General features: G+C 42.0%; 7 protein-coding genes across 12 annotated transcripts; 4 read left to right on the forward strand and 3 right to left on the reverse strand.

Moving 5' to 3' along the window:
* Positions 1–4,155: 4,155 nt before the first annotated feature.
* LOC310860254 (signal recognition particle 9 kDa protein-like) lies at positions 4,156–4,416 on the reverse strand (the record flags this gene model as incomplete). Its single annotated transcript, XM_083767066.1, has 1 exon — positions 4,156–4,416. One exon carries the CDS (start codon positions 4,414–4,416, stop codon positions 4,156–4,158), a length of 261 nt encoding a protein of 86 aa, XP_083623192.1.
* Positions 4,417–4,950: 534 nt separating this feature from the next.
* LOC310859901 (solute carrier family 25 member 32-like) lies at positions 4,951–5,904 on the forward strand (the record flags this gene model as incomplete). The annotated part of the gene is made up of 1 exon (XM_083766667.1): positions 4,951–5,904. The coding sequence occupies one exon, from the start codon at positions 4,951–4,953 to the stop codon at positions 5,902–5,904; it is 954 nt and encodes a 317-aa protein (XP_083622793.1).
* Positions 5,905–6,264: 360 nt separating this feature from the next.
* tubgcp5 (tubulin gamma complex component 5) lies at positions 6,265–23,118 on the reverse strand. 4 transcript variants are annotated; one of them, XR_014569375.1, is made up of 23 exons: positions 22,622–23,118; positions 22,462–22,515; positions 21,463–21,571; positions 20,961–21,057; positions 20,488–20,567; positions 19,746–19,881; positions 19,056–19,173; positions 18,271–18,360; positions 17,749–17,842; positions 16,936–17,182; positions 16,350–16,552; positions 16,075–16,190; positions 14,973–15,256; positions 13,593–13,791; positions 13,027–13,215; positions 12,718–12,900; positions 12,409–12,493; positions 12,044–12,164; positions 9,498–9,649; positions 8,974–9,099; positions 8,046–8,129; positions 6,809–6,909; positions 6,265–6,632 (listed from the first exon to the last, which is right to left on the reverse strand). XR_014569375.1 is itself a non-coding variant. In XM_083767260.1 (23 exons), the coding sequence occupies exons 1-23, from the start codon at positions 22,753–22,755 to the stop codon at positions 6,586–6,588; spliced, it is 3,048 nt and encodes a 1,015-aa protein (XP_083623386.1). In that variant the 5' UTR covers positions 22,756–23,118; the 3' UTR covers positions 6,265–6,585. The 4 variants fall into 4 exon arrangements, 3 of the variants coding, with proteins under 3 accessions (XP_083623386.1, XP_083623385.1, XP_083623384.1); XM_083767260.1 differs by having other exon boundaries at positions 8,046–8,134; positions 16,942–17,182; XM_083767259.1 differs by having other exon boundaries at positions 8,046–8,134.
* Positions 23,119–23,319: 201 nt separating this feature from the next.
* Positions 23,320–31,873, forward strand: chst7 (carbohydrate (N-acetylglucosamine 6-O) sulfotransferase 7). Its single transcript, XM_083767583.1, has 4 exons — positions 23,320–23,370; positions 24,145–25,113; positions 25,409–25,749; positions 27,912–31,873. Exons 1-3 carry the CDS (start codon positions 23,335–23,337, stop codon positions 25,715–25,717), a joined length of 1,314 nt encoding a protein of 437 aa, XP_083623709.1. The 5' UTR covers positions 23,320–23,334; the 3' UTR covers positions 25,718–25,749; positions 27,912–31,873.
* Positions 31,874–33,304: 1,431 nt separating this feature from the next.
* Positions 33,305–82,488, reverse strand: slc9a7 (solute carrier family 9 member 7). 2 transcript variants are annotated; one of them, XM_083766537.1, is made up of 17 exons: positions 82,162–82,488; positions 76,857–77,059; positions 76,237–76,314; positions 71,105–71,181; positions 70,325–70,437; positions 68,418–68,523; positions 62,835–62,976; positions 62,082–62,187; positions 61,712–61,800; positions 59,748–59,861; positions 58,913–59,024; positions 58,013–58,166; positions 48,510–48,575; positions 44,605–44,668; positions 42,259–42,341; positions 40,080–40,185; positions 33,305–35,937 (listed from the first exon to the last, which is right to left on the reverse strand). In XM_083766537.1, the coding sequence occupies exons 1-17, from the start codon at positions 82,448–82,450 to the stop codon at positions 35,683–35,685; spliced, it is 2,157 nt and encodes a 718-aa protein (XP_083622663.1). In that variant the 5' UTR covers positions 82,451–82,488; the 3' UTR covers positions 33,305–35,682. The 2 variants fall into 2 exon arrangements, with proteins under 2 accessions (XP_083622663.1, XP_083622664.1); XM_083766538.1 differs by lacking the exon at positions 48,510–48,575.
* Positions 82,489–86,348: 3,860 nt separating this feature from the next.
* Positions 86,349–92,657, forward strand: rp2 (RP2 activator of ARL3 GTPase). Its single transcript, XM_083766381.1, has 5 exons — positions 86,349–86,653; positions 88,194–88,862; positions 90,965–91,079; positions 91,189–91,274; positions 91,362–92,657. The coding sequence occupies exons 1-5, from the start codon at positions 86,480–86,482 to the stop codon at positions 91,443–91,445; spliced, it is 1,128 nt and encodes a 375-aa protein (XP_083622507.1). The 5' UTR covers positions 86,349–86,479; the 3' UTR covers positions 91,446–92,657.
* Positions 92,658–94,596: 1,939 nt separating this feature from the next.
* Positions 94,597–109,653, forward strand: jade3 (jade family PHD finger 3). 2 transcript variants are annotated; one of them, XM_083767579.1, is made up of 13 exons: positions 94,597–94,778; positions 97,346–97,412; positions 99,946–100,005; positions 100,109–100,188; positions 100,858–101,015; positions 101,535–101,725; positions 102,292–102,503; positions 103,073–103,240; positions 103,618–103,734; positions 103,884–104,078; positions 104,533–104,811; positions 105,240–105,357; positions 106,500–109,653. In XM_083767579.1, the coding sequence occupies exons 3-13, from the start codon at positions 99,957–99,959 to the stop codon at positions 107,372–107,374; spliced, it is 2,442 nt and encodes an 813-aa protein (XP_083623705.1). In that variant the 5' UTR covers positions 94,597–94,778; positions 97,346–97,412; positions 99,946–99,956; the 3' UTR covers positions 107,375–109,653. The 2 variants fall into 2 exon arrangements, with proteins under 2 accessions (XP_083623705.1, XP_083623706.1); XM_083767580.1 differs by lacking the exon at positions 97,346–97,412.
* Positions 109,654–117,812: the final 8,159 nt, after the last annotated feature.

Below are 117,812 nucleotides of genomic sequence, written 5' to 3' on the forward strand. Positions count from 1 at the left end.
TGTGTGTGTGTGTGTGTGTGTGTGTGTGTGTGTGTGTGCGCGAGAGAGATCAATATAATATTATAATTATAATATTATAATAATAATCAGTTGAATGATATGCATGCGGACATCCATGATCCTCCGACTGTAAATGATAATGTGAAAAATCTAATTAATTATACATCATTTGGAAGTCCCTGACATGAGAAAAACTGGATTAAACTGATATGAACTAAATTATATGATACTGACATGATACTGACATGATACTGGCCATGATACTGACATGATACTGACATGATACTGACCATGATACTGACATGATACTGACATGATACTGTCATGATACTGACATGATACTGACCATGATACTGACATGATACTGACCATGATACTGACATGATACTGACATGATACTGGCCATGATACTGACCATGATACTGACATGATACTGGCCATGATACTGACATGATACTGACCATGATACTGACATGATACTGACATGATACTGGCCATGATACTGACCATGATACTGACATGATACTGACATGATACTGGCCATGATACTGACATGATACTGACATGATACTACCATGATACTGACATGATACTGACATGATACTGACCATGATACTGACCATGATACTAACATGACACTGACATGATACTGACCATGATACTGACATGATACTGACCATGATACTGACATGATACTGACCATGATACTGACATGATAAAAAAAAAATATATATATATATATAAATAATAATATTTATATTAATATAAATAATAATAAAAAAATAAAAATAAAAAAATAAATAATAATAAATAAATAAAATTATAAATAAATAAATAAATCATTGTGCCAACTAGTAGGCTAGGCATACTTTAATTTAATTAATTAATAACTTTCACAACTATTTATTTATTTATTATTTTATTTATTTATTATTTTATTTATTTATTATTTTATTTATTTACTTATTTTTATTTTCAGTATCATGTCAGTATCATGGCCAGTATCATGTCAGTATCATGGTCAGTATCATGTCAGTATCATGGCCAGTATCATGTCAGTATCATGGTCAGTATCATGTCAGTATCATGGTCAGTATCATGTCAGTATCATGGTCAGTATCATGTCAGTATCATGGTCAGTATCATGTCAGTATCATGGTCAGTATCATGTCAGTGTCATGGTCAGTATCATATCATTTAGTTCATATCAGTTTAATCCAGTTTTTCTCATGTCAGGGACTTCCAAATGATGTATAATTAATTAGATTTTTCACATTATCATTTACAGTCGGAGGATCATGGATGTCCGCATGCATATCATTCAACTGATATAATATTATATTGATCTCTCTCGCGCGCACACACACACACGGGGGGGGGATTGTGTTTTATCTATCTATAAACATAGGCTATCTACTGTCTTTCAACTTTTGCTATGAGGTTCATCGATAGGCCTACATGAACGCAATAAACCAATTGCGCATCTGCTTAAACTGCCTGTTTTCTCTCAGCTCAAGCCAGCTTGAGTGACAGGTACCTTGTACACGCCCACTTTCTCAAAAAAAAGCAGCTTTGAAATGAGTTCAGCTTTGCTTTCATTTCCAGCTTTGGCCGGTCGGAACGGGGCTTAAGGCCTACATATAGGACCATAGAGTGGTCCAGCGGAAAAGGGAGGATTAGCAGCCAGTCCCCAACTTTCAATATTATCATTGGGCAACAGTAGTGAACAATCTAGCAGAATGGGTGGAAATTGGAACAAGACCCCAACTCAACATGGTTGGATCTTGTACCACAGGGATGTAACTCTATATTACTACCAAATCTACCCTTCATAACTGATGCTAAATTGGTACCAGGTATTGGGGCTAATTTTATTGTGAACAACACCCTGAATACATGGTATAACATAAAGAGGGCATTCTCAATGTCGAAGAAATATTCTTTTTATGCACTGATTGTTAACAACCCCAATTTTATCCCCTCATGCAATGACCCGGGTTCAAGGAATGGCATACAGTAGGAATTCAGGTGATAAATGATCTATACCAGCATGGTACCTTGAAATCTTTTGGACAACTACAGGAACAATATGGGCTACCCTGGTTACATTTTTCTTTAGATATTTACAAATTTGAAGTTATCTAAATTCCATACCCCAGTATAAAGAAGGACATATTGAGAGACTTGTTCACCAGGTCTGCCGGCTGAAGAAGAAAAAAACAAGTTATATATATCAATTTCCATAAGGAACGTTAATACCAACATCAGCAGGCAGTCGTGGGAACGGGACTTACAAATTGCAATTAATGACCATCAATGGAAAAAAATATGTTAAATAGTAAAAAGATATGTTGCAAGTGCAACTACAAGCCCCAGGAAATTCAATTCAAGATTATACATAAAGTACAAACTACACCATATCAAAGGAGCAAATATGATAAAGACTGCCCTGGTACATGGTACAACGTGGGCACATATGTGCACCTAATGTGGCTCTGTCCAGAAATCCAAAAATGTTGGGTGGAAGTTAAGAACAAAATCTCTATTACAGGGCTAAGGATCGAACTAGATCCCCTACAATGTATCTTGGGTTTACACCCAACGACACCTGAATTAAATAGATTTAAGAGAATCCTGAGTATCCTACTGTGCTAGGTTGTCAATACTACAATGTTGGATTGAGGATGTTATTCCATCTGTATCAAGTTGGCTCCATAATGTTCTACAACTGCTCCCACTAGAACGGCTCACACATGTTCTCCAAGGAGACATGGATGGATTTTTCTTGGTTTGGGGCCCAGTTGTGGAATACATGGGAGGAGAATACGTAGAAATATTATCAAGAGGTTTTGCAAATTAAGGAACCATTCCTGTTAAGTACAAAGGTTTTATGATTTCAAAGTAGTAAGAAGATGATGTATGGACGTATGTATGTATGTATGTATAATGTATGTAGGTATGTCTGTGTTAGTCTGTCTATGTACAGTATATGTGAGTCATGTATCAGTTTGTGCAAAAATGAAAAATAAAATGATTGAAAGAAAGGACCATAGAGTGGAGAGACTGCATGGAGACAGCGATGGCCTTTTTGCAGAACCCTTTACTCTGTATTCACGAAACCATAGATTTATTTCTGTGTTACTGAAAGGTCCAGCTGCAGGCAAGTTCCCTGGCAGTGAAAACTTTGGCTGCCGCCTACCGGTATCCTGATACTTGGCAGAATCCATGATGCTGTTGATTGTGCCAAGAGCCCCTGCCTTGTAGCACAATAGCCCAAACTCCCAAAGCATTAAAGCTCTATTTTATACTTCCAATTATTAGAAAATAGCCGATCTACAAGCTCAAGATATCAAACTGTGATCGATGAGAAAATACAGAAGATTACTCAGACTTCATGGCATGCAGTGACGTCAGTCAACTATGAGGTATCTATGACGTATGACTACAAATGTGGACAATGTTTTCAGTCTACTCTGACCCCCACAGACCTCCAATAAAGTTAATAAAAAAATATAAAGCATATGGGTCTGTCTGTACGTTTTTATTTATTTATGTATTTGTTTAGTCTGGCTTTCAGACATGAGTCATGTGTCATGAATCATGTGGGAGCCAAGTCTATGGACTTTAGTGTTTGGCTCCAGACATGTCATGTGGCAGCCAAGTCTATGGACTTGTAATATTTGCTTTAAGAAGGTCCCTCGTTTTGTGTGATTTAAAAATGTAATAAAGGCATTTTTATAAAAGGATTGGAGGAGTTGGGTCTGTATCAAGGAAGCAGCTACGCATTGCACTGCTTTTTGCACCAAAGATTCCTTGGACCCCATACATTTCTCCATCCAGTGTCCTATCCCCAAATGCCCTACAGTTGCCACAGTTATAAAAATGTAATTTTTTGTGAACACAATGAGTGTTCATTGATAATGAATAATCATGTGTCACCAAAGAAATTACATTTTGGGGGCAGAAGAAACAAACACAAAAATCAAATCCCTGACTGAATCAGCATAGATTGCTTTGTGTTCTGAGCTGTTCTCCCATCCAACATTCTGTATCCCGATTCCTTGTCGCTCTGATCTCATCTCCAATCCAACGTTTTTGTCTCAGTTTTAAATCTCAGTCTAGTATAGGTGTTGTAGAGAAGACTCCCGGAACCTTTCAGTCCGTCTCCATGTCACCTTGGTGCGTCTCCTTGGACACCATGAGCCTCATAAGTTTGCTGTGGAGTTTCTCGATCTTCTTTACATCCTGTGCCTGGTCGGTCTTGTATTGTAAACACACAGCATCGTCGGTTACTTTGATGCAAAGGTTTCCGTCGCAGTGTCTGTACTTCATAACCACTCTGACCTTCATAGGATCTGCCAAATACAGTTTTTCTGCTGCACGAGAGAACTCCTCCCAGGTCTGATAGTAAGGCATGGTCTCGATTAAACAGAAATATATTTTATATACTGTTTAAAAACACTGCTTCAACCTGTTACTAATGTCAGAACACAACATCAGCAGGAGCGTACACCTATTTAACTAAGTCAATGGTAGTCTGATGCATGAATCTTTGCCCAAATATGGAGTCATACGTCAGATATGTCATAGATGACAGTGACATCATATACTTTCTGGTGGAGATACAGTATGCACTCCGCTGTGTGAATCTAGTCTTATTATTTTATCAGTTTGTTTGTTTTTTGTTGTTTGATTGTGGTGCTTTTATACTCAACCATAATTTATCTGTTACCCATTGTATTTCATTTTCACCAGGTCTTTAACATTTTTACTGCATCCATGCTGCCCACCGAACATGCAAAGGTTGTTAGTTTTGCGGTGTTTAATGTGACGGCAGTAGCTGACTTTCTTAAAGGAATATTACCATGTGTGCTACTGAATAATATTGTTCACTAGTCTACCGGGTTTCCCCACAGCTAACCTCTTAGCTTCCTAACTCCTCAGCTGAACATGAACTCTTCTCCTACAGGACCTTCAGGTCCCCAGGGGTCCAATCTCTTCCCAGCAGGTCCTATCCAAATGCTGAGCCATGTGAGGTTGGAGAACCTGGCTGGAGGTCTCAGTGGAGGAGTGGTGTCAACAATGATGCTACATCCTCTGGATTTGGTCAAACTCAGATTTGCTGCAAGCGACGGGCTGGAATTAAGACCCAAGTACAATGGCATTTTTCACTGTTTGAAGAGTGTCTGGCAACAGAAGGGACTAAGAGGACTCTACCAGGGGGTGACCCCGAGCATTTGTGCTGCTGGAACATCATGGGGACTCTACCTTTTCTTTTATAACGCAATCAAAGCATATACACAAGAAGGACGTCAAACAGAGCTGAGTGCCACAGAGCACCTAGTGTCTGCAGTTGAAGCAGGTATGCTGACTGCTACTATAACCAACCCAATCTGGGTAATAAAGACCCGATTGGTGCTTCAGTACAATCCTGACCCATCCAGTAAACAGTACAATGGCATCGTTGATACTCTGGTAAAGGTGTACCGCCACGAGGGAGTGCCAGGTCTATACCGGGGGTATGTCCCTGCTCTGTTTGGAACCTTTCAAGGAGCATTGCAGTTAATGACCTATGAGGAGCTAAAGAGAGAATACAACAAATACAACAACATGCCTTCAGACCACAAGCTGAGTCCATTGGAATGTATCACAATGGCTGCATTATCTAAAATATGCGCTATGGCTGCAACATACCCATACCAGGTGGTGCAGGTTCGTCTACAGGACCAGCACATTGCATACAGTGGGGTTATCGATGTCATCAGAAGGACATGGAGGAATGAGGGCGCTAGAGGGTTCTACAAAGGTGTCATCCCCAACATTATCTCTGTCATTCCAGCCTGTTGTATCACCTTCATAGTATATGAGAAGGTAACTCAATTCCTGCTGGGCCAATTCAAATGAGGAAAAGAACATTTGTTCCTTAACTTCCTTGCACGCCACCTCAGTGATAAAACGTTCAGTACTTTCATGGGAGATTTGGGTACGACACAAAAGTTACACAGTGTAGCTTCAATCTTTTGTTTGCATTGTAATAGTTTTCTTCCTTACAATATTTGGTAGCATTAGCAGGATCCCTATTCATTTTTTTTCAGTCCTATCTAAATTAACAAAGCCACTTAATTAATTAATTAATTTACAGTAGATGCTCTTCTGTTTAAACTATCTACCATCAATTCTTGCTTTACAAAATAATGATGGACTAGCAACAGTCTACGAAGGACAACACTGAAAAATAGCATAGGCCTTCAGCATTGTGCAAGATTTATTGTGCTTACTATGTACATACACATAATGACAATCAACATGGCATCATCGTAGAAAAACTAATTTACAAGTAGTAGTTGCAAAAGCTGCAAGCCATTCATTGTGCAATGCTCTGAATGGCCACAAGGGGCCACACATGAGTTAGGCCTTCATAAGACAGATCATTCTCCCACCACCATGCTGTCCATGTCAGTGACATCATGATCAGTCTCACATGTTGACGGGTCAAGCTGCTAGGGAGTCACAGGAGCAGGGATGAGACGGAGCTGCACAGCCGAGTCGCCGGACCACACCTTCCTTGTACACGTGTGCCTGCGCTCAGCACTGCTCAAAACCTGCCATGAGGGACAAGGCCAACGACTCCACTGCGAATGACAAGAGGACAAGAGAGAATACGGTTAACTATTTTCAACCTGGTGTCCCCATTTTGGGTATGACATTAGAAGGTAACATTTTTAAATAGGGCTTAAAGCTGCAGTCCAATATAATTGTGCAATTATATATTATACAATCATAAGTACTGTACTGGTGTTGCACTTACAGTGGGGGAATGAGCCACGGCACACCGCCTTGTTCAGAATGGTCACGAGAAACATATGGCAATTCTTGAAGTCCGATTCCATCTTATCGATGGACTCGATTCTGGAATGTAAATGTAAAAACAAAATCACACTTGTGTGAAGTGAGGGAACCTCTTATCATCGTACATCTTCATACATTATCTCATCCCGGCCAATCACAATTTGCGTCCTCACCTTCGTCATCAATGTTTGTGTTACACAAGCACTCAAAATGATCCATTCATTGTCAATGGCATTTAATGTTTGTGTTAGGACAAAATCTGACTTACACACACCAAAAGCTGGACATATGAAATCACACCCGTGTGACTGTGAAGTGAGGGGCGCTGTTATCATCATACATCATCTCATTCTGACAAATCACAATTTGTGTTCTCACTTTTCCGTCTTCACTTTTTTCTGCCCTCACTTTTATTTATCTTCAATATTTGCTTTGCTCAGCCAATCAAATCATCGCTATGGGGTGATCAGCCAATAATAAACTGGGCATGAGATTGTACAGCCTTTGGACCAGATGTATTACTGTCTTAACCCATTCTGACCGGGCACCCATTTTGGTGTCAGCATCATGTTATGCTTTAGCTATTGAAAAATAGCAGATCTACAAGCTCATATCGCGCCACCGAGTGGCGCGATACGAGCTTGTAGGTCTGCTATTTTTGAAAAAATCGAAGAACGACTGATATTTTTAGAATCTGATCTCAGGTCAGAATGGGTTCATCAGACCAGTGTGTGTCCGGCGGAAACCTCGTATGAATTTGATCTCAGGTCAGAATGGGTTAAAATGCATCATTAAGAAGCAGGTGTAACAATTGGGATATTCTGGGCCAATACCAATTAAATAATAATAATTTGGTCGATACCGATTTTTTGTTTTGTTGTGTTTTTGTTGTCCCCTCCCCCCTTTTGTTCCAGGGAAACAAATTAATCATAAAGATTACAGATTAACATCGGCCACTGGTATCAGTGAATGGCATCTTATTTGCAGATACACCGATACCAGTCAACAAGGCGAGCATCTGCTCATACAGATACTAATGTTCGGCATCCCTATTGAAAAACAATAAAAAGGTGTGTCTGTCTGTGTGTGTGTGTGTGTGTGTGTGTGTGTGTGTGTGTGTGTGTATATATATATATATAATTATTATAAATATGGTCATATTTTCTCTTGGCAGTCTGTAAGGAGAAACAACACACCTCCATGCTCCAAAGCCAGCCTGCCATCGGTCCGAGAAGATGAGGACTAGATTGAGAACCTTCATTATCGCCTCCTTCACAAAACTGACCTGGGGAAAACAACAGCAGCAGCAGCTCAGCAGATAATATAAATGACCTCATATAAATGAAGGCTAAACTCATTGAAGCCTGAATCATATTTAATCACAGGACTGTGTTGCTTGTCGGAAATAGCCAAACTACAAGCTAATAACCCATCGTATCTTGTGAGATTGTAGGTCTGCTAAATTTGCCAGTCTTTGAAAATTTTTAAAAAATTTGAAAAAGTGGCTGATGGGCAAGTTAGTATATTGCTGTATTTATCTATTTATTGTCTTTTGTTTATTGATCTATGATGGCCGGTTGTAAATGTCATTAGTATTGTAATGTTAGTACACATGTTCTTCTTATCACATGCTGTAACTATTTATTTATTTGGATCACAATGGAAATAAGTCCTCAGACTTTTTGTGCAACCCTGATAATTCTGTACTGCTCTCCTATGAATTGTATCATGAATATATCAAATAAATCAAATCAAATATTTCAGTTTGCAACGGAGCACAAATTAGGCATAACAGTTTCACCTACTGACATGATGGAAAAATATGCGTTATTCTGTAGCTTGTTTGCATTTCCATTTTTTTGTATGGCTTTGTATGAAAATATACTATACAAAGAAGCAAATGGAAATAATGAACTTTCTTCATTCCATGTAACCAGTATCTATGAGGTCACTAGTTCTGATTTAACTTTGTTGTACAATGGTGTCAGAAATAGCAGGTGCTGAGATTGTGAGCTTGACAGATTGGCTATTTATTTTATTTTTTAAATTTTTTGGATATATTAACCCAAAATAGAGATGCCAGGTTGAACTTGAAAGTGGTTAACTCTGTAGGTGAAGGCCTACCTTCTCTCGCAGAAGGCAACGGTCATGAATGGTCGACAGGTATCTGTAGTGGATCTTTATCAGCTGGTCCAGGTCCTTAGCTTCCTGGACTTGATGCTGAAACTCTAATCCTGTACTGTGGAGAATCTTCCAAGACATAGTGTAGACACACAGACATGCAAAAGATAAGATAACATTTTACTCGCCTATTAAGTGGCTGTGGCAGATGAGGAACATACTACATATGGCTGCTGTACGATAGCATGAAAACATTTAGTGAGTAAAGTAAAAGAAAGAAAACGTTAAAGTAAGTAAATTAAAATAGCTCTATGCTCATATAGTAATAAATTGTAGTTTGTTCAGTAACAGGGCTGGGTATCTGTCTCTCCAGCTCTTTAGTAAAAACAGTAAATGCATTTTCATCTCGGAACACCAATTTTATGTTATCAGGAGAGAGAACTCATAAACAGGTGAAATTAAAAGTGATGAAACAGAAGAAAATGAGCAGACGTTTCATAATAATGAATGACTCATGTCATGCTCACCCTGGTCATGATGTAGTTGTGCAGACTGTTGACAAAGTGCATCAGTTTGACCCGTAGAAGGCACATTCTGTGGATCTGTTGTTTGATGGGTTCTTTTGGGGCCAACTCCTCAGGTGCATTTCCCTCTGATTTCTTTGTGGCTACGGTCAAATCTATGGGACACAGTCATTAATAATCACAATGTTAAATCAGAAATAGTACCAGGTTAATTAACACTACGCTCTGTACATTTTATTTCCATTGGTTTCCTCACCCGATGAGAACTACGAAAACTACTACCACCAAACCACTGAACAATAAAGATGGCTGCAGTCAGTTCACGCAGTATCAATTCCGGTGTGCCATCAGCTTCAAATAACTTTATTGACAGGGTCAACCAGCAGGTGTCTGCAAGTAGGGAGACTAACTCCAACCATATTACTTAAAGTATTTGTGCTACTGTAGCTAATATATATTTTATTTATTTAACCTTTATTTAACCAGTAAAATCACATTGAGACTGCGTCTCTTTTACAAGTGGGAACTGGCCATGAGGCAGAAATAAAAATTACACTTCAATACCACATCATCAATGTTACATTTTGAACCAGCAAATACAACATCCATAATACACCTTAAAGTACCTATGCATAAATACAACAAGTCACCTGTCCTACTATTTTCTTTTAGTAGCAGGGCAAAATACACCATATACACATTACAATATACACAATCTCCACGATCTGAGCAGATATAATAAATATATAGGCATGAACATAGGCTAGTACATATCCAAACATGTGCAATTGTTGGATTGTACATCAAAGATGATCCTTTTGAAAGTTCTCAAGGGAACTTTCAAAGCCAATTTTAGTCTGGACTGTAGATCATTCCACGACCAAGGGCCAAAGACGGCCAGACATTTTTTACCCCCCTCAGATTTGAATGCTGGTACTACACACCGCAGCCAAGCATTTGACCTGAGGTTTAGGCCGTTTTGGACCAGATCGAATTTAGATGAAATATAAGACGGCAGGTCACCCAGAATGGCTTTATAAATGAAAATATGCCAATGCTGAAGCCTGCAAGCTGCTAATGAGAACCAACCGACTGCAGCATACAACGTGCAATGATGTGTTCTGAAAGGTGCATTTGTTATGAATCGCAATGCAGCATGGTATAGGGGATCCAATTTGGTCAAGGATGAGGAGCAGGCAAACCTATAATGGTATCACCATAATCCAATTGGGACAGAAAGAGACCAATGAAGTTTTTTACGAGCTGAACAAGCAAAACAAGCCTTCAATCTGTAGAAGAAACCCAGAGTGAATTTAAGATTTTTGCACAAAGAATCAATATGAAATTTGAAATTAAGGTGTTTATCCAACCAAAAACCAAGGTATTTGTATCGTTCCACCCACTCAATGGGAGTTCCATCTAGAGTGGAGATACTCATTTGAGCTGAAATAGCTCGTGGAGTGAACAACATAGCTTTAGTTTTGGTGCCATTTAGCAATAGTTTGCTCTTTATTAATTCGTGCTGCAGGGAGACGAAATCAATGGACAGATTTGCAACAGCCACCTCGAGAGTCGGCGCACAGGTGTACAGAACCGTATCGTCTGCATACATGTGGTACCTAGAGTGCTTTGATTGACTACAGATGTTATTCACATACAAAAGAAAGAGTAGGGTACCTAATATCGAACCCTGTGGGACACCTTTTTCCAAAGTTGCAGGATCAGACAAAATGTCGCCTATTTTGACACACTGTGTCCGACCCAGCAAGTAACATTTAAACCAGCCTATCGCATTTTGACCCATGCCTAAATTAGACAGGGTATCAAGCAAAATAGGGTGGTCCACGGTGTCAAAAGCCTTGCATAAGTCGATAAACAGGGCAGCACAGACATAGGACTTGTCCCAGGCAGCCTTGATGTCGTCCAATACAACAAGGCCTGCTGTGACTGTGCTATGCTTGGATCTGAAGCCTGACTGCATGGGATTTAAGATTATATGCAAATCAAGAAAATGATTTACCTGAGATGATACTTGGGCTTCAAGAATTTTTGCTAAGGCAGAGAGATTTGAAATTGGCCTATAGTTATTTACATCCAGAGGGTCACCCGCCTTTAGGAGAGGAGAAACATAAGCTTGTTTCCACTCCACAGGTAAGTTTTGAGAAATTAGTGAAAGATTGAAAATGTCAGTTATGGGTTTAGCAATAACTGCTGCGGCTAATCTCAGAACATAAGGGTCAAGGCCATCCGGACCTGGGGACTTTTTTGGGTCCAATGATGATAAGGCACGGAAAACATCCGATAGGTATTAATATACTAACTCTACCATGCTGATTAGTTAAAGGGGCTGTAAGTGATATGTCTTGTTAAAATAAGTGTCGGTTAGCTTTAGATTGTTCTCTCTCCTGATTGAATGAAAGTGGTAATCCATTGAAAATGAAATTTCTGTTCCTAAAATGTCTCAAACAGCACCATTAAAATAACACTGTATTTATTATATTAAAGTGCCCTATTTAGCACTAAAAGGAGAGATTGTACAGGTACTGTACCGCTGAATCGCAGTGTGTCCAGACTATATTTGGCCCATTTGATCTGTAACAGGAGAAGGAAGACTTGATTGTAGATCCTCTGACACTCTGAGCTGATCACAATGTCCACAGGCCAGGGTACCTGGTGAGCAAAAAGTATTTACTTTATTTGAGTGACCATTTTTCAATTCTACTCCACTACATGGAGTTATTATTCTTTTTTACTCCTTAACAATTATTTGAAAACTTTGCAAGTAACAGTTTTTAATATTGTGGTGTTGCTACTTTTACTTAAGTAAGAAATATGAGTATGAGTAGTATATGAGTACTTCTTCCACTACTGTACACTGTAAGGGTCTACACACCAACACATTGATCTGGCTTACCTTGTAACTAAGAGTGAGCACATCTAGATTATTCACAGGGTGCTTTTTCCTGGCAGGATCAATGGTCTCCAAGAAGATTGATAACCTATAAAAAACAATGACATTGTTTATAAGAAAAGAATATAACAAAGAAAACATTATCCGTTTCTTTCATAGATCAACCACTTAAACACTATATTCTTTGTTGTTAAATCGCAAAATGTTTTTCTATTTTCACCAAATGTTCACAGATTATGACATGTCCAGAATCGGGATGCTAGGGTCCATATGGTTAAAAGGGAAAAGCTGCAAAAGTAACATGTGCAGTACCGGCTACTGTCCTCTGGGCGGCGCTGTCCCACTGCCTCCTGCAGCTGGACGTTTAGAAGAGACAGTTGTTGCCAGCTCTCCTTCTCCAGCACCTTGTCGAAGATGGCCGTGTAGAAGTCGTACATGGTGTCCCCAGCCTCCAGGAGAAAGTAGTTCCTCATGGCTTGGAGATATTCCAGCAGCCTGCATGGGGAAAAGCAATGAACAGCACACCCTATGTCAGGTCAACTGCAAAAGAAAAAAAACAGCCATACTGTTCGATGAGGCCAATCTACACCGAGTCTGACGTTAGGGATACAATAGGCTTACTTATAGTCTTTCTTCAGAGTCTTCATGAGGTTCCCGCAGCACTCGATGTATCTCTTCTGGATGTGTGGGTAGAGACAGGATCGCAGGGTCAGCTCAAACGTCTGGCAGGTGACCGACTGAGACGAGCGGTCCACGATGAAGTCCCCTCCAGAGAACCTCTCATGGAAGTCGCTCTGTTCCAGATACAGCCTGAGAATGACAGACCTAATCAGCATGACCTCACCACAACCAAAAATGTTATTTTCGAGTAGATAAAGTCGGCATCGTCGCATTGGAGCAGTATTATTATTAGCAGTAATATTTATATTATTATTAATATTAGATTAGAAATGTATTCCTTTGTTCCAAATATCCACAAACGCGACATAACTGATCTTCTGGACACTTATGTATTACGTACATATCCATAGACTTTCTACCTGGAAATGCCACCCTACACGTTTGTTTACAAACATTCTGGTTTAGTCCTAAAACATTTAGGAAATTTAAATATTGCAATTGTCAAGGCTCAAATTGGCAACATCTATATTTCTAAAATTGGATCTTTCAATGTGCTCTGTGTTCACCTGGCAAAGTTAATGGCCAGCAGTGGATCATGGATGTCATCCATTTGCAAATGCTGCACCACGATGGACTGCATCTTTATGAGGCTTCTCCTTGTGGCCTGCTGCTCAGTCACTGTGTCCGTGGGCGATTCCTCCCCATGACAGAGGCGTGACTGCACTGATTCCAGAAACAGTGTGTACAAACTCTTTCTCTCTGCATCTGCAACATATGTAGCATACAGTGTCCTTTACCAATGACAGCCGATTCCTTCTGGTATACAAATTGTAATGCAAAGTATAATATCAGGTAACCAGCCAGTAATGTGAGTTGCCTACATACATACACAAAAAGCAAAGCCAGTTTTCCAATGGCTTCTTCCCACAGGACTTTTTACGCGTGTCTGCTTTCTATTTGTGCCTGTTTAGCTCAGGCGGTAGAGCACTCTCAAGGTCCTGGGTACGGCCAACTCAGCGTATGAGTATCACGGCTTGGCTAACTGATGGTAAGTGTTGCAGCTCTCCACTTCCAGCAATCCATCTCCCTGGGGTCTAGCCCATTGAAAACACCATCGTACTCGGTCGATAGCGACAATAAGCCACTATGACCTACTTACTTACTTAGGGTTATCGATTCTTGCAGAAAACAAGGTTTGTGGTAAATGTGGTCTAAAGCCCCGACCGACTATGTCAGGATAGTTAGGAGACATCATTGTTGAAAAACGTGCTCCTGTACACTATACACTACACAGGAAACAGCTGACATTCGCATACTGATGGAAACTGACAATTCTATAATGTTATACGCCTTATAAAAATTAGACTGGCTCTGAAATCAATGCAGTGCTTTGAGTTGTTGAACACACTATTATGTGTATTTGTCTGCAACAATCCCATTGACATAAAAATGTGACTAACAACCAGCCTGTGCATATGTCCTAGGTCATGTCCTAGGTCAACCTTTCTGTTACCACAGACCTCAGCACATTTGAGCGAGTGGCTATGGCCGTTTTTAGCCCAAGGAGTGTTTTATGTGCAAAACTAAAGCTTGGAATGGATTCAGAATCATGAAAACCCTCTAGTTTGACATGTCACATGCTACTTAAAGCATAATGACATTTTGAAAACATTGCTCAATGCTGACAGCCAGTCAGCAAGTGGATTATTTTAGTAATAGTTTAGATTAGTAATAGTTTAGGCCAATAAAAACAAAAAAGAAACCTGTTGGCTGCTGGACTAATACCAGCGACAAGGTACTTGACTTTTCTTCTTTTTTCTTTGCTCTACCTCTCACACCACTCACGGATTACACCAGTGTCATGGATTATACCAGTGCCAGTCTAACAATTTGACGTCCTCACAAGTATAGTAATACAAATGTATGAGTGCCTGGCGAACACTGACCTCTGGAGGAGCCAGTCTCCGACTGTTGGACGTCCTTGCGGTCCAGGTTCTTGAGCAGCTGCATGGACTTTCCGGCCATGATGATCTGCTTGAGGACAGGCTTGAGGAAGGACACCATGGTGAGCTGCTTCCTGCTGCTGCTGCTGCTGGAGCCCTGGTCGCCTCCGGAGCTGCCGCTGGCCGCGTCATTCAGCTTGTCCTCACTCTCCACCGTCTCAGACACGCTGTACAGCGTGTAGGTGGCGTACCAGAAGTCCCGGTGGTTCACCGCAACGTCCTTGTTCCTGAGGCAGGGGAAACGGGATGCAGAGAAGTCAGGCGGGAACAGATGCCCTGGGTCATGGGTGTTCAACAGGGGGTTCTCAGAGTTACTACACATCTTTGTGTGTTTGGAGCAGACCGAGTACAGAGCCAAAAATCAAGTGGTTAAAGTCTGAAAATACACATTAACATGAAGCCAACATATTAATAGAAAATATGATTTGTAAATAAACAAACAAAAATCACACCCGTTTGAAGTGGGTGGTGCAACTCCGTGTGTGTGGGGGGGAATCCCACAGGAACGCACCCAGGGTGCCGGCCCAATTCGGGCGAGCCGCCCCGCGTCCGAAACGGTTGAGAAATGACAGAGTTACCGTGGCGTAAGCTCCCTCTACTGTACTGTACTGTACTGGCACACCCGAAATCACCATATATACAGTTAATATGTGTGTGTGTGTGTGTGTGTGTGTGTGTGTGTGTGTGTGTTAGGTTGCGCACAGGTGGTGAAAAACAACCATGCTGTTTTTGTGCTCAGACGCACCCATCCACCCACCCACCCAGCCAGCCAGCCAGCCAGCCACCCCCACACACACATAGCTCCGTAAGGGAGTGGTTACACCACAGAAAAACTATTTGCACAAAAGTTATGATAGTCTCTCTCAGTTAAGGGGTCCTTGGCCTGAAAAACGTTGATGCAGATGATCTAGTCTAGATTTAGTCTTCAACCACATGAACACTAACGTCTCTATTCTGGGCAGGCAAAAGTAGACACAAATGTGGCAAATGTAGATGAACATTTAGAAAAACTAGGCAACAACGATTAATACTCCGTTCACAGTACCTCTGAATGATAAACTCTTTGGCAGGGTCAAATAGGTGGCCATGGACAATCCATTCATCCACAATCTCCAAGTACGGTCGGACTGTCTCTGTCCATAAGGAAAACAACAAAGCCACCTACAAAAAAGGAGAGATCTTTAATGATTTAATGTAAATTAATTGATATACAAGAAAAGAAAATATATTGTCTCTGTCGGGTGGAAACCTCATATGTCCAAAACTTGCTTCTCGATTACATGATGATTCATGAACTGTCAGCACTCAGCTCAAACTCACCGACTGCTCTGACGCCTCCCCAACGCTGTCGTACTCAATGATAGCCTTATAGAGGGTGTTGAGCAGGTGGGAGGCCCGTACAACGTTGGGGGTCTCGGGGGGCACCTCAGCTACCCCCGTGCAGAACACTTTGTGCAGCACTTTGATCTGTGCCAGGTGGGGGCTGAGACGCTCCAGAACGGCAGAAAGTGTTACCGTCTCATCTACAGAAGAGGACAGATCAGAAAACAAAACTTATTGCTGTGTATCACAAATGTACCACATACAAATCGAAATGCGACAGCTTGTCGCATTTCTAGAAATGATGGCAATCATGTAAAAAGAAAAATGTCCTCAGTATTTAGAACAAGTAACAGTGGAAACACATTTCTTGATAATTAATAAATAATAAATAATTAAATAGCAATGATTTCCACAGTGATCTTGTGAGATAGTAATAATTCATTATGAATTTATGCATTTTCTTTGGCTAGACTTTTAAGTCTATAAATATAAACATTTTTCTGTATTTACTTTTACATTTCAAACGTTGACTAAAGATTCTCTCGACAGCTGGTACGGAAAACGTAGCAAAATGACACCTTGCCTTTACATATGAGTTCTTTCTCTATTGCGGTCAGCTCCTCTTTGAAGCTGGCAAAGTACTTATAGAGCGCCCAAACGAAGGCCTGGTAGGTCCTGAATGGAGGCTCTGAGCCCTTCTTGGAGGTGGATGCAGAGCCCGGAGGACATGGCTCACAGCTGTACCCCGTCACCTCGTCTATGAACCTCTGCAGCCGGAACACGGCCTGGCCGTACACAGCTATATGCTCCAGCACAGAGTGCAGACAGCTCTACAGCACACAGAAACAGGGGTCCTGGTCAGCCATGTTATCTTCTCAAGCCTGATTCATACTTTGTTTGCATTGGAAATAGACCATCTAGAAGCTCAAGCTTGGACGCAACACATTGTGTGAGTTTGTAGATTGACTATTTTCGGTGCACGACACCGTTGTGCGACAGTTCTTTTCAATGACACCCAGTCTGATGTACCAGTATATTAGCCCACGGTCATAACTTTTAGGTCATACCTTAGATTCAAACCCGAGTCTCCCGCGTAATCGGTTCAAATGTCTACTGTAGAGCTAATACAGAAAGCCCATTTACAGAAGATATACTGCAAGTATTTACTTTTGAACTGCATGCAACAGCACTTGATAACCAGTAGGTGTTCTACCCAACCACAGGATATACATTTGTCAATAGACGAGCAGGTAGACCAACTACAACCACTGTGGTTGTGTTAGTTATATTGTATTAAATAATTACATACTTTATCATACAGCTTGGTTAAAAAAAGAAATCACTGCAAGAAGCTAGATTCACGACATTCATGACAAAACAATAACTTGAAACTTACACTCGTCAGATGAGTTACCACCACATTGTTCCTGACTGACACTTGCCCGTCATGATGCTGAAATATGAAGTGTTTCTTCACGCCAGAGAGAAGCCTGCAATAAATGTATATTTACACATACATAACATTACCAACAATGTCTTGTTGTCGAGTTAAAAAAGAGCTGAATGAAAAATAGCTGGTTGCTTGAGCATTTCCGGGAACTGTGCAAGCAGTGAAGTTTATTGGTGTGTGCCAAAAACAATTTGTAAAATTATTTTGTCCTCAATTAACTTTGGGATGTGCAACCTTCCAGTATTTTGGAAATGTCTTGTTGTCTTTTACACATAGTCAGAAATGGGATAGACACAGACTTCATCATCCAAATTATACCAGGACCAAGGCTGCACAGATTCTGTATTATAAAAACAACTCCAAAGCATTCTGTAAAATCATTAATTCTTAAGAGACAGTGAAGGACAATGTTCCTTTGACAATATGCACAATTCTACGATCACTTGCTAGTACATCAGCCCCTCTTACCACAGTGTCTCTCTAATCACTTGGGTCTCGGTGACAAAGGCCTTTTCTTCTGGCAAATACAATGGGTCAGTGTTGTACAAGTGTTGGTCCCTGAGGAAAAACAAAAAGGAAAGAAATCAAGGCCATAGAAAAGTTCCCCCATTCAGTGATGACATTTCAACAGATTCCATTCAAAGATCATAGTGCGTCACACCGTTTTACATTTCTTTGAAATACTTGGAGTCATGGACAACAGTGTTCCTTTTAATCCTGCGAAAATAACAGAGCTACACACTCACAACACATCACATTATCAGCGTGTAGATTTATTTTTTATATAATTTGATGCTCATATTAACCGTAGGAAATCTGAAGTTATTTTTTATTAGCATATGCATACCACACATTCCATAGGGCATACCAGACCATATGGGCATAGGACATCAACTTGCGACAGGAGCAGTTCCTATTGAAATATTCTTTATTTATGAAAGAATACTAGTATAATGGTTTATGGCATATTTGTCTTATTAGCCAGGGATCGGTCAAGTAAGTGGTTTCTCTACTCAAGGACTTCCATTGTATTTTGATGCAGACTGCCATATGAAAATGTTTAAGATTTAATGTTTTTGTTAAAATGATTAATTTTTTTAAGATGTTTTGAACATCTTAGCTCTATTTTCCAATAGCTGTTCAAAAAAAAGAAAAGGGTTCAACTGGTTAAACTGATTTTGATGCTGTATTAACCCATTTTTCTGGGGACCCCGTTGAAAACCATGATAATGGAAGGTACTTGGAAGGTTTACCAAATATTTAGTAAATTGGAGTGTAGATGGAGACTGTGGGGGAAGCGGGGAGAATGAGCCACCCAGTATGGCGTCACCACATGCTGTTCAAGCCAGGCCCGGGCATCTGGTTCACCCACTGCAAGCACAACAACCACTGGAATTATTGACACAGTCTCAAAAGCAGCTTCAGTGCCGACACACCCACAACCACATGCAATCATCAAAACAGTAAGACACACACACCCCTTTCCTGTCCTGTATCATTGTTAGCGGCAGTGGTGGACAGTAACTAAGTAACATTTTGAATATCTGTACTTTATTTGTACAGATATTATTTGATCGCCAATACATTCCAAAGTAGAAGAATACTGTATGTACTTTTGACTACACTACTAGGAAGGAGAAAAGTACTGAATTAACCACTTAAGCCCCATTTCAAATCTAATGAAAATATAAAATAAAATAAATCTAAAAGCTTTTTCTTTTTTTTTACTATTATTGATTTATTTTTATTTTTTCTGTAAAATCTTTGAGGGGCAGGAAATAGTACAGAATGCATTACTATTAAAAATAAAATGCACAAAATTTTACCTTTGAATAGTTAAGTATGTTTTTGTACAAATTTGACTGGGCAACTTTTACTTTGACCAGGAGAATCTATACTAAGTGCTGTGTGCACCACTGGCTCTGGTCATGTCATGTCAGCACCTGTCCAGTTGACTGGGACGGTCTTGTTGGCATTGTCCTGGTCCTCCAATGGCGTCCTGTCCACCTGGATGCCAGAATCCTCCCTGCTGATTGGCTGCTGACTGTCCTCGTCCTCGCTCTCCTCCTCTGACCACTCCTGAAGAAACATAAAGGACCATTCAACGTCCAACTGGAACCTTGCAGGTCTGTAACTGAGAGTGTACAAATGAGGGTCCATTTGGTTCCATTTGTACACTCTAAGAGTTCTATAAACAGGTTATAATGCATTTCTACTTGAACTTATATAAAATGCTTTATAATGTTGTTAATGAGAATTGTTCTAAAGCATTACAAGTACTTTTAACTTTAATTAAACAGTATTATAAGTAGATCGTTTTCTGGTTCCACTGAAAGATATGCCATTATTTTTTCCCATAGAGATTTACAAAAATATTTATATGAATTATTTTAAGCCTAGAATCAAGCCATCCAGGATCCTGGTGATTCATGACCATGAAACTTTTGATTCTTTTTGGTAAATGGCCGATTTTTCAGTGGAACCAGAAAAAACACACCCACTGCTATGCCCTATAATGTACGTTTTATAAAAGTGGTAACACTTCATAGAAAGTATTACCAATATTTCTACTGGTGGACTGAGTTTAACTGGCTTTTTTCAGGGAATGTAGCGCTGAACACTATCTAGTCTTTGAAGTAGAAAAGTTCAACACTGTAGCATAATTAGTAATAGAATTTTACTCACAGGGGTGTCTGGATATGGTCCGATTTCGACATCCTCGCCATCCATCAAATACTTAGCCCAGTCGAAGTTATCTTCTCTTTCTGCACAGGCAAACGTATAGATGATTGTGGTTAAATGAAAAAACTGGAACACTGTTCCTAGGGTGCATGAACCATTGGTACAGTGGTTCTCAAATGTCAAAGACCCTACAAATTGATAAGAGTGTGTGCCAGGGACTGCCATGCAAGATTTGCGTTTAAAATGTACTATTCCAAAACTTTTAATTTGTCAATAATAGAAGATATACAAGCTCACAAGAAGAGTTGTGAGCTTGTTGATAGATTTTCTTTTATATCCAAAGTATAAAATAGGTTTAAAGACAAGTGGCTAATTTTATGACAATTTCGCTGGCGACACCCTGGGACATCCTCAAGGACTTCTGGGGGTCGCTGGACCCCACTTTGAGAACCACTGGTCTTGTAGACTCAACTCACCAGCCTCCTTTAGCCTGGGTCTCTCTGTGAAGTTGGCGTTTGAAGGCGACTCGGATAAGAACAGCAACAGTGCCAGTATACTGTGATGTACATCCGTCTGAAATAAAAAATCACACCTGTGTGAACCGAGTGGTGCAACTCCCCTCTCTAGCTTTACCCCGTGTTCCAATTTCACGCATGTGCACACCACTCGTGCTCATGACCACTGATACAAACAGGTAGGTACACAAACAGGTAGGTACACGGACATTGCTGGTTGTAGGAGTGGTTGCACCACTCAAAAAGACAAAAATACTGAAACACAGACAGAGTGCATAATATTAACATAATAGCTATTGTTCTAATTGTTTATTAGTTGTACATTTTAGCTGATGGTCTTTATATGAGGAAAGTTAGGAAACGTGACACCATCTTTAGAACAGTATATGAAATACTTATCTGTTCCTAATATGTTAGTGCCATGTCATAGTTGCATTATGTTCTATAAATTGCCATCCAGCACCTTATTTCCATCTGTATTGGGTAAAGGGGAGTCCAGAAACTCTTCAGTCAGTCTCATCCAGCTCGCAGCTTTATTTAGATCGGAGTGAACCATTAGCTTTTCGTGTATCCTATGGGGATGTAGAAAATAAGAATTAGGGCAGCACAGAATTTAACAAATGCTATTTACAAACTGCAGTTGTATTCTGATATAATAAGAATTTAAGAAAGATCATTGCTGGCTCCAGCTTGAAGGAGTTGTTCACCCAAAAAATGAACATGAAGATTTATTTTTTATTTTTTGAGCCATTCCTGATGACTGGGTCATCATTCAATAAGATACTCAATGGAGACTCTTTGAGTCTCCTGCTGCTACTACATCTTGATCATGGATCCATGATCAAGATGTACTTCACAATGTCTAGGAAACACAGAATGGGGGGACTTCTTTTTATTATTTCCACAAAAAAGCTCTAAGGTATATTAATGACATAGTAAAATGTTGAAAATAAATGGAATTCCCCTTTAAGTATTTTTGTATGCATATGACTTTCACTCTACAACATTTCAAAGAGAAATATGCTGTACTTTTACTCAAAAAACACATTATGAAAACACTATAGCCATATATTGCGAAAACAGCAGATCTACAATCCAGTAGGTCTACTATTTTCAAAAGAAAATCTACAAAATCCAGAAAGTCTGAGTATTGATATTAAAAAATAAAATGTACTGTGTAATTTGTACTTTTGGATACTTACATATTTTTAAAGCAATTACTATTGCTAATTTCATTTATATATAATTTTTTTGCAGTACTTTGTTGTCACCAACATTGTTGAAATGGGAGGCAAATGCAGCTCCTTTGCAATATTCACACCTCATTAATTTTGTTCTCGTCTGGTGTGACTCTTTCGTATGCCATGGACTGTAAATGCAAAACAGCCTTTACACCGGACGAAGGGAGGGGGGGGGGGGGGTACTTGTGTACTGTAGTATGATGATCATGTCAACAACTCACCCACTAATGCTGCGTTGAACCTTATGACTGTCCACGTCGAGGTAACGATGGAACCTGACAACACAATAATATATTAACAACGTGTATTATTGAAGTAACGTTAGCAAGCCCACCTTCATTGTGTATACAGTATGTCTGACTCTAACTAATTAGTAATTACCTGAAATTGGACGAAGCATATTTCATCGCCGATTGGAAATTGAGGTCCTCTTCATCTTCGATCCCAGACATGCATTTGATCAGTTTTTTAATTTCTTTCTCCGTCTCCTTTTCAAAGTTGGTCCAGTGTGCCATGTTGATGGATGAATGGTATACCGTTAGCCAACTTAGCTTAGCCTCACCAACCGCAGGCTAACCTAATACTGATTATTACAATATTTATGTTGAGAAATATTATAACCACCGCGTTGGCAAACCACAAACAAGGCAATGATGCGTTATTATGTGATGCCTGCATCTGTTCTGCATCCATTGCACTTCAGAGATTTGATCATCACATCGCAACTGTCAAGCGCGGTTGTTGTTGTAGCGTTCCAAAAAAACAGATCTGCAAACAAACAACGCGGCGCTTCTCAGCGCAGTGTTGGCTTGTAGATCTGTTCTTTTTGGACAGCGCCGACAGCGGCAGGGCAAGGGCAGAGCAAAGCAAAACGTAAACTTCCGGGTATGGTAAGTGCGCATGCGTGAGCCGTGAGAGCTTGGCTGTTGGCTCTGGTCCACTCCTGAGTAGACTGTAATATATCAATGTGTTATTTCAGAAACTATTGTATCATCATCGTCACACATGGCGGTTTAATTCTCAAACCTTTCTCACAGGAGCGACTTTATTTTTCTTTCGAGGGGTTCGAAGATAAAAAACAGTTTCGGGATATTATGGATCTGTGTGTCGAAGGTGCAGATATTCAACTGGTGTGTGACTGATTGTCTACTGTCTATCAATTTAAGCCCATATCTCCGCCTCTGTCTCTTATCTTTGAATTTAAATACTTTTGCAGCCAAATTACGTTATTATTAATTTTATTAAATTACCCAGTGGGGCATTTTATTGCTTCAATGCTTGTTGATAATGGTCCGGGACGCCGGGTCCTAACGTAGCCATGGTTCATGTCTTCATGACTCTTGTTTCAGGGCTAGGTCCTAACCCTAACGTATAATTTGTTTTTTCTTATAGAGGAAGAGAAATTATGTTATGTTGAAGGCCTACCTAATGGACGGGGCGTGGTGAAGTCTCTATCGTGTGTGTGTGTGTGTGTGTGTGTGTGTGTGTGTGTGTGTGTGTGTGTGTGTGTGTGTGTGTGTGTGTGTGTGTGTGTGTGTGTGTGTGTGTGTGTGTGTGTGTGTGTGTGTGTGTGTGTGTGTGTGTGTGTGTGTGTGTGTGTGTGTGTGTGTGTGTGTGTGTGTGTGTGTGTGTGTGTGTGTGTGTGTGTGTGTGTGTGTGTGTGTGTGTGCGCGTGTGTGTGTGTGTGTGTGCGCGCGTGTGTGTGTGTGTGTGTGTCACACTCTCCCTCTCTGTCTGTCTGACTCAGATCTTTGCGGCTGCTGGTGACCACACAACTCTGCTGCTTAGAGCGGCGCCTTGCTTGCAGCCAAAACAGAAAACAACCTCTCGAGCAGGAGAGAGAGAGAGAGAGAGAGAGAGAGAGAGAGGGAAGTAAAAGCTCCGGTGTCCCCTTTCTGTGGAAGGAGATGAAGAGGAGGCTGCAGAAGAAATACTTGGTTTTAATCCTGGGCTACACCGGTTTGCTTCTTTTCATCCCCTATGCGTTGGATTACCGGAATAGACCCGACTATGTTCGACACGGACAGCAGCAGCGGTGCCCTGACCTGGAGAACACGGTGGCTCTGTTGTGGAGCAACACCGGGGGAGACAACAAGTTCAACAACGCCTCCGGCTCGGCGGAGCAGGACTCCGTGGGGCGCCGGGGGAACCAGTCCCGGATCAACATCTACCTGCACGCCACCTGGAGAACCGGCTCCTCGTTCCTAGGGGAGCTGTTCAACCAGCACCCCGACGTCTTCTACCTGTACGAGCCCATGTGGCACATTTGGCAAGCCCTGTACCCCGGGGACGCGGGGAGCCTCCAGGGCGCCGTGCGCGACATGATGAACGCCCTGTACCGCTGCGACTTCTCCGTGCTCAAGCTTTACGCGGGCACCCAGAACATCACCACGGCGTTTATATTCGGCTGGAAAATGAACAAAGTAATATGCTCGGAGCCGCTGTGCAACTCGCACCGGAGGCACGAGATCGGTCTGGTGAAGGAAGAGCAGTGCGGAAAGTGCCAGAGACGAGATATCAGAGAGCTGGAGAGGGAATGTAAGAAGTATCCCGTCATGGTCATTAAGGGCGTGCGCGTGTTGGACATGAGCGTCCTTGTCCCTCTGATGAAGGACCCCGTGATAAACCTCCAGATCGTCCAGCTTTTCAGGGACCCCCGGGCCGTGCACAACTCGCGTCTGAAGTCCAAGCAGGCGCTGGTCAAGGAGAGCATCCAGGTGCTGAGGAGTAAGAAACAAAGCGACAAATACAAGCGTCTGCTGGTGCCGAACAACCGGGTGAACCGCGCGGAGAACTACGTCTCCAGCGCCATGGAGCTGATATGCGACAACTGGCTCAGTGACATGCTGCTGGTGATGAACGCACCTCCATGGGTGAGATTGAGAAGCAAGCTGTGGTGGACTATCTGTAACTAAAGTGCATTTACTGTAATGTACTTTAAGTGGGAGGGTGGAATACTGTAATACATGATGTATTTTGAGCTTGTAGATCTGCTAGTTTTTCGCTCTTAGTGAAAATGTCTGAAGATTTCAGAATTACTAAAGAAAAACTCTAAATTCCAATACAGCAATTATGCATTGATTTGAAAAAGAAAATGTTCTTTTGTTATCTGTTCTTTTGAATACTTGAGTAGCCTATTTATTTGGTGTACACTTTGTCCACCCACAGGTGAGAAGGAATTACATGCGGATCCGCTACGAGGACCTGGTGCTGAGCCCCATGGAGGAACTGCAGAGGCTCTACCACTTCTCCAACCTCTCCAGCTTTCCAGCCCTGGATAAGTTTGTCCTGAACATGACTCACGGCCAGGGCTATTCCTCCGACCGACCCTTCCTCATATCAGCCAGGGATGCCAAGGAGGCCATCTATGCCTGGAGGGAGAGACTCAACGTGGAACAGATCAATCAAGTGGAAGCGTACTGTAGTGAAGTCATGAGACAGCTGGGTTATCAGAAAAACGGCGTGGATGAAACATAAGCATTACATCTCTTGTGATTCAAAGGATGAAGGTAAGAAAAAGACTATGTCTAAGTATATCATACATGGCACAATGTACCCCCAGCCCTTTCAAGATTATTTAAAAATATCCAAGCAACAAGCTCACAACACATCGCATTGTGATGCAATATGAGCTTTTAGAGCTGCTATTTTCAAATAGTTGATACAGTATTCACTTAACTCTTTTGACTGATGACCACCTCAAGAACCCCCAGGGGTCCCAGGGCTGTACCGTACCCCACTTTGAGAACCACCACCACTACTATACTCTACTATACTATTTGCTTAATCTTACCAAACCTGTTTGAACTCATGACATGTGTCTTTTTTTCAACTTAAATTAAAAACAGAAATAGACAAGGACATACAGAAAGCAAAAAGACAAACAATTGAACATTACAGTATGTGTTTACAACTAATTGTAGGAGATCACACACAGACAGGATAATAATAAAATGCAAACAATATGTGAGCGTACGCGTACATACACACACACACACACACACACACACACTCACACGCATACACCCCCACACACTCTCACAGTCATACACACACCCGCACAAAATAATATTGGACAGTAAAGTACCGTATATAAAGAAAATAAATAACATCAGTTACCATCCCATCCATGGGACATGACATGTGTCTTATTCTGTTGTAGAGCAACTAATTACTTAGCAAATCTGCTTCAACAGTTATAAGTTAAATGCAATCCAGTGTATTTGGTCCAATACACCTGTTGAATGAGCTTGATCTTTTTCATTATGGTCGTGATCCAGCTCAGTTTAGATGTCCCTGTTATGAATTTATTAACAATGTTAGTGGACTCTGTTCCTTCCTTATAGATAACGGATCCGCCAGAGCCCACATAACATACGGTAATCTATTTAACAGACCTATCAACCCATGTTATCAGTAAGCTTCCCTGTTGCATTTCCCTCTAAAATCTACTTTAAATGTATTGTTGCATCACACGTTTCCACCAGGTATAAAGCAATGGGTTACATTTGTGTTAATTGCATATAAGAATAAGATCAAACTTATATAGCTAAATATCCAAAACACATCAAATAAGCCTACCGGTAAGGTAATACATGAAATCTACAGTCATATAAAGTGTGCAACAAGTCAAGGTACCAGTGGAGGAAAAATAGTACACGTAAACACAGAGAACAGGCTAGGGTCAAAAGTAGGAGATACCGGTATTACACATTCTTATAAGTGTGTGTGTGTGTGTGTGTGTGTGTGTGTGTGTGTGTGTGTGCGCACGCGCATGTGTGCGTGCACTGCTATCTTTGTGAGAAGCCAATGTATGTGATCTTTTAGTGTTTTAGTGATCTTTAGGGTTAGAATTATAATTATTGTGTCGACCTGTGTAGTGGAACTATGTGGTACTTCTGTAAGAAACTTTGTAGGGACCTCTGATGCCCAATATTGTGGAGCTGGAGCTTCTGACAGAAAATGTCAGGGAAACGTTTCTCCCTGACCAATCCGGTGTTCAATAGAGGGCTCATTGTTTGCTCCTTTCTGGCAGCGTTGGGCTCTTCTCATGGATAACTGGGGGCTGGCACCGAGTCGCTGGGCCTTGGACCATGCTGTGAAAAAGGGGGTCATTGTATATTCCTGTCCATGAAGGGCTCGAGCTCCCAGGGTTACGCTGTCACCGCCAGCCCTCGACAAGCGAACCCTTTACAACCAGGCTGCCTGTATGCCGTCCACCACATGTTGCAGACACAGTGTGGATGCAGTGGGGACCTTTGGGTCCATCCAGCGATGGTGTTCAGAAAGTGCAACTATTACCAAGCCCTATTTTATAATTGATCGTACACCGAAAATATCCAATCAATGTGTTGCATTGTGAGCTTGAAGATCGGCTATTGAATTGTTTTCCCCCCTATAATCGCCTATGTCCAAAACAGGTCGAAAGTGTTTACCTTGTTTACCCTGTTGAAGGTTTGGGAGGCCCAGACGGAGGTCAATCCCATTCTACCAAAAATTGTCTGTGTCCATTAGTTAAACACTAAATCACTGCAGTGCACTGCATTGTAACTTGTAAGTCATTGAAAGTTGTAAGCTAAACTGTACAGTATCGGTCATTATCTAGTCATGGCATGAACTGCTCACATCCTTGGCTGAATCACTTTAAACTAAATACATTTCTGTTTTACAGGGGCCAGACATTCAGGCTGAAATAACAATGAGACAAGTTGGAATCTGGTCCTCAGGGGAATTCACAAGCACACATGTTGGAAGAAGGCCCATTTGTTGCTCCGGGGAGACAGTCGAGGCCAAAGAGGTGCCACTTGAAGAGATGTATTTGCGACAGGCTGCCATCAACAGCTGTAGCATTGCCTGTTAACCAAGACCCTCACTCGGCTACAGAGACAAACCTCACCAAGAAGAAGGCTGCTGCTCCACTGGCCAGGCCCTATCCCTCTGTCCTTTCATCAGCACTAATCCCTTCTCAATCCCCTGGCAGGCCAGGGCCAGAATAAGCCTGAGACTGGTCCTGCCATGGATACTACCTTTAGTACCTTACTGCCAAGATCCAGATTGGAGCACTGGGCCACATCGTGTTTAGCCTCACCTGTGACCTCTGTGCAGACCTCATGTGGCCAGCCAGTGACTAAGCGTGGCAGTAATCTTGAGAACTACTGATACTTACCAGTAGCTGGCTCACTAACAATGCTAATTTAGAGAGCTTTGAAAGAAGAAACTGTTTTGGTGGGAAGAAAGCTGACTGGGGAGCTATACTGTACTACCACCCCAGCCCACCTCAGGAATCCAGACAGCTGCCAGCTCTCCGCTGTTACTGACAAAACGCTCACATTGGTGTGACATTTTCTAATATTCCATGGACGTGCCTGCAAGAGCTGCCTTGTCTCCTTGGCCAACTAGCTTTGTGCAAGCTGTCACATGGCAGGTGATACTGACAAATTGTATGTAGGCTACTGTAGCAGTCTCACAGTAAAGAGAATGGATTATCTTCTAAAATGTTGTGCTGATTTTTATGTGCCACCGGTCAATGTTGTGTTGGAGGGTGAAATGTTATCGCCATTTACTAGATGTTTACTGTTCATTGCTCTGGAATGGATTTTAAAAAATCCATTCCTTGTCCTCTTGACAAGGAAAGGAAGAACAACTTAAATGAACTTCAATAAAGTTAAATGAGTAAATACCATGGTTAAGGATTATATCTGTTATGTATGTTTAAACTGGTCTATGATGACATCTCTGGCTAAAACAAAAGGAAAGACAATTTTGGATGGCTCTTCATTTTAAACCGTTTTAATCAACATGTTCACATGCAAAATATTGCAGGTAAAAGTCGACTAGAAACAAGTCAACTAGAAACAACAGGTGTACATTCTTATTTACAATTAGCTACATCTCATATTTCTCAAGTACAGACTGAAAAGAAGGACAGACAGCCAGCAGCAAGACCTACAGACCAAGAGAGAGCGCAACAGTCTGGAGAGAGGGTGCACAATGCACATGAAGGTTCTGGCATGCTTCATTTATAACTATTCTGTACAAGGAATTACCGTATACATCAAGCTGAAAAGGAACACCTCGCCCATTTTCAACCTGGTCTCCATATAATTGGTCCCCATTAATGCTCTGAAGATGGCACCATTTTTGTCTATTCGCTCTGTCTCAACTTGGCCAAAGTCAAAGTTGTACGATTAGTCACACATGTTACCGCAAAAACCTGCCTATCAATGACATCATCGCTGGAGGAGATTCCAAGCTAAGGGAAGCTACATCCTTTCTTTTCCTGGAAAGTTAAGCATGCTGAAATAGAAGTCATTTTTCTTGTATCAGTGAATAATAATATTGTCGGTAGGCACATTTTCAAACAGTCCACCTCGGAGACAGAGTGTGCAGACAGAAATGGTTCCGTCTCACAGTGAATATTAGTGAGGGCCCATACTGTATATTGAGATGTTAAAAACAGCTAAATGTTCCTTTAAGGAGCCCTGGGGCCCCCAGACTCCTTGCATGCCTCCTCAATTTGAATCTAAAGTGACAAATACTACTCCCTTGCCCTGTAGCCACTATTTGACATGTCCACAGCATTGCCGTCATAAATTGCTCCCATGTCTTCAATAGTAACATTTATATTTTTTTCCTCCGATACATCTTAGACATAAACAGATGCAAGCCCTGTTAGCCTTTTTTCTTATGTTAGTTAATAAAACACAGGTAAATAGTAGGCAAATTTCCCCCGTGGACATTTTCACAGTTTAGTATTTCACATCCAGTAGGTACTGTAAATATCTGCTGTCAGTTATATCATGGGGAATTCTATTTTTAAGCTACACCAAAATTAGCCATATAGCGCAGAATAGCTGGTATGAGCATCACAGAGGCAGACATGATAGTATTAGCATGACTGGGCAGTGATCTGGGCATATGCCCAAATACGGGTTTCTGGACACACAATGGCTCTTTGAGACAAAGTTGTAAATGAGTAGGTTCCAGATACAGGATTTCGTCTACATCAGATTGTGGAAACAGATTTTGTGACAGAGTGCAATGCAGAATGTTGTGTCCCCCCTTTTCTTACTAGAGTGACCCAGAGTCCATACAACTGGCTGGGGCTTGCATAACTAGATGGATTTCACTACTGAAATCCCTATTGACTTCTAACATTTGTGGGGGTTCTCTCTTGTGTGTCTGTCTCATGTTCAAGCCAGACAATTGGGCCTTTCACCCAACCCTGCAACACCGCAATTCACACTTGATCTTAACGTACTGACATATTTGTAGGTTTACTTCCTTGGGAGCCTTTAGTACTGTACAGAATGTTCCAAGGAGAAAATCCAACATACCGGTAACACATCCTTCAGTTCAGTGGTTCTGAAACCCCCATACAAGACCCCCATACAAGATTTGTGAATAATTGAATAACATTCAAAATGTTTCAAATCTTTGCAAGATTATTTAGAAAATAGCATATCTACAAGCTCACTACTGGCTTGTAGATCGGCTAATTTCAAATAGCCAATGAATGTACTGTATATAATATGGTTAAAGTGGTCAAACTGACTTTGATGCCATGTTCAACTCATTTCACTGGAGACCCCTCAAGGGGCCCTGGGGGTGCCCAGACCCCAACTTGAGAACCACTGTTCCAGTTCTATCCAGTTAAAATCTGAAATCCCCTTCCCCTTAAATCCACAGACAGTTCAGCTGAGCTAAAGTGCTTGCATTCCTCTCCTATAGTGCACAGCTGGAACAGATATTATACAGGTCCCAGGAAAGGCCAACATGAGCACCAAATCGCCTGCTAGGCTGCTACAATTTACAGTTGAACAGGAGCTCAAGGGAACAAAAGAAATTAAGACAAAAATGTTCTTAAATGAGCATCGCTCTGTGTACACTAGTATGGCAGACATTCCATTCCTGTGCCTGATGAATTCCAACACAAGCACAAATCGTTTTTAAACGTCTACTTCACCCATTTTAAATGTTTTTCATAAAATTGTTCCTCACTAATGCTCAATATGATGGTATTGTATCATTTCTGTCTATTCACCCAATGTCTCAGAGGACTAGGAGGGCTGTGGACAGTTAAAAAAACCTGCATTTCCAGTAAGAGAATGACTGGAGTTTCAATTAGCTTGGAACCTCTTTAATTGATGGCATTGCCTGGTAGGGAGGTTCCATAGCCCACCAATGAGACAGTGAGTAGATGAAAATGTGTAATTTTATAATGAGCATTAGTGAGGACTAATTACATGGAGATAAGGTTGAAAATGTCTCCTTTAATTTGATACTGATTGGGTATTATACTCGAACATGTATAAATAGCAAACCAGATACATTTCTAATTTTGCAGTAGACAATGTTTGTTTTGGCAAGGGCTGTATATTGTTGCCGTCAGGCAGAAACCTTGTATCTCCATATTTCAACAACTTTGTTTTTTCCTATAAAAGCCCCACTTCATCACACTAGTGTCACATCACATAAAAGTAAAATAAATTGTCTAGCTTGTGCACCTGCCAGTTTTGTTATTTGTTTAAAGTAAAAGTGGTTGTGGAAGTTTTTATACATAACAATTAAAAGTATTAACAAGAGCTTTGTGACTGAATAATAACTACATTGGAATTGGAATGCAGGTTCTTTTTCCCCTCAGTTCCTGAAAAGTTAACGTTTTAGATTTCCATCCGACAGCGACCATATATATACTATAATGTACCCTGTGTGGATTGTCTAAGCTAAGGCAATAGTTCCCAAAAACATTTCAGGTCGAGATCCAAGAGATGTTTGCCCAAACTATCGAAAATAGCAGATCTACAAGCACGTGCCACATTGCGAACTTGTAGATTTTCACTTATTATATATTTTTAATTAATGAAATGTATACATGCGTTTGTTTTGCATTTTATGCAATTATTTTATTTTATAAATAAAAAAATATAAATAACATTTATTTTATATATATAATTATTTTATTCTGATGTAGGAAAACAAAATGGGATTTTTACTCTAGTCGTGACCCATAACAATAAGTCTGTGACCCACAAATGGGTCCCAACCCACTGTTTGGGAAACAGTGGATTAAGGATGTGCCTCAGAGTCAGGAAGCGGTTGGGAGGTCAGCTCAAATTCAATAACTGCTGCTTTCTATAGCTCACAGCAACCTGTGGTGCGGTGCAAATCAATGGCTTGGAAAATAACTGACCTCAGCACACTGTTGTGGAAAGTGTTGGGATGGAAACTAGTGCAGTGGCTGGCATTTCGCTGCTGTCGGGTGGAAGCCTTGTATTGTGCAAAAAAACATGTTAAAATAGCTAAATTAGCGATCTACTGTACAAGCTGTGTTATGAACTTGTAGATATGCTATTCATTACTTTTGTGCACAGCTCATGTAGGGCATGAGCAGGAAAAAAAAAACATACACGGTTGAAAGGTCTGACAGCAATGATTTGTAATCTTTAAAACATTTTGATTTTACATAAAGCATGGGCGAACAACTTTGGCTTTGGTTCCATATATCGTGTTTGATTATGCAGGTTTTTTGATTAAGCAGGAGCAACATTTAGACAATAATGCCCGATTTACACTTTCGTTCCATGTTGTACACTGAAAACAGCCGATCTACAAGCTCACAACATGCAACAACGCGTTGTGAGCTTGTAGATCGGCTATTTTCAGTGTGAAACCAAGTATAAATCACTCTAAATACAGTATGTAGTAATTCAGAAAAATTGCTAAATCTTGGGAGCTGCTGCTGCATACCATTCGTTTTCTTTTTTGTTTTTAGAAGCAGTATGTTAATTTCCATTTGTGCCATTAGGTAGATCACATGTTCCCCTAACTAATTACAGAAGAACAATTTTACAGGGTTATTTATATAATTGTATCCAGGCTATGGGGAAGTTGCTTGAGTCGTGCAATTTGTATGCAGTGACTGGGGATGTTAAGAGAAACATTGCAAGGACACTTTCATTTCCCCATGTTTGCTTAGTCAGAAGAACATATAAACATTACAAAAATAATAATGAATTCACCTTTTCCCTGAACCTTTAAAAGACAGATGTACTAAGACAAACATGACATGTACCGTTTACTTAAAAGTGGCAATGACAATTGTGGCTACACAATTAGCCATAGTAAGCATAAAACAATTGACATGGTTCTGTTTTACACTTGCTTTTAACTAGGTTGTGAAAGTTTCTCAAAGTGGGATTACTTTTCTCGGATGTGCAAACACCTTTAAAAAAAAAAAGAAGAAGAAAAGTGCAAATGTAGAAGACTCCCCAAATCACAGTTATATTTTAAGCACTAGCAAATACAACAGTACACAGGATATATACATTGATTTGGTGTACACGGGATATAGACATTGATTTGGTAATTTGCCAATTGCTTATAACTGAGACAGATTCAATAAGCCCTGTACTGTGTCTACCTACTATGCAATTCACCCAACAAATGGAACTTAAAACATCTGTACTATAGCTGTTGCTAGCTACAACAGGCAGGGAAGCACGTCTGAATTCCCATAAGATGTTAGAAGTCCGTTTTTATTCAATGTGGAGTTTTAATCTTGAGCTTAGGTGAAACGATATATGTGCCGTTTACACGCAAGGCCCTCAGTGCAGTCCAACTGGTGAAAGCATGTGGTCATGTGAACTGCTTTCAGGCTCAATGCATGCATTCATCTGTTAAATATACTTTCAGAGTGGGGTATTGCACTAGTGGACTGGGTTTCAAATTCACATTCAACCATATAGACTTTTAATTGAATGGTTTAGTGGCCTTTAATTTGAAATTTATCTATGCACCTCTCATGAATTCAGACGTACATACATTTGGCAGTTTAAAATAAATCTGAATTGCCTTTAAATGGTCACAGCACTGGACAACAACTGGCTGAGAGCTATGCCAATTTTGTCATCAGCACAGGTGGCCAACTGGCCATGTCACATTATTGCGTGATAAGGTTAGTTTCATAGCATAAATCAAAGACATGCAATAAAGGTTAGAGACGTCCCGTAACATGAACATTATTTGTAATTGTAGAGATGAACGCAGGCAATTCTAAAATCTTACTAAAACAAAAGTGTGCATTGTATTTACATGCTTGCATTCTTTAACCCACATTCATTCATTACAGCTTGTGATGGTAATTAGATGACCAAACATTCACCATCCACCCCCTTCCCTCTTCACGCCTACAGATTCTCCACTACACACATGCATTTGTTTGAATGCAACAGTCTTCAGCACATCCACCCAGCCTTGGTCAGCCTGCTTCCTCAAGGCGTTCGGTACAAGGTGACTAATTCATGGTCTTCACACATACCATGTGTATGGACTGAAGCCTGGCCCATATATTGGCCATTATTTTACTTTTTTTTTAATGACATCCGTATCTGCAAATATGCAGCCAATGTGTCCAGATTTGTACCCACTTTCAACCTGGACTTTTAACATTTTTCTTCAATTTGATGTTCCCAAATTCAAAGTTTTTCAAATTCTTTTCAAGATTCTGTACTAAAATTCTTTGACAAAATATCATTCCAAAAATCTAATCGGTGGTGTAGGACTCTCCAAAATCAGCATCGGACGGAAAAATCTGGTATCAGTCAGGCTCTAGTTTGAAGGTTCTTATACGGGGGTAAGATTTGCGAGGGCTTTCTAATGAGCTTGAAAATGAATAGCCAGCAAGGAGACCTCACCGTGTCACCTCAGCAGTCACCCCATGACAGAATCATCACACACTGTGACAAGCACACTGAACCGCACAGTCTCACATTGCACTTCTTTCGAACAATTTGAGCACACAAAATATGGCATATTCAAAAGTGCAGCGATTGCATGTCCCGTGAAAGGTAGATTGTCACTAAATCCTGCATAACGACTCACCCTCCCGTTTATATAAAGGGGAAGGAGAAAAAAGTAAACAAACATCGGTAAAATCACAGTATAACAGCATGGAGTCTTACGCCTGATTTGTACTTTGTTTGCACGCTGTGTCACGTTCCAAAAATAGGCAATCTACAAGCTCACATGAGCTTGTAGACCGGCTATTTTGAGTGAGCGACACCGAAGCGCAACTTAAGTTTAAATCCCCTTTCCCCCTTCTTGGAGGGGGCTGTAGGTGACGCATGTCTCCTGGATCCTCCGATCCAGCTCCAAGGGTGATGGTCATGAAATGCTTCTTCTGCTTCTCGGGCCCCAAAAGCGCAGAGTCGACCCTCCAGCGCTCGTCCGGTCTCCTCCCGTCTCGTCTCGTCCCCGTATCCGCTCTCAACGAAAGGACCATACTCTCTGCCCGCAGGAGTGAGGTGTGCCCAGGGTCCAAGGCGAGGAGGCTGTTTGTTTCGGTTCGGATCTGGGGAGTTAGTGAAGGCAATGGCGCATGAGTGAGGGGGGGAGGTAAGGGTAGGGGTGTACTGGGCTGGGGGGGTAGGGGGGTTTCATGGTCAGATGTGGTCCTCAATGGGGAAGACGAGGCGTGTGCCGCGGCTTAGCAGATCCTGTTCGCGGGAGTCAAGCTCACGCTCCAGCGCCTCCTCTGAGGTGCTGGCGCTCCTCTTCCCATTGGTGTTCCAGGCCGAGCCCCCTCTGGCTGCGTCAGCCCCGTTGGCTGTGATGGCCGTATCGCCGTACGTCAGTGTCAGGTCGGCGTCGCTGAGGATCAAGTCAGAGTCGTCGTGGTCCTGCAACTGCTCGTGGTTCTGAAATGCACATGACAATGGCTTATATTTCAGCAAATTAACTTTCCATTATCTTGGAGTCCCCATCAATGATGTCATTGGTAGAGACAAGTTTCCCGAACTATCCATACTAGTGCAGTTCTGAGACAGAGTGAGCAGACAGAAATTGTGCTGTCTTATAATGACCATGAGATTATTTTTATTCACTAATAAATTCATTGTTAATCTTATTGACAAAATGGCTTCGTTAAGACCTCCATATTATTATGGTCAATGCCTGTGTGAAAAGTGGGAGCGATTGGTGCAGGCAATGAGGAGATACGCCGGTGTTTCTGACATTCATTCAGACATTGACTGAATTATAGTATGATTTGGAACCCCATCTGAAAATATTTTGTGCCAGGGACAAGATTGAAAAAATTGTCATTTTTTCAAGATCTTTGTTTTGATGCTTTAACAACTAATTGGTTGGGGCTCCCCTGGAACCCCCTCAAGGACCCCTGGGGGTCCCTGGACCCATTTTGAGGACCACTGCCTTAGGGTTCACCCGCTATTGGTTTACAGAAATAAGAGGGAAAGTGGGAGACTTCTGTTTAAGTGTAGCAGGGATGTGAGTGAAACATACAGTATGACGATGCGCTAGTATTAAGACTGATTAGGACTGTAAAGCTGCAGTCAACATGCATACATTCAAACATAATGACCCATGCAGAAGCATGACTACAATCACCCAGAGATTTAAAAGATACTCAAGTATTTGGACATGGGATAAACAGTTTGACGGCCGAACAGGCTTTCACAGCGGGGGAATCGATAGTACTATAGGCAGCTTGTGTCCTCAGGGAAATAGATGAGTTGACTGGATGGGTTTGTGCTAGGTCAACAGCAGGATTATTACTCTGATGAACGGATCACATGGATTAATCCTGATTACATAACCCAGCCACCCCAACATTTATCCCAAAGAAAAAACAGTAAATTCTACATAAATCCATCAGGCCCTGTAATGAGATGAAAAGGCAATGTTTCTTTTTTTTCCTATGATAATGGACGCGGAAACTGAAACATTTTAATGTGTTACACAAGCAAGCATGGGAATTATTCATGATGTTGCCTTTATTTTTATTTATTTTTAAAGATATTTTTTGCGGCTTACGCCTTTTATTGATTTTTGAAGGGACAGACAGTAGGCTGACAGGAAACGGGAGAGAGATGGGGGGATGACATGCAGTAAAGGCCGTGTCGGGTCCGGGAGTCGAACCCGCGGCACACTGCGACTGGATTACCAGTCCGGTGCCCAGACCGTTACGCTACGGCCTGGGCCGATGTTGCCTTTATTAAGAATTTCTCTGAACTAATTCTGGTCGAGACAAATGTTGCGACAAAATTTTTTATTCATCACCGTCCACAAATTTCAATCTCTCCCATTCTCGCAAGTCTCTCCAATTGGTGACCCAGAACATTGGATTGTCCTGATTACATGAACAATCGACTAAATTAGTGGCTTTCCCGGATAACACTCCTACGTTTGGGGCGCCCGCTGGCCTAGTGGTCTAAGCGCATGCCACATATAGGCTCTGGCCTGACAAGACAACGCGTTGCGTGTTCGAGTCTCGTTCATGACAACCTTTGCTGCATGTCTTCCCACTTTCCTTTCTGTCTTCACTAATAACTATCAATAAAGGTAAAAAGCCAAAAACAAATCTCTACAAAAAAAACACTCCTAGTCAAATAGTGGCCCACACAATTGCAGTGAGAGATGACCACAAAATGCGCCCAGAAAACATTTGGAGAGACAGATACAGGGTAGGTAGAGTCAGTGGCCCTTTTCATTCAGAATAAAAGTTAAATCCTATTAAAAGTTGTCATGTAAACACCTACAAAAACTTAAATCGGAATGAAAATGGCCAATCTGATTTAAACTTAGATCTGATGTAACTGATCGGTTTATTCCATTTTTAAATCCTATTGAAACAATTGTGGACTCATGTAAACACTCATTCGGATTCAAGTTCATTTTGGTCTTTCTGTGCATGCTTGTTTCCATGTAATTGGTATGGCTATATTATGCTCTTGTTTTGCGATTAATTATAAGAAACTAGACATGTTTAATTTCACATCTCTGAGAGCAACCTCTCATAGGCTACGGGGTACATCAAATATAATGTAATATGGCATAAAAGTGTTTTTTTATTTAAATTATTATTATTTTGTTTTACCTGAAATGTAGTGGAGTAGAAGTAAAAGTATTGGAAATTGGAAATACTCAAGTAAAGTAGAAATACCTCAAAGTTTTACTTTAGTAGAGTACTAAAGTAAATGTACTTATTTACTTTCCACCACTGGACGTAAACATATCCGCCCCGCCCCCTATCCAATCAGAAGCCTTCCCAGCCCCAAACCTGATGTGGAATGAAATAATGGGATTTAAAAGTATTGTCCATGTAAACACTCATTCGGAATGACCATTTCCCATGTAAACACGCAGCAAAAAACTTACTTCTGAATTAATTAATTCTGACGTTTTCATTCTGAATGAAAAAGCCCTCATGTAACCGCAGCCAGTGTTTCAGAGTTTCAAACTGAATAGGAAAATCTGCCAGCGAGAACCCATGTGTGACCTTCCAGTCAATGGTTGTTTTCTGTGTCAAAGACTTTAGGACATAACTCTTTTTTATCATTGCAGTGAGGTTGAATGAGTCTTTTGTACTACAAGATGGTCATTCATTCATCAGCAGACCCGAAAATACTTATGTTACAATTCTACTGACTGAAATTGTGATATTAAAGAGCATTCGGGCAGAAAACTTGCATCTCCATGAATGCCCAACTTTGCCGTACAATAGTGTCACACAAAAGTAGTGACACAGCTTGTAGAGCTGTTATCTTCTCTATATTTAAAACATTTCGAAACTATTTGTGAAATTGGTTAAGTCTGTCGGTGGGTTTTAGAAATATTTAACCAATGAAAGTATTAACATTAATTGACTAAATAATAACTACATTGGATCCATTGGAACACAGGTTCCCATTTCCTGAAAAGTTACGTTTTTTGACATACAAGGTTTCCACCGGACAATTTTGCAATTATGTAGAAGAGGGCTTGTGGCTAAAACCACTTCCAGGGAAAACAACTTAATTATGTGTCATACAATACAATGTACTGTTATAGTAAAAGAAAAAGAGGCAATATTCTCATAATTTCCCACTATCTTGATCTAACCTCAGCTGTACTGTAGCTTGGATAAACATGCAATGTGACCAATCATTCATTACTTGTGATTCAAAATTCATCTCTGCGTCATCAGCTGAGGCAAAACATTTTCTCTGCGGTTTGTTGTGTCGCTAAACTAGGGCAATGCAATTCTACCTTTCTCTACTTTTGTTCCATTTAGTTTGTGGCTTCTTCTGTATGAAAACTTCTGACACGCACTTCTTGGCAGCCAGGTCGGTCAAAGGCCATTCTCTACATGAAATTATTTGTAGACCGGGGGAAAAAACTAAATGTACAGTAACTAGCTCAGGAGGACAGGGTGTGTACTTTTATTACTATAATTGTGAGCTCCAAATGTCCCCACCAATATGATCAAAATTTGAGAAACACAGACATCGTTAGGACAATTATTGTCCTGGTCCTCACAAGAGAAACGGTTGTTTGATGTTTAAAAATAAAAACAAATCACACCCGTGTGACGTGATGGGAGTCTAATCAATTATTGACCTAGCGCCCCTCAAAAAAAATAAAAAATAATGTTGAGCTTACGCTTACAATTATAGAAAGATTCTGGTTGGATTTAGGATTAGGATGGGGCATTTAACGGTTAGGTTTAGAGGTTAGGGTTGGAGTTACGGTTGACTTATTATTAGTTGCGTGCCAAAGGCATGCATCAAAAAGAACATATCTACAAGCTCACAACGCATCACAGCGTTGTGAGCTTGTTACGTTTGACTTAAAAAAAGAATCACACTCATGTGAAGTGAGGGGCGCTCTTATCATCACACATTCAAATCATCACCTCCTGTGTTACAAACACTCAAAGCTGTGCATAGGAAGAATTTGTAAAAAATGGCATTCATAAAAGATACTGTATATATTAGTTCACAAATAATAGCAATACTAGTAATAGTGTGTGTGTGTGTATGTGTGCGTTTCCAGTACTGACCTCATAGGCCTGGGGGCTGGTCAGACAACGGGCCAGTGCTCCACAGCAGGTAGGCAGGGTGGTGGTGAGGGGTGGGCCGCTGTGCGTCAGGATGGGCTTCATGTAGCTTGGTGAGTGGTGAGTGTTAAGGAGACTAAGCCCCCATTAATGTACAGTGTACTCAAACAACCAGGGTATGGATAAGGAAAGACATGAAAGAAATAGTACATTTATTTAATTGACCAATAATGTTGTTGTTCATAAAACAGAGGGACATGAGCGAGTTAGCCTATGACATGAGAAGGAAACCACTAAAGCCACTAAAAGTCATATTTATAATTAGTTGAACAACAAAAATGATGTAATTTCAACTGTGTTTTGTGTCGATACTTTTTCAGTTTGTCATTCAACAAAGCACAAATTAAAGGGATGGTTCAGAAATGTGTAACTTTAGCTGTATGAAATACTTGCCATATCTACCATATAATGCAACTTTCGTTTGATAGAGGGGTCAAAGTTGAACGAAAGTTGCGCTAATATTTAAAAAATAGGTAAACAACACAAATGACACAAATTTTGTGGATTAATTTACTTTTAATGCGTGGCCCCAGTGCCCCCCATAAAATTACCGGAACTACATAATATTCACCAAAACCAGAGCAGAACTCCCACTACGGGACTCGGGCAATCAATTAATACAGTTGCAACCACTACATTAATGGCAAGTATTTCATACAACTTAAGTTAAAAAATTGTGAACTATCCCTTTAAGTCCTCTAACCTAAGGGCTAGGAGGTTTGCTTGGGGAAACACTAGTATATACAGTACAGTATCATCACCCTTAGCTGGGAACTCACAAAAGCAAAAATGGGAACTTAGCTAAGCAGCACTACCAACTAATCTAAAAAAATGGTGGGCCCTATTGTAAAAAGTGTAATGCTTTATGGTGTCGTCCACTCACTGTTAACAGTTTTTGTATTGAGTTGTACTTGTACTGTAATTCTGCAAACTGTTAATAAATCAATCAATCAAACGCAACTTTAATTTTTTCCCCAATTTATGTATTGAATTTGGCCTCAATACATTTCAGTCAGTAGGTCAATTATTAGGGGATAGCCTAATACAAATGACCAGGTTACTGGGACCATTGCATAGGAATTAAGGCAGTCTGTCAGAAGGTACATATGGTAACGGAACAACAGAAGCAGCAAAACTCAACACAAAGGCATAGAAGCAACTTTATCCCTTCACTCTTTTTGAGGCTGCCTGGGACAAAGTAAACCCAATCCACACCTTAGTGGATAAGCCACAGCCCACGCCTCATCATGGAGAAAATACCCCACAGTGAAACACAGCTGTGTTGAAAGCAGTACAGAGGAAGTGGGTGTAGACAGCAGGTTACAGTACATGTGACTTGCCCTTTGTGTCAACCAAAACACAGCTGGATTTAACATGTGCTATAGAGCCCAGAGGTTCTCAAACGTTTCCATTTCAACCACTCCCAAATGTATCTGGCCACTGACCCCTATCTGAAAATATTTTGTGCCAGGAGGGAGTCAGGACCCCAATACAAGATTTGTGTTAGAATGTTTCCGAAAACATTCCAAAATGTTCAAATTCGAGATTTGTTTTAAGTTTCTGTCAAGATATGTTTTGAAAATAGCAAATGTACAAGCTAAGAATAGGAAGCTTGAGAGTATGTTGGGCACCTGTGACGATATACTCAACACGAACCCCCCCCCCCCCAAATATACTAGAGACTGGAAATAAACAATCAGTGTAAAACCAGGAAATGTTCTGCCCTGATCCTCAGAAAATCCTCCCTTGCTGACAATGGGAAACTGAGATTATCACACAGATGCATGGTGGTTTCTTGATACAAGAACTGGTTTCCCTGGTCCCATAAACGGTTCTTGAAGTGGGGTCCAGGGCCCCCCAGAGGTCCTTGTGGGGGATTGCAGGGGGTCCCCAGCTAAATTATTTACAGTTAGAAACCAAAAGGAGCATTACAAACTGTAACTCAGAGTGTACAAATGAAACCAAATGGACCTGTAAGGGACAAGGGTCCATTTGGTTCAATGTGTACACCCTCTAGCGTTATGGGTCTGTGGCTTAATGCATACCAAACTAAAAAAGGGACCAGCTTGGAATTGATAACATTTGACAACCCCTAGCCGTAAACAAGCCAGAAGAAGGATACTTGTGATCGAAGGTGTACCACAACCTGAACAGCCAGGCACTCTCCTGCTTGGTTTTGCTTTGGCCCTCAGCCTGCGGCCCATCCTGAACAAACAAACACACGCAGACCTATTAAGTCATTATATCAATGTCAATTCAAACAGTTTGTCTACATCAAAACGGTGTTTGACCCAGATGGAAGCCAGAGGAAGCAAGCAGTGTTTTGCAGTACAATGACCCCTGTTGAGTTAAGGGACCACCCAGTGTCGCAGGCGTCACGGTTAACGACTTTCCGGCGGGTAAATATAACAGGGCAGGGAGGAATGATAAGACAAGGTGCTGGCAAGAGTAAAGCCCTCAACCAAGTCCTAAACAACAGTTATTAAGGCCTCTACAGTGGCTTATACCCCCCGCTCCCTTCCTCCCTGCAGCAGTGACGCCTGAACCCAGCTTTAATTCGTAGTGGCTTTCAGTAAAGCAGCCAACTACAGTGGGCCATGGCAGCAGTTCCCAACCTTTCCTTCGATCAGGGCCCATTTGAAAATCTCAAAAGCGTTCTTGAAGTTTTCAGTGCATGTTTTATTTTAATTATCAACCGATCGATTGTGATCCATCTGCCTCGGATGCATGGAACTAACGTTGCACAATACACACAAAAGTATATTTTTTACATAATTATTGAAATACATTATTTAATCTTTGAGCGTTTGGCCAAGTACTTGGTGGGCCACTTGCAATATCTTCACAGCCTGCAGGTTGGGGAATCAGTACACTGGGCCAAGGTTCACCAAGGCAGAAAGAGTATCACACAGAACTCAGCAGGGTCGAGTGAACTGTACTCGACATGCAAACATAAAAACTCTTGAATGATGTGGATCTTGGGATTCGTGTGGGAACAGCGTGGCAGATCGCCCGATTTGCATTGTGTACAAGAGGACAGGAAACGCGGTCCGCCATCGGGCCAGGACAGAAGAGGTGTTAAAGGTGCGTTTAGACTCGGATGGTTAGATCGGCGCGATTACATACAAAGTCAATGCAAAGACGATAATTACGCGAACGGGCGCGGCGCGACCTGTCGTGGTACAAACGGGACGAACAGAGGCGAATATATAAGGTCTAATTCCTCATGGGGGCCGAGGCCCTGTGGCCCTCACGGACTCTATGTCACTGCCCTGATCTATGACATCAATCACCTGACGTATTTATGATACATGACTCCAGATCTGGACAGTGGACATGGTTTCAGCCCAATCAGAGCCCCTTTGACTTCCACTATAAAATTCAAAAAGTGTAAAATATAGTTGAGAAAAAGCCAGCATGGAGGTACTGGCAGAAATTTACCCCTTGTATGGTCTAGCGGTGCGTGGCTCGTCTCAGAGGAGCCATGCCATATAAAAGAATTCCGGAATTTCGGTGGAACATAGCAGCCATCAAGTATATCCTATTAGATGACTGTAATTGAAAGAATTGCTAGGCAGGAGGATAATTATAGTTTATAGAAGAGTAGAGTTTGAAGCTGTTCTGCTTCTAGCAGTCTGACTCAGCTGATTCACTTCCACTTTTCACGACTCACTTGGCTATCATGTACGTCAGTCTAGCCTTGCGGGCTGTGTTCCACGGCCTGAGTAACAGTGGCGTGAAATTCCGTGATTTAAACACTTTGCGTTTAACCTTTGCATCTGGGACTAACAATCAGCAAAAATAAAAGATCTGAAAGCTTACAACTCGCTGTGAGCTTGCATGTAGATCAGTGTTGTTTTTGGCAGCAAATCTTGATTTTAGTTTTAGTCTTACCGGTAGTCTCTTCACATTTTAGTCACATGGAATGTTTTAGTGTTAGTCTAGTTTTAGTCGACTAAATGTTAAATCTGCAGTTGATTTAGTCGACCAAAATGTATTTTGGCGGTGCCTTGATGCCGTCATATTGATGCCGTCATCACTTGCTGAAAATACCTGATCTACAAGCCCACAACGAGTCGCAGCGTGGCGCCATGTAGATCGGCTATTTTCAGTATGCAACCAATTGTAAAATGACTTATACTGGATCTCTTGTCCACTAGTCCTTTCCTAACATTTTAGTCTAGTTTTTATTTGTTGATGAAATTGTCAGTATATACAGTCTTAGTTTTAGTCATCATTTAGTTTCCATGTAGTTTTCGTCAGTGAAAAAAGGTAGTTGCGAACATTTTTCGTCTTAGTTTTAGTCGACGAAATCAACACTGATGTAGATTGGCTATTTTCGCTAAGATACTTATTGTAGGGCGAAAAGAGGAGGGGGGCCTTTTGTAGAGCCCATGGGAATCTAAAGTATAGGATTTAAGTAAGTAAGATTTAAGTAAGTAAGAATGACTGGGGTAGAAGTCCTCACCGATTGCAGGACCTGGAAGTTGTCTCCAGAGGGATGCAGGTCTTGATCTGGGTCAACGCCAACCCTGTGACAGAGGGAAGAGCGATAAGTGGCTCAGCGTGTGAGAGAAAGATGGAAGAGTTGTGCTTCCGGTTTTTGATTTGTGCATCAGTATAGAGCAAAGTGCCAGCTTTGAAAAAAGCAGGATGTTCAAAAATATACATATACAGTAATGCATGTAATAACTCAAAAGCCCTGCATTACATAAAGACAATTGAACATGGATATTATAAGTGTTTCCATCACTTATGTAATTTCACTTTGGAACAAGGTGTCTACGTGTCTACAACATTGAATACCATCTGCTGTACAAAAAACAACAAGCCAATAAAAAAAAAGAGACAACCATTTCCATTGACAGACTTCCTTCCCTCTTGTCTCGGTGTCTTTTCCCTTACAGGTGGATTAAAACAAACATAATCTGCTTTAAATGGTCACACGACACTTTCAATCCTCATAACGTCTGTCGGGTGGAAACCTCATGTCAAAAAACTGTTACTTTTCAGGATTCAAATTAGAAAATAACAATTTGCAGATATACAACTCAAAAGTAACCACTTTGTACTGCGTTTCTAGGTGGAATATCTGCTGCTTTTGATACCTTTGTGTGATGCTCTAGCAGCATGATCATTGATCACGTATAGGCATTCATTCACGAAAAAAAGAACTGAATATGGAGATAGGAGGTTTCTGCCTGACAGCAATGACAAGTTCTTGAATGGCTCATTCTGAGCGATGGTAAGTGGAGTCTAATGTTGAAACAAGTCTGCCTGGACACAAGCCAAATCTACCGTGATTACATTTGAAACCTGAAGCCAAAAGTGGCACTATGGATGCTTTAAATCAGGGGTTCCCAAACCTTTCAGCTCGAGACACAAATGTTTAATTTGGTATCTCCCCAGGACCTAAAACCTACAAAAATACATGATAAATGAATCATTTCAAGTGTTTTTTTCTTCTTTTTTATGTTTGGATAGCCAATCTACAAACTCACAATGTCTTGTGATGTAATGCACTCTGAGCTTATAGATCTGTTATCGTCACTACTTTAGAAATGTTCAACAACACAAATCCATACAAACAAAACCTTTAAGAAGGAATGAATTAAATATTGCCCAATATGTGTTGTCTGCATGGTGTTTACAGTCATCTCTAATCTCTATGCTGTGTGCTCATACAGTCAAACTATTATTATTTGCCTCTGAGATGAAGTGAGGAAAAAGGTATAAAATATATATATACTGACATGATTTTACATTTGTAAAGTAGAAGAACCTCAACGTTGTGCTTAAGTACAGCACTTGAGTAAATGTACTTTCCACCAGGGTTTAATTAGAGACACTGAGGAGCTATACTATGGCCTCTCCCAGAGGATTTCTCCGCATGCCTCACAGAGGTTACAGAAGAGGGGAGAGAAAGGGAAGTGTGGGGCCCCCTTCACAGAACCTCAGGGGGGTTGTGTAGCTGGGGAGGTCAGCGACCTGGGAAAACAAAGACGTTGCAAAGCATGCTGGGGGATGTGCTCAGGAAGGATCTCGAAGGAACGAGCCAAGATTTAAGGCTCAAGGCACGTCGGACTGCAGGGAGAAAGTCACGTCACTGATGAAAGAAGGCTGGGGTGGGTGGCGGGGGGCAGTGCAAAGTTTACTCGCATATGAAAGACACTGTATAATTTGACCACTTGGAACCAAGGGGTCAGTGTATTTTGAGGCATGTCATTATAGGTCAAAAACCCTTCAAAACACTAGTTTTTCAAATATTTTTCAAATATAGCAGATCTACAAAGTAGTCAATGCAAGAGAACCACTGACATACAGTAGACAGTTATATAGACAGGACAGACTGTCAACTTGCAATTACTCGCTAAACTCAGTACAGTCATGGCAACATCCCTTGCTTCTACTATACTGTCAATCTGTCATATTATCCTCATGAGCAACCCTTTTTTATCATCTTGGTCATTTATAGCAGTGATTGTCAAATGTTTTTTAATTTCAAGGACCCCCAGTTTATGTATTAGGCCGGCACACAGACCCACATAACAGTGTACAAATGGACTATTCGGTTCCATCTGTACAGTTACAAACCTGTAGGTTTCCATTTAGTTCTTAACCATCGTCTATCAATAGTTTTTTCTCCATGTGGATGCCCCTTCAAGAGCCGTTGCTAGTGTTGGCTTAATTTAACTTGCAAAAATGGAGAGTTATGGCAAAATATTTGCCCTCTCAAGAGGGAAATTAACAATCGGGATACAGTTCAAAGAAATGTGGGGGCATCATGAATGAGCTCAAGGATTAGTTTCCTGTTTTTTGCTAGCTTCTTGAAAAGCGTCTGGACAACATGTTGATCTACATCTAGTAGTGACTTAAGACTATATATAATAGAGACGTCACGAGAGGAAACACTGAAGCGCAAAAGACATGGTGGCTGAAAGTGGCATTGCACTATGGGCCCAGCACTATGCGTGCCATGCTCCATACGTGAACGCTATGTTCCATACGTAAACGCTATGTTCCATACGTGAACACACGCAATGATATCAACAGCCCGGCGCGTTCACGCATGGACCATAACCAATCCCAGAATGCACTGGTTCCAACCCTGAAGAACGCTTCATGCACTGGGTGAGCAACTCAATGCAAGTAAATGAGAGAAGAAATCCGGTGACGTCTCTATTATATATAAATCTATGAGTAGCGACCGTAGAGGACACTTTTTAATGATTGGCTGCTTCTAGGCCAATGTGGGATACTTACCCATAAAACCCATAGTCTGAACGGCATAAAACCCATACTCTGAACGCCGCAATGTGAAGCCGTGAGCTGAGGCAGAGGCACACAAACTGATTATAGATGTTCATAAACAAGAGCTTGCTGCAGCTGGCAATTATGAGTCATTCTTATGCATGCGTAATATCACCTCACGCTCCTGCCTCCTGCCTGTGCTTTTCAACTGCGTTCGTTCACACTGCTCTGTTGAGCACGCCTCCACAGAGATGCGTTCCTCACATCACTGTGTGAAAACCAGAACAACATTCCCCCTAACGAACACAAAAGGAAAGTGGGCCTGGGCTGTCACACCAATCCTCTACACTGGCCCCCACTCGGTCACCAGGCGGCCTGAAAGAGGACTTGTGATCTGTTATGCTAACTAGTCCACACACTTCTACTGTATGGATGCCCATATCATCTATGTCCGACGGAAACCTTGTCATGTCCAAAACATTTCGGGAAATGGAAACTCGTACGTAGTTCCATAATTTACTCTTAAAACCTCTTAAACACCAGGGGGGATCCAGGGGGAAAATCCGCAACATCGGAGTTGGAACCGGAGACTAATTGGGTCTCCATTGACCCGCTGAGCGCTGTTCGGAGGTTCTGAGCCGCTGGGCTCAAGAGGTTAATAATTTATTGGTTCAATACTCCTAGACACAAAAGTCTTTGCAAATGTAATATTCACACATCTACTTTAATAGCTATACAGGTGTGTTAGACAGTATCAAATTACTATTAATGAAGAAAAATCCTTCACACAGAGAAAGTGTGTCTTTTGATGAAGCTCCAGAGGGACTGTCTGAAACGTCAATGTTTGAATACATTTGGTTCTGCTAGAGCAGAGATTCCGTAGACAAGACAGACAGACGCAGCATTTTTCATAGTAAATGTATACATCTTTGCTGAGACAACCAGAAACCATTTTCCCATATTCCTGATGAGCACAAACTACCCACTTTTTCCAACACCAGAGACGTAGCCATGCAGGCCAGCTGAGAAGCATTGAGAGTCACACCACACAGAAACCACATTCTTTCCCGCCGCCACCATAAACAGCAAACAAAGAGTTGCACCCAAATTCACATACAGCACCTGATGTACGGCCACCTTTCGTGCCGCCTTTGCCGATCCTGCAGTGCAGCCTCGTCGTCCCCAACGCTGTCATGTGACAAAGGCGTACTCTCAGTGGATAATATACAGCACAAGTGGATGAATTGAGTACAATGGACCACAATGGAAACAAGCCTCCTAGGGATTTTTGCGCATAGCTTATTTTTCCCTGAGACCAGAAGGACAACATAATGTATGAGGGGTCCTTGACTTTTCCATTACTTTTTTTTTATTAATATTTTATATATTTATTTTATTTGAAAGTGAAATATCCCTTTAATAAAGTATTTTAATCATTCAATCAAAACCGCCAAAGTAAAATGACACAGAAGTACTCCCGGTCTTAAAGGGATTGTGACATTAAAAAAAAGTTTTGGAATTGTTCTTATTTTTTTTAGGTTTTCTAATCTCAATTGCACACAAAAAACATGAACTTTTAACATTCAGTAGATTTTCTGTGATCTGGGGTTTTCTGGCTCAAACAGGTGCTCTGATTTGCCGGCAGTAAGTGACATCACTTACTGCAAATCCCATATATGTCAATGGGATTTGCCAGCAGATGTCACTGTTTCACTGTGCTGCCTGTTTTCATTGTAGCTCAAAGGCCTTCCAAACCCCAAAGAAAACTTCAGACCACAGAAAATCCACTGAATGTTCAAAGTTCAGGTTTTTTGGGTGTAATTGAGGTCATAAAACCTAAAAGAAAAAAAAAAATGAAAAAAAAATGAAAATGAATGTCATAAAACCTTTAAAGGTATAACTAACTGTTTACAACAGGTCCAAATGTGTTAAGGTCTACACTAGCTTACACATTGGCTGATGACTACAAACCCGCAAATTAGCATTTCACCCTGACTAGAAATAGCTTCTCATACAGACAGAAGTTGTTACAATAGGATTGTGTGTGTCGCCATGCAAAACAGAGCTTTGACTGTCCAGGCTCAACTGTCATTCACGACAGGATGCAGATAGAGATTACACAACTTGCACAAGGCAGCTCTAAGTCCCAAATTCATATTCCTTTTTACCAAATAACAAAACCAAACATCTCTCATTTTAACCCAACTCATGTGAGGAATTAATACAATTAGAATGAACGCCAACACAGATTTGGCCACCAGAAATGTATGGTTATACGATAACTATTAAAATAGTTATTATTTGCGCAAGCAGAGCGCGCAAGTAATAATTTCGCCCAGTCTCTTTCACCGTGACAGCCAACCCGCCATTTGATTTGTATGCAAAAAAACATCAAATCCGTGCCTGTTTTGCTGGGACCAGATTACACAAATTACCATATTTCTTACGTCATCATTGAGAGCTAGTCATACGTATACTATATACATAATCAGTAAAAATAAAATAGCAAATTGTGCCTGATCTGCTGGGATCAGAGTACGTGGTGTGTATATGTATGACTAGCAATCAATGATGACATAAGAAATATGGTCATTTGTGTAATCTGGTCCCAGCAAACCAGGCACAGATTTGCTGTTTTTCTTGCATAAGCATAAAATGGCGGGTTGGCTGTCACGGTTTTTGTCGCAAAGTAACCACAGTATACCGCTAATCAACTTACAACTACATACTCTATATAGTATATGTATACGTATGTCTTACGTCATCATTTAGAGCTAGTCATACGTATGCTATATACATAATCAGTAATATAAAATAGCAAATTGTGCCTGATCTGCTGGGACCAGAGTATGTGGTGTGTATATGTATGACTAGCTCTAAATTATGACGTAAGACATATGGTCATTTATGTGATCTGGTTCCAGCAAACCAGGCACAGATTTGCTGTTTTATTGGCATACGCATAAAATGGTGGGTTGCTGTCGCGGTTTTTGGCACAAAGTAACCACAGTATAGGCCTACCGCTAATCAACTTACAACTACATACTCTATATAGTATATGTATATGTATGCGTATGTCTTACGTCATCATTTAGAGCTAGTCATACGTATACTATATACATAATCAGTAAAATAAAATAGCAAATTGTTCCTGATCTGCTGGGACCAGAGTACGTGGTGTGTATATGTATGACTAGCTCTAAATGATGACGTAAGACATATGGTCATTTATGTGATCTGGTCCCAGCAAACCAGGCACAGATTTGCTGTTTTATTGGCATACGCATAAAATGGCGGATTGCTGTCACGGTTTTTGGCGCAAAGTAACCACAGTATACCGCTAATCAACTTACAACTACATACTCTATATAGTATATGTATATGTATACGTATGTCTTACGTCATCATTTAGAGCTAGTCATATGTATACTATATACATAATCACTATACATTAATATCACTATAATCCAAGATGAAATACATTTAAAACAATTGACAATTTACAATAAATAATAAAATAACTATATTGTATAATATATTTTAAATCAGTTTATATACCTTTTTTTTCATCACATATCAATGATTTATTTTTCTTTGAAAACCTAAAAAGGGATCTAGAATATATCTACATCGATAAAACTGTATTTCTTATATAGATAGAAACTTGAACCATACTTAATAATACTAGGTGTTTATATGCATAAAGTAGGTAGGTAGCAAATAGTTACACCTAATAATTTTACATTTCAAACGTTCCTTCGCAGATATACTGAGATTTGACAGTTTACAGCGGTCGAAAGTACTTGCGCGCTATGCTTGCGCACTAGTTGGCCATTTATGGCCTACTAGTGTGCAACAAGCAAGTATGCACTCGACAGAGTGCAGTTCTAGTTTAAATTGTTCTGGAAAAAGGTCAGTTTTTGTAGTTTTGTTCCCTCAGCCATCATGGCATTTTCTGTGGTGTCTGTACTATATGGGTTTGTTTTTTTGGTGGTGTTATACAGACCTGTGAAGACAATATCCCTTCGGGGACAATAAAGATTATTATTATTGTCTCCACCAGGCCGAAGGCATGGGGAGAGTGTATGTTTTGCACACATTAACAATAATGATAACAGTCGTTATGGTTGTAGGGAGGGGATAGCCTAAGGATGCATAACCCTATTGTAGGGAGGGGAGGGGACAGCCAAAAGGATGCATAACCTAGGGGAGAGGGTAAAGAATAGATTTAATGGTGGAGTGAACACGGTCAGCAGATTAAGCCGTTTAGGAAGGCCACTCCACAGTTAAAAACAGTAATTGTACCGGCCTCGCCCGCGTTAGACCCTCTGTTTAGATGACATGTATGCACTGAGCCTTGGCTCTAGCACGGACACTCTGCAGATGTTCTGGTATGAAAAACATGAGTTGGAACAGCTGGAGGACTGTGTCACTTTTAAAACGTCCCGTAGTGGCTGCAGGAGGAAGGTTTCCTTATACAATGGAGATACACAAGTAATTTACTCATATACACAAACTATCATGGGGGAAAATGGGGACACAAAGCTTGGAATTAAATGTTTTCACGGCTTTGTCCTACCCCTCTGCAGAAGCCCCCCCCCCCCCCCCCTCGCTCCCATCACAAATTTGGGAGGATTTGGGTCTTATGAGGATTAGCAGCAGCAGCTCTTCCCTGCGGCAGTGCGATGGCCTGCTGTAGCGCAGTATGAACCGGCGGGCAGATCCCAACGTTTACCTATGCTGACAGACACAGGGCCAGCTGTGTCCCTGGGCTGACACACACAAGGCTGTCTGTGTGATGAAATTACCTACCTAGGTTCCATTCTGGAGGCTAATCTTTCCGGTGATAAAATGGCCACCAACGTAATCAAAAAAGTCAACCAAAGAACAAGATTCCTTTACAGGATCTCCTCACTGGTCAACAAAAACACCTTGTAGACCTTAACCCTTGGACTACCAATCCCAATTTTTTTGTTTGGGTAACACATTGGCATATTTTTAATTCATCATTTTAACATTAATAGAAAGATCTGATGGTTTGAACAGATCATTCAAATGCACATGGCATCTATAATGTATTCTCTCGTTTTGCCACCAGATGGCGGGAACGCACCATTATGCCGATTTTGACAAAAATAGACGAATCTGGTCAAGTCACTTCCGGTTCAACGATCGATAACATCCGGTAGTATCTTAACCCCGTGTCACTCGTTTGGCTGTCCGGAATGATAAGCTAATGCTAACTTTTTCATAACTAAGTCAAATCAACCCCAAAACATCGCAAAATATCAAATTTTTTAACAGCAACGCACATAGAGACGGCGCACGTGCACGATAGCACACGATCGCGCGGATTTCGGCCGTTTTTTGGTAAATTACAATTTTTGCTTCGTTTAACCCCCGATAACTGACATTGATTGACATTCCGTTAATTCCGTTAACGGTAGGTTTGTATTTTTAGCAATAATCAGTTTTTTGTAGCCCAGGGGTTAACAGGAGCCCTCGTACAAGGTTTCTTTGACTATGCATGCACCTCCTGGTACCACAGCACCTTTTGTAAAAGAGACTTTTTTTTACTGGTTAAATAAAGGTACAAAATAAATAAATAAAAAAGGCCCTTAAAACTAGGCTCCATGGCCCAGGCCGTAGCGTAACGGTCTGGGCACCCGACTGGTAATCCAGTCGCAGTGTGCCGCGGGTTCGACTCCCGGACCCGACACGGCCTTTACTGCATGTCTTCCCCCATCTCTCTCCCGTTTCCTGTCAGCCTACTGTCTGTCCCTTCAAAAATCAATAAAAGGCGTAAGCCGCAAAAAAAAAAAAAAAAATAAATAAATAGGCTCCAGACTTCCCAAAACAAACTGGTCAGGCTCCTACTTGGCCTCACCCCCCGAACCCACCTCACCCCTGTCCACTTTGACAGGCTGGAATGGCTTAGGGTCGACGACAGAGTACAGCATCTTGCAATGGGTCTGGTCCACAAGATTCGATACGCCACCAAGATACCCATGTACCTGTCTTGATACTTCCTTAATGTTAACGAAGTCCACACCCACAACACCAGAGGGAGTGCAACAAACCATGTACAACCCAGATTCGGCATAAACAAGGGACTACATTATTTTCGCTACTATGCCACCAAAATATGGAACGCCCTACCAACAGTCATTAAAACATGCAAATCCCTTGACTCCTTCAAAACCGCTCTCAAAGGGCACCTACGGACGTCTGCACTTCGAAACTGGCCCCCGTAAAGTCTGAAACCCTTCCCACCTTCCACCCTTTTCCCCCTCACTGTATATGTTTCTTTGCTCTTTTTACCTCCTTTATGAGGAATTCCTGTTCTGTTCTTTGACTACCGGTATATAGAAGTGTCTATTTGTAAGTCTCTAAATGTTTTGATGAATTGAACAAGGTGGACCCTCTTGTAAACAAGTGTAATGCTTAATTGGGTCGTCCACTCACAGTTAACAGTCTTTGTATTGAGTTTGTGCTTGAAATGTACTGTAATTCTGCAAACTGTTAATAAATATTTCAATCAATCAATCAATGAATAAAACAACAGAACATCCAGACCCCAGGAACGTGCCCAGGGGGGCGGCCCGGTTCCGGCATGCCGCCCCGCGTCCGAAACGGTTGAGAAATTACAGAGTTACTGTGTGGGGGTCCCTCTACTGTAAAACCTGTACTGTACTGTACTGTACTGTACTGTACTGTACTGTACTGTACTGTACTGGCACACCCAAAATCATCATATATACAGTTAATGTGTGCGTGTGCGTGTTAGGTTGCGCACAGGTGGTGAAAAACAACCATGCTGTTTTCATGCTCATACCCACCCAGCCAGCCAGCCACCCAGCCACACACATAGCTCCGTAAGGGAGTGGTTGCACCACTCAAAAACTAGACCTGTGCCCCAAGGGGGCACAGGTCTCCACCACGGCAGGTCAGGTTGTGGCCTCCTGGTGGCACTATAATAGGCCAATGTGAAAAGGGTGCCAGTTCTTCTTATGCCTTGGATGGCAATTGGATGATTTGAGTGCAAAACATACTCTCTGACAATAAATAAAGCGATTATCAATGAAAATATGCAGAATTCATGGGTGCCTTGTGGCTCAGCCAGTTAGTGCACAGAGACCAGTGAGCGTAATGACCCAGGTTCAATGACCCCTGTCTTGTCTCGCATGGGTATCACATGTCTCTTGCTTGGAAACCGCAGGGCAGAGAGCTCTTGGTTACCGAAGTAAAAAACATGAAATGCCAAATACTAAACACAAAACTGTTTATTTTCACTGTATCTCTAGAGACAACGTTAAAAACTTCCCCCAAAATCTCTATCTCAGTGGCATAGCCATGGGTGGGCCTACCACATAGAAATCTGGCCCACCCAATCGATTTGACTTGTTCTTTTTTGTTTAATAAAGAAAGCATGCAGGCCCACCCACTGCTATATCTCCCTGTCACCGTATTGAAACTACATTATTCAGTCATTGAAGTCTGCTTTCTCGGATAGTCTACCTTCTCGGATAACTGGTGGGGTGAAGCAATAGAAAGGATAAATTCTTCCACTTTATGTGCACGATTGTGCAGTAGATGTGACCGATGCAACCACGCCACATGCAGACCGTAGCCATATATTCTTTTTCTATCCCAAACCACACACGTTTTGGGACACTTATTTTTTAAATGTATCTCTGATGTCCTGACACTACTATATAGATTTTGTATTTATTACTTTTTAATTGTTTTGCTTTTCTTTCTCAGTTTTTAACTTTCTACGTGTATGCTATGTTTTTCATTATGTTATTCTCATTTCTCATGGGAGGGTGGGCTGGGCAACTGATCCCTGGGGGTCTACGGACCCCATTTGAGGAACACTGGTTTAGACTAGTCCCTCTTCATAGTATGCAAGGATCCGGAGCCACACGCACATTGCAATGTCATAAATGACATTGCAATGCACACCACGGATAACAGATCTCATCAGCATCACTGATTAACACCCCAGATATCCCCACACACTCGTTGCCATGGCGACGAGCTCACAGGGAGATTCTAGTGTCTTCCGTTTTTAGGAGGATTGCCAGACTGCTTTTCACTCTGAGGTAGCATTATTACTCATGTTGTTGTTGTCGGGCGTAAACGTCGTATCACCAAATTGTTCAACGTCTTTATGGTTTTTCGTAATTTAATGCCTACGTCAGAAGTCTTCCAAACTCCAAAAGGACCCCTTAGCTGAGAGAGACAATGCCCACTACACACAGTATGCTGCATACAATGGTGCTGTATACTACACTTTTTTGTTTCTTTGCCTTTTGAGAAAGCCTTCCATGTAATCCGATAAGGTTTTCAAAGCTAGCTTGCCATATGTAGCCGATGTCTCAGAGTCTGTTGACAGAGTTGAGCCTATTTGAGACTAAAAATAAAATTGTAAACACAAACATTGAAGACAAAAAGTGAGGACAGAAAAATGAAGATGCAAATTGTGAATGGCCGGAATGACATTTGTGATTTGATTGGCTGAACACGGAAAGTGATGTATATGATGTATGATGATAAGAGCACCCCTCACTTCACACAAGTGTGATTCTTATGTGAACGTTAAAGTGGTTATGTGTGTTTTGGACATACAAGGTTTCCACCCGACATCGAGCTCTTTAGGATGGTCCACTGGCGTAGGGTCCACTGGGCAGTTTAGAGCTTGCCCAGTCTAACTTCGAAGAGAGGGGTGAAAAAACAAGAACAAACTAGAAAAAGTGCCCTTCCGGGCACAGGTCTCCACCAGGTTATCCACAGATCCGTGCAGTTAGAGGTAAAAACACTTTTCGGCCAGTTATAGCGCCACCTTGAGGCTGAGTTGAAATTGTTCATGTGGCATTTCGTCCTCGGCCTAGTGGGAATGTGGGTGCACAATTTCACGGAAATCACGCGATGTGTTCATGATTTGCAGTATTTTGTTTGAAACTGAGCACTCCTGTGAACTTTGGAAGCCAATCTTAACCAATCAGGATGGAGTCTGATAAATCTGAAAGACCCGTTTCGTTGAATGGCTCTAGAGAGACTGTGTACCAATTTGCGTGATGTTTGGACAAAATCTGTAGGTGTACTGTGCAAAAACGTGTTTTGCACAAAGCGGCCTCCTGGTGGCGCTATAACAGGCCGTTCTGGAAAGTTTGGGGCAGAGGTTCATGGTTGGCATCCAGGGAGTGTGTGTGCAAAATATGGCATTGAAAAACTTGTTTTGCACAAAGCGGCCTCCTGGTGGCGCTATAACAGGCCGTTCTGGAAAGTTTGGGGCAGAGGTTCATGGTTGGCATCCAGGGAGTGTGTGTGCAAAATATGGCATCGACCGGGTTAACGGTGGCCGAGATTAGCTGTTCACGGACACACACACGGACACACACACACACGGACACACACACGGACGGACGGAGTGCAAAACATACTCTCCCCACATGCCTTCGGCCTGGTGGAGACAATGATAGCCTACTTTGGCAGCCCTTGTGCACGCACATTTCCGTTAGTAGCAAACCACAGCATGCAAGCCGTCTTTGTTTTCAATGGTCCCCCATTAGCACCTCGGCAAACCCGTTCTCACCTCTCAGCCGGATATGCGCAATGCTAATTTGCCCAGTCAGTCATTCATTTTAATCCACGCTACGTGACAGCTGGCTGTCATACACATTATGAGCCCCTAATCCACTTTATGTAAAGGCTAGTAGGCTACTCTCCATGCAGGTATATACCCATTTTAATGAGTTCTATTAATAGTGATTTATACACACGATAATTATACACAGAATGGCTTTTGTTTTTCACACAAAAGGCAAATCATCTCATTGCCCATAAACAACTAGTGCAGCAGCGTTGACCTGCCTCTGAACTGTTGCATCATCTCTAGTCTGGCTTAAGTAATGATCTGGGTTTCAAGTGCTGCCATGTATGCAATGCTGACTGGAGAAGTAAAAGCAGTTCCCATAGTGACAGATGGAGGGAGCCAATTAGCAAATATAATTGGATACTGTGGGAAACAGCATAGGAGATCTCTTGCCCCATCTTCTGGACACCAGACACCAGAAATGGAATTCATTCCAACCACACCATGACTACAGTGGGTGCATGGCCACACACCATCCATCCAGGCTAGAAGCCCATGAAGAAAATGTTATTAAACAGTGTTAACTTTAACTCCCTCCCTCCCTCCCTGCATCGAGGAAAGAAATGGACGAGGATGGACGGATGGATAGACAGCAAGACAGAGTTCTGTTAATTTTATAGTAGGATAGTAAAACATCCCCTTCCTATCCCATCTCTGCTCTGCTGTCAAATGTAGGAAAAAGTGGAAAAGGTGAGGAGCGACAACGCAAGCGTATTTACGTGAGCGAAGTCCTGTGAAATTGTTGCGCAACACGCGTGTGTTCGTTTCGTGCACGCGCCCGCGACTGACTAGACCTGGATTGTGTTGAGCTTTTTCTTTTTTACGCTACACGAGTCGTGCCCTTCATGAGCAAACGTGGAGCAGCAGACATGTCGTTGATCCAGGTGACAGCGTCTGCATCACACGCTCCTCGTCTGAAATGACCTTTAGAGCGACGTAGGAAACAGATTTTTAGAAGAAAGGTCACCTGATGTGTAGCCATGACAGCATGGGCGTGGTTCCTCCCCCAAACACCCAGACCGTGGAGAAGACAATAAGCAGTGTGGTGGTGAACATCATCTGACGGGCATAGGTCGCAGTGTCCCGGATAGCCAGGGCGAACGCCATTGCGCCACGAAGCCCTGCACAAGTTCACATACATTTACAAATTGAATATAAACATGTTGTATCGTACTTACAATGACAGAGAAAGATGCCATTGTACATGCAATACAATTTCACTCAAGTTGAGTAAAAAAGTCACTATATATTGTCAGGTATGTCACTGTGCACTGCACATACAAGGAAGTTGACACACATAGAAGAAACAAGACTGCGTTCACACTAGCAGATATAAAGGATGCAAAGCTACAAAGTGACGCAGAATATCTGTTGCCGAGTCGTTGTTGAAATGTTGATGAACACGCACGCGTGTTTCAGACGAGAACTATAAAGCATGGGGTTAAAAAGAACATGGAACTGTCTGACGGAAATAATTAGACTTTTTTTGGTTCCATGTTTGCTAGAGGAAAGGCCATTGCGATGTCAAAATCAATAGGGGACATGCTATGGGCTTCATAAAGATACAAAGACAATGAAATGGCAAAACAGCTCCTAGGTTGTTTTTGTTGTTGTGGTTTGAAAAATCGATCAGCCAAACGGCACATCTTTACTTAAGAAGGGTGATTTAAACATATTTATTTGAACGCTGTGCTATGCACCAACGGTTATTATATCTAGAAGCTAACAGCAGGAGGTGCTGTGAGCTTATAGAACAGTTATTTTTGGTGCTACAAAGTATAAATCAGGGGTTGGAAGTAACCCCACTGCTAGCAAGGTTAAAGAACAAGACAAATACACAGCAGATGAGAGTAGCTTTTCGTCCTACCTGCAAACATCATCATGTGTTGGAAATTGCCTTTGATCTTGTTCCTGCGACCCAGGTTGAGGAGGAAGGACAGGGGGTAGATGTTGCACGCTCTCCCAATAAAGATCGCAATCTGTCAGGCAATGCCTAGTCAAGGATAGGAATGCATAATCATGGAGCAATGTGGGGTTTACGTGCGCAAGAGCCTTTTTTGTTATTATTATTTTAACAACATTATACTCAGGGGTGCACCATTATGAAATGATGACCGATATCCGATCTGATTATTTGCTGATACCGATTCTGACCGAGGACCACAATGGAAACAAGCCTAGGCCCTAGAGGCTTCGCCCAAAGCCTGTCAATCAATCAATAAATATACTTTTTTCCCAAGTGTCTGTTTTCACTACTGAATGAGACGAGTACACAAATTAAATGTAGAATTGACCTCACATTATTATTGCGTCATCAATATCTGTGAAAATAATAAGCATCATTTTGAGACCGATCCGATACAGTATTTTACTATTTTTATGGCAGATATTTTCTGATACGCTACCGATTATATCTATACTGATAATTGCATTAACCTAAATGGCCATCCACCATTGGTTCTAAATATCAATTTTGATACAATTTTGGTAAATTGTAGGTAGGGGAATGAAGAGTTTAAGGTGACCTTGGCATAAACAAAAACTCAACTGCAGTCCAGGAGGTCAAAACTATGTAAACTGATATATCAACTATATGACTAGTGACACAAAGAGGAAAAACTAATACCAATACAAAGTATTTCTAATGGTTGAATATGATTTAAATCAAAAACAGAATATGTTCTTGTGCATTAAAAGGATACAAAAGCTCCCAAGATGAAGATGGGGCTGAAAATGTGATTCTGAAAGGTAAACAGCGCCAAGCCCATGTAGGAGAAGATGAAATTTTCAGCCAGGAAGTGCAAGACCTCAAACAGCTGCAGATGAAACGGAACAGAGCAGAAGATTAAACAGAGAATACAGCACATTCAAAACTGTTGTGCAATGTGTAGCGTAATCACACAAATTAACCCTCCAGAGAGAGAGAGCGAGAGACGAGTGTTCCAAGTATAATTTTGTTCAATATTGTCTAGAATGCCAACTTGAAATGAAATGATGCAAATTCAACCAGGGAATTGTTTGCTCACTTCCCTTTCAAGTGTGGCGATTGCAGAGTTATTAGTTCATATTGCACCTCTAAATAAAACACTGCCTGACTCATCTATTCCCTCAGAAGGTTATAAACAGGCTTCAGTGTTGATTTGTTTTTCTTTCCCCTAGCTCCTAAAAAATCATGACATAAGAGATAGGAACAGAAACACAGTCTTGCTTCTCCTTAAACAAAAACAAAATGTATTACTTATATTGGGGCTTTTATGTTGATAAGACATAGACTGACAGCGAAATGGAGAGAGGTGGGGGTGACACGCAACAATGGGGATTCATTGGAGCCTAGATGCACAGGCTGCTACGCCAGTGGCCAGGGCCGCTTCTCCTAGTTGTTTCTGTAAGCACTGAGGTGAACTCACCAAATTAAGATGCTTTCAAAAGGCTGACAGACTTACTGTAATATCAATTTGAAGGTACTTGTAGTTTTTACTTTACTTGAGTAATCCCATTTTTCTTCATACTTTATACTTCTACTCCACTACATCTCAGTTAAGGCAAACATTGTACTTTTTACTCTTTACACTAATTTGAAAACAGTTACTGAATCAAGCTTAAAAACTGTCCGGGATGTTCACAAAAGTCTGAATAGACTAGTCGTAAAGAGTTATTTTAGGGGTGAACTACCCCTTAAATTAACCTTTGAATACAAACCTGTGATACTTAAAGTATAAGTAAAGAAAATCTGAGTACTTCTGCCACCAACCTGTCAGTGTTGTGACTGAGATACACCAGTCACCAATGATCTACACTTCTTTTTTAACTGTAATGGGTACCACCCATATCTGGTGCAGCAGACAGGCTGTCTGTGGGTTAGTGCTTTCTTTGGTTAAACAAGTCCCAACTGTATGGATGTAGTCCACATACAGCTTTGAGGTCAGGTGGAGTAGTGAACCATCTGCCTATTCTGACAGATTCTGGCTACTGGCTTCCTATTCACATCAGAAATAATTTAAAGATTGTATTGTCTGTCTTTAACACACTGAATGGTTTGGCACCTCAGTACCTCTCTGCCCTTTTACATGTTGATAATAATTTGAGGGCATTGTGGTCCATTGAGGTCAGCAGAAAACCAAATCCCAAAGACACGTTTAAAAAAAAGAGGTGACCGAGCCTTTTTGGTAGTAGCCCCCAAATTGTGGAATGAGCTACCCTCCCATATCAAAATGACCCCCACAGGTTAAACCTTTAAATCATGTTGCGAGTCTCACATTTTTTAACACTCTTGCAAATGTGAGAATTACTGATATAAGCAAATAACTACAAAGACATTTGTGGAATCGGCCTCAGGTCTTAATGGGTTAATACAGCTTGCGTTTTGTGGTCTGCCTAGAATTCACTGGCTGGTGACGCATGTTTGTGTTGTATTTTATAGTAATTCACGTTCATTTTAGTATGTTTTGATTATCTTTGGGTTGGTTTATGTTTCTTAGCTTATATAGTGTGTTCATTTTTAGATTACTTGTGCAGCACTTGGATGTGTTTGAAATATATGGTATATAAATAAAATGGATTGGATTGCCTATGGGCACCAGAGCCACGGAAACTGTCCAAGATGTGTGGCCGGACTAAGGGGTGCAGTGGAAACAAGGTGGTAGGTAGACGATAGTCTGACTCCTACCTGCTTGGTGCGTTTGGTGGACTCTTCAGAGAGATTGTTGTAGGTGTAGTGAGCCTGTGTGATCCCACAGAACATAACCGCCACCACACCTGCAAGATGCAAAACAAAGGTTGCATTATCATGATCAAAAACACTGTCACCACACACACACACACACACACACACACACACACACACACACACACACACACACACACACACACACACACACACACACACACACACACACACACACACACACACACACACACACACACACACACACACACACACACACACACACACACACACACACACACACACACACATTACACGTGACAGAACTTTAATCCATGCTCTCTCTCTCTCACTATCTAGCTGCTGAACTGACCGGTGAAACCGCAGGCCTCCGCCATCAGGAATGTGCTCCAGGACATGAGGAAGAAGAGTGCCGTCTCCAGCAGGGGGAAGCAGTGCAACTTGGTGAACTTGGTCACGTGGGAGAAGAGTTAAAGAACAAAGAAGTCTTCCCGTGGTTAGAAACACACAGCATCTAGGTGCTGCCAGACTTACTAAAGAGCCGCGCACGTTCTCGGCTGTGCGCAGCTTCTTTTTCCATCCACCAGCTGTCTAAAAACCCGGAAAAAGAAGCTGCGCACAGCTTCTTCTGTCCGCAGCTGTCGGCCGTTTTGCGCTTAGGTGTGGAAACAGTGTATGAGGGACCAGCAGCAGCAGTTGCCATTGATCATGGAACCACCTGCTATATTAAGTGGATGTGTTCCAGTATGACAAAGATAACTCAGTGGTTCTTAAACCTTTTTTCAAGGACCCCCCAGTTTGTGTGTGCTATCTTGCTAAACAGCAACATTGGAAGATAGCAGATCTGGAAGCTCTCAACGCGCCGCTTTGTGACACACTTAAATGAAGTGCAAATTAAGGTACTTTAAATAATTTATGTCACAGGTCAATGTCATTGACATAGCAGGCTGACTAGATATTACACAAAAACAATTACGTTTTCAGCCCTACAACAGCGACTGGATCTTTGCTAATAAGTATTATTGCACTACTGACAAAAATACAAGTTCACATTCAACGTTCAAAGCAGTGATTTCATGTAAAAGCATGGTTCACAGAAGGATATGAGTGCGGTGACAACGCCGGTGACAGCACCCATGGCGAAGGAGCCGCTGAAAATGCCCAGGAAAATACCCACGGATTTGAAAAAAGCGGCCGCGTCAAACATGTGCGTGTTGGCGCCACTGGGCTGGTACGACATGATAGACCTGAATCGTACAAACAAACAAAAAGCATTCAATAATCAATACCCAATGGGGGACAGTTAACAAAGTACATTTACTTGAGCACTGTACTTTTTGTATCTGTACTTTACTAGTATTTTTTATTTTGGATACTTGGCTTTCACTTCACTACATTTAAAAAGACAAGACGGTACATTTAACTCCACTACATTCCTGGGTAGGGGGGAAAGTATATTACGATTTAACCACTTTTGAGTACTTTGTCCACCACTGTCAAGATTCAATACCATTGATTTGTGAACTACTGTCCAATGTCCAGTAGGGGGCGCCAGAACGCTACTTTTCAAAAGACCCTTTTGTGATAGAATGCTGCTGTCTCACTGCCAGTGATGAACTACTCAGATTATTTACTACTAGTAAAGTACAAAAGCATTTGCAGTACCAAAACAAAAGTACTCACATTTTTCTAAATTTGTCAAACCTTTCCAAAAATAGAAGATCTACAAGCTCACAACACGTGGCACCGTGATGCGTTGATAGCTTGTATATTGGCAATTTCTGAATAGCTAAAGTATAAAATAGTGCGTAAATGGTTAATGAATGTTAATAAAAGTACCTCACAGTTGTACTTAAATACAGATAGTCTAGGACCTGACCAAGATATGTATGCACTTCATTTAGGAGAGAATATCGTAACTGTTCTTGACTAATATGACCCCCGCGAACAACTTGGGAACTGTGAACAATTCTCTATCCGGGGCGAAATACCCGAAAATGACCACGCCCTTTTAAAAATGACCACTACTTCAAACATGGCTCTATCTTCTAAACCGTTGGAGCTACAGATTTTCTGAGGTGCTCAAAATGTTCAGAATGCTCATGTTTGTTGAATCCGTGCCCAAACCAGCAACCCTCCGGATCATCATAGTGCCCAAATCCAATATGGCCGCCAGTCCGCCACCTGAAAAAGGTTTTGTCCAGAACTTTTGAACCAGATCAGCTATGAATGCAAACTTGGTGTCTAAATCATGTTTTTTGACAATTATAAACATTTTGGAATGCTTATCTGTATGACTGGGTGTGGCTGAACGTCTATTTTGCATATTTCAAAGATGGCGACTATCTGACAATTTGTTTTACTTTGTCATTTTTTGCAAACTTGGTGTCTATTTTGTGCTTTCTGAGCATTAGAAACACACGGGAATGCTTATATTCATGATTAAATCCATCTAGAGCACTCTGATTTGCTTATTACAAATACTATATGGGCTATATCAAAAATGTTATGTAACATGAAGTTTCATCCGGATTTGAGTGTAGAGTTGTAGGATTAGGTTAAGATCAAACTGGAGAAAATAAGCAACCTGTGTCTTCTTTTCCTTTGGGCTTTTCCCTTCAGGGGTCGCCACAGCAAATAATCTGCCTCCATCTCACCCTGTCCTTTGCCTCCTCTTCTCTCACACCAACTAACTTCATGTCCTCTTTCACTACATCCATAAATCTTCTCTTTGGTCTTCCTCTAGGCCTCCTGCCTGGCAGTTCTAACCTCAGCATCCCTCTACCAATATACACACTACCCTCCTCTTTATGTGTCCAAACCATCTCAGTCTGACCTCTCTGGCTTTATCTCCAAAACATCTGACATGTACTGTCCCTCTGATGTACTCGTTCCTGATCCTATCCATCCTTGTTACTTCCAGAGAGAACCTCAACATTTTAGTCTCTGCTACCTCCAGCTCTGCTTCCTGTCTTTTCCTCAGTGCGACTGTCTCTAAAACATACATGTGTACAGATGTGCTTTTATTGACACAATAGAATAATAGCATAAGAGCATAATAATAATAGCTTAATAATTTATGCTGAGCATTTGTCAAAGGTATCACATTTTAACAGTGTTTAAATTGGAAATGCGAGTGCACACACACACACACACACACACACGCGCGCGCGTGTACACACACACACCATGCGCTCCGTCACACCATGCGCACCGCCCTTTAGAGTCCTCACGGAGAAGACCTTTTTTTTGTCCTGATCATACAACTTCTATATATCGAGGTGCAAAGGATTCCAGCTTTGCATAATTTTCTGTGTCCAATAGGCCTACATGACTGTTGCAGCCTCAGTTTAGGAGCTTTTACTGGCTGGCATCTACAAGATGGGTCCAGTAATGTTCCCAAGTCTTAGTCATGGAGTCAGTGACCAGCCCAATGTACTGAAATTTGGAATGTAGTGGCCTTTTGACACGCTGGATCAATGTAGCTTGGGTAGGAGGTTCTACAAGGGACTTGCTACAATTTGTTTGACCAACATCAGCCTTCCATGACTATGTGAAAAGGAGTGCAGAATCTCACAGAAACCCTGGTGACTCTCACCTTGGACTTGGAGCCTGAAAAGATCAACTCTGATTTCCATGTCCAGAGATTGCCGTATGGTCATCGTCATATACAGCAAGAGTTGTAGCCATAGCAAAGTAGATGAAGCCATACAGTGGCTTTCTCAGTCACTCTATGACAGGGGTGTTTGTACCTGAGGGGGCTTTAGAATAACCTGACGCTGCCAGATCCAAGAAGCTTGCTACACAAATTTGTTTCACAGCTTATTGGGATCTGGGATCGCAGAAGCAAATTCGATGACGGGGCTGTTCCTTTTTTTCAAGATACTTGGTAGATGATTGGATGGGACCGTCTGTCTATCACCGTGTGGGCGTGCAAACACAACCAATCATATTGACGTGTCTATATAGCTTCACATCCGGTTTCGCACATATCCCGCCCTTAGCTCACGCTGATTGGTTCGGTACGGAACGGATTTGTGTCAGCTCAACTCCCTGAGAGATCCCAGATGAGTGCTGTGTTGGGGAACATGGTTACCCAATACCGCCCCCATCTGGCAGCGTCAGGTTAGCTTTAGAATAGCGGCAATGACATTACATAAGACAAATACACTTGCCTACATATTCTGGCCAATCTTTGGACATGGAAATCGGAGTTGATCTTTTCAGGCTCCAAGGTGAGAGTGACCAGGGTTTATGTGAGATTCCTGCACTCCTTTTCCCATAGTCAGGGAAGGCTGATGTTGGTCAAACAAATGGTCGCAAGTCCATTCCTCCTACCCAATTGTACTCAGCTTGTCTAAAGGCCACATCCCAACGTTTCAGTACATTGGGCTGGTCACTGACTCCATGGCTAAGACTTGGGAACCTTACTGGACTCATTTTGTAGATGCCAGTAAAGCTTGCACCATCCTCCTCCACTGAGGCTGCAACAGTCATGAAAGGCCTAGTGGACAAAAAGAAAATTCTGCAAAGCTGGAATCATTTGCACCTCGATATATAGAAGTTGTATGACCAGGACAAAAAAAAAGTATTTTCCATGAGGAATCAAAAGGACGGAGCGTGTGTGTGTGTGTGTGTGTGTGTGTGTGTGTGTATGTGTGTGTGTGTGTGTGTGTGTGTGTGTGTATGTGTGTGTGTGTAAACAAAGGTCTACTGTTAAAATTTGATACACCTTTGACTAATGCTCAGCATAATTTATCATGATATTATTTTGCTATTCTATTGTTTCTATAAAATTACATTATGTATACAGGTTGTTTCTTTTCTCCATATGGATGAAACGTAACATTTTTTATATAGGCCATACAGTATTTGTAATAAGCAAATAAGAGTGCTCTAGATGGATTTAATCATAAATATGAGCATTCCAATGTGTTTCTAATGCTCAAAAAGCACAAAATAGACACCAAGTTTGCAAAAAATGACAAAGTTTATAAGTAAAACAAATTGTCAGATAGTCGCCTTTGAAATATGCAAAATAGACGTTCAGCCGCACCCAGTCATGAAGATGATCATTCCAAAATGTTTATAATTGTCAAAAAACAAGTTTGCATTCATAGCTGATCTGGTTCAAAAGTTCTGGACAATGCATACTTCTATTAGTCTTCTATTATGTCTATGTATATTTGTATGTGCCTTTTATTTCATATGGTGCAAGCACTCTGGGGGAGGGGAGGGAAAAAAGGGGGAAAAAATGTTCGAAAAATGTTGTATAATATTTTCGTGTGAACATTAATAAAAAAACTTTGATCAAAAGTTCTGGACAAAACCTTTTTCAGGTGGCGGACTGGCGGCCATATTGGATTTGGCCACTATGATGACCCGGAGGGTTGCTGGCTTGGGCACGGATTCAACAAACATGAGCATTCTGAACATTTTGAGCTCCTCAGAAAATCTGTAGCTCCAACGGTTTAGAAGATAGAGCCATGTTTGAAGTAGTGGTCATTTTTAAAAGGGTGTGGTCATTTTCGGGCATTTCGCCCCGGATAGAGAATTGTTCACAGTTCCCAAGTTGTTCGCGGGGGTCATATTAGTCAAGAACAGTTGCGATATTCTCTCCTAAATGAAGTGCATACATATCTTAGTCAGGTCCTCTACTAAGAGTACTTGCGTACATGTAATTTGTAACTTTGTAACTCACTGCTCCGCTCTGTCTCACACCTGGGTGCAGAATTTGAAAAAAAGACGTGAGAGATACATGGAAATACTCCCAAAGACACAGAGGTTTCTCTTTATGAATGTAGAGACTTTATGGTGATGTGTTCGCCAATAGAACAAGTTCAAGTGTATTATCATTTTGTCACACACACATTTATACATGAACAACATGCAACGTTAAAGATGATATAGACAAGTTTTCAGCCAAAACTGAAAATATATATAAATGTATTTTTTGGCCTTTTTTCCCTCCATCCTTCCCTATATTATGATGCTGAGGTGTTCTCCTGCAACAATGCTCTCAATGTCATTGTTGTAACTAAGATATCGATAGAAATTCATATTTAGCCATACGAGCACAATATCCATAGCGTCCCCCCAGCAGCAACAACAATCCCATAGCCTGAAGTGACCTGGCTCGGCCAATAGAATGATAGGGGGAGGGGGGGGGGGGAGCTATTTGAATTCTGTGTACAAACACTGGAAACTTGTCTATATCAGCTTTAGTTGCATGGCAGCATGCAACCTGTGACTTGTGTAGTATACCTCATGGTGGGCATGTACTCTTTGGCCTAACTCACACCTTCGCATCTAGCATACAACATTGTTGGATGCTAGATGTAAACAAAGGGTAAGTGTCATGGCCACCACAATGCATTTCCAATGGAAGTCACATGGTTTGACACAACATTTTTGTTGTCCGGCTTTCGGCTGTGTTTCGACTGCCCCCCTCCCTCTCATACAACAAAAATGTTGTGTCAAACCATGTGACTCCCATTGGAAATTAATTGCGAGCTTGCATCAGTAAACAAGTCTCATGCATCAGCTATACAACAATCTGTTGTGACCGTGTGAGTGAAGCCTTATTAGCCTGCAACACCCGAGCGAGGATACAAGGTTTCTGCTCGAAGGAGACTATAAACTAGTGTGTGTATGAATGGATGAACGATGCAGCACAGCTGGGACTTACGAGGAGAGCACGATGGCAACGGCGTCGTTCAGAACGCTCTCTCCAAACAGCAGAGCGTACAGGTCCACGTCAGCATGGAGTTCATTGAAGATGGCCAGCACTGTCACTGCAAAAAGACAGTACGCACATGGATGTAGAGGACATTAATTTTGCTGCAGCTGTCGGACACCTACTAGTACCAGTCATTCATGTTAGCAAAGATGTTTTTTGTGTCGATTGTGAGAATTTCATTACTTTTGCATGACACGTATAAAACAGGGCATTCATTTATGAAGAAAAAAAACAAATATGAAGAAACAAGGTTTCTGCCTGACAGCAATGATATGAGAAAGGGTGAATATTTTCAAAATAATTCAATAGTATACCGTACAAATGTTTTAGAAAATGTCCAATCTACAATCTTACGACGCGTCACAAGTCACAACACATGTGAGCTTGTAGATCAACTATTTTCTGAATGTTTTGCATCACGGTCATAAAAAGCAACAAAATAGTAGCCCGGGCCTTTGGAGTAGGCTTTTATATATTTTTGCACCGATCTGCACCGGGCCATTATTATTAGGTTACAGTTCCTGTCGAGCATGTCAAGTCTTTTATCTTTTTAAGAGAGAGCATATCACCATCCTGTGCAGCGACTATGTGCGGGCCGACCCGTAGCTGCAGATCCCGTGAATTGAACCGCAGGGCAGGCGAATGGGTTATATGGGATTCCAACGCAATATCGTGGGGCGGCCGAGGCAGGTCAACCAGCCCACAAAAAGAAAGTCCACTTCTCTCTCTCCTATTCTGTCCGAGTCTGTCACTCCCATTCTCCTCCTCCCCTGTCTCTCTCTCCTCCTGGAATCATCTGATCTTGCTCTCGAATGTGTGATGCTTATTTTATCAATTAGGCTGTTCACAGTTGCATCTAATATATCCCTATAATTCAAGAGCTGCCAGTGCACGTGAACTCTAGCTTCACCGGGCATTATAACCCGATGTCCATAATGTTTATAGAGGCATATAAAAACATGATTTATACACCCAATGATAATAGACACTTCACAGAGTATATGCCACTTGGCTGAGTATGGCACGAGTTAAACTACAACTTATTTGTTGACGACAGCGCAGAAACAACTCTTCTCATATGGTCTGATTACAGCGAAAAAACTAATTCTGACACACTGGAAGAAGGAGGAGGCTCCTGCATTTAAGCACTGGTTAAATGAAATGACTAGTACACTTCATCTTGAGAGAATAAGGTATTTCCTGAGAAACAGGGAGAGCCAGTTTGATAAGGTTTGGCTGCCCCATTACCTGAGTAGAAACGATTAATAGACAGGATACCATTGATATGGTTGACTGTACACCATTTTCTTTTCAGATGTTTTCCATGAGCGTTCTATCATCTTATTATAGTATGCAGTGTCACTGAGCAGTATGGGTGGGAGGGTTAAGGGATTTCTTTCTCTTTTTGTCTTGTTTTTCTTTTTTTTTTCCATTTTGTTTCATAAAAAAAAGTTTCATATCATAATGTTTGTAATAATTTATAATCTGTTCAATAAAAACATTTTTGACAAAAAAAAAACTACAACTTATTTTTGGGATGCAGAGGACTTTGGTGTAGCTGTGTCCTATACCTCTGCTTGGATTCACAGTGAGTGGAGTGCCTAAAATAGAAGATCTGCAAGCTCACAATGTGCTGCGGACGCGACACTTTGAGCTTGTAGATCTTCGGCACAGCACAACGGTGTGCATCGCCGGAAATTCAACAAAATATAAATGAGGCTGACTAGTTTGCAAATAACACTGTTTATACGGACGGGGCTATTATTTGGACGAGGCGTTTAATACGCAAATTTGTGTCAGACCCCCAATGGTTAGGGCTACTTGTAAATATACGGTCTACAGTATGTGTACCACACCTGGGTCTGTGGCAGAGATGACTGCGCCAAAGAAGAGGCAATCGGTGTAGTAGAACTTGTCATTCAGCTGCCCTACCAGCTGCATGAGCTTGACCACGCCATACATCAGATTTCTGAGAACAAAGAGAGAGATTGTAAGGTTAGGATTGTCACAAATCCAATCATGACATTTTACTTGATGATTAATTATCATACAAAATAATTGTGAATAACCTTGTGTTCTAGGCTTTTTAACCAAACATATTCCATGGCAGATATATTAAATAACTTAAATATACAAAATCAAGACAATCAACAATGACTGGTATCAACATAAATAAACAAGAATGACACGTGTATCATTAACTGCATCTGTCCCTCTTTTTCCCCCCCATTATTATTATTTTAACGTGCATGTTTCTCACAACATGGCTCCCGGGCTGTTTTCATTCGTTTCCGACATTCTTTTGTTGGTTCAATCACTGTGTGGGTTCAGACTCCCATTGGCTTAGGCGGCGATTCAGAGTATGTGTTCATACTCCCATTGGCTTAGGGACAGCCAATCATGACTAGGTCGCTAAAAGGTTACTAAAAGAAAATGAGCTGCAGGTTTCACCTGGCAAAAATAAAGAATATACTATGGACAAAACAGGCATCCTATTTAATAATGTTGTATTTTAAAAGATTAGTAGATCTTTACAGATGGACCCCCCCCCCCTCTGAAAAGATTTGGTGTTCAAAATAAATTATTACTCCGCCCAAGATAGGGCCCCAAGTGTCATAGACGCAACACTGACTCACCCAATAACAAAACATGAGATGGCAGTCCCGAGGAAAGCATAAGTTATGATGGAGCCCAGATTCCTGAAGAAGTGTCTCTGTAACGAGAAGTGAAGAGCGGGTAAGTATTAAATATGCCACATTATCTGTAATTATATATTCAAAGTCAAATCCCCCGCCCCCCACAAAAAAAAACAACAACTAAAAATGTGTACTTTACTTGAGTATTTCCAATTTCCAGTACTTTTACTCCACTACAATTATTTGAAAACTTTAGTTACTAGTTACTTGGAGATTTGAATTTTTATTAGAAAATAATAAAATATACATTATACAATGCGTCGCGATACGACACATTGTGAGCTTGTAGATCTGCTATTCTTAACGGTACGTAGTACATTGCATTATTGCATTATTTATACTTTTACTTAAGTAAAACATTGGAGTACTTTTTCCACAACTGCTCAAAAGTCAAAACCGGTTTAAAAACATATTAATCCTCAGGCAGCTTGGTACTGGTTATAAAACAAACGCCAAAACACTCTTCTTGTCAGCTCAGTAACTGAAGTCCTCCTACTCCTCTCTCTAGCTGTTGGATTCTCCCAAACAGACAGAAATGCACCTTATCTTGTTTCCATGGGAAATGTGCCTCGCAAACAATCAACTTCCTGCCCACAGAACCCGCTCTGACAGTAAGGCTATATGTTTGGGTACATTGTGGAAACATCAAGACAAAAACAACAGTTGAAACATCTTCAAACCCTCTTCAAACCACTTAAACCACTTCAACCCAGTATACAGTATATATGAAGCTGACCGGGGTCCCTCCTATATACAGGTTTAATGTTTGTTTTAAAACCGCCATTGACAATGAAGAGAAATGAATGTTTGTTTTTAGTTCAATGTTTGTTTTAAAAACACCATTGACAATGAAGAGAAATTAATGTTTGTTTTTAGTTCAAAGTTTGTTTTAAAAACACCATTGACAATGAAGGGAAAAGTTACAAACACAAACATTAAATGCCATTAATCCAAAATAGGGACACTTTGGTTCATGTGGTTTAGTTCTTAAAAACAGATACCAGCTTTTCACATATTAACCTTTGTCGCTTCTTTGCTGGTGTTAATGGTTAGTTGAGGTTCTTATAGCCAAAACAAAGTTTGGAGCCATGGACAGGACAGCTGCATTTAATAGTTTAAGTTAGCATATGCTGACTCTGCTGACTTTCTCAAAACAAAAACGATGGAGGGACTCTTTAAAAAAGCATAGCACACTTCCTTTTTCCTGATTCTCGTTTCCTGAAGCCTCGTGTTTGACTCAGCAAATTACAAGGAATTAAGGAAAGCACCTTAAAGTTATTTTTGGGGGCAACTCATCAGTAAGTCAAGATCAATTCAAGTAGGGCTGCAACTATCGATTATTTTCCTAGCAATAATTATAGCAATTGCTTTTTTTATGAATCAAAATAATCAACAATACAAGCATGTTTTCTTAAGTTTAATTTATACAAAACATGAAACAAATATAATCGTTTTTTAGCCCCATTTTTATAACTTTTCGATTGGATAATGTTTTGAGCTTGTAGAACAAATTGATTGTTTTTGATTAAAATGTATATATTTTTACAAGCGATTAAATGGAATAGTTTGTTGCACACCTACAATCAAGGTCACAGTCTGAATGTTTTCAAAATACCTCAAGAACAGGCAGGCAGATTGTCATATAACCCAGTGAGAATAATCAGTAGGCTAAAAGGAAAGGTAACGCATGTCGCACACCAAAGTCTGTGGTGAGGTTCTCACCACCGGGAACAAACTTAGCGAGAGGAAAAAAACATCAAACTCTCCATATACAGTATGCAGCAATTTTATATTGATTGACGCTTCAGCCTGCTGGCTTTGTTTTGATTCAGAATTCTGAGTGTGTAACAGTTTTTTCCTAATCAGTAGGCTGCCATGAAGAGACAAATACATGTCGACAGAAATATAAAGCTACGTACAGGTTCGCCATTTATCTGTAATATACATTCACCTGCTAAGAACAGGTGTATGGCATGAGAAATTCATTATACAAATGGACTGCATTTATAAAGTGCCTTCCTCCAAAGCACTGTACAATGTGGATTTGCATGGGCATGGGCATGGGCTTAAGATCATTGAGGTCGGTTCAGTTCAGGTGTTTAAATTATTCGTCTCATTAAAATATGTTCCATACTAGTCTACTTCCACGATATATACTTGACACTTGAGTATTGCATTAGCTGTAAACATCCTTTGAATAAGTTGAATTATGCCCCAATATAACTCAACAAACACTGAAATTAGTTCCAGCAGGTGTCATGTGATGATACTGAGATGACACCTGACCTGACCTGACAAGATTCTGATCAAATATCCTACAGCCAGTGTCAACCACTGGCTGATCAAATATTATGTCTGATCAAATACCCTACAGCCAGTGTCAACCACTCTATTGAAAATATGAACCGCCTTTTATAAACCTGTTCTGCAGTAGAGGTAGAGCACTGTACCTTTGCCCTCATACATAACCCACTGCATGCGCTGTGACTCCATCTATTACTGCATAATGAAGCAGCTTGAGAATTGCTTACTCACCAAACCATGACATTAGATGTCACATGGGGGCTGTAAAACATCTCATTTCCCATTATTTCAGAAACAAGTACCGGTAGCTCAAGACCGTAAAGATGTACAGTGTGAGTGTGTTCAAAATGCACAATTCTGAAGCAGTCACAGAAAAAAGCAGTATAACATTTTTAATTTAGAGTAGAACATTTTACTCCTGTTTCGCCTCAATGTCGTCGGTATGCCAAGGAATTTCTCTCTGCACACTTCTGTGTGTTGTCACCGCCGTTTTTTGGCCCAGGTACCCCCTATGGGGGGAGATTGGTCTTTCCAGGTACCCCCTCATCCTCGCAACACTGATAAGCATCTAACTAATCTAACTAAAATTCAGTCAATGTCACACAGGCATTGACCATAATATTATGGAGGTCTTAACGAAGCCCTTTTCCCCATTTAACAAATTACAAATGAATAATTAATTAATTAATTAATTAAAATGTCCCATCTACTTACATGGGAAAACGTGAAACCTCACACCCCAGCCCCCTAGCGTGGCCACTGTTCTCCGTGTTACCCCACTGTCATGCTTCCACTGCTAGGGCCGCAACACAACAAACAGTGGCCTATTAACCCATTGACGCCTGTTTATGTTTATGGACATAATCACATTGCTCATTGCACAATTGTACAACTTGTAGATGCATCGTTTACAGTGTGTTAGCACGAGTGCTAGTTTTCACCACTTGTGCAACGTATACGTTGTTCTACCCTTGATGCCGGCGCGCTCTCTGTGTCTCATCAGCTATTGCTATGTATGTAGCAACATAACTATTTAAAAAAAAGGTTTTTCAGAAACCTTAGGTCAGGCCCTAGAAGGCGTTCCCAGATTCGGCCTCAGGCATCAATGGGTTAAGGCTGTGCCCAAACATTCGGGGTTCGAACGTTCGCTCGTTAGGGTTGGCACTCGAATCTTAATTAATGATTTAATTAATCGATAAAGTAATCACCAAGTTTGTAATCAATAGTTGCAGCCCTAATACAGTCTATTGAGTGACTGCAGACAAAGTGACATAACATGCATACATACATGTATACAGTACACAGTACATAGAGCCTCATTACATCCTTTATCAATTGCTTCTCGTGGCTCAATTAACAACCATACAGAAGAAACTGGACATGTCAGAGTCAGGCATTTTTATGTGCCAGCCTCAGAGAGGAAGCGAAAGACATCTGGTCTAGACTTCACCTCAAAGGGGCTATTTATTTTCAGTAAACACTGAATGTCCGCACAGCCTGGCCAATGAGAGCTCTCCTAAGCAGACCATCTGTCCAATGAAACAGCAGTTTGTGGCAGCAGAATGAGCAGATACCGTATATCCTCCTGGACCCCTCTATGCACTGCCACTCTCAAATTACCATTTACTATGCATTCTATTAACCCCTTGTTATCAAATAAATGTACTCAGTAGAATGGGTTACTCTTTCAAATTTCCAAAAGACACAGCAACGACACAAGCACTGAAGGTACTAGGTAACAACAGTTAATCGAACTAAACTATTTAATAGATAATAGAAGATAAGGTGAGCTTGTAGTGTTCTATTTTTGTGCAACACTGTTCCATGACAAAAAAAAGGCTTAATGGTTAATCATACTTAGTTGATTATACAAAAATCTATTTAAATAATTCTGGTCAATTTGTTAATATATAAATCTATTTAAATAATTCTGGTCAATTTGTTAATATATAAAAGATACAACAAATGATCTGAAAAACATAATAAACTAGAAAAAGTGCCCTTCCGGGCACAGGTCTCCACCAGGTTATCCACAGATCCGTGCAGTTAGAGGTAAAAACACTTTTCGGCCAGTTATAGCGCCACCTTGAGGCTGAGTTGAAATTGTTCATGTGGCATTTCGTCCTCGGCCTAGTGGGAATGTGGGTGCACAATTTCACGGAAATCACGCGATGTGTTCATGATTTGCAGCATTTTGTTTGAAACTGAGCACTCCTGTGAACTTTGGAAGCCAATCTTAACCAATCAGGATGGAGTCTGATAAATCTGAAAGACCCGTTTCGTTGAATGGCTCTAGAGAGACTGTGTACCAATTTGCGTGATGTTTGGACAAAATCTGTAGGTGTACTGTGCAAAAACTTGTTTTGCACAAAGCGGCCTCCTGGTGGCGCTATAACAGGCCGTTCTGGAAAGTTTGGAGCAGAGGTTCATCGTTGGCATCCAGGGAGTGTGTGTGCAAAATTTGGCATCGACCGGGTTGTTTTGCACAAAGTGGCCTCCTGGTGGCGCTATAACAGGCCGTTCTGGAAAGTTTGGGGCAGAGGTTCATGGTTGGCATCCAGGGAGTGTGTGTGCAAAATTTGGCATCGACCGGGTTAACGGTGGCCGAGATTAGCTGTTCACGGACACACGGACACACGGACGGACACACAAACGGACACACAAACGGACGGACGGAGTGCAAAACATACTCTCCCCACATGCCTTCGGCCTGGTGGAGACAATAATAAATAAAATAATAATCGATAACATTTCATGTTATGGTTCACCTTTTTCAGACTGTATCCAGCATGGAAGATGATGGGAGGCAGCAATATGTTGAAGAAGACCTCAGGGTCAAATGTAACCTGTGGGTAAGAGAAAGATGCTTATTGTTGCCGTCGGGTGGAAACCTCATGTGGTGAGCTTGTAGATGAGTTATGTTCAAATAGTATGGTATAAAATACGGCTTAAAGCTGCAATCTGTAACTTTCATGTTCTACCCGGAATTCAAAGCCTGCTGTGTGACAGAGCTGACATTTTAACTGTTGAAATAAAAAGGCACAGCTTGTTTGGGAAAGCGAGATATTTCCCTTTGAATTTCATGCAATAATAACCGTTAACCAGTAGTGGTTAAGTTTTAAGTTATGGATTGCCGTTTTAAATGGTTAAACGAAAAGCTGAATCGTGGCGTTCAGATGGTACCCTGAGGAAAGATTACAGAAAGTAGCAACAGATAGTGTTCTTAATTTGAAAGAAATCCCGGAGCCGATTGTGTTAAGGTGCAGTTCAATAGGTAAAAATGTGTAGAACAAGGGAAGAGGTTAAGTGCTAACCACATATTTACATACAGTAGGTATAATCCACCTCTGGTATAAAACAAGCAAAGTAAAAATAAATCCCTGTTTACCTTTCGCAGCATGTCATTCTGCTCCACATTGTGGATCTCACGAGAGTTGATCTCTCCTTTGAGCGTGTACTCAAAGAACTTGCCGCTGACATTGAGCAGCAGGGTGCTGGTGGGGCCTCCCTTCAGAGCACAGCTCGGGGGAGTCTTGTGGTGGTAGCTTGTGGCAGGGATGCCGTATCGCAGAATCACACCCACTAACAAACCTGAGGAAGGGAGAGGACAGGGGTCATGATAGCAGCGAGTAAACAAGGTCCACATCAATTACTTAACCCATTCTGACCTGAGATCAGATTCTAAAAATGTCTTCTACATCCTGACAGTTTTCTGAAAAAGCTATGTTTCTATGTCAGTCGTTCTTCGATTTTTCAAAAATAGCAGACCTACAAGCTTGTAGATCTGCTATTTTTCAATAGCTAACACCAAAAGGGGTTCCCGCCCAAAATGGCGTAAGTTATTGATGTATACTGTATAATTTCTTGTATGATGAACCGCAAAGAAATTATGTTCTATAAGTTCACAACACACTGCATTGCAACACATTGTGAGCTTTTCATATTACATCAGGTTGAGAAAGGTTAATGCTCAAAGAGCATTGAAATCATGGCACAATATGCATCATTTGTACATTCTTGGAATTCTGCATTGTCACTTTCTCAGTCCTAGTTCAGTTCAGATAAAACCCATACAGACTTGAAGAATGTTCCTCCGTCTTGATTTGACTACTAATCTACAATGTTATTTTACTCTCTCCTACACATGGCAGTGTTCAACTGTTCACTGAACTGAAATAGTACTATATCAAATTGAAAGGTTGAATCTTAGTGTAACAAATGTTTTCCAGTTCAGTTTGCCATCCAAAATGATAGATTCCAGTAGGGATGCACCAATATCGATGTTTAAAATAGCCTATAAATTTGGCCAATAGCCGTTTCCGCAAAATATTTTTTTGTTCAATGTTTTTTGTTTTTGTGATTCTTCCTTTTGTTCTAGACTCAGAAACCAATATAAAAATAACCCTTCTGTGTTCACCCTGCCACTGATGATACATCTAATTAAGTTCCTGTGTTATTTTTCCCCATAACCTTTAACAGGAAGGTTGTGACATAAATGGGGTTAAAGTTTGAATTATTCTTTATTGTGTATGTTGCAGAGAGCTATGTTATTTTGACTTTATATTGTTTGACGCTTGATTCAAGTGGATTGTTTTTAATTGATTGTTCACTCCATTGAAGGGAGCAACTACCCTTTTGTTTGTTTAGGGTTTGTTTAGAGAACTCTTTCTTATCTTTAATTATATTACGTGGGTCATTTATAAAGTAGTATGTGATACTTTAAAATGTGTGTTTTGAATGAAATGTGATGTCTCTGGACATTGATGCACTGGTTCGATTGTGGGCTGTAAATACCTCTTTTGGTGTTTGTTTGAACGACCATTTAATGTGCTCTGCAAAAGGTGAATAAAGATTTGATTGTGCATCAAAAGACTGGTAAATGGTGCATTTATATAGTGCCTTTTATCCAAGGCGCTTTACATTACATTCACACACATTCATACATCGATTTCGGCGGAAGCCATGCAAGGTACCAACCAGCACATCGGGAGCAATTTGGGGTTCAGTGTCTTGCCCAAGGACACTTCGACATGTAGACAGGAGGAGCCGGGATTCGAACCACCGACCCATGGATCATTGGACGATCTGCTCTACCTCCTGAGCCACAGTCGCCCCAATATTGTTATATAATAATGTTCTACTATTTGAGTATTTTTGGAGAGCTGATTCGAGTGCCTTTTTGGCCCATACTACCTCGCACTGAGAAAAGTGACACCTTCTAAAGTGTTTCATTCAGCCATCATCACACTGTCTATTAAGCACAAATTCAATCATCTAGAATCTAGATTAACCCATTTAGACCTGAGGACAATTCTACAAATGACCGTTTGAAAAACCCATGTTTCTATATCAGTGGTTCTCAAACGATTTCCTGTCAAGGACCCCAAAAATGATATGTAATTTGGCCGCCGACCCCCATCTGAAAAGAGAGTTCCAGTGATAAAATAACACTGGCATGGTTGAAAGTCATCTTATTTGACGAACACATGCGGATGGCAGTCAACAAGATCCAAGCAGGGAGAGTGTAGGGGATCTTTGGGAAGGTAGAGAATTTGGAAAAATGAAGAGGAAGCTTGAGATGATGCAGGCACTAGGCAGTTCCAGCACATAAATCCTCAAAGACAGTTGTCATCAGCATGAGATTGGGTAAAGCTGCCAGCAATGCATTCACCGTTAGTACCACACACACACAAACACGCACTTCTATGGCAAGGTGGTTTTCACTTGACAGAACATTCGCACCAGCAGCTCGACAAATCAAGGCAAACAGAGGTTTGCAATTTGCACAATGAGGTATAGAAACAATGAATGCGTTAGGGCTCCAGTCTACAAATTAGGTTGGAGACTGGAGATTACGTCACTATTTTTGTTACGCCCACAAATCAACCATACATTAGCAGGGCCCAGATTTTGGACCCAATCAGGGTCCGTGTTCCGGGCTCGTGTTGTTCACTAATTAGAGACTGGAGATGCCCGTCAACCCTGTACTCCTGCAAACGAATCACACAAATGAATGGAAATGCGATTTCAAGGGGGAGTGGTAAACCAGGGTACGAAAACCTTTTAGGTCGCTTTTTTGACGTCAAGAGAGGATACAGCAGATCATATAATTAATTAATTGGGATATCTAAGGGTCAGAGGTGATTTGTCAAAGGACCTCTGACCCTTAGTTCTGGAAAACGACAGCACAGAATTGCCAAGATCTGCTGAATAATTATGAAAACAATAAGGGGTCTTCGCCCTTCAGGCTTGACCCCTAATTATTATTGAGGGGCGCTAGCCCCTCCTATGCCCAGCTTTCCAGGTTTGTGTACAAAAACATGAACATTGAAGACACAAGTGAAGACGGACAAGTGAAGACGCAAATTGTGATTTGGCTCAGCACGGAATGTGATGTATGATGATAAGAGCGCCCCTCACTTCACAAGGGTGTGATTGTTTGTATGTTATTTTGTGTTTGTATTGTATAAAGTGAAATATTTCATGCAATAGACTCCGAAGTCAATATCGTTAGAGGGCTTTTATTTGCATTGTAATCCCCATAGGGGGATTTTAGATCGCCTCATATAATAACTGTGTTTGACATGCCAACATGTCATCCCGGCCGTTTCACTCATATGGATATGAAGAGACTATATCATATATGAGTGACAAATAACGCAGAGACAGCTGGACCACAATTCTTATATGAAACGATTTTAAGATGAGCCCATGTTATTATCCACAGAGTCTGGCAGGTCCAGCGTTTCAACCTCCAACCTCTTTCTTCAGGGCCTGTGTTGAAAGCATCCTATTATATGGTGCTGAGACATAGACTATGAAGAAGGAATTACAAGACCGGCTTGATGGCACATATACAAGACTCCTCATGCGTGTTAAAAACATTTCCTGGAAAACTCATCCAACCAAAGAGCAGATCTATGGTGAACTGCCACCAATAACAACAACGGTAGTATGTCGTAGAGCGATCTTTGCTGGTCACTGCTACCGCTCCAAGGATCAAGTAATATCAGATATCCTGCTATGGCGGCTCCCCCAATCGTCCAGAGGAACCAGGCCTCATACATATCCTGACACAATCTCCAGGGACACAGGACTGACATTCTAAGAACTGGGAGCAGCGATGGCTGACAGGACCCGATGGAAAGACGTGGCATCTACGATCTCGACGACAGTCGAAGGATGATGATGATGATGTTATTCTCCATAGAGAAATTACTTCCGTGAACCAGGCAGAACCAGGGGATGAGCGAGTTACGTCATGACTTCGGCGCTCTATAAGGAGCATGCCCTGTGGATACAGCTTTTGCCTGAAACCAGGAAGGAATCCTTGTGAAAAGGAAAGCAAAGCCTGCCATCAGAAGTCGCTAAGTGACACTGATGGGTAGCTCTCTGGTCCATAGCCTTACTGCTCTTGCTGCCGTTGCATTAAGGCTCCACCACTCTTTGATTCTAGCCGTCTCATGAAACGCAGACCAGCCTCTCCTCTGTAAACATTTTACCTACTCACCAATACAAAGGCTGTTTGCGTAATTAGAAAGCCTACTTTCCTTAGTGGATGCACTCTGAGCCCCCCACCACATGTATAAAATGCACTTTTTGGCCAGAAAGGGATTGTTTTTTTATATAGACAAGATTTTCCTTCCAAGAAATTCCTTTCTGCAAATTCTGGCCAAAACGTGCATTTATTTACATGTGGTGGGGGGCTCAGAGTGAGTCCACTAAGGAAAGTAGGCTTTCTAATTACACAAACCGCCTTTGTTTTGGTGAGTAGGTAACATATTTTTTTATATTTACGCTACAGAGGAGAGGCTGGTCTGCATTTATGCGAGCGTAGGAAGAGAATAGTTCCATAGCTTTAATGAAGGCATTAGAGCTATGGACCAGAGCTAACTGATGGGGAAGAATGGATCATGACAGTGATACTAATAAATTGTGAAGATATGTATGTGGGTATCACTAGTATGACTGAATTATTCTGTTTGGTTAGTTTAAGTGAGAAGCAAATTTAAGGATAAATTGGGTTCTTTCTGTGCTCACTCACAGATGACTGGAGATGACAGATCATAGCAAAATTCCAGTGCGTTATGTTCTATATATGGTGTTGGCACAGCTTGGGTATGATTACTTTTATTCTTTAGACCTGACCTGACACTGCTTGAAAGAAATATGCCTCTAACCAGAGCTACCCAAAGTATAATATAGACAAGTGTACTTGCTGTTCTTTGTGTGGGTGGGCCTCAGTCTGCAAACAAAACAATGCACAAGGATGGATGGATGGATGATAGATTGATAGATAGACAAACAGACAAACAGAATGTAGACATAATTTGAGTAGCATATTTAACTTGAGTATGGGTATTTGCTAAGTCTGAATAACATTTGCCCGTTAAAATAACTGCCATAGGGCATAGGCAAGAGTGCATTTCAAAAACGTACGTTCGACATTGTCAGCTATTTAAATTGTCAGCTATATAAATGGATTAAATGTGATAAAACATTGTTGTTGGTGTGTCAATCCATATTTAACAAAAATTAATTGCAGTGCATGATATTATAGGTTTAGGCTACCCGTTCCCGTCGCGTCTCTACAGTATTAGAGCCACTTGAAAGAATGAATCACGCATGCATAACACCGTGCTGTAGCAGTGTGCTACGTCTGATAGTGGGGATAATCATAAGCCTAGTCTCACCATATATCATTGCCAATCCGGTCTCGTGTAGAAAACGGACCCGTCTGTGCTTGAAGAGCCATATCGTGAGAATCGTTAAGGTCAGCAATAAAATGAATGTCAGTAAATTAACGCTGTCCTGGCGGTGACTTTCCTCCGCTTCTTTCTCGGTTGTAAGTTCCCCCATTCCGTCGTCCTCTGCGTTCATTGTGGAGACCGCATTCAGCAGCACAATCAGAAAAGGCAACATCTTGTTCTTGTCCAAAGCAGCACGGAGTCCAGGGACCCCCCGCCGATTGAAAGCGTCCATGGTGCAGGATGCTGATACTACTGGTCCTCTCTATGCCATGTCACTCACTGCGCAAGGTAGACAGAGATGAGTGCAAAACAATTCGCCAAAAAAAAATCGTAGACTGTATAGTTCAACCTTTTAAAGGCACAGTGCGCAATAAATGCATGAGGACGCGCGTCACTGTGAGCTTGCACTGCCCCCCTGGAAGGAACCGCATGACACCATCAAAGCCAGAGAGGTGAAGAAAGAAGAATCCTGCATAGATAGTGTAGCTTTTTCTTGAAGATTTCCTGCAACAATGATGACTTTGCATCAAGGGACTCTGACTTGTTTTGATAGGAGCAGTCTTTTGAATGAGAATGCAGCCAAAGCCTCCAGACATGATGGTGTCCATCCATGGTGGTTGGTGGACAGTAACTAGGCCTATAAGTAAATTTACTTAGCTACTTGCATTTTTGAGTATGATAGGCTACTTAATTATGATTTCATTACATTTTTCAAATATTGTAGGCCTACTTTTGACTCTGCTACTTTTAGGGAACAAGATAGCCAAAGAAGAAAGAGATCGACTACAATCTCACTTTTTTTATTTTTAGAAAGCCAATTTGCCTGAGGTCAGTTTGCCTACGGATAATTCTTTTTTTTTTACCACCAGTAGGACTTGACTCACTGGGGTAAGGTTGAGTAGTCTAACTTTCCTGTTCTACCCTGGATTTGAATCTCTTGCCCAAGTGATGAAATCTTTACAACTGAGGGGATGCTGCTTGCCTGCTTGCTCTGGGGAGAAAGTTATTTTGACATTCAGGTCAAAGTTTTTAAACCAGAAGGGGTGAGGGATAATCTCTCAATTCATTTTCCTGTTAGTGGTGTGAGATATGCATGCAGGAAATCACTCTTTACGCCTCAATTTGATTGATTGATTGAAGTATTTATTAACATTTTGCAGAATTACAGTAGGCCTACATTTCAAGCACAACTCAATGCAAAAACTGCATTTTTATTATTATCATTATTATTACTTAGTATTATTATAGGGAATATAGGCCATACAAGTTCAAATTTGTCAACTTCAGTTTCACACGTTTATGCATTGGTGTAAAAGAGTGGGTGAAAATAATAATGTGAATGAAATAACTTCTCCCAACATTTTTGCAGTTTCAAGTAGTCATGGAATAGAGATCAGAGAAGCACAGTCAGGACGACACTATGTCAAATATACAGAAGGTGCATGGTCAAAATAGAAAATAAAAAATCACACCCGTGTGTGAGGGGCGCTCTTATCATTGTACATCATCGCATCTCATTCCGGCCAAACAGAGTTTGCACTTGGTAGTACCTGACTGATGAATGAATATCAACATCCTAATACGTCCTAATACAGGGGGGTCAAATTATGACAGGCAATTCCTCCTGTCAAAATATGACCCCCCAGTCAAAAAACACTTTGTTTGAAATAGACACTCATGCTTTCTAAGGTGTGATTTGGGGTCCTATGGATGAATACAAAATGAATATTAACATCTTAAAACCAAAATGTTGAATTGTGGGTTTGAGCTCACAAACATGCCCTTTTGGGGGGTAACTACCTGTCAGTGGGGGAGTGTTGGCTGGGAGGAGGAGTAGGACTAAGGCCCTATATCATCCTTCCTGGGGGGGGGGGGGGGGGGGGTGTAACTACCTGTCAGTGGGGAGTGTTGGCTGGGAGGAGTAGGACTAAGGCCCTGTTTCATCCTCGCTGGGGGGGGGGGGGGGGGGGATAACTACCTGTCAGTGGCCAGTGGGGAGTATTGGCTGGGAGGAGAAGGACTAAGGCCCTATACGTCCTCTCTGGGGGGGGGGGGGGTACTACCTGTCAGTGGGGAGGGGGGGGGGGGTGAATACAAAATTAATATTAAAATGGGTATAGGTTGACCATTTCCTTTTTGATGGAAAATTTATGATTTTGAACTCTCCCGAGTCCCGACTCCCCTGGGAGTCTATAGCACCCCAACCCATTATAGGTGATTTTTCAATCTGATTGTTAGGTGCTTCCCATTTAGAAACAATATGTGAATGGTGAGGCCAGACAATTCTCACAGGGCATAAATGGACAACTGGGGATTAACCTACGCTGCCTACCTATTTTTAGCATGGCCCAGTGTCTCAAGTAAGTTGTCAGCTAATCTGATGTCTTGTTTACCATAGTTATATGGTAATTCTGGTTACCTGGTTGTGACTGCAACTTGTTCCTGTTCGCAGATGAGCACTGCTGGTCTCGGACAGGAACAATTAAGCTGCAGGATGAAAAGACCCTCAGCTCTGAACTCGGTAGAATCTGCACCTAGCTCGCTGATAACAAACTCTCTTTACATCTGGGAAAAACGTAATCCATTATTTTTGGTTCAAATAGTAATCTCAGCAAGGCTGATGTCTTCTTGATTAGAGTGGGTGACAATATTATCACACGAAAAGATGAAATTACCATCCTGGAGGCAAATCTTTCCAGTGATAAAATGGCCACCAACGTAATAAAAAAGGTCAACCAAAGAACAAGATTCCTAGGATCTCCTCACTGGTCAACAAAAACACCTTGAAGACCCTAACAGGAGCCCTAGTACAAGGTTTCTACGACTATGCATGCACTTCTTGGTACCACAGCGCCTCGGTGCCGTGTCATTAGTCAGAAGGTTCATTGTTCCGAAATTACTATCCCTATCTCTAACCCTAACCTAAACCTAACCGCAAGCACGGGAGCAGTGCATGTTCGGACTAACGGGACTTCGGATCTATGGGCAGTTTCCACCTCTAAGGCCCTTAAGACATAGCCTGGTTAATAAACCAGACCGAATCAGTCTGGTTTATTAACCAGGCTACTTAAGACAAGGCTCCAGGCTTCCCAAAACAAACTGGTCAGGCTACTACCCAGATTCGGCACAAACAATTGAAGGGACTAAATTATTTTCGCTCCTATGCCACCAAAATGTGGAACGCCCTACCAACAGTCATTAAGACATGCAAATCCCTTGACTCCTTCAAAACCGCTCTCAAAGGGCACCTACGGACGGCCCCTTTTTATCCTCACTGTATGTATGTTTGTTTCTTTCCTTTTTTACCTCTATGATTAGACGTACAAATATACTCTATATAGCAAAACAAAAAATGATGATTTTTTGTTTTGCTATATAGAGTATATTTGTACGTCTAATTGTTATGATGAATTGAACATGGTGGGCCCTATTGTAAACAAGTGTAATGCTTTATAGTTTATGGTGTTGTCCACAGTTGACAGTTTTGTCTTGAGTTGTGCTTGAAATGTACTGTAATTCTCCAATCTGTTAATAAATGCATCAATCAATCAATAGTGTGACTGAGCTACTGCCTTTATTTTCTGTACAACATCCCAACAGTAGATTGTTTGGAAAGTAGAAGCAGCCTAATATTATGGAATCACACTTTATACTTTAATGAGACATAGTCATAGATACAATTAATAATACTTATATGCTGTGTATGTTTACATCGAGGTGGCCAGGCTTAGTGCCCACTCTTCCTGTTATCATCCTATCAACATTGGTTTTGCTACTTGTACAAATTATTCTAGATCTGAAAAAATACTTAAATCATTTTTTGAAAAATGGATATAAAGTGGCTTCCCTAGACGAAAACCACAATGCGTTGTGGTGGGCTACTGGGCTTGTCAATGGCTTCGTACAAATTCCGAGGGTCACCCTGAATGCACCACAGCCCCACGCCTCTTGATCGGCGTCGAGCTGCTCTGATTGGCCAATCGCACTCAGCTACAAAGTATCGATTGGCTAGGAAACGGGAAGCCCCAATGCACAACTCTGCTCTGCTACGTGCGTGCTGTGCGTGCGCGTATAAACGACAACTAAGCTTGAGGGGCAGGGCAGGGAGAGCCGAGTGAGGATTCTGAGGAACCTACCAGCCTTGTAAATTAAAATAGCAAACACTGAAATCGTCCGAGGAAGACACTCGATTGATCTCCACATTGAAATCTGACATAGTAGTTTTTTCCCCCGCCACATCTGAAATAAATAAGAGGTGACAATGGGCTGCTTCTACTCAAAGAAATCCAGGAGGAAATTGGACGAAAAGGAGGATCCCAGCAACACTACTCCCACAACAACGACTGTTGCCGGTGATACTCCAAACACTGTTCCCCTGGGCAATAACACCACGGAGGAGCCACCCAAACAGTACAGCTGGGATAAGCGAGAGAAGGTAAATAAATAAACGTCTAATTTAGAGCCTGTATAGTGTATACAGTGTATAGTACTAGGAACAGTGGCGCTTGAGGCGATGGAGGGATATTTAAGCTAAAGGTGATGAGGTGATCAATCATCGACATGAAAGGAATCACTGCCAGAACCAGAACATTCATGTTCTGACTGAGCCAGAGGAGCATTCCCCAGAAATAGCAGAACTACTAATGTGAGCTTGTCTTGTAGATCTACTATATTTGTGTGGTGAAGAGATGATTTGGTGTAGAAGGAACAAGAGCAACTTGTCAAGTCCAGAGGGTTTAACATTACATCAGTCTAATGGCATCCAGTGCTTCCGCTTTGAGGTTTACTGTGATCTGGTAATCTAATAAAGTAGGTGTGGACATAGCCCTGGAACATGACTGCCATGAATCATGGCTAGTGTGGACAGTAATGGCATATAACCATTCTCAACCCTTTTATTTTCAAGGATTCCTCTTGTTTGTTATGCATTAGAGTCTAATGCATAACAAACAAGAGTCTAATGATTAGACCATGGACCCCCATTTGATATCTGGAACGCCAATCTAGTTATTAATAATTTAGCTTGGGACATGCATACATACATCAAACGTTTGAATGGAATGACCCATGCATGTATACTTAAGGTTCACTTCATCCTTTGTCACAGTGGGCAGCGTTGCTCCCTTTTCTATGTCCATGGATAGAGCTCATTATAGGATTAACGCCCCTACATGACAACCCTGCATGCTCTTTTTGGCTCGTTCGAGTGCTGAACACATTCTAGGAATTCCTAATTTGTCGTTGCAACCAGAAAGGCAGACAGACCTGAATTCTTTCAAGCTCACTTAAACACTTTGCAACAACTGTACCAGAGCAATCTAATAGAAGAGTTGCGATATTGAGGGGGCAGAAAACAGCCCGGTCATGTGGTTCATGTACTCGCGCGAGCCTAAAGACTCCAATGCATTCCGTAAACCTCCAGTTGTCAAGGTAGAAGAACCGCCATTGGACTGGCCCCATGAAGTGAACAGAGTTTGCGTAACTCTGTCTTACTCTATGGCTTAGCCCCTCTCAGAACCTTCCGTAAAGTTCAGATTACTTTACGGAGGGTACCTATGCATTTATCCCATGCGATATGGTATACAGACGTACATACCCTCGGGAAAGGCCGTGCTGCTGCCTTTTGGTGGTGGTGAGATGTTTCAAAAGAAGCATATATCGTTATCGACTATAGGAGACAACGGAAACGTCAGAGAATTTTCATTTGGCGCAGAAGCCGTTAAGTATTTGTTTGACTGTTTTGGCTGCTCTGAAATTCTCTCTTCCTTCCTTCCTTCACTTCCTTATTGACTTCCCATTGTACCGCCTCCAGCACTGGGACTGGCTAGCTGCGCGTCCCTACGTTCCTGCCTCTGATCTGCTCTGTCTCAGCTAGCCAGCTAAACATTTCTGTTTCCTATTCATACTAGGCCATAATGTCTACATTGCTATAAATAAAATTCAAATAAATGAATACATTTTCTGTTTCTGTTCAGGTGGATCCGAAGGACTACATGCTGTCAGGTCTCAAAGATGCTACTGCGGGTCGTTTGCCTGGCAAACTCAACGGGCAACAGTTTGTCATCCAAGACTGTGAGAACTGTAACATCTTTGTGCTCGACCACTCCGCCACCATTACGATCGACGACTGTGTCAACTGCCGCATCGTTTTGGGACCCGTTAAGGGCAGCGTGTTTTTCAGGGACTGCAAGGACATCAAGTGCGTGGTGGCCTGTCAGCAGTTTCGCACGCGAGACTGTAAAAAGATGGAGGTGTTCCTGTGCTGTGCCACTCAGCCGATCATTGAGTCGTCTACTGGCATGAAGTTTGGCTGCTTTCAGTACTACTACCCTGAGCTGGCGTTCCACTTCAAGGATGCCGGGCTCAGTATATTCAACAATAACTGGAGCAACATTCACGACTTCACCCCCGTCTCTGGGGAGACTAACTGGAGTCTGCTGCCAGAGTCGACCGTGGTTCTGGAACACGTGCCGGCCCCAGACCCAGAGTCAGAATTCAAGTCTGTGCGGATTGCAGCCGACGCTGCACGCAGTATCGTGCCTTTGACAAAGGGAGGGAGGCGCAAAGACAGTGAAGAGTCCTGTTTGTTTGTGTTTTTTTCTGGCGACTACACAACTGCAAACGCTCGCAAACTGATTGATGAGGTGAGACTAGCCGTGAGACAATGAGACCTTAATCGATGCAGGGTTGCTGCTTTTGACCTTTGGTTGAATTATAGAAGTATAGCAGACAGGGATTTATTATTAACGGTATTCTTAATTTCATTCAACTACGGCTGTTGTGCTTATAATATCTTTTTGGAGTCTAAAAACAGATTTCCAGGGTGTCCCCAGCTAAATGAGCATCAAAATTATTTTAACCACTTTAACTGTATTTTTTAAGTGGAATAATTCAGACATTTTTAACTAAAATGTTTGAGAGTCACTGAACTAGGTGACACACAATCATCAGATCAGCATGAGCAACACTGACACCCTCGGTGTTTGTATGAGGAAATGCTGCCTACACGTAACTCCCTTGGGCCTGAGTGGGTGAGTCACCTTCCTGTGTGCTCTGTGATGTCTTTCCTTTGCGGTCAGCATAATACTGTATGCTTGCTAAAATCAAGCAAGAAAACATCAGAGAAGGAGGTGTAATGGAACAAAAGAATAACAAGGAAAGCATCACAAAGTGGGAATGTAGAAATTGTAGTTCATACATGGAAACAGAAGTGTCATAAGTAACTTATTTATAATGACTTATACTTTACTATAAGTTGGTCAATTCTATTGTATTACTGTCCAATGACTAAAATACAAAGCTTACATAAGTTGAATGCTATATTTTTTCAGGATTAATCTAAGAAGACTAAGGCTTGATTTGTACTTGGTTGCACGTGGGTGTTGCACACTGAAAATAGTAATTACTGCTCAAAATGTACAGCTCAATGTATCGCAGTGTAACGCCTTACTTGGCTATTTTTGGTGCGCAACACTGTGCAACCAAGTATAAATCAGGGTTTAAGTTTGAGGCGATAAACTACTGCACTTGGCCAATAACTACGCAGTGCAGTGTTTTCTCAGAATTCCACACAAGGGCCAACAAAATATCCCATCAGCAGGAACATTGCCAATTTGTGACCGCCACCATGGGTGTGATGTTCCTGGTGTGGGTGTCAGCAGTATTCCTCTGACTGTGTGCAAGTTTGATTAATCCACTCATGGCAGCAATTCAGCAAATAAATATTATGTCCCTCTTCCCCTATTTGTGCCACAGGGTGAAATAAATTACAATAAAGAAACGTGTTATTTTGGACTGATCTACATCTCAGCTTTGTGAGCTTGTAGAACAAACAAGTTGGTAGGGTGTACAGAGAAGCAGGCTGCTCCGTCACCCAACCAGATCAAAGCAGACTGAACCCAGCTGCCGGACTGATATTGCCAACCAAAATAGACAAATGAAGCGCTGTCACTGCGATGGTCATCTCCTCATTTGCACAACATCAACCAGATGAACAGTTTTCTGTGAGGAGAATGCTGCAGCTCAGTCCCTGTCCCTTCTCCTGTACACGGATTGGCTCAAACCTGACTTTACAGCCCGCACTTTTGGTAGCAGGGCTAAAACGTTATTGATGAACTGTATTGAATCACTTAATAATCTAATGTTAAAATTACAGAACTATTTCAAAAATGTGTTTAAAACTCATGCAATATTAGTGCTTTGAAAACGAGTATGTTTGGCTCTAAAGTGAAATGACAAATAGTAGCCTATTAGATGTAACATCAGTTTTGTTCAATGAGGATTAACAATCTCTAGAAAAAGCTCTGTTCACATGTATGGTTGATGGCAGTAGCTAAATAATCACACAATATAATGTCAGTAGTTTAGTCCAAGTTAACTTGATCACATACAAATACAAATCCTGTCTACCTAAACATACCAGTGAATAGGAAACTAGGGAAATACTTTGGTGTGAACTAGTAATTGGTTGTTCTTTAGTTTCTGCTGATCATGTGCTTAGTTTCAAATAGCCAAATTTGAGTAAGCCAGGAATTCCTACAGTTTAATTTTCTTTGGCTCACCCTGAAAAGTGGAAGGAGGCTGCATCGATGCCAAGCAAGCTGGTGTTCGTGTTCAAACATTCCAATACTTGGCTGTGCTGTCATGAAAACATTCACAAGATGTGCATTATCACTCTGTGACACATGTGCGTATGTATGTGTGTTGTTGATTTGCATTTCTGGTTTATATGACTTATTTTATACAGATTATCCAAAAGGGTTTGGTGTTGATCCAGACAAAGGAGGTCTCCATGCGACCCGAAGATGTGAAGAGAGTGTTCCAGCGTAACGCAGAAGATCTTGTGGACTGCACCTCTAAAGGTAATTGATTGTCCGTTTTGTTGTTCTGTCCTTCTCCATGTGAGTGTGAATGCAGGATAACGTGTATGTGTAATCTTTGTTATTGTAAATAAATGTCTCATTGTCAAAGGCCCAGTCATTGCCCTAGAGTTGAGTGGAGATGGAGTAGTAGATGCCTGCAAGAACATTGCCAATGAAGTGTTCAGTGGAACCAAGGTAATACGTTTTTTCATCTCTCGTATAACTTTGCTCTTGATATAGTTGCTCTGTTGGACTGAGCAAATGTTCTGTATTTCTTGGCAGGTTTTTGTTTCCGAGAACAAAAATACATCTTCTCGAGATGTGGACAACTTCTTCAACTTTGCTGACATGCAGATGGGCTTGTAATTCACAAGCCAATGAGCCAAGAGCATCAAAATTAAATTGCACATTAGATTATGGATCAGATTTTGGAAACCCCCGGCCCCAGCTACTCGGTTTCGATTGAATATCAGATGTGAATACTTTCCTCCTTTCTCCTCCGTCTTGAAATCTGTTGGAAGGAAAAACCATAAAGACCTTCTTAAACAATGCCTTTTGAAATGGGTTTTGATAACAATTGAAATTCTGTCGTTAGCTCAGCTGTCCGTTTACAAAGATTAGTGTAGAAATAAGTTCCTCTTTCCTCTTAAAGGGCCACAGTGTCACTATGTCTCATTGTACATTTACAACATCTAGATATATGTAACTCTAGATTATATTACACTCAATTGCTGTTTTTTCCTTCTTTTTTTTAAGATCTCGTTATGTTTTACATTTGCTCCTCATGAAATGCCATTCACTGCCATTCATGTTGACTAGAGATTTTGGAAAAATGTATTCTTTCAAGTGCTGCATTTCTAACAAAATGTATTTGGAGAGGGATCCTAACTTAACGGTGAATTTGAGCCAATTCAGTGAATTTTAAATGTGCGATGGATCGATTTATTTAAAATATGGGTCCAAAATTGTATATATTGTAGATAATGACACAGTGAGTGACAACTAAGTATAGACCTTTTAACACAAAGAATAAAATGAAATATTTTGCTGTAAACCACTGTGCACATTGGTAGTTACTGTATATGAAGTGCTGTGAAGTGTGAATATTTATATTTGCCATGAATGGATTTGATAATTCGATTGCTTCTATCACATGAATGTAGACATTTGCTGTAAATGTAGTTACTGATAAGTGATAAATCAAATGCTTTGTTTTCTTTCTTTGCTGTTTGATTTTTTTTCCTGTATTGAAAACGTGAAAGCACAAGAATATTTAATATACACATCTTTATTTCTTCTTCCCAGGATTTATTGTATGTGTGGTTTAGATCATTGTAATTCTGTGAATTTATGTCTGTTCTCAATTATTCTGCAGTTGGTCGTTATTCATTACATAATTGTTAATACAGTAGCTGTTTGAACAATTGGACAAACATTTGATTGTAAAAGGTTGATATGCTTCACGGTACCTTTTTGTTTGTTCATGTTTACCTAGTATTGTACTTATTATTAAATATGAATATGGCTGGGATTATAATTTAGGGTAATCAGAGTTTTATTTTGTAATATGCTTTGTTTTATACTTATACTATTTTGTATAGGAAAGTGTTTTTGTATTTGTAGTAAAAGTGTCAATGTGACTTCTTTCTGTTCTTGTCTACTCCATTTATTGCCTATCTGTATATGTATTCTCTTTTTTTTTTATCCCACGATTTTGCAACCCATTTCTTCACCCAGTGTCATTGATCTAATATAATCCTGGGCGCTACACTTCCTCTACCAAACTGGGGGGGGGGGGCAGCAGACTGACCTTAGGCTTCCTTCTACGCATGTGGTGTCCAAGCTGCTTCTTTTCACCTGACAGGGGAGAGTTTCCCCGGCCGGACGTAGCGAGTGGAAGGAACATTTTTGGTACCAGGTACAATTTTAAACCATTTTCAGCAATGGGATAATTTATTACGTTTTTGGTGGGTAGATCTTGTTGAGGTGGTCATTTTGAAAATGCATCTCGGCTCAAGAAAGTGTGGGCACCCCTGCTCTAGTCTATACTATGATTATGGGTGCCATGATGATTTAGTGCATCAACAAGCCTTTAACACCGAAACATCTAAAATGCCATGGCAAGTTCAAGTTTATCACTTGTAGCATGCATAACAAACAAAGTCAATCTCTTGTTACCAGCAAGTATCTACTTCTACTAGATGGGCTAATTGTCATACTGGTAAATCAATGTCATTCATGTAGGCTGATGTGACACCTGATGTAGAATCTACTCTAGTACATGCATTCCTTTCCAACCTTGAATTTTGTGTCCACATAACCAATCACTGGGGTTTGCATCATACCTACTCCAGTTTTAAGGTGACTACCATTTGTACATTCTCAGTTACCAGGCATTTAGCTAGGGACTCTTCATGGACCCCACTTTTAGAACCACGTACTATGTATGCACTGTGTATCAAACAGATGGATTTATCACATTCAGTTCAACTTGAAAGCCAGTGCTATGATGACAACCCACCCAGTCAGAATGTGGTGACCGTGACACCCAGTCAAAATTTGGTGTATAAAAATAATTAAATTGTTTATATTAATATGAATTGTTTATACAAAGTTATTTAACAATGACACATGAAAAACAAAAGTGTGTGTGTGTATGTATGTATATAGGCTATATATATATATATATATATATATATATAATTATTAGAGCTGGGACTCGATTAAAAAAATTAATCTAATTAATCAAAGGCTTTGCGATTAATTAATCTAGATTAATCGCATTTTAATCGCATATCAATATTCAACCCGAGAACAGCGAGAAACCTTTTTTTTTAAATGTTTTTTGGTATCCCAGTGAATCAATGAATAGTGACTACAGGATACCACTCATTTTCAACATTTTACTGTCATTAATATACCTGTTGTGGAAATAATAATAAAAAGTCACCCCATTCTGTGTTGCCTGGAACTGGAGGTCTGAAAAAAAATTAGTAACAGTAACAAGTACATCTCAGTGTCATCACAAAGCTGTACTTACTTCATATTGTTACTGTTTTTTGTCAGACCTCCAGTTCTAGGCAACACAAAATGGGGTGACTTTTTATTATTTCCAGTTTTCAGTACTATAGAAAAGCGCCCAGTGAGAAACGTTCCGCGGTGAAAAAAAAGGTGCGATTAATTTATCTGTAGTTAATTAATCTAAATTAATCGCAAAAGTAAATTAGTCCCGGCCCTAATAATTATATATATATATATATATATATATATATAGGCTATATATAAATAAATAAAAACTAAATATTACAAAGTACTAATTCCAGGAACTGGAGTTAAGTAATTTTACTTTTGTATTATCATTCATTCATGTCATGTAGCGTCGCCTATCATGGATAGTAAACTAGTTGTAAACAAAATCGAACCTACCTAAACTCCAACAAAACGATGAACGGGGTGGAGTTTAGGACCCTGCGGGATGCGCGGTACAATAGAGCTGTTGTGCCGTGGTGGACGGTGGTGGAAGAGAGATTGCATTGCAACCCCTTGAAATTCCTGCTGTGGTGGAAATATTTAAACAAAACAACCATTTCATGAACACAGATCACCAGGATCTCTATTTTATATGTTATATACTCGATACCGGCTCGCGACGACACCTCGGCGGCCACCAACCCGCACGATAACGGACGCGAATTCAAGGTAAGAAAAGGTCCAAAGAATGTGAACGTGTGTGTGTGTGTTTGTTTCAGTGGCACTCGGTGTGTGCAAAGAGGCCACACAGGGCCTTGTTTCCTTTATGACTTCTTACACTCATACTTACTTCATATCACGGTTAATAGTAACGGTGGGTGAATGAGACGGTCAATTCAACGGGATCGTGCGCTGGGTGGTTTATCAAACGGGGAGCTTTCTCTGTGAATGGGTCTGAGCGCATATAGAAAGAAGGCCCGATCGAGGAAGTGACATCTTTGTATGTCGGAGGCGCCCATGTTTGATTCTTCCCCCGCACGCACAGCCTTGTCCTCCCGCAGCAGCGCGCTGCTTTGGCGCCAAGGCACCGCGCGAAATGTGTGGCTTTTAAGTGTCGAGTTATTATTATTGTGTCATTATCATCAAGGGCAGTGATTGTCAAACTTTTTAATTTCAAGGACCCCCAGTTTGGTACGCATGGGAGGACCCTCATCATATGACTCATAATATAGTGTACAAATGGACCCATTTGCACACGATTATGAGTTTATAGGCATGTAGGGTCCATTTGGTTCCAAAACTAGGAATAATTTACCTGGGTACCCCCTCAAAGACACATGGGGTAGCCCTGAAACATGACATGTCAACAATCTCGTGAAGTACGAGCGTCATATGAACCATGGCTAGGGGGTCCCCGACTCCCCGTACCCCACTTTGAGAACCACTGACCAAGGGCAATGCCAGTGATTGTCAAACTTTTGATCCCCAGTTTGGGATACATTTGATGGTCCCCCATGACTCGTAGTGAGTGTACTAAATAGAGATGTAAGGGACCACGGGTCCATAAAGGCATAATGAGTCATTTACCTGGGGGACCCCCTGAAACCCCCTCAAAGACACATGGAGGTCCCCAGTCTATAACTTTGAGAACCACTGATCTAGGGAATTTAGGGAAGTGATGCATGTTCGGTTAATATGCATAAGCTCATTGTGGTGCATCAAGACTCTAGTCTAGATAGTCACAAAGGGTATTTGGGGTTAAACATGATTATCCCCCTGGCAACTTGGATCAACAGAGCCAAAACTAGGAACCCAGGGGCATACAAGTTGTATTTATTTTCTACACATTTTGATTTCTGCAAAAGATGCAGATGGAATGGGGAGAGACCAAAGAAAGAACTATATGGATCATCTACTCCCGATTTTAATGAATGAATGTCTATGAATATAATGGGCTGGGATTTGCAGCTCTGGTCTGTGGGTGTACCTCATAATGCATTGTGTCTGTTTAATTCAGACATTGATTGGATGTAAGTCTGCGGAACGCACCAGCTAATGTAATGTGTATTAGAGAATGCAAACATTTTTGCGTCCATTCCAGATGGATGCAGCCTCTGTGTGAGTGAGTCCTGAACTAACACGCCCTTTTCCTGTCACACATGCTCTGAAGATTGCCCCATTGTTCAATACTGTGCGTGCGCGTGTCATTCTGTTTTGCAATTTGCTGTGTTCGATTCTTTTCCTGCTTCTTTGGAATTTATTACAGTTGATTCTAAGGCCACATAAGGCCACACAGTAGTGGCAAATTGGCAAGTGGTGTTTCTGTGTGTATGGCTGGATGCAGTGCTATTCTTTTAAACACTCATTGTTACCTAAATGCAAAGAACTGAATTGGATGAAGCCAAAGCAGGAACTTCGTTTTTGGTTTTGTACGCAAGTCCCATTAGATTCAAGTACTGACTCTTTCTGAACATTTTGTATTTTGAGCATACAGAAGCAGCTCTGTAAGGGAGTGAGGGGGCTGACTGACGGCAAGATGCAGCAGTTGTAACTTGTGAATATTACAGATTGCAGGGAAAGGACTGTCTGCATCTGGTGTGTTTTAGTGCTCTCTCTCACACACACACACACACACACACACACACACACACACACACACACAGAGACACACACAGAGACAGACAGTGATTAGTGTGGCTTAAGTGGTGATCTAGAATAGATGGATGAGAATATGTCTGTAAGGCTAATCTGATCAGTGATCAGTACTAGTTGGTTAACTAATTTAATGCTGATTCAACTATCTTTAGCCTCTGGGTTTATGTTCCGCTCATATGGGAGTATGCAGTAGCATGAAATGGGCTCCATGCTTGTTTTCCCCACCGACCCCTCCTGCCCTCATGGGGAATGTATGGCACGTCCTGTCTGTTGAAACAGCGTACTGTATCCGGGGCTTCTGGGGTCTGAGTCCCTCTGTGTGTGAAAGAGAATTATAAGGGGCCTTAAAGTTGATCCCAACAACCACTCTGATCTCTCTTGGGGTCAGTGAGTCACCCTCACTAGTTGTGTATTGTTAATACTTTAAGCTTGGACCCCTAAACGGCATAAAACAAACCAGCTTTCATCAAAGAGAGGTCTGACCAGCCACCAAGGCATAACAAATCACTGTGACACAATGGACACATTCCCAGATACATGGACAGTGTACTGTATGCAGCCTTTTAACTGTTATCTGGACTTACCTGTTGGGTATTGATCCGCCTCATGGACTGACGGCCATTTATTTTTTATTTGCAGAGATGAGAAGAGGTTGTTTGGGGTTTATCAGAGGAATCCAATAGCATGCTTATGGATTTGAAATATATGGTGAGTGGCTAATGTTCTGACTGAGCATGCTTTGCTTTGGTCTGTCTCCTTACCCTAACAGTAACTTTGGCCAGGGCAGAGCCAACCCCTACATCAACATTTGTACATACCTTTTGACCTGGAATTTGAATTCATTGGATATTAAAAAAGGGTAACTGTTTACAATTTCTAAGGACATGTTTACACTGTCCTACAAAAAACTAGGCAGTGCTTATTTTTGAGGGGCACTAGCCACTCCTATATACAGCTTTTTTCCCCACACATCTCAATATTTGCCATTGACAATGAAAGGAGAAATGAGGTCAAATGTCCAACGCTGTAAATCACTTAATTCTACTGGACAAGCTGAAGGCGATCGGTTTTGATAGTGCATCATTAAACTGGATGAAATCCTACCTGGAGGGAAGAGTTGGTTGACATCACCCTCCCAGTGAACTGTGGGGTTCCTCAAGGAAGCATTCTAGGGCCGTTACTACTTTACTCTACTTTACACTACTTAACATGAATGCTGCCTGTAACTGCAAATTGTTCCTGTTTGCTGACGACTCAGCACTCCTGATTTCGGGGGAGGACAAAATGCAGGTTTAGGAGGCTCTCAGTTCGGAACTCGCCAAAATCCAAACTTGGCTTACCGATAACAAACTCTCACTACATCTCGAAAAAACAGAATCCAATCCAACATGCACTCAGTAAAGTAAATGATTTCAAGGTCAGAATTGACGACCGTCATCTAGCAAAGAAGAGATTACATATCTTGGCTGCATTCTTGACAACAAACTGACAGGTGAAAGCATGGCAACAAGGGTAATCAAAAAAGTAAAATAAATAATATTTCTGGGCAGAATTTCCTCGTTTGTCAACAAAAGTGCTCTCATGACTCTAGCTGGAGCCCTAATTCAGCCCTACTCTGACTATGCTTGCACCTCTTGGTTCTCAAACATCTCTGTCACTAAAAACTGGCCCATGACCCATCTTTTTGCAACCCATTTTGATAGTCTAAGGTGGCTCCGGGTAGAAATAAACAGAGTTAAGCAATTTAAATTGGGACTGACATTTAAAATTGCATTTTGTAAATGCAGCATTGCCCTCTACCCTCATACCTGACAAACTACCTAAAAAATGTGAGCGACTCCCACAGCCACAATACAAGAGGAAGCGAGAACAACCCACCCACTTTCAAAACTAACATGGGCAAATACTCCTTCTACAGCACTGCCACCCAAGTATGGAATGCCCTGACTCCCTCCGTCAAAAAATACAAATCCCTGGCGTCCTTTAAAACAGGCCTGAAATCCCACCTTTCAGCATGTCAAAGGGAGAGGAAATGATTACTCTCCCCCCTTAAGCGTTATTCATAGTCTAGATTTTCGGTGGTGAGGTGACCACCAAACTACAACATGACGTCACAAGCCGCGGTGAACCGCCCCAGCCCTTCTCTCTGTTTTTAATCACCACCGCTCAACGTTATTTCAGCTCCGGTGGTCACCTCACCACCGAAAATTCATTATGAATGAGCCTTAAGTCTAGTGACTACCCCCACCTCCTTATAACCCCCCTTCTTTGTTCCCCAACCTGTACATATTTTTGTTATTGTGTGTTTGACTGTACCCTGTACTGATTACATTTCTGACGATAAAAAGTATTCAATCAAAATAAATTGTCTGTCTTATGATTTCTGGCTCAGCTAGGTCTTCAAATGGCCCCTTGCTTTAGCCTAAAGTAAGCTTTAATTAGTTACTGCGAGAGTGAGGTCTAGCCAACACCAACTCGAAATTTCTGGATCGCTGTCCTCCACATTACAATTTCTTATCCAACATCAGGTTCTTGAGCTCTTCAGTTAGCTAAGCTGTCGTGCCGCAGACAGTACGTCTACGTAGTAACGTAGGTGGTATCTGGTAGGCTTCTTTCCCCTCCTGGCTTTGCCCTGGGTTATTTACTTGCCTCGAGTTATGGGTGCCACTGCCTGACACAGTGCCCTGCCAGCCTCATCCTTCTCTCTCTGACTTTGTGACCCATGGCAGGTCCCCATAGAGGTCCACATTTCTGATGCGGTCTGTCCATGTGACACCTAGTGCCATTCGTAGCATTCTTGTGTAGACTCCATCCAGGGCTCTTTCCCGTTATACTGTGAGGGTCCATGTCTCTGCCCCATACAGCAGTACTGACTCTACAGTAGCTATGAACAGCCGCCTCTTAAGGTCTTCTCCTATGTCTGATTTCCACAAACTCCTCATCCCATGCAAGGCTTTCTAGGCAAGTGCTCTCCGAACCTTAAAGTCCTGTTCAGTTGAGGCAGTCTAGGCCCGAGGTATTTGAAGTCCTCGACTGGCTCGAGCTGCGCAGTACGCTTTTAGATGAGCTTCATCTTACCGTTGTCGTGGGGGTGGACGATCTTACATTTTCAGCAGGAAAAGTAAAAAACTAGGCAGGGCTTTTTCTTCTTAAAAGGCAGACGGTGAATATACCATATTTGTATGCAATCTTATAATATACACCTTTCTCTCCCTGATCTGTGTGTTCTCCTGTCTCGCAGGATGCTACAGGATGAAACGCCATCGGTCTTCCAGCAGCAGTGACAGTTCTGACAATGAGAGTAAGAGACCTCCCTGGAAAAACAAAAGATACCCTAGGATTCTATGGCATTTAAACATGTTGTAGTTTACTTTTTTTTAACTGACACCCCATCTTTTATTCAGGTCCCTCAACCTCCTTCTGCTCCAACAAGTATGGAAGTAAACCTGGAACCCCCGCCTCCAACCAGAAGAAACCGGCAGAGGTAATGTGGGTCTTCTCAGCCTAGGGTGACCATATATTTAAGCCCCACAAGCTCAGACCCTTAAATCTATGGCACACACGCACCCATTCACGCACGATTGCACATGCACACGTACAGTATACGGTGTTGGAATGGATACATGCAATGATTGACAATGATCAGCCTCCTCAACAGTTAATTCAGATAAGCAATGCATTTGTTCATGTTTTCTGATTGGTTAGGTGAGCGTGATAAATATCTATGCAACCGCTGAAAACAACTATTATTATTTTTATTACTGTCGGAAACCGGCACAAATGTGTTGTGAATGTTGAAAACCGAGACATATTAGTGTTTTAGAGATATTGGTCGGGACTCGAGGGACACAGCTTGAGACCGGGACAGTCATGGCCAAACCTGGTCACACTATCTCAGAAAAGAAATGAAACACAATTTGAACCCATTCAAACTGGGAAAGCATCTGTGTCATTTTAGATTTTTGTGTTGGCTATTCAAAAACAGCAGAAATACAAGCTTGCAGCATGCACATCTGCTATTATTGAAACTTGAAGTGAGTACTGATTTTGGAAGGCATTTGTAGAATCGGCCTCAGGTCTTAATGGGTAAATACATGGCATGCTTCTGATCTCTCCCTCTCCTCCCCCCCCCCCCCCCCCCTCCCTCCTGTAGGTGTTCAGAAAAGACCTGATCAGTGTTATGAAGCTGCCTGACTCACACCATGTCTCTCCAGAGGACTACTACCTGCTGGCAGACACATGGAGGCAGGAGTGGGAGAAGGGGGTTCAGGTGACAGCCAGCCCAGACACCATCCCACAACCCTCAGTCAGGTAAAGCTGCTCGTTCCCTGCAGACGTACTGTACACACCAGGGGACTCTCTTATATTTATAGACCCTATAGACTCTAATAATTAAAACGCTTATTGCACACAGCCCGGTTGTTCAGACGACAGTTGCCCACATTTTTAGCCCTGTCACAATTGTTACATAATCACCCAATCGCAATTATGTTGTAAGTATGTTGGGAAAATTGCAAAAGCTTGTACATAGGCTACTTTCGCTATTGTTGAAACATTTTGAAGGTATTCAATTATTAAATGCATAGCCTCTTCTGGTTTGTTTTGAAGGGTACCACTATATGTCGCCATAATTAATCACAATAATCTTTGCCACAATAATGGGGCGGCAGTGGCTCAGGAGGTAGAGCTCAGGATCCCAGGCTCCCCCAGTGTGAGTTAGTGTCTGGCATGGTTTCCTCCGCTATCGGTGTGTGTTAATGGGCGCTATATAAATTTACCATTTGAAAATGTATAATCGTAACATGTAATCTTTGTATATCCCTACTCCAGAGTGATTGCAGAGAGGCCCAAGGAGGTTCTGTACAGCAGGCAGAGGAAGTACATCCAGTGCTGGAGCCAGGACACCACGGAGACGGGCTACGTCAACATCAAGGAGCTGGCCGAGGGCATGTGTCGCTATGACCTGGACGACATGGACCTCTACTGGCTGCACGTTCTGAACACAGAGCTGGACCACATGGGTAAGACCCGGGACCATAACCACTTGAAGCAGTGGCTCTCAAACTCTTTAATTTACTTTCAAAGACCCTCATAACACAGATAGTGTACAAATATTCTGATCTACAGAACTCGAGAAGATCGTCTATTTTCTTATACTGTATTTGTCAATTTGGCCAATGTTTCACCAGTTTCTATAGTATAGTTTGTTGATTGCTTTTGAGTAATGGTCTTTTTTTCCACGTTTAAAAAGGTATTAAAATTCCTTTAAATGAACAGTTAAATTGTCATTTAACTGTCTTCTGGGGACCCGCAAAAATCATGTGAGAACCACTGTCTTAGGTTATTTTACTTAAACACACTTCAAGGGTCATTATCACGTCTACTTGGCCATGACAGCTTTTAAGTTGCCTGATTCAGTATTTATATTTATGTTTACAGACATTCAACTGCAAATTCCACTTCGGCCCATATTCTAAGACCTTGAACCTTGAAAAGTAGAAGTCGTCGCACAGTTTCCACTGGCGTTCCCGACATGCCTTTGTCATGGTTTTTGTAAATTGTTATTTAATTGGGCTTCCCCTCTCAGGAGAGGAGCCAGTTGACGAGCTAATGATGGAGCGAGCCATGGAGGCCCTGGAGAGGCAGTGCCATGACAACATGAACCATGCCATCGAGACTGTGGAGGGGCTGGGCATCGAGTATGATGAGGACGTCATCTGTGACGTGTGCCGCTCCCCCGACAGCGAGGAGGGCAATGACATGGTGTTCTGTGACAAGTGCAACATATGTGTACACCAGGTAACTCCTTTGACCTTGTCGGCAAACATCAACAAAATCTAGGGCTGTAGTTCTCAACATTCTTCGTGCCAAGAACCCCCACATTTATATATATTTGGCCACAGACCCCCTTCTGAAGATGTTTTGTGTCAGAGACCCCCAGAAGAGATTTGTGTTAATTATTCAAAATCAGACCCCGCTTTGAGAACCAATGGTCATGGGTCTCATGTTTCTCATGTTGCTAAACTGGGACAAAGCTCAATAAAGTGTGCAAGTGTAAAGTGCATCAACCTATGGCACCAGTGAATGGTGATGACACTGACACTTGAGCACAAAGAAGTTATATCCTTAGTCTCTGTCTAAGGAGATTCCTTATTCCTTAAACGTTTTGTCTTTTTTTTCCACCCTTTGTATTGGCAAATATCAAAGTTAACTATTATCCATGCTATGATATTGAAGATGTAGTATTTATTTTAGAGGTTTGCCTAAATAAAATGACATGCCCAAAATGGGGACAGTTTGAAAGTGGTTTTAAATCTGTGGCCTGTTGTCCCAGTATATCACCAGAACATGCTGCCCTTCTCCTCTAGGCCTGCTATGGCATCGTCAAAGTGCCCGTTGGAAACTGGCTGTGCAGGACCTGTGTTCTGGGCATAGATCCACAGTGCCTTCTATGTCCCAAGAAGGGGGGTGCCATGAAAGCAACACGAGCGGGCACCAAGTGGGCACATGTGAGCTGTGCTCTGTGGATACCCGAGGTAAATATCTGCATTGTTGTTGATCTCTATATATTTTCTTTTGTTCATCTTTTCAATAGCCATTCATCCCTTTTGTAGACTTGACTCATTAGGCCATTGGGTGTAGTATACCGTTGCTGTCCGGAAAAGAAACCACCCAACTACATTTTTTTGAGGTTTTTGATTTTGTTTAATAAATCAGTACTAACACCCTTTACATCTGTGTGTTGGTTAAAAAAATATTGAACCAATGAAAAGTATTCAAAAGCGCTTTGACAAAAACATAATCGTGAGATTACCATACGTTTGGTGTCTCTCTTTTTTCTGAAGCACATTGAGTTTTCTTTGTATGAAATGTATTATAATATATTAATATAACTAAACTAAACATGCTGTAGGTGAGCATCGCGTGTCCAGAGAGGATGGAGCCCATCACCAAAGTATCCCACATTCCACCCAGCCGCTGGTCGCTCATTTGCAGTCTGTGCAAGCTGAAAACGGGTGCCTGCATCCAGGTGAGAGTGTGTTAGTGTGGGGGTGTATGCATGTGTAGCAGCAGTTCTCAAACCTTTTGGGCTCAGGGCAACCCTATACAGAATTAACTCTAATCCACGGCACCTTTAAATGAATAAGCAAAGCAAATTAAACTCCCCCTCTGTCACAGTGCTCCGTAAAGAACTGTACCATCCCGTTCCACGTGACGTGCGCCTTCGAGCACACCCTGGAGATGAAGACCATCCTGGACGAGGGCGACGAGGTCAAGTTCAAGTCCTATTGCCTGAAACACAGCAAGTCCAAGGACGGCGAGGCGGGCCTGAGCCCGGCACGGCCCAAGCCGCCTCCCATTGAGACCGAGAAGGTTGGTAGAGCTGCAACTATCCATTATCTTCTTGGCGATCGTTCTATTGATTACCGTACTTCTTTGATTAGTAAATTAATCTAGAAGCGTTTCTATTTTGCTATAATTTTAAATTTTTCATCTATCAACGAATCAACATGAAAAAAATAGGATTGTTTTATTTTTTTATAATCAACTAAATTGATTATCGGTAGTCTATTTAACCCATCAAAACCGGGAAAGCATCTGTGTCATTTCAGAATGTTGGCTATTAAAAAATAGCAGATGTACAAAGCTTGCAGTGCGACACAAAGCGACATGCTGTGATCTGCTTTTTTGTTCTTTTATTTTATTTTTTATCTTGAAGTGTGAGAACTCCTGATTTTGAAGGCATTTGTAGAATCAGCCTCAGGTCAACAACAGAGTATCAAGAAATCACCATTCCATGGTACTAAGTTTGCTGAACTGTTGGCAGCACCCTCTGCAGGTGGGCCAACGGGCCCAGAGGCTGAAGGAGTTGGAGGAGGACTTCTACACGCTGATCCAGCCTGAGGAGCTGGCCCACAGCCTGGGCCTGTCCCACAGCCTGCTGGACTTCATCTACCAGTACTGGAAGCTGAAGCGCCGCAGCAACTTCAACAAGGCCCTGCTGCCCATCAAAGAGGGGGAGGACAACCTGCTGCTGGAGCCGCAGGAGGACAGCATCCACACGCGCATGCGCATGTTTATGCATCTGAGACAAGACCTGGAGAGGGTAGGCCTGCCCTGCTGCTCCCCTTTGTTCAAATGTCACTTTTCTCTGTCGAGGACACTGGACTGGCATGCTGTCAATCCCAGCCTGTTGCCCCAGATCGCCCCAAATAGGGATGTCGGTAACGGTTAATTCCTCCAGCCGGGTAGCCGATGGCATTATCCGGTTAATTAACAGTTGTTGATTATTATTATTATTATTTTTTTTTTTTAGGCTACCCCAAATGCAATATGTATGTATAGGTTACATAATTAACGTTGGTAGATGACTGGTATACATTTATGTATGCTCCTTTTTTTAAAGACAAACAAAAAAGCAACATTTAACAATAGAAATAAATTGTTGTAGGCTATCGTCAATAAACAACGCATCGCATCTGCACGCATGCATCTGCGAGTCTAGTACAGGGGTTAACTGTTTTGTTTTTGCAGGTGAGGAACTTGTGCTACATGGTGAGTCGCAGAGAGAAGTTGAAGCTTTCGCAGAGTAAAGCCCATGAGCAGATGTTCAACCTGCAAGTCAAGCTACTCAACCAGGAGCTGTCTGCTGGTGAGTCATCTGTTGCTCTCATTTTGTTTGTCCGTTGCATCTATCCATTATCTTCTTAGTGATTATTCTATCCATTACTACTTTGATTAATCGAATACCAGTAATCGAGAAGTGTGTTTTGTTTTATTGCGCTTATCAGAGCAATCGTCCCAGAGTTCTGGCCAATAATACTGTGCAGATAATGAAAAGAAGGTACTCTCACACTGTGGGCTCTGTTCGTGAAGTGCCTTTATTTGCACAAAAAAGTTGACTGACGTTTCGAGCGCAATGCTCTTCCTCAGACTACTACTCCCCGCACAGCACCTGCCCAAGTTTGGGTTGGATGTGCATGTCTTTGTACTTTTTTCAATAATACTGTGCCCCATATTAGGGATGCCACAAAGTGACCATCAGCCAAATCGAATAGTCGACAGCTCTGGCGATTAATAATCGATTAATCGAACCCACCCCCCAAAAAAGGAAAAAAAAAAACATTTTATATTATGCACATGCCATGGTCACATAACCATTATATGTTGAGTGCATGCTTTGATGGTTACAGTTTTATAATCAGTTTTGATGAGTAAACCTTTAACAAGTGATCGTTAACTGTGTCTGTTAGAGAGAGGGGCAGAGAAGAATGGCTTTGCTCAACTTGATTTATACTTATATTCTCTCCACTTTGATGAAGGTACATGTTCGATATATCATGCAGCCTTACTTATTAGCCTATATTTTAACTATAAAAAATAAAAGAATCGATTAATCGGCGGCATCCCTACCCCATATGTGTGCAATTCAGTTTTTTTGGTGTGACTATTCTCATGGCAGAACCCTGAACAGTGTTTATGCCAAGCTTTGGGGTGCAGATTGGAGCATCTGTGCACCTGAGGCCCCACGTGGACCCCACCCTGGTGTGGCGATTTGCTTGGCAGACCACTGGCCTGAACGGTGTTTGCACCAAGTTTTGTGCAGATCGGAGCAACAGATCTATTTATTTTACTAGTTTTGAACGTTTAGAAATGTGATCATAACATGCCCAAAATGGTGATCAATTATTAATCGATTATTTTATTACATCATCGATTCTTTTGCTAAATCAATTAAATCAATTAGTTTGATTAACCCTTAGCCCCTAGTTGAAGTATCCGTGTTTCTTCCAGGTCTTCCTGTGTCGTTTCCCGTGGAGAGTATGCTGTTCCGACCTCCTCCCAGGATAACCCTCAAGCTGAAGATGCCCAAAGCCTTGAGTCTAGGAAATGGAAAGACCAGCTCCAAGTCTGGAAACGGGCCCCTATGTCCGGACAACAGTGTGAATGTTCATGAGCACAGTGCGGGGGGCCTGGGCCTGGGGAAGCCTCAGCTACACGGCCATGGCCGTGGCCGGCGAGACGAGCGTTCCAACGGACTCTTGTTGTCTTCAAGCCACTCCCACAGAGATGGAGGCGTGGTGAGCAGCCCCGCGTTTCCCGTCAAGCCGACGGGGAAACCCTTAGCTCTACACGCCGCCCTCCACGGTCACTCGTCCAATGGTAACGGCAAAGTGGACCAAGAGCGGGTGCGGTCGGCCAAATCCAATGGCCTCGTGGAGAGCTTTGTGTGTCAGAAAGACAGATCTTGCCAGACCCCCAGTGAACAGGACTCCCCTCACGAGGGACTGGGAAAGGGAAACGCGGCGAGCGGATTCCGCAAGTCCACAATGGAGCACTTCAGCAGGTCCTTCAAAGAGGCCACTGTGAGCCTGATACGGACCACGGAGGACATGCGTGTCTCCGACAAGTTGTCCCGGAAAGGCTTGGGCAAAGACAGGTTCTGGACCAAGCCAGTGTCTGAGCACCAGCAGGCCGGCCCTCAGTCTTACCAGGAGAGCGATGGCTACTGCCCCGACCTGGAACTTAGTGACTCGGAACCAGAGGCCAAGGGGAGGCCCTATAGACAGGTGAGGGCATCGCAGTCGGACGGCCCAGTGGGAGGCTACCGAAAGGGGGCGAGTCGTGGAAAGCAGTCCCTGGGCTCCAGGAACCCGGTCCAGAGGTGACGGCCGCTTCTGCACTTAAAGCTGCTGCCGTGGCACTACAGCGGTTCCCCTAAGTGCCAGGCCGTACCTCTGAACACAGCTCTCTCTGTTGGGGGGTGGCCCGTCCCGTCGTGGGTCCACGATTCCAGGGACTGGAGCCAAGCCCAAAGACTGATGGTCTTCTATCCAGGGGTATAAGTCACAGCAGCAAATATGCGGTGGGGCGCCGTAGACCGGATCGTCACCCACAGGGAGACACGGAGATGCCATTGTCCAAGCTTTCGCTCGGGTCCAGAGCAGCCACCTCTTATACAGGCTTCTGACATTCACAAGTTTGACTAGCAGTTCTTTTGTACTCTGCAAATCTTTAATTTGTATCAAACAATCCTCAGTTCTACACCTGAATTAAACATACTTTGGATGAGTATAGTTGTTCATATGATCTTATATCTTAGATGTACAAATTGGGATGTAAATCATTTGTGTAGCTTAATTGCAGAGGCTAAATTCAATTGGTATTTCAGGAGAAAGAAAAATAGCACTCAAAACACTGTCACGCTCGTACAGCTTGACTGGGTGCATGTCTGTAAATCAAACTGCCACGTCAAATAGAAAACCCTTGTAGTCAAGGTTATGCCTGATCTATACTTGGTCGCGCACTGAAAATAGCAAGCTCATTCTTTTGAACTTCAGTTATTTTCGGTGAACAACACTGGCGTGCAGCTAAGCATAAATCAGGCCTTAAGGTCTCCACACACCGGGCGCGAATCGGATGCGAATTTGGCTTTTTAGCGGCGCTTCTCCATCGGTTTTCCGAAAAACGCAGCCGGTGTGCAACCACCTTTAGCGTCTTCTGAGCCTCTTATTTCCATGTTACAACTAGCATGCGTTCCCTAGATTTGGGTGAGGCTGACATTTTCTGTCACATGTTCTTTTACTGTTCTGCCATTTGTCAAAGTACAGGATTCATTTTTTGTTTTTAACCAAATGTTTTATATGTAGAGAATCCAAGTTTACATTATTCCTACTGTTCTTTCCAGAAATGTTGAATGCATTCAAGGTGTTGCACCTGGAAGTGACTTGTTATAAGAACGGATAACTGTGGTGTGATTTTAGCCATTGACTGACTGACTGACTGACTGACTGGATGTGTACAGACAGATTAAGTACTGATCTAGAATATCTGAGCCAGTCCTGACGTTATGTAGAAGTCAATATGACTTTAGAGAAACTGTTCTCAAGTCAGTCAGGGATAGATCTTCATTATGCACACAGACTTTGATTCTATGGGCATTTTGTTTTAAATTAAAAGAACACCCATTTTCAACCTGATCTTCATATAATTGTCCCTTACAAATGCTCATTATTAGATGGCACCATTTCAGTCTACTCACTCTATTATACAGGTATGTCTCGGTCAGAGCTAAGGGTTGTGGGCAGTTCAGAAACCTGCCGACCAATGAGATAAGCTAATACAAACTACAGCCTTTCTCTTACTGGAAAGTTAGCATGCTTAATAGAAGACATCGTTCTTGTATCAGTTTTAAAAAAAAAAACCTTTGAAATATTGTTTGAAATGACGACACATTTTCAAACCATACTCCACCTTTGAGACACAGCACGTAGACAGAAATGGCACCATCCCATAGTGAAACTAAACTATTGTATGGAGCTGTAAACTGCTCCCGTGGACATATTTAAGATATATTGTACGTACATTTGCTGTTAGTTGCAGACACTACTTAAAAAAACTGGTATAACGTTCATTTTATCTTCATTCACGACAACTTTGCTCTATTTTGAGTCAGTTCTTGAGGTGTGGTGACAGCTGGTGGAGTGTCTAGTACTGTCTACTGAGTACTCTGTCGACCAACGTCGGTTCCTCTAGATGAAGTGAGGTTTCACTTTACATTCACTAGCGCACACAACGGCCACTTTCACAGCAGGCAGCCTCTGAGGCTGGAAGTCTACTGCCACTTCACATTTTTAATCCCTGACCCCCAATTGTTTTTAAATTCTGAGCTAATTTACAAATGTAACCACTAACCAAATCCATTTGGTTACATTCTGTACACACCATGCGTTAAAAATCGATGAATGAATACAGAAGATTATACTGTGCAAATCCTAATCGCAGACGTGAAATATGACCGAGTGGGAAGATATGCGAGCTGTCGCTTAATTTCTAGTTTTGTTTGATGCTAAACTTGATACAAACGTTTGGCTATCATCTGCTGTAGCGGTCATTGGTTTCTGACTCAGAACACTAAAGCATACATGCTGTAAAAAAAGAGAAGAATCACACTCATGCCAAAGTGAAATGACCTGACCAGAGAGCAGTGAATCATTTTAACACAAATGCTACTATAACATTATAGTGGACCAGTGGTTCTCAAAGTGGGGTCCAGGGACCCTCGTGGTTCCTTGAGGGGTTCCAAACTGAACCTTAACGTTCTGTAACTCTCAGAATTGCGGGAGCCCTGAGAGAACCACTGTAGTGGAGTAGATCTTGAATTCTGGATTGCTGATTAGGATTAATCGTTTAACACTATTCCTCAGTCTCTCCTGGTTGTGTATGTTCTGTTTGCCATGGCCTGTTGGTTGCACTGGTTCTCTGTGCAGCATAAAGTTGATGCTGTCCATTTTTGTACCAAGAATCTCAATCTCCAAAACAGAACTGTTTTTATTTGTTTTTTTTTGTTGTGCGATTCTGCCAGCAGCCAATGACAAACACTGTACGTATGTGGATTATAAAAGGCAGAAAGGTGTATACTTTTAGAGCAGCACCTTTTTAGGAACTCATATTTTACAATAAAACAGTTCAAGAACCTATGTATTTTCACATGTTATGTTTTTCTGGAAAGTGCATTTTAAAATAAATTTAAAATGCTGTATTGCTTGTCGTCTTAACTTGAACCTCAACCTACCAAAGTAAATGGATTGCTGTACAAAAGTTACTGGTTCTGGGAATTTATTCTGATAGTATTCCTGACATTTAGCTATTAAGAAATCTAATGCCAAGGTCCAGTAGATGGCAGTATTTCCACACTAGTCTAGCACCAACATTTCAATCCCATTTACACATTTTGAGAATGTTTTGAGAGATAGATAGAACTAGAAAATTCGCAATTTAAAAAAATTGCAGAGTGTGGTTGCCGCAGTGGCTTACATATGCCCCTCCCACTAGTATTGCCAGCCAATTACAATTTCAAGTCACGCCTTAGATCATGCGTAAGTAATTCGGAGGGGATTTAACCCCCGAAATTCATGTTTTTGCGACAAACGGTTACATTTCTCGCATTTGCGGCGCCCCCTATGGATGAAAATGGAATTTAGAACTTGGTTGATTGAACCACCCCGGACATGTGATTCAAATTTGGGATGGATTGGACATTCCGTTCGTGATTTATGGCATTTTTTGTGATATAGGCCCCTCCTAACTTCGGAAGACGATTACGGCCGAACGATACGCACTTTCAAAATTCTGCAGTTCAGTTTTAATTGGATGGGTCCAGAGATCACGTGTGCCGAATTCTGTGAGATTTGGACAAAATCTGTAGGAGGAAAAGCAAAAAGTGTGTTTTGGACAAAATTCTAAATGGCGGAAAATCTATCATGGCGGAAATGGGCGTGGCCTATATGGGGAGATGCGTCATGACCCAAGGAATCCAGGGAAATTTTTTTTTTTGTTTTACGACCTACGGTTCAAGAGTTATAAGCCAAAAGGTAAAGTGGGCTGTTATAGCGCCACCATGAGGCCGACCGATAACATTTTAGGGTTAAATAATTTTAGGTATAATGTTGAATTATCCCTAAAGGTTTTGTAACTATAGTGATTACAGTCTCCGAGGAACAAATACTTGAATGTGAATTTTTGCCTTTTCCCATTCATGTCAATGGGGAAATTTAAAAATCACTTTCACCTAGAAACTACATTCACACTTTGTTATTCAGCTTACTGTGGAGACACATGCTGGAACTTTTTAGTATTGAGTTTGTGCTTGAAATGTACTGTAATTCGACAATCAATCAATCAATCACTGACCTTGAGCAGTATAAATGACCTTCACCAGATTAGTAAATGACCTTCACCAGTATATATGACCTTGACCAGTATAAATGACCTTGACCAGTATAAATGACCTTGACCAGTATGCGGTCCGTGACCATGGACTATAGCCTTTCTCTTTTCCGTGATTTTCACCTTTTTTTTTTCAAATCCTCCGAAATCGAAAAAAAACTACATACTATTGTATGACCTCCGAGACCATGGATTAATGACCTTGACATGTATAAATGACCTTCACCAGTATAAATGACCTTGATCAGTATAAATGACCTTCACCAGTATAAATGACCTTGATCAGTATAAATGACCTTGACCAGTATAAATGACCTTGATCAGTGTAAATTACCTTGACCAGTATAAATTACCTTGACCAGTATGCAGTCCGACACCATAGACTATAGCCCTTCACTTTTCCGCGATTTTCACCTTTTTTTAAATCCTCAACAATGATGAAGAATCGCGCACTATAGCGCGCCGCTCAATGACCTCTGAGACCATGGACCAATGAACCATGTAAATACAACACATTGAGCAGGGCACTGCAGGGAGTTGAACCCCGTTCAATGAACCATGTAAATACAACACATTGAGCAGGGCACTGCAGGGAGTTGAACCCCGTTCAATGAACCATGTAAATACAACACATTGAGCAGGGCACTGCAGGGAGTTGAACCCCGTTCAATGAACCATGTAAATACAACACATTGAGCAGGGCACTGCAGGGAGTTGAACCCCGTTCCGGTAAACCAGAAGTACGACACCAGTGCCTTAGGTTTTGTGTTGTCCTTTACAGGTCCTTTCGTTGAAATGTAAATTTTACATTTCAAACAGTAAAGTAATGTATAAAGAAGAGAAACACAAAAGCACAAAAATAACATTTTCGAATTACCTTTGCTTTGATTTTTTAAACTTTCTCTTTTGCCGACCTCCCACATTTCATTCGATGATTAACAAAAAACAGTGTTGGATCTGTAAGGATCCATTTGGTTACACGTGCGTGCGTGTGTACATGCTTCGATAACCAGTGTTGGACCTGTAAGGGTCAATTTGGTTACATGTGTTACACTCTCAGAGTTAAAGACCTGTAAGGGTCTATTTGGTTACATGTGTTACACTCTCAGAATGACAGACCTGTAAGGGTCCATTTGGTTACATGTGTTACACTCTCAGACTTACAGACATGGACCAAATGGTCCATTTGGTTACACTAGACCTGTACGTGCCCGTCGGCCACCATATATACTCGCAGAGTTAGAGCTGTAAGGGTCCATTTGGTTACATGTGTTACACTCTCAGAGTTACATTTGGTTAGCGTGTGCATGCACATGTGCGCCCGTGCGTGTGTAGGTGCATGTGTGTGTGCGTGCGTGTGTGCACGCTTCAATGACCACTGTTGGACCCCATGGGGATCAAGGACCTCAGGGAGCCACCCATAATTCACAACGATCACAGCGAACTCTGTTGCGTCACAACGGGTGGCCAACAGTCATAACCAACACCGCCGCCGACCCACAGGAGAATACCATCGCACAGTGGTATCAGACCAACCACAATCAGCCAGCCCTCAAACCAAACCCTTCGACCTAGAAGAACTCGAAACTGCAATGGGAAAGTTGAGCACCTGGGACCTAACGCAAAGACCTGGCTCGTGGGGATACTGAATAAATGCATGGCACAGAAAACCATCCCTTCTGTCTGGAGAAAGGCCAAAGTGGTTGCAATCCCCAAACCTGGCAAAGACCCATCATCCCCAAAGAGCTACCGACCCATTTCCCTCCTCTGCATCACCTACAAGAGAGGCTTCTACTCCAACGCCTCATGCCACTCATAGACACCAAGCTGACTAAAGACCAAGCTGGTTTCCGTCCCGGCCGCTCCTGTGCTGGACAGAGCTCAACCTCACCCAACCTCTGGCTTGCTCAGCTCGCATTCTGAGCTGGCTGGCTTGCCAGAAAGGCTGGTTCTGTTGCTGCAAGGCAGGGCGGAGCAGACTGGGCCAGGCAGACAGAGAGCCAGGCCTCGAGAGAGGCCTGGCTGAGCTGACTGAGCAAGGCTAGTATGGCTGCAGTGGCTGACTGCAAGGGCTGATATGCTCTGGCTTGGCAGCCTGACTTTCTACACTGGCTGACTGGCTGCGTTCGCTGACTGGGCAGGCTTGCTGGCTAGCTGGCTTGCTGAGCTCCCTGAGGGAAGCTTTGGGATGGATCTCTAGGGGCATCGGCTTGTGTTGAGCCTTCCAACGGCGTCTACCTTGATCTCCGTCCTAAGAAAGAAAGACAGAAAAAGAAAGACACAAACCCAACTATGCAGCTTCCACCTGAGGAACCGAGACGCAAAAAAAGAACTGAGTGTCACTTGGGATGGTCACAAACTCTCCAACCATACCCACCCCATGTATCTTGGAGTTACACTGGACAGGACCCTCTTCTTCAAAAAACACCTGGAGAACACAAAAGCCACGGTCAACACCCACAATAACATCCTGTGAAAACTAGTGAACTCCAAGAGGGGCGCAGACCCACAAACAATCCGTGCAACTGCCATGGCCCTGTCTTTCTCTACAGCAGAGTATGCCTGCTCAAGCTGGAGCCGATCACGTCACACCAAATTGGTCGACACAGCCCTAAATGACACCTGTCGCAGCATCAACACGGGATGCGTCAAGACAACACCTGTCCCGTGCCTTTATGCACTAGCCGGCACCTCCCCCCGCACATCAGACAACTGTGTATCGCTCAAGATGAATGGAGAACACAGGAGATAGACAGTGAAGTTGGGAATGAACGAAGGAAAGTCTGGAATTAAATGATAGAGAACACCTCACACACACATAGTTTCCTTTCGTGGCTGTTTACATTCGAGGGTTGCCGGTCCTCTCGAACGGAACAGTTTAACGTCATGCCCAGGACGAAAAGATATAGAGAACACCAACATGACAAATAACAGCAGGAAGGCATGGGCCACAATCCACCGTCTTGGCAAAGACCACACCACCCATAATTCACAACGGTCACAGCAAACTCTATTGCATCACAACTGGTGTAGTTATTGGATGGAGCCCGCACACCACCAAAAATAGAAAAACAACATACTATAGTATGCCCTCCGTGACAATGGACTTTAGCCTTTCGCTTTTCTGCGATTTAACCTTTTTTCAAATCCTCAACAATGATGAAGAATCGTGCACTATAGCGTGCCACTTAATGACCTTGACCAATATCAATGACCTTGAGCAGTATAAATTACCTTCAATAAGACTAGTAAATGACCTTGACCAGTATAAATGACCTTGACAAGTACAAATGACCTTGACCAGTATAAATTACCTTCACCAGTAGAAATGACCGTGACCAGTATATGACTGTGACCAGTATACATGACCTTCATGAGACTAGTAAATGACCTTGACCAGTATAAATGACCTTTATAAGACTAGTATCTTCACCAGTATAAATGACCTTGACCAGTATGCGGTCCGTGACCATGGACTATAGCCTTTTGCTTTTCCTTGATTTTCACCTTTAAAAAATCCTCAACAATGATGAAGAATCGCGCACTATAGCGCGCCGCTCAATGACCTGAGACCATGGACCAATGAATGAAATACAACACATTGAGCAGGGCACTGCAGGGAGTTGAACCCCGTTCCGGTAAACCAGAAGTCCGACACCAGTGCCTTAGTTTTTGTGTTGTTGTTCATTTAAAGGTCCAGGTGTGCATACGCATGTGCGCCTGTGCGTGTGTAGGTGCATGTGTGCATGTGTGTGTGCACGCTTCAATGACCACTGTTGGACCCAATGGCGATCAAGGACCTCAGGGAGCCACCCATAATTCACAACGGTCACAGCAAACTCTGTTGCATCACAACTGGTGGCCAACAGTCGTAACCAACACCGCCGCCGACCCACAGGAGAATACCATTGCACAGTGGTATCAGACCAACCACAATCAGCCAGCCCTCAAACCAAACCATTCGACCTAGAAGAACTCGAAACCCGGAAAAGCAGCAGGGATTGATGACATACTGGCAGAAATTATACAGCACCTGGAACCTAACGCAAAGACCTGGCTCGTGGGGATGCTGAACACATGCATGGCACAGAAAACCATCCCTTCTGTCTGGAGAAAGGTCAAAGTGGTTGCAATCCCCAAACCTGGCAAAGACCCATCATCCTCAAAGAGCTACCGACCCATTTCCCTCCTCTGCATCACCTACAAGAGAGGCTGCTATTCCAACGCCTCATACCACTCAGACACCAAGCTGACTAAAGACCAAGCTGGTTTCCGTCCCGTCCTGTGCTGGACAGAGCTCAACCTCACCCAACACATTGAGGATGGGTTTGAGGGAAAACAAATAACTGGAGCAGCAACTGGAGGGCGAAGCAAGCACGCAGGCAGCTTGTGCCTGCCTGCGTGCCTGCCTGCCTGCCTGCCTGCCTGCCTTCCTGCCTGCCTTCTTCATGTGGAAACTGCATAGTTGACTTTGTGTGTGTCTTTCTTTTTCTGTCTGTCTTTCTTAGGATGAAGATCAAGGTAGACGCCGTTGGAAGGCTCAACACAAGCCGATGCCCCTAGAGATCCATCCCAAAGCTTCCCTCAGGGAGCCCAGCAAGCCAGCTAGCCAGCAAGCCCGCCCAGTCAGCCAACGCAGCCAGCCAGCTCCGCCAGTCAGCCAGTGTAGAAAGTCAGGCTGACAAGCCAGAGCATATCAGCCCTTGCAGTCCGCCATTGCAGCCATACCAGCCTTGCTCAGTCAGCTCAGCCAGGCCTCTCTCGAGGCCTGGCTCTCTGTCTGCCTGGCCCGGTCTGCCCTGCCCTGCCTTGCAGCAACAGAACCAGCCTTGCTAGCAAGCCAGCCAGCTCAGAATACGAGCTCAGCAAGCCAACGCAGCTGGCAAGCACGCAGTTAGTCTAAACCAGTTTCAGACAGGCAGGCCAAGGCAGACAGACAGGAAGACCGAGGCGCCTAGGCAGGCAGACAGGCCAGGAAGGCAACAAAGTGCAGGCAGGGGGACTATCCGGCCTAAGGCTGCGCTGCAAGGGTTGGAGCCTGGCCAGCTCCTGCTGGTCTTGGCTGAGTGGCTGTGGCTGCACAGTAAGGCTGCGGTAACCTAGTCTGGGCTTGCTGCTGCACTGGCTTGCTCAGCTCGCATTCTGAGCTGGCTGGCTTGCCAGAAAGGCTGGTTCTGTTGCTGCAAGGCAGGGCAGGGCAGACCGGGCCAGGCAGACAGAGAGCCAGGCCTCGAGAGAGGCCTGGCTGAGCTGACTGAGCAAGGCTGGTATGGCTGCAGTGGCTGACTGCAACGGCTGATATGCTCTGGCTTGGCAGCCTGACTTTCTACACTGGCTGACTGGCGGAGCCGACTGGCTGCGTTCGCTGACTGGGCAGGCTTGCTGGCTAGCTGGCTTGCTGAACTCCCTGAGGGAAGCTTTGGGATGGATCTCTAGGGGCATCGGCTTGTGTTGAGCCTTCCAACGGCGTCTACCTTGATCTCCATCCTAAGAAAGAAAGACAGAAAAAGAAAGACACACACAAACCCAACTATGCAGCTTGCACCTGAGGAACCGAGACGCGAAAAACCGCCACCGACCCACAGGAGAATACCATCGCACAGTGGTATCAGACCAACCTCAATCAGCCAGCCCTCAAACCAAACCCTTCGACCTAGAAGAACTCGAAACTGCAATGGGAAAGTTGAAACCCGGAAAAGCAGCAGGGATTGATGACATACTGGCAGAAATGATACAGCACCTGGGACCTAACGCAAAGACCTGGCTCGTGGGGATACTGAATACATGCATGGCACAGAAAACCATCCCTTCTGTCTGGAGAAAGGCCAAAGTGGTTGCAATCCCCAAACCTGGCAAAGACCCATCACCCCCAAAGAGCTACCGACCCATTTCCCTCCTCTGCATCACCTACAAGAGAGGCTGCTACTCCAACGCCTCATACCACTCATAGACACCAAGCTGACTAAAGACCAAGCTGGTTTCCGTCCCGTCCTGTGCTGGACAGAGCTCAACCTCACCCAACACATTGAGGATGGGTTTGAGGGAAAACAAATAACTGGAGCAGCAACTGGAGGGCGAAGCAAGCACGCAGGCAGCTTGTGCCTGCCTGCGTGCCTGCCTGCCTTCCTGCCTGCCTTCCTCATGTGGAAACTGCATAGTTGACTTTGTGTGTGTCTTTCTTTTTCTGTCTGTCTTTCTTAGGATGAAGATCAAGGTAGACGCCGTTGGAAGGCTCAACACAAGCCGATGCCCCTAGAGATCCATCCCAAAGCTTCCCTCAGGGAGCCCAGCAAGCCAGCTAGCCAGCAAGCCCGTCCAGTCAGCCAACGCAGCCAGCCAGCTCCGCCAGTCAGCCAGTGTAGAAAGTCAGGCTGACAA

The sequence above is a fragment of the Protomyctophum parallelum genome (genome assembly GCF_964188405.1).
Source record: "Protomyctophum parallelum genome assembly, chromosome: 6".
NCBI lineage: Eukaryota > Metazoa > Chordata > Actinopteri > Myctophiformes > Myctophidae > Protomyctophum > Protomyctophum parallelum.

Bases quoted from the DNA above. Each gene is read 5' to 3' on its own strand.
- slc9a7 (XM_083766537.1), bottom strand. From the start codon at position 82,450: ATGGACGCTTTCAATCGGCGGGGGGTCCCTGGACTCCGTGCTGCTTTG. The intron at 70,438-71,104 runs GTGAGTCAGTGT...CTTTGTTCTCAG, and splicing joins ATCTCATGTTTTGTTATTGG to AAATCTGATGTATGGCGTGG. The intron at 35,938-40,079 runs GTCAGTACTGGA...TGTGCATTTCAG, and splicing joins CCAGCCCCCAGGCCTATGAG to AACCACGAGCAGTTGCAGGA.
- jade3 (XM_083767579.1), top strand. From the start codon at position 99,957: ATGAAACGCCATCGGTCTTCCAGCAGCAGTGACAGTTCTGACAATGAG. The intron at 102,504-103,072 runs GTAACTCCTTTG...CTTCTCCTCTAG, and splicing joins GCAACATATGTGTACACCAG to GCCTGCTATGGCATCGTCAA. The intron at 105,358-106,499 runs GTGAGTCATCTG...TGTTTCTTCCAG, and splicing joins CAACCAGGAGCTGTCTGCTG to GTCTTCCTGTGTCGTTTCCC.
- chst7 (XM_083767583.1), top strand. From the start codon at position 23,335: ATGGATCTGTGTGTCGAAGGTGCAGATATTCAACTG. The intron at 23,371-24,144 runs GTGTGTGACTGA...TTTCTGTGGAAG, and splicing joins AAGGTGCAGATATTCAACTG to GAGATGAAGAGGAGGCTGCA. The intron at 25,114-25,408 runs GTGAGATTGAGA...GTCCACCCACAG, and splicing joins TGATGAACGCACCTCCATGG to GTGAGAAGGAATTACATGCG.
- tubgcp5 (XM_083767259.1), bottom strand. From the start codon at position 22,755: ATGGCACACTGGACCAACTTTGAAAAGGAGACGGAGAAAGAAATTAAA. The intron at 19,882-20,487 runs GTGAGTAAAATT...ATGTTTCTTCAG, and splicing joins GACCATATCCAGACACCCCT to GAGTGGTCAGAGGAGGAGAG. The intron at 13,216-13,592 runs GTGAACACAGAG...TGTCATTCTCAG, and splicing joins CTGGCCATTAACTTTGCCAG to GCTGTATCTGGAACAGAGCG.
- rp2 (XM_083766381.1), top strand. From the start codon at position 86,480: ATGGGCTGCTTCTACTCAAAGAAATCCAGGAGGAAATTGGACGAAAAG. The intron at 86,654-88,193 runs GTAAATAAATAA...GTTTCTGTTCAG, and splicing joins GCTGGGATAAGCGAGAGAAG to GTGGATCCGAAGGACTACAT. The intron at 91,080-91,188 runs GTAATTGATTGT...TCATTGTCAAAG, and splicing joins TGTGGACTGCACCTCTAAAG to GCCCAGTCATTGCCCTAGAG.